The 144,179-nt window shown below is 43.6% G+C and overlaps 1 protein-coding gene across 1 annotated transcript; it reads left to right on the top strand.

Moving 5' to 3' along the window:
- The first annotated feature begins 80,156 nt into the window (after positions 1 to 80,156).
- Positions 80,157 to 140,537, top strand: PKP2 (plakophilin 2). The gene is made up of 13 exons (XM_063134963.1): positions 80,157 to 80,349; positions 97,631 to 97,743; positions 101,178 to 101,857; positions 108,377 to 108,512; positions 112,420 to 112,627; positions 119,389 to 119,566; positions 130,627 to 130,744; positions 132,507 to 132,668; positions 134,184 to 134,357; positions 134,646 to 134,799; positions 136,912 to 137,101; positions 138,181 to 138,256; positions 139,606 to 140,537. The coding sequence occupies exons 1-13, from the start codon at positions 80,157 to 80,159 to the stop codon at positions 139,672 to 139,674; spliced, it is 2,451 nt and encodes an 816-aa protein (XP_062991033.1). The 3' UTR covers positions 139,675 to 140,537.
- Positions 140,538 to 144,179: the final 3,642 nt, after the last annotated feature.

Here is a 144,179-nt window from a genome sequence, read left to right as displayed (position 1 = left end):
TTCGGCCAAACCTCCTCCTCCATTTGCGCCCCGTCTGCAGCTGTGGCAGCGGCGCGGCGGCTTTTTTTTAAATCCAACAGGTCTGCTTTGCGCACGAACGGAGGACCAGAAAAGTGGCTGGTGAGCTGTTGGGGGTGGGTGGGATATGTGCAGCTCGGTACCTCTGTGTGGGTCACTTTTTGGGAAGGTGAGCATCCAACTGTAATGGGAAGTTGGTGACCTGTTGTGGGGGGCAGCCACAGGTACCGTCCTCATGCCGGTGATTTAAGCTGCACGGATGATGTAAAGGCGAGCGGGGAATGACGGGCATAGTAGAGGCACGCAGGGCTGTGTGCCTATTGGTGTGGGTACGCAGCAGCTGGCTGTAAGGGGGCAACAAGCGAGGGTGGGCAGCCATTTTCCAGCAGCCACGTGGCGGCAGGCAGAAGGTCAGGGAAGCATCAGCCCAGGGTGTGGGCAGGTGCCCTGGGGCCCCTTTGTACTGTGTCAATACACTCCCCTATCCTTCCAACTACATTTGCTGGGGGGAAGTGACGGCGGCAGGCTGCTGATGCCAGTTTCACACCTCCACTGGTGTGGAAACTGACGAGCCCCCTTCTCTCTGCTTGGCACCTGTGTAGGTATCAGGAATGGGTCCGAAAGGGAGTGGGTGACTTGGCACCACCAGGAGATTCTAGATCTGCTGGACATTTGGGGAGAACAGAGAATACAAGAGCAGCTGAGGGCTAGCCACCACAACTTTAATGTGTTCCAAGAAGTGGCACGGGAGATGGGCAAGAGAGGCCATAAGCGAACCGCAGAAGAGTGCTGCACTAAATCCAATGACATGCAGACAGAGTACTGGCGTGAGAGGGGGGAGTGGTCAGCGGTACCCCCCCCATTGATCCATGCAGTTTGCGAGGAAAAGGCAGGATGCCCACTGGCATGGTATGCTAAGCTTCTCCTCCCACCTCCTGCCCCCTGCCAGCATACCTGTGGGGTGCCATTGCAGTCCCATTGCCATAGTTGGATGGGACGTGTAGGGGTGGGGTGGGGAAGGCAGACGGCCACACTCACCAGCTGATGTGTCTTCTTCCACATCCCTGGTGAGCGAGCTGGTTTCACTTGTCTCCTCAAACATGTCCTGGGAGCCCACAAGAAGAGAGGGTGGTGGCTGAGTGGCTTGGGTAGATAGGCATTTGGACTGTGTCCGAGTAATTTTCAGACTGCCTGCCATGCATTTGGGGCGAACTGTGGTATCTCCACGAAGAATATTATGTAACTGATCATAGTACGGGCACGTGGTGGCATTGCTGCCTCCCTGATTGTATTTCTGGTTGTTCTTTCTTTACTTACTAGCAACGTAGTTCTGGGAATGATTTCAGCCCTTTCCTCAGCCTTCTTAATTACAGGTAAAGGATATCCTCTCTCCAGTAACGATAGTCTAAATCTATTTTTTTGTTGTAAAAAATATATATGTTTTGTAGAATTCCTCTTGAACTGAAAAAGTTGGCCAAGGGGTAAGTGCCTTCTTAAATGTGGTGGATGAAAAGAGGAATAATGTAAAAGTGAATTCCTATTAGTAGGCTTAGTGAACGTTTTTAAACTTCTGCAAGTGGATGGCTGGATGTGCAGGATTGCGCTGGCCCAATGTGGTGGTGTGTCTTTAGGGCACTGGCCACTCCACCTGCTCCTCACCTCCCCTGTTCACTGGTGCAGCATGTGGCTGAATTCCCCAACCTCTCCACACAGATCCAGGGGTGGCAAACCCCAAGGCCACCCTGTCACCTGCATCTCGCCTGGCAGAGATTCGCAACCGCCGCTCACAGAAGACAGGAGGAGATGCTGCACTTGAAATCATGCGCCAGGCAGCAGAAGACAACTCCTGCATCCTGCAAATCCTCCAGCAGGACTCCCAGACCTTCTCCCAGCACATGGCCAGCGTTCAGCAGCAAGCCAAAGTAGATTCCGAGCAGGGGGCAGCAATGGTGCACTCTGTGGATAAGCTAGCTAGCTCTCTGAAGGGGCTGGTCACTGCCATCCTCCCAGTGTTCACTGGTCAGAGGGCTGGCCCGCCTATGCACAGGGATGTGTCTGTGAGAGCACTGCCTCTTACTGGGCCAGAAGCTGGCGGAGTAGGAGGCAGCCACCCAGTGGAGGAGCCGCTCCCTGGGCCACTCTGGGAGGAGGCTCCCCAACCCCCACCCCAGAGGGAGGACACACCACCCTCACCCCAGGAGAAACCTCTCTGTGCCCCACCCCAGGGGGGAAGGGCAGGGCAAAGGGCAATGGAGCTACAGCTGCTGTGGGGCCAAGGGGCAGGGGCAGGGCAGCCACAGCTGCTGTGGGGGAGAAGGTAAAGGCCAGGGGCAGGTGCCTGGAGCCTCCAGCAGCCCCCCCCCCCCCCGCAGTGCCTGGGGAACCCCACAGCCCTTCGCTATCACTCCCCGCACAGACGCGCACACACAGCCGCCTCTCCTGCTTGCAGACAATGCGCTTCCGCTGGCGCAGCTGTTTCTGGGCTGCTGCCATGGCTACGCCCAGATGTGGGTTGGCTCCATGGGATGGGGGGAAGGGCACAGGGCCGGTCATCGCCAGCAAAACTCAGAGGCGTGATGGGATGTGTAGGCGCAGAGTGCCCATGCAGACGGCTGTCCTTGGATCACAGTACACCTGTCATCACCCCTGAAAGGAAATGATAGCATCCCTGCCTTGTCAATGTTGCCACTCAACAATGCCACTCGTTCCCATCCTCCGGCCACCGCTGGCCACGCCCCCTGTGGGTCATCTCCCAATCCCAACTGGCTCCTCTGTGCCCAGCCTAAGGGGGGAGGGCATGGAACAACAGCAGCAGTGCCACTTCAGCCGCCGCGGCCACCACTGCCACTGCCGATTTACAAAGATTGCGCTGTTTTGTACTTGCGCAAATCGTACGGCGGGTGGAAAAAAACACCCGGAAATCAGGCGTGCACGACCCGACAGCACCACAACCAGAGCAAACTTCTGCAACCACCCCCTTCCAACACCTGGATAATCCTCACAACGTGTGGACCATGAGGCGTCACACCTAAACAGGAAAATCTGGATTCACCCCTCCTCAACCACGGAACACCTGGTAGGTCTAGCAAGGAACATAGTGTAAAATAAGAGCAAGAAGTCCTTTGGATCTGCACCCAGAAATGTGGATCTTAAGGACATTTCCCTGCTGAATCGTGCGTCAGACATCTTCATCTGCAGGTTTATGTCCCATCTCAGTCTGCATTCTCCTTGCTGAGCATATGATGGGTCTATTATCTGTCCCTTCTTTGTCTCTTGAATCCAAGGAGTTCCAGGAACACAGGCTGATGGTCACTTGTTGGTTGAGCACCGATCGAGAAGTTCTTCATGTAAGAAGCAGTTAAGGAGTTTATCAAGAAATAATCAATAACGCTCTTCTTTCTCATCCTCTACTTATTTGACAGGCAGAGAGCCAGTGAGCAAGTACCTAGGCTGTGGCATCTTCTGCTCCTTTTCTCTACCACCACTACTGCCTCCTGAAACAATGTGGTGCATGTGTGTGTGTATGTGTTTGCATTTAAAACTTTATTCTTACGTGAACAGATGCAGATTTGATCACAACACATGCAACTGATCAGCTAAGACTTAATAGAGTGACAACCTTAATTAATTATTTCATTAGAGAAATTAATATTGTAATGCATTCAATTGGTGGGAGGAAAAACCACTCATATAACCACTGGGAACCAGATTTTGAGCCATGGTTCTAGTTTGGGTTTGTTTCTTCTCCAATTCTGGGCAAGGAAATTGAGTTTTGGAAGTAGACTCTTGAGCACAATAACTTGTTGCTTACCTAGCAAGCATCAGCTAGATGCGATCTGCTTATCTAAACACTTCCCCACTTGGCTAATGGATTTTCTGCACTAATAACTATGAAAACAGTATGTGCTGCTTAACAACAAGGCTTCTAGACAGCTCCACAGCTAGTGATCTAGGAGTTGAACTTCTTCTTAAAACTGAATTAATTGTTACAAAACAATTAATTAAGGGGACACACACACACACCACTGTACTAATTACACAGGAGCTCTTCACTTCACTGTGGAATGTGTCGTTCTATCATTTATTTAAAGCACTAAATACCTTAACTGTTCTGTACTATACTAAAAACATGTCACTAGAACCTGGGTGCAGAACCTCTTTCAGCCCGAGGACTGAATTCCATTTTGGAGAATTTCTCAGGGGCCACATTCCAGTGATGGGCAAGGCTGAAGGCAAAAAGGTGGTGTGGCCAAAAATACCCAAAACCTGCCAGAAATGCCAACGTATTAAAGCTTAAAAGTCTTACTGCCAGTAAAGAGATATTTCGACCTTTTAGAAGAGAGGGGAAATTGCACTAAAGGTGGGAAACCACCCAGCGAATGGAAGGGTGAGGCCTTCTGGGGATTCAGATTCGGCCCCTAAGCCTGAGATTCTTCACCCCTGCAATAAAACACTGCCACCCATTCACGGTTGGAGGCACATTTATAGGGTTTGTATTAAAACATTGCTCAGCAATGGGTGTTTTGCAGGGAGCAACGTCTCCCCTGAAAACCTTCCATTTTCCTTCACGTTTGTTTCTTCTTCATAGCTGTAATGTTTCTTCTTCATGCTGTTCTTCATTTTTGGAAAAACTCCAGTGACCCTGGCCCTGGGCTGCCCCCGCAGCAGAGTGGGGTGCCTCCACAAATCCCTGCCCCATGGCACCATGGGTAGCTTTCTCTATGGGGTCATATTCTGCAACATGGCACACACAATGAAGACCTTGGCAGCCTTCTCTGGTGTCTACCTCAGATGTATGTATTTGTTTATTACATTCCTATATTATCCCATAGCTAAAGCTCTTTAGTGGGGGAGTTACAAAGTTTAAAAACTATTTACATAAAAATGCACAAACAGACAGTATACACAGTGACAAGATATATCTAAAAACAACTTTGAGCAATTAACTATATCCATAAGACAACTCCAAGACCTGATTAAAATGCATCATATGCTGCCAAATGCCTGAGAAAAGAGAAAGGTCTTAACCTGCTGCTGAAAAGGTAATAATGTGGGTGCCAGGTGGGCCTTGTCAAGAAGATCATTCCAAAATTGGGGGACTGCCACTGAGAAGTCCCTCTCCCTTGTTGCCATTGTAAAGGAGACTGGACCCAGCGAAGCTGGCCTTCCACTGGATTTTGCACAGATCCCCGGAATAACGCACACAGCTCACAATTTGGAGGTTTAAGCCCAATTAATTTTATTAGGAAAGAGGCAAGGAAACAGGATTAGCATCTAAAACTACGAATACATGTAGATATAATTGAACCCCAAAACCAGCAAAACTAAAACTACATTGCATATCATACGTCACCCAGCCATGGAGTCAGCCAGCTCAGGACAAAGAACCTGTTTCTAAAGTATCCCTTTATAGAAAACTATTTTCACTCTTCCCCCCACCCTTCGGTTCTCTCTGCGATGAGGTCTTTTCACACTTCTCCTGAGATGTTAATTTCGCTCAAGGTCGCCTGGCCTGGCCCCAAGCGGTTCCAGGATGTACCCGTACGCCCACATGCAGCTGGCCGGTTATCTCCCGCCTCCTAAAAATCATAACAATGGGATACTTTAACAGTTTTACATTTGTTAAGAACAGCCATTCCATGTATGAATTTACCCCTTCCTTACAGCCATCTTCTGAGCCTCCCTCAGAGGAAGCACAGAGGAGGACCTTAGATGCTGAGCAGAGTATATATGTAGTTTCATGCCAGGAGAGGCATTCCATCAGATATTGCAGTCCAGAGCAATGTAAGGCTTTATAGGTTAAAACCAGCACTTTGAATCAGGCTTGGAAACATACAGGCAGCCAATGCAAGTGAGCCAGAGTCGGTCTTATATGATCGAACCTTCGAGTTCCTGTTATCAATCTGACTGCTGCATTTTGCAGGGGCTGCAATTTCTGAACTGCCTTCAAAGACATCCCCATGTAGAGTGCATTGCAGTAATCTAACTTGGAGGTGTGCCATCAACCAAAGCGGGAAGAAGTCATTCCATGCCACTGAGACCACATGAGCCTCAAGTGAAAAAGGTGGCTCCAGGCGACTCTTCAGCTATGAACCTGTTCTTTCAAGTTCCATCAGCATAGTGGGGCTTCCTTCATATCCTATACCTCCTCAGCCAGTATGCAATTACACCCCCAAAATGCACTAAAGGACTATTCACACAAGTTTAACTACTAATAGAATTGCTATGTATAGCTTAATTCATTTCTGATTGCAAGAAGTGTGTACATTAAACAGCAAAATGTATTCTAAAGAAACCTTGAGGTGGTTTGTAGTATAAGTAAACAGAGTTTAAAAAAAACTTTTGAAAATGGTAATAAGTTTGGGAAGTTAATTTTCTTCCCACATAGCTTGTGATTTTTCAAAATGTTAATTGAACTTGGTTATTATACTCCATGCTGAAGCAGGAAAGGTGCCAACCATTTTTAATATCTAATATGATTTGAAGTACATTTAAAGGGATCAGCAATGACAAGTAATCAAAATGAAGGTGTACATGTCATTTGGAGAACACTTATTCAAACACGGAGGCTAAGAATTTAGAATTGACAAACGTTTAAAATATCTGTCCCTTTTAATCTTTCATCCTCTTGCATCTTCCATGGTATCCTCTACTTTTCTCATCTTTTACCTGGATAAAATAAATCTGGGGTGCTCATTTTGATTCGTTAAATATGGGCACAGAGCCCTGTGCTCATAAATTAAAAGCAGATACAGAGGGGCCAAATGGCCTAAATCTATATACTATTAACAGAAGAAATTGTTGGCTAGCAGAAATCTACTGCCTTTTTGCAATTTGTAATCAGATGCACATGTACTAGCGGGTGGCATAGGGTGTCTGCTCTTAGCACAACCTTCATATTCTATACTTTGTGTGTGTGTGCACGCGTGCATGTGTGTGTAAGAAAGACAAAGATACTATGTCAAACATATTTTAAATAAAAAGTATAATTCATGTACAGCAATCTATTTACAACATAATTACAAAAATAATGAAATGAAAATATTGACCCTGTTCAGACAACACGCTAAGCCACAGTGGTTAAGCACTTTGATTATGGTTTAGCGTGTCATGTGAAACATGACTTAGTGTGTTGTGTGAACCATTCCTAACCATGGTGGCTACATAACATTGGTTTAAATATGCTCACCAACCATTTGCTACAAAAGGGTTTGCATCCTAACCATGGCTTCGTGTATTGTCTGAACAGGCCCAATATTTACAAAAACAAAACAAAGTTTTGTTTCTTAGTTGTGGGGTGGGGGAATCAAACAGGTTGTCCCACAGGATAAAATGTTTTGCCAAAGATATTCTATGTAGTAATTTCTCCAGACTGAAATTACTAAATAGTGTGCGGTGCTTATCCTTCCTGGCTGAATGCACCACTAGGATAAAAGAGTTGAGCTCCATTAGCATCTTCGATCTGGTCCAGCAATTCTTCATGGTTCATGCATGCAGAAACAGGAATGTTTCTGCTGCCATCTGCTCTATTGGTTGAATTCTTGAATTAACTGTGAGAAAGAACAGGGGTCACAGAGTTTTATTGGCACATGCACCCACTTGAAGGAGGTGGAAAGAGTTGGACATGTGGAGAACTTTCTAATTTTGAAAACCTCGTTCTGATTACTATGGTGTCTAAAGATATATAAACAATAGTATCTGTCCATATTTTGGTTGTGTGCATGAGGGGAGGAAAGATAGATCATCAGACATCTGATCTGGTCCACCTGGTATCCCTTGGTGGGGGTTCTGAGTACCAATCAAAGCTTGCCCTATGAGCATCTACATCTGTCATAGAAGGCTGCAAGTGGCTACACTAGGCTAAGCAACGATAGCACCAAAATAGAGTTTCCAATGTTTCTCAGAGGATTAACCCAAGAGCAAGCCAAGGCCCAAATGTCTTTCCTTGCTCTGCAGTTTCATGTAGCTGTCACTCCATGTGTTGGGGTGATGTGACTCACAGTGAAAAGAGAGGACCAAAGCCTCCAAAGGGAGGAAATCTACAGCAAAGTTTCAGAGCAATGGCAAAGCTAAAGAAACTGTTATAGTACAATTGCCATCACCCTTGCTGTCCAAACCTTGTTCTATGGGAGTCAGCTCTGAGACTGAGGAGGAGGAGGCTGTAATCCATGTTCCTGGTGCAGGAGTCCCAGAAGACACATGAGCTACTCCTGTTATAGTGGTCAAGACTCCAAAAACAGCTAAGTCATCTAAGGCTGAAATGAAAGAGAAGCCACCATAGATATCAATTAGTCTCTGGGGGCAAAACATTCTCCCAGAATCTTTCTTCTCAACCAGGTAAAAACCTTACTATTTATAACGTTCTGAGTAACATTACCTCAGGTACTTCATCTTAAACAAACACCTATGCATCTTGACTCAAACAGGAGTGTCAGGCCTTGTCATAGCTCCTGCACACAACTGCTGTACAAAGAGGGGTCATATCATGAAATGTATCAATATACACTATTCATTAATATCTCCCTTCCTATAGAGAAAGAAAAAGGAAACACAAGGATGGCAAGGAGGAAAGATTAACATTTCCATGTCTTATATATTAATATATGCAGTCCATATATCTAAATAAGCATCCATATGACTTTGACAGCTGTAGGAGATATGCTGAAATATGCTCAGTTTGTTGAGTGATAGGTGTTGGGTGTTTTTCCATCCCAGCTTGGAGTATACATCTCTTTGCAACTGTAAAGGCTTACAGTTTCCACTTTTGCTCCCCATCCCACATCACAGGGATGTAATCTAAAAGTACATGTACATCCGCTATTATCACAGATTTCTCAACCACAAAATGTATACGAACAATGACTTCCAACCAAAAAGAAGCGACCACAGGACCTGCCCACATCGTATGCCTCAGTACATTGCCAGCTTCAAGCAGAGCTAATCAGCTTCTTCTTAGCAAGCCTCTGTGGTGTCCAGGGTTGGATCTACACTAATGGTTTAAAACATTAAGGAAGGGTTGTGCTAACTTATTGGGTCATATGACACTATGGTTCTTAAGTTTTATCATCATTGTATTTTCCTTCCTTCTTTCATTGTATTTCTTCCATTGTGACGTTTAAATAGCATTGCAAGTGTTCATATGTGCCCCCTTACATTGTAATAGCTGTATCTCACTGACTTTTGAATCGTTGGTTGTCAGCCAATCACTTCCCTGGGGGCGTGGATACTTCCTTTCAGTGCCTAAAACTAGTGCACTATAACCTCCAAAGGGCTTGAGGTAGGAAATTTAAAACATCATAACAACTCAACGGATGACCCAATCTGATTAAAATTTGGTATGCTGAAAGCCCTCATTTAGACCTGCCACTGTGCCAATTTTGAACTCTTTATCTTTAAAACTGACACAGATGTAAGCATTTGTTTAATTTCCATTTAAAAAATCATAAAAAATCAACTGGGGGGTGGGTGGAAGGCGAAGCCAAGAGATCAGGAAGTGGGCTGAGCAAAGAGACGAGCCATGAAGAGGAAGTACAACCTACAATGATAAAACAGTGTGTCCTGCTCAAATCAGTGAAGGCAAAAGGTTAGTAACACAACATTACTGGAGTGTGCCCCATGACATTTAAAAACGACACCAATTAAAATGTTTCCAGTGGTAGGGGAAAATGTAATAAGCACTAGTGTAGATCTGCCCCACAAAACATTGTTTTTTATTGAATCAATTTTAAATCTACAGAAATGGTCCATATTGAAGCTAAGGCAACTTTCCATTGAATAAACTGTATAGAGCATTCCACTTCCTTCCATTCATCTTTGACCTTCTGGATACCTACTTTACTACATTCCAAAATACTTTTACAGACAGCTATTGCAGTAAGAAAGACGGCTAAGGAACCAATTAATTTCTCTAACAGTGGAGGAGATGCTGAAGCACTCTTTGTGATGGGCCATACGTATATAGACTCCCAAAAATGCTGGAGCTGAATATAATGCCAACTAGTACTGGATGATAAATGATATCTGTTGCTGAGTGGGTCTGCCAATATACCCACTGTTTTCTCTCTTGGCTAGGTGAGTCACAGACATACTTATTCAGGTAAGGAAAACAAGCTAGCCAGATGGAACATAATGTTTTGCTCCTCTCATATGCATATATGAGTCTAAACTCTGTAGTTGCCCAAATTTTGGGGTTCAGTGATCCAGTAAAGATTATAGGGGGAAACAATCAAAACCAAAACAATGGAGCAAAGTGAATATGAGTTTGTACTACCTGTGCTTTTATACGCTTATTCTGGCCAGAGGTGGGGGCCCAGTGTGTGGTGAGAGAACAATCTTCCAATAAAAAATGGGAAGTGTCAGTGGTGAGACCACCTGTTCACCAAGTTTGTGTCTAGCTATTCTCCAACAATCTCATGTTTTATGCCCATGTGTTTTGGGAACATCTCTGGCGCTATAATTAATGGGTTCATCTGAGACTTCTTTAAAACTTTTCTGAAGGTCTACCATCTGGGCATGTTACCTTGATTGGCATATTCTTCCCTGATACATCTTCCTTGAACCTAGTCATCTTTGGGCATCTATGTCTCTTTTTAGCTGTTGTTGGTGATATTGTTATGAATTCCCAAGCCAACAGGCATCAAGAAAATACATTCTCAGAATCTGTTATCAGTGCAGGTGTGCAACCTGAGCTAATCAGAAAAGGTTTTTTTTTTCTTCTAACTGACATCTGATCAAGTATTCTTTTTCCTCTCCTCTGCTTGTTATCAGCAGCTTTGCAAAGCTCATTATGACCTTCCTTTCTCTTATGTTCCCTGCTCCCTAAAGTAGTGGACATCAGACATGATATTTATAGTCCTGATTATAGTCCTGATATTTATAGTCCTGATTAAAGATGGGAACATCCTAGAATTCATACTGGTCCGTTGTACCATCACTTCTTATAAAGAAAGCTTTTTTTCCTGCTGGTCCGCCTCCCTGATGCCACATTTATTTTTTGAAGAAGAAGGAGGAGGAATAGAAGAAGAAGAGGAGAAGAAGAAGAGGAGAAAAAGAGAAGAAGAAGAGGAGAAGAGGAAAAGAAGAAGAATTTATTTATTACCCACCTCTTCCTACTGGGCAGGATTGGATGGAACATCACCAAACAATTCACTGTGCCATTTCAATAATTCTAGGTTTTATTCATTCACCAAAAGCCAAAAATTAGGGGTCTTGCATTCTTTCCCATTAAAAAGGCAGAAACAGAATGAGCCAATGTTTGGGGTGTGGAATTCATCTCAATAACCTTGTGTAGGGATAGTCTTTCCTGCTGGCACAACTGTTACAGAATGACACAGCTTCATCAGGGACAGATCCTTGGAAGCTTGTATTATGAAAAACATCAACAAGCTGTTCATCCCATTGGGTTTTGTTTTCTAGGTTCATTGGTTTTCTGCTGCCTCCTTCACTTGAGACATGTCTCTCTAGGGATGTATGAATTGCGCAAAACCAATTCCGTCCGTGTTTTGTGGATTGTCAGGCACCTTTCATTCCATCATCCACTCATTAACAGAATCATTATTTTTAAGATTCCGAATTCATGCAAATTTGCATAAACTCCCCAAAATACACATTTCATGCTTTGTCTTATGGGAGAAATGAGCATTTGGGGCTGAGGTTTTTCTTATTTTTGCATATTTTTCTATGGCAAAATTTGTGCAAAATTCCCAAAGTTTAGAAAAGTGATCCACATGTCCACAGAATCTGCCTGACAGGGGGAAATCCAGTTCCTGGGTCAGATTCATAAAAATCAGAGCTCATTTGTCTTTGTTAAAAATTTCTCCCACATCCCTAATGACTATTGGGAATTTTTTTTCTACAGTTCTGCTTAGGATGTTGAGGCTGATGTTCATAACATTGGCCCATTGCTCAGAAGCTATCAAGGGCATGAACACAATGCAGTGTACCAGATACATCTCTGCCCCTCACGTCTTGTCCTGAACTAGACTAGGCTGCTGAAGTATGAACTCTCTGCAGGGAACTGTAGGCCATAGCTAGATGGGGCAAAATCCTGGGGCGATCCCCAGGATTGTCCCTGTGCATCCACATGACACACAGGGAATCTCAGGATCAGGGAGGAATGATCCCTCCCTAGCCCAGGGATCTCACCCTACACTTTAGGCCTGTTTTTTTCATGCTCTCGGGCTGAGCCCAAGACTGCAGAATATGTGGCCAGGTGTTGTGGTTTGTCCCAGCTCCTCACAGTTACTCACGAGGAGCCAGGACCTGCGCATGGGGTGCAGAGCTCCTCAGCAGCACTGCGCCCATTGGGGGTAGGGTGGGGTGAGCGGGGAAAATAAGTTTTTTTTTTTTTTTTAAAGGCATACCTTTTACGCACAAGAGCTCATGTGAATCTCCTCCTTTAATTAAAACAAAAAACAAAATGGCGGGCACGATGCCTCTCCCTCTGAGATCATTGCGTGCTGCATGTAAACAAGGGGGGATCTCACAATAAAAACATCGCGAGATCTTCACCCCACAATTGTTCAATAACAGGTAGGCCTAGCTACCACAGGTGCACTAATAACACCCACAACCCACAGCGTCTGGCTGAGCATAGATATTTGACCACATCTGTGTGGGTGGTCCCTTTCCCCCTCACTCTCATACAGTGAGCTTGAATTTCTTATATATGTCTTCAGAGGCTGCAAACTATCTGTTTTTTCCCTTGGAAGGAGTATTTGTCACCTTATTTCATGCTCTGGTTCTTTATGAGAAGTGAAGCTACTTAGCCAAGACTCACTGCACATGATAATTCATGGGAAATTCTGAACTGGCCTAATTTAAGTTACAGAATTGGCATATGTATGTATATATATATATATATATATATATATGGGTGGATTTTACTGATGACAGATATTCACACTGGAGGGATTTCATTTTTACACTCACTTATTTTTGTTTAATTTTTTATGAAATCATGCAAAATAAAGATACAATAATAAAATAACATAAAGGAGCACTTTATTTTTAAAATGTGTCATGCTTCTGGATATCCTAAAGGCTCCCTAGAGCTGAGATGCTAAAGGGAAAGGCAATGTTTTGCAACTGAACACTTAGGTCATGATGGTACTTTACCTTTTAATTCATTTAGCTTATAAACTGCACAAGAGGAAATGATTTTTCCTAAGGGAGAAAGGAAAAGCCTGAATGGAGCCATTTTATACTCTGTGATCTCAACTCTTTGGAAAGTATTTAGGGTTTATTTATTTTGTTATATTTCTATACTGCCCATTAGCTAAAGCTCTCTGGGCCATTTATAAGACAAAATTTAAAACCATAAACTGCAACAACACAGTAAAACATAATATAAAACCATAAGTTTAAAACAGAATAAATAGTAGTAACCAAGATAAAAGCCAGCAACAGTGCAAAGAACTAAAAATGCCCTGACATTTATTACATTTTTATACCGCCCAATAGCCGAAGCTCTCTGGGCGGCTCACAAAAATTAAAACCATAATACAACAACCAACAGGTTAAAAGCACAAATACAAAATACAGTATAAAAAGCACAACCAGGATAAAAAACCACACAGCAAAATTGATATAAAATTAAAATACAGAGTTAAAACAGTAAAATTTAAATTTAAGTTAAAATTAAGTGTTAAAATACTGAGAGAATAAAAAGGTCTTCAGCTGGTGACAAAAGTACAGTGTAGGCGCCAGGCGGACCTCTCTGGGGAGCTCATTCCACAACCGGGGTTCCACAGCGGAGAAATCTCTCCTCCTAGTAGCCACCTGCCTCACTTCCTTTGGCAGGGGCTCACGGAGAAGGGCCCCTGTAGATGATCTTAAGATCTGGGCAGGTACATATGGGTGGAGACGTTCCTTCAAATAACCTGGCCCCAAACAGTTTAGGGCTTTAAATGTCAATACCAGCACTTTGAATCGGGCCCGGACCTGGACTGGCAGCCAATGAAGTCGTAAAAGGACTGGCGTAATGTGATCTCGCCAGCCAGTCCCTGTTAGTAAATGGGTTGCCCTGTTTTGTACCAGCTGAAGCTTCCAGACCATTTTCAAAGGCAGACCCACGTATAACGCATTGCAGTAATCCAAACAAGAGGTTATCAGAGCATGGATAACTGTACCTAGGCTATCTCTGTCCAGATAAGGGCGTAGTTGGTATATCAACTGAAGTTGATAAAAAGTGCTCTTTGCCACTGAGTTCACCTGTGCCTCAATTGACAGTTCTGGATCCAAGAGCACCTCCAAACTATGGACCCGATCCTTTAGGGAGAGTGCAACCCCGTCCAGGACAGGGCAAACATCACCTCGCTGGACAGATGAACCACCCGCTAACAGTACCTCCGTCTTGTCTGGATTGAGTCTCAGTTTGTTAGCCCTCATCCAGTCCATTACCGTGCTCAGGCACTGGTTCAGAACAGTCACTGCCTCACCTGGATTTGATGAAAGGGAAAGGTAGAGCTGGGTATCATCCACATATTGATAACACCTCAGTCCACATCTACGGATAACCTCCCCCAGCGGCTTCATGTATATGTTAAACAGCATAGGGGATAAGATAGAGCCCTGTGGAACCCCATGGCTTAGGAGCCACGGCACAGAGCAATAATCCCCCAGCACCACCTTCTGGAATCGGCCATCCAAGTAGGAGCGGAACCACTGCAATGCAGTACCTCCAGCTCCCAGCTCAGACAACCTATCCAGAAGGATACCATGGTGGATGGTATCGAAGGCCGCTGAGAGGTCCAGGAGAACCAACAGGGTCACACTCCCCCTGTCTCTCTCCCGACAGAGGTCATCCCACAGGGCGACCAAGGCAGTTTCTGTTCCAAAACCAGGCCTGAAACCCGATTGAAATGGATCTAGATAATCCGTTTCATTCAAGAGTGCCTGGAGTTGTCCTGCAACCACCCGCTCAAGCACCTTGCCCAGGAAAGGGATATTAGCCACCGGCCTGTAGTTGTTAACATCCTCCAGGTCCAGGTTAGGCTTCTTCAGGAGTGGTCTAATTGCTGCCTCTTTTAAAGAGGCCGGCACCACTCCCTCTCTCAAGGAGGCATTTACAACCTCCTGGACCCAGCCGGCGATGCCCTCCTTATTTGATGTAATGAGCCAAGAGGGGCAAGGGTCAAGCACACAGGTGGTCGACCGGACTTGGCCAAGCACCTTGTCCACATCCTCAGGCCTCAATAACTGAAACTCATCCAATAAAACTGAACCGGACAGCGCTTTGGCCGCCTCTACTAGTGGAGCTGCAGTAAGTGTGGTGTCCAATTCATGACGAATCTGAGCGACTTTATCTTCAAAGTGCCGTGCAAACTCGTCACAGCATGCTACTGAGGGTTCAACTATTTCACGCCCTGCCCCAGAGTGTAACAAGCCGTGAACCACCCGGAAAAGCTCCGCCGGACGACACTGAGAAGTCGTCTGGTGGAAAAGAACTGCCTCTTTGCCACCCTCACCGCCACAGAGTAGGCTCGATAGTGAGCTCTAGCCCGTGTTCGATCAGACCCAGCATGAGTTTTCCTCCACCTGCGTTCTAGCCGTCTCCCCTCTTGCTTCATTGCCCTCAGCTCAGGTGTATACCAAGGAGCTGCCCGGGCTCTGCTCAGAGGGAGAGGACGCTTGGGCGCGATCGTGTCAACCTCCCGAGTCATCTCTGCATTCCACAGAGCAACCTGGGCTTCGACAGGAGCACCGGCCATATCAGTAGGAAAATCCCCCAGAGCCCTCTGGAATCCATTAGCCTCCGGGGGCGGACCATTTAATAGGCCCACCACCCTTGCAGAGGGGAAAAGCCACTGAGAGTCTAAACCTCAATAGGAAGTGATCTGACCATGACAAGAAGGTAGATGTTAATTCCCCAACTTCCAGATCACCATCATCCTGTCCAGTCGAGAAAACCAGATCAAGCATGTGTCCTTTTACATGCGTTGGGCCAGTAACATGTTGAGACAGCCCCATGGTTGTCATGGCGGCCATGAAGTCCTGAGCCGCCCCAGATACAGGAGCCTCAGCATGGAAGTTGAGATCCCCCAGAACCACCATCCTGGGGGTCCTCAACACCAGGTCCGAGACAACCTCCGTCAGCTCAGGCAGGGAGACTGTTGGGCAGCGGGGTGGACGGTACACCAGCAGAATCCCTAATCTGTCTCGAGTACCCAACACACAGTACAAACACTCAAGATCAGCACTCGAATGAACAGGGAGCCTAGAGAGGGAGATTGTATTCCTATAGACCACGGCAACCCCCCCTCCCCAGCCCTTGAGTCTGCACTGAGTACCCAGAAGGGCAGAGCTGGGTGAGAGCAACCCCTCCCAGCTCACCCACCCAGGTCTCAGTGATACATACCAGGTCAGCCCCCTCTTCCACAATCAGATCATGGATGAGGAAGATTTTGTTTTGGACTGACCTGGCATTCAGCAGCAGTAGCACCAGACCCGGGAGCAAGCTGATAAGGCTGCCAGGGACTATCCGGTTGGGGTAGGAACCAGAAGAGGGGATAGCTGTAAGGAATCTACCCCTCTTCTCCTCATCTGGCCTATTCCTCCCCTAGCACCATACCTCCCCCTACCCGTGACCACAGTTATGCGGGCATCCCCATATCCCCCAGAGCTCCCCAGGCACATATTAAAAAGTAATTAAAATGTTTTTTACAAATTGCTCCTGGTTGGTGATCTTCAAGCAGGTACACAGCAGTAAGATAGTTCCTCTGTGCGACGCCGAGGCGCTGCCTCTGGCAGGCTGGAGATGTACCTGTGGAGTAAGGCGGAGCACCTAGTCAGCTGACATTCAACAGGTAAGGGGAGCCTTTTATTGGCTACAGCTTACACAGCTTTGGCCTGGCATAGGTCCTGGATCCAGCCATTGGGCAGCTCCAACCCATTCACTCCTCCCACCACCTGAAGCAGCCATTGTCCTGCTTCAAGGCCAGCAAGTGCCCCAGTCAAGGCTCAGGTAGTCCCAGGAATAACAAAGAATCACAGGGTTATATATGAGATTCCATATATGGTTAGCAGGAGAAGGCAGAGGTGAGGCCAAAGCAGTCCAGAGTTATAGCTGGTCGTTCAGCATAGCTGGCTAATTAGGTCAACATGTTGCTTTTAAAGGAGGCCCCACACTGTGGCTTCCTTTTGTTCTTTTGCTGCTTGCATCTGAGCCTACACCATTCAGAGGGATGAACGATCTAAGGCTCTGATTCCTGCATTTCAGGAATGGCACTGGAGGGGCCAGGTTGTTCGGCTAATGGTTCCAGAGGAGGGCTCTCAGCCAAAGCCTCCAGTTCCTCACCCGGCTCTGGCTGGAGCCCATTTTGCTGGCTCTCCTCTTCTTCATCAGATGAATCCTTCTCCAGGTAGGGCATGACAGCCACGCAAGTCCACAAACTTGGCTGAAGCCTTCCAGTCCCCACTCAGGATCCCTTTTGATTGCCAGATGCCCCTGCTCCTCCCCCAAAATGGATCCAGCCCAATACTTCCAGCAACACAAGAAGTATCAGCAAACTGAACCCGTTTCACCACAAACTTAACTCAGCTGCAACCAATCCAGGATGCCACATAGAGTGTCCCTGTGCCATACATCAATATATATTTTTTCAAGCAATCTACTACTTTTCCCTAGGGGGCAAAGGCAAAAAATATACATCTTAACTTTGCCTTGGAATGGACTGTTTACTCAGTTAAATGTTGGCATTTAAAAAAAAAAGCACACTATGAACAATTAAATTAAAATTACACAAAATCATTAATCCTAGAACCAAACACCAAAACATTAAATTAACATAACCAAATAAAATCTAAAATAATTAACTTTTGCGCAAATCAAAACCACTACATATAGGGTGTCATCAGATGGGGAGGGGGGAGGAATCATTTTTCCCTACCATCACTACGGCCTCCTGCTGATGTCCAATAGCGTTGATTTCTTTACATGGGGAGAGAAACAGGAAGCAGCAACGACCACATAGCCCATTCAGTGGGCGTTTTTATTATGCTGCTTTTCCTGCACACAGCAGGAAATGACGGGAAGTTTTGCTTTAAAAAAAGTAAGTCGATTTACTGGGATCTATTTTGTTGCGGAAAAAAGTCCAGAAGGGGTGGGAGATGTGCGAGAAGAGGATGGCATCATCAAAAGGATGCGTAGAAAACCATGAGTGGGCAGTAACAAGCATGCAATAAAATGCTCATCTGATGAAGTCCATATTCTCCCTCTACAGGCACTGAATGGGAACCTAATGGCCCATAGCCTTGAGCTTCGGTGGATTAAATAGCTTGCTGGCCATGCTCGTTAGAGCCCATATGGACACAATTACAGCTCACAAGTAGACAAGTACTCTAGCAGGTAAAGATGGCTTGCCCAGTCCATAAAAATAAAAATAAAAAAGTTTTTGAACAAGCACACAAGTCTAATGCTAGTTTACCCATGTAAAATCCCCTCCATTTTTCTCTACTTTTCTGGCTTGACATAAAGGCTGTTCATCCTTCTAAATTATTATATTTGTTCCCCCTTCATAATTCAGTGGAATTTGTTGAATTGTTTCTTGTTGTCAGCGCTTGCATTTCTGCATTGATTTTTTTTCTAGGAATGTGTATTAATAGGGGCTACAAAAGCTTTATGCCTTAGCAACAGCAAACTCTTGTATAGTGATGCCAACCAGGTTCAGTGGTAAGAAGAGGACTGAGATATTAAATGGAGGGGTTGGGTGTTAACACTTACTTTGGATTTTGATTTTTTTTTAAGCTCACGTCATTCTTTTTAGAACACTTTCTAAAAGATCTTGCTCTTCATGGAAAATTCTTCCAATGTCGAGGCTTGACAAAAACTGTGAATTATTATAGATGGTGAAAATGCTACTTGACATACTGAATTGACGTTTCCAGAAAGAGGGGCGAGGATTTATGAGTTTCAACATCAGCTAAAATGGCATCAGAACAATGAGAGAGCTGATAACCGCTCTTGTTCCAGAGTGCAAATTAAGTCATAAGATGCCAATCTCCTTGCATTCTGATCCATTAGTTCACTGGTCTTTCACATGGAGGTCTGTCAAAATCTGTCTAAACACACAAAATCCGCAGAATAGAACAGCAGGGGATTATTAGAAAAACCTTCTTCCACGGAGCAGTTACAGTGGGAAGTGCCTTTTCTGACTCTGGCAACTTGAGATAGGAAGACAGAGAAGGAGAAGGGTTCTAGCCTTAGGCATCCTGGTATGCCATGTAAAAACATTTTCCCATTTCTCCTTCACTGAATTCTGCAGTTTCTGGATTCCCAAACCAGTTCCTTGGCCATGCAGTTGTCTCAATACCAGTTGTGGGGTATTGGGAAGATGAGGAAGAGGGTGCTATTGCACTCATGTCTTGCTTTGGGGCTCCCCATAGGCAGTTAGCTGGCCACTGTGGGAACAGAATAGTACAGATTCTAATCCAGTATGAATCAGACATTGGGGAGCTTATGTAGTGCAATCAAGATTGATTACTCACTGAAGTTTGCATGTCTTTCTCATGATGTTGTCATCCTCCAGTGCTGCTCCCTCCATTTTTTAGCTTTAGTCCAACATGATTTAACTTGCCAAAAATGCAGTAACAAATATACACCACCATCAAAGCGATGGTGTATCCTGGGATAGCGCAATATTGTTGCAATGTTACAGCGCTATCTGCTGGCATATGGAACTTCCCCGCAAAGGAAGCAGCCAAAAAAGGGGTGTGGCGGGAAGCTGGAGGCACGTGTATTGTGCCCATCATAATCTCAGAAAGTTTCTGCAAGAAGAAAGCCCAGTAAGGGTGCAGGATTTTTGCTTTGATGAAGAGAAACGCTGGGTGTTTTCAGATGGACAGTTCCTCATGCTACCAGTCAAAAGACAGTTCTGTCTTTCCCTCCTGAACAATTTTTTTTTTTTTTTTTGGTAAGAAAATGGACAGAAGAAGTGCTAGGGGGTTAAATAAACTCAGGTTTTTAAAAAAAAACCAAGAGGGTTAAAACTGAGCGTGATCCATGGAGGGGAGCTTCCCCACCTCTGATACGACACATCTGAGTGTAAGAGAAGGTTCTGCTTTCTATTTTAATTCAGAGAAAACTGTGCTCCAGGTATCAAAAGCAATGTAAACTTTTTTAAAAAAAAACCTCAAACAATATTCTCCATTTAAAAAAGTCAATATGGTTGACAATTTTTTAAAAATTTATTTATTTATTTATTTATTTATTTATTTATTACATTTCTATACCAAAAGGGCTGAGCTCCAACACCTTTGTAAGAAGTTGGGTCTCCGTGCCACAGGGAAGAATGCTGAACTTGTAGAAAGACTGAAAGTTTATCATGGAGAGCCTCGACAGAAAACAGCAGGTGATTGTGGTGCAAAGGAAGAAGCAAACGAGAATGAAGACTGTCAACCCAATCCCGAGGCCCTTCCAGAAATCCCCTATTTGGATGTGACCAGAGATGTAAAAAACTGGGCCCTCTGAAGAGAAAACAGGTATGATCCGGGGTTGGTGTGTGGTCCATGAGATGGTGCTGCACCACCACCCATTCAGCTGAGTTCCTCTGCTGCTCCAAAGAGGCTTGGTTTGCATCCAGGACGGAAAAGACCTCGTCCCTTTCACCTGCCCCCACTCAACATCCCTGTCCCGGAGGGCCTGTCAGACAACTACATCTGCAGAGACTGTGTGATCAGGAACCGAGAGAAACCCAAGTGATGTCTCCTGTGTCAGCAAGTACCAGGGAAACCCGCTGGTACCCACTTGTCCCAGAATGCCTCAAGGAGCCTGAGCCCTGTTCAGAACGGTGTGTCTCAGCCGTCACTTCTTGCAACTGGTGCCTCTAATGACAAAAGACAGTCGACAGAGATTAGGAAGTTGTACCAGCCTCAAGAAGACTGGGCTTATGCCCAGCGGGTAGATGTGATCCTTTCCCAGATGGCCCATAGACACCCAGATGACATGCAGATGACACCCAGTTCTGCCTCTCCTTTTCATCAATTTCAGGTGAGGCAGTAGCTATTCTGAATCAGTGCCTGGGCACGGTAATAGACTGGATGAGGGACAATAAAATGATGCAATCCAGACAAGACAGTGGTGGGTGGTTCATAGAATCATAGAATCATAGAATAGCCTTTAGTGTGGGAGGGCCCACAACCTGATGAAAAGGAGAGGCAGAACTGGGTGTCATCTGCATGTCATCTGAGTGTCATATTGATGACAACTCAGCCATAACTCCAGATAACCTCCCCCAGCAGTGATGCTGGGGGATTATTGTTCTCTGCTTTTGCAGTTATGCTATGGGGTTCCACAGGGCTCTGCTCTATTCCTTATGCTGTTCAATATCTTCATGAAATTGAAAAAAGAGTTTTTCCTCTTCCCTCCCAATCCTTTTTTGTTTTGTGCTGTTTCTTTTAGATGGTTAGCCTATAAACAGGGACTGTCTTATTATTAATCTTTGTAAGCCACTCTAAGGCCATAGCTAGATGGGGCAATATCCCAGGGTGACCCCGGGATCGGCCCTGTGCATCCAAATGACGCACAGGAGATCCTGGGAGCAGGGAGGGATGATCCCTCCCTTTCCCCGGGATCTTACCCTACCCTTTGAGCCCACTTTTTCCATGGTCTCAGGCTGATCCCAAGACCATGGAACGTGTGGGTGGGCATCATGGTTTGTCCCAGCTCCTCGCGGTTACTCGCAAGGAGCTGGGACCCACGCATGGGTCCTCAGGAGCTCTGTGCCCATCAGGGGTGGGGTGGGGGGAGTGGGAAAAATAATTTTAAATAAAAAAGCTGTACCTTTTGCGCATGAGTGTTTGTGCGCTCTGCTCCTTTAACAAAAACAAAATGGCGGGTGCGACATCCTCTCCCTCCGAGGTTGTCACACGCCACGTGCAAACAGAGGTGGAGATCTCATGATAAAAACATCACCCCTCCATCATGCTAGACCCAGTAGGTCTAGCTGAGGCCTAGGAGCCTCTTTTTGGCTGCAGAGTGAGGTAGAAATGTTATAAATAAATAGAAGGCAGGGTTGTGGGGGACCAAAAATCATTTCAGCTATGCCATACAAGCTTCAACATACATTGGCAACCCAATGCTATTCTAAATGTGTTGGGGGGGGCTTTTGGATGTGTAAAATAACCCCCACTCACCGTAATTCAATCCTCATTCATTTGTATGTGGGTTTGTTTGTTTGTTTTTGTTTCGTTTCTTTAAAAAAAAGTTGTCTGCTCTTAGTTTCATTAATGACTTGGGGATAAGACTCAAAGAAATGGTCCATCAAGTGGATGGTTTGTGTAGCACTTAACCCTCAGGAAATTATCTGTGCCGTGTTTATGTTTAGTTGGCATGGGTAGCAAAGTGCTAACGCTAAGTGAGCAGGTAGAGCTCAGCTCAAAAAGCACTTAGTCCCCCACAAGTTGTTCTCTCTCCCATCATCCCTTTTTATTAAAAATTGGGCATGTTGTTCAGTGAGATTATTATTTTAAAAGAGTTTTCACTTGTTTTCTCTGCATTACAACTTGACCCTCCGTGGGAACAGCTTCCAACTAGCAGAGCCAGCCTGAAACAAGGGACAAGGTGTCGCACACACACACACACACACACACACACACACTCCATGCACAGAAGCCAACCAGACTGGCAGTTGAACCATACTTCAACTCTGGGTGCCACTACTACACCTGAAGGCAACAGGGTAGCTTAGGGGGTGTAGCACAGGCTGCAGGGTACACTTCCAGGTCTGTCCTGTAAAACTTGCCACCCCTCCCCACATCTGCCACCTGAGGCAGCCGCGCACTCTGCCTAATGGTAGGGCCGGCCCTCGAGCCAGCCCTACCATGAGACAGAGTGAAGCAATCACTTCAGGCAGCAGATTCTGGGGAGGGGCAGCAGTGGCTCCCCAGCCACTCCTTCTGAGGCCCGGTTATCCCCCTTCTTTTGGAGGCCCACCTGTGCCACACCCCCTATGCTGGCCTGCTGCCATCAGGTGTGATGGTGGATGTGTCTTGTTGCCAATGTTGAGGTATGATTCAACTATTAGTTGTGACCTTCTGCATGTAGAATGGAGGTCGGCATCATTTTTTCCCTTTGCCTCTGGCAGCATATTCTCTTGGGCTGGCCCTGCCAACTAGCTTGCTGTACCTATGGTAAACTACCTTTGCCACACTAGCCAAAGCAAAGCAAGCTTCAACATACACTGGCAACCTTTGTGGCAGAGAGGAAATCCCATATTGAGTTCTCCCTGCCCATATCCCATGCCAACATGTAGTCAGACTTACCCTACTGAGATTCTAAGCCCTCCCACCGAGATGTGAGACAATAAAGAGGTTTGCTGCATGATCTACAAAGCTTTATCCATCATTCCAAGCCAGGATGCCCAATGTCCCTGTCCCGAAGACCCGACATTAAATCGGCCCCTGGGACAGGCCAGCTGCAGGAAGTCTCTTAACGGGCCGGGCCTCTCTGTACATTTACTATTTTCTTCTATTTATTACGTTTCTGTTGGCCGTCGGCAATGCCGGCTGATGGGACTGTGGTCCAACACAAGCGGAAAGTTCAGCAAGGCTCCCGGCAGCAAGGCACATCAGCCGCTGCTTTTCCATCTTCCGGCATGGAAAGGGCGAGGAGCTACGGAATCAGCCCCCGGGGAGGCGGCTTCCTTCTTTCCCGACAGGAGAGGGGTCGGGGGGGCCCAAACCTCTCTCGCTCCCTTCAGCAACTGAACCCTGAGAGGGTGAGGCAACCAGGATCCCTGATTGGGTGGGTGGGTGGGCAGCGTGGACTGAATCGCAGCTCGTGGTTAACTCGTCAGTCATCGGCCTTCTACCCCGCCAAGGCAACACCTCCCCCGAAGGGGCCGGGGGGCGGCAGCCGGAGGAATGGAAAGAGCCCGTCCTCCAGCTCCCCCCCCTTCCCCGGCAACCCCTAACTGGCCTTTTACCCACCTGCTCCTCTTTGGCCTCCGTTCTCTTGGGACGAGGAGGAAGCCAAAAGAAGAGATGGGACGAAGGGGAAACGCTACAGCAGCCACCGCTGGAACGAACCCAGAGCAAGTCCAAGAGGCCGGTCTAGGCCTGCTCCTTGGTCCGCAGAAAAGTGCAGGGCTCACAACCCCTCAGGCAAGGCCCGTCGGGATATCGGACTGACAGGGAGGGGGCTCGCCTGGGGCGAGCAGCCTCCCGAAGCACCCGAGAGGAGACCTGTCACCGTCTTAGCTGGAAACGCTGCTCATTAGAGCCTCGTTCCTCCCCCCCCCTCCCGCTGGCATCTCTTCCGCATTCCAAGCTGAGCCACCCATGCCTTCGCCCTCTTGCCCACCGGACAAAAATAACCCGTAAGATGCTTCTTGCCTTGCCAGCCATCGGGGGAATGGCTCAGGATCTCCTCTCCCGGGGGGAACGCGCAAGGGGCCACATGGCCTCCATGCCTTTGCCAGAAATGTGGCTTGCTCCTGCCAAGCATGACAGGTCTTAACCGTGGTTCTGTGCTTCCCACACCTACACGTTTTCGCACCTTGGGGATTGTAGTTTTGGGGGGGCGGGTTTGAGAGTCTCCTGAGAGATCGCCCTCGCTGTGGCAGGGCTGGGCAGTTTATGGCCTGCATCACCAGTGGCGAGGGATTATGGGAGCTGTAGGCTGAAACACTTGGAGGGCCACAAATTGCTCTTTCTGCCACCATCAGAACTACAATCCCCAAGTTCCCATGGGGGGGGGAGCGGTGATAGTTAAACCAAGACAGCCTATGCTCCCCCCACCCCGCCCTCAGCAGAAAAGACCACTTAACTGCGTCCCCAGTGGGCCGTGGCTGCATTCAGGTGGCAGCAGTGGAATGGCTGGGGAGACGGTCTTGCCGCCACGCGTCCTGCATGAATACTCGGGGTTTCCCAACGTCGGTCTCGTTTCAATTGTGATTTGTCTCATGTATCCAGCAGAGAAATAAAAACAGGGCCTGAAACTCAACCGCGTCGCCTCCGCTGTGCTTCTTTAGGGTCGGCAGCATTTTATCAGAACACTGGAGAACCTGGGCAGCGCAATCCTAGGCTGGGAGGGTTGTTTATTTGTGTGCCTCCCACTACATTTCAAGGATTCGCAAGGATCCTTTTGCAGGGACCGAGGGGTCGTGAAACGCCCCGTCACCCCTGGTGCGATCCGCAGGCGTAGCTGGGCAGGGTGGGGAGTCCCTCCAGCCATGCAAGTCCCATCCCAGCAGCCGGCCACCCTTTCCAGCAACGGGTTTGCTTGCGACCAAGTTCCCCCCTCCTCCTCCTCCCTCCCAATCCCCTTTCCTTTTGTGTCATGTCTTTTAGATTGTAAACCTGTGGGCAGGGACTGTCAAGAAATACTTTTGTAAGCCGCTGTGAGAGCCTTTTTTAGCTGAATGGTGGCATAAAAATCCTCAAATAAATAAATAAATAAATAAATAGTAGAACTGGGTATGTTTAGCCTGGAGAAGAGAAGATTGAGGGGGGACATGATAGCACTCTTCAAATACTTAAAAGGTTGTCACACAGAGGAGGGCCAGGATCTCTTCTCGATCCTCCCAGAGTGCAGGACACGGAATAATGGACTCAAGTTAAAGGAAGCCAGATTCCAGCTGGACATCAGGAAAAACTTCCTGACTGTTAGAGCAGTGCGACAATGGAATCAGTTACCTAGGGAGGTTGTGGACTTTCCCGCACTAGAGGCCTTCAAGAGGCAGCTGGACAAGCATCTGTCGGGGATGCTTTAGGGTGGATTCCTGCATTGAGCAGGGGGTTGGACTCGATGGCCTTGTAGGCCCCTTCCAACTCTGCTATTCTATGATTCTATGAAATAGACATCTCTTCAGACCTGAAGGGAATGTGAACGCTAGGAGCTATCCTCTACACTTAATTAGCTTAATACAGCAAGGCAGCTGCTTAGCTTAATACAGCAAGGCAGCTGCTTATCAACTAAATAGACAGTCTTTACTGTGCTCAACGGGCTTTTATCGAACCCCTCACTTTTATAAGCCAGGAGGGGCAGGGATCGAGAGGGGAAATGGTTGGTCGCATTGTGCAAGCACCTTGTCCAGATCATCAGGCCGCAACACCTGGAACTGATCCCACAAAATTGAGCAGGTGGTGGCATCAGACACCTCAACTTGAGCTGCACTAAGAACAGAGTCAAGCTCGCTGTGGAGACAAGGGACTTTGTCCTCAAAGCGTGATGCAAAAAGGTCACAGTGGGTCCTCAACAGGGACAGGGCCCCATTTACTGGGAGGGTGTTAACAGCCCCCAGACCACCTGGAAGAGCTCCACAAAGATGCCATGGAGGCAGCAAAATAAGCCTTCTTTGCTGCCCACACTGCCATGCATTAGGCACGATTATGTGCTCTAGAGTGTAGAGCTGAAAATAAAAAATATAATACTAGCCTGTCTTACAAGGCTGCTGTAAGGATCACTGAAAATGAGTGCATGAAGTGTTTCAAATATTCAAAATGAATTCTACAAATGCCTCTTACTTCTAACAAGTGGGACCTGCAATGAAATGATGAAATAAGGAGGGCTCTTTTTGGCCATGGGATGACAGGAGTTGTAATCCAACATATATGGAGGGCACAATGTTGGGGTGGGTTGACTGCTCTATTCCTCCTTCTCCCCAGTTTTCCATCTTTTTTCCCTCTCCAACATCCACTCGCCATTTAGTCGCAGTAGAACATGCTCAGTCATCACTCGTAAGGGTAGGCAAATCCCCCTATGTCCGACTTGTTGGACGCTCACCACTGTCTTCCTCCGATCGAGCCATTTTTGAGGCTCAGTTTGACCTGATGATCACTCAGCAGCTGAAATTGTGCATTTCCCCCTGCTGCATCAATGGCAGCCACCCTTGACACAGCGGGAGGCAGTGTGCAATTTTGGCAGCAAGGGCGATGGCTGCCAAGATATCATAGAGGACTCACGAGTGCTCAAGAATGGGTCTGCAGTTGTGCCACATGCACCAGACTGGGTCCAGGGGCACGGCCAAGGGAAATCTGTCGGACTCACGGACTCAATACACTCGTAACATGCTTAATTCACTGGGCTATTTTTAAGGTTTCCACCTTTACAGCTTCTTTTCTTTCTTTTTTTAACTTCTGTAAAACCTGGGCCTTGGCCAAGCCAGCTGACACTTCCTCTCTGGTGTATCAGTGGGCTGTTTTGGCTACATAAGGACCGGCACTTGGGAGATTGAATTCTCTATTAGCATACCTGATAATTTCCAGCATTGTTTCAAAAGGGACTCACGGTCTGAGAAACAATGGTACATGTGAAGTCCAAAGCCTTTTGATACCAGAGTGAACAGCTCAAAGAAATGGTTTTAAGAATGCATGCAATTAAGTACTCTTCATTAACAGTTTTGTTTTGTTCACCTATTGTGATGTCATGAATGTCTTTTCTCCAGGAGCCGTACCTTAGCATAAATAAATGCTAAGATGCTGCTGGCAGAAAAAAGAGATAGAATTATAAGACTCTTTACCCCAAATAAACCCTAGGTTTTGTTTCTAAGCCATGTGCTCCATTTAAAAGGAACACATTTGTATTCAGCAGTGCCCTCTGTTGGTCAGGAAAAGATATATAAAACAAATGCAATAACTGGTTTGTGTTTGCCTGCTAAAAGAAGGCTAATAAATTTGTGGGAAGGCATTTGGCTTTGTGAGACGTGCTTTGGAACTCAGGGAGGGGATGAAAGTGTAAGGGAAGGCAGGTAGACTGTGCTGGGCATGGGGCACATGGGTGATGTAGTAAGGGAAGGGGATTATTTAACTGATTTTTATGACACACTAAAAGTTAAAAGATGAAGGGCCTTGGGCAGCATCTGGGGAGGGGAGAAAAGTAGATAGTGGAGCCTGGTGCCAAAACACCGGACCTTATCTGTCAAACGGCCTTGAGTGATCATCCAGGCAGAGAGAGGTGTGAAACCAGGCAAGAGAACAAAGCCTGTGAGGGGAGAGCTTCAGCTATTGGGCAGTATAAAAATGTAATAAATAAATAAATAAATAAATAAATAAATAAATAAATAAATGGGTGGAAGAGCCAAGGAGGGGTATAAGGTGAGGCCTTCCCTAATTTCAGGGTGTCTGTTGCTGGCAAGGAGGAGCGTAAGATCATGAGGTGTGGACCCGGCCCGGCATGAGTATAGGCACGGTTAAGTTTTATTGTTTTAAACAATTACTGGGTTTTTATGCTATGCATGCATTTATGATATTTTATTAGTTGTTCTCCCCATGTATCAACCCTACGCTTAGTCTGAATAAAATCTTATACCTCACTTGGTGAGCTTTTGGCATCTTTGTCCTTGGCCCGTGCTAGATCCAGTGAGAGCAGGCCAGAGAACGCTGCCCTTACCTTTACAGAAAGAAGATCTCCAGATGTTCTGGACTTCCAGCTTCCAATGTTCTTGACCATTGGTCAAGCTGGCAGGGACTTCTGGGAGCTGAAGTCCAAAACATCTGGAGATCTACCTCCTGCCCACCCTTGCATTAGATGTTGCTTGGAATTCTTGTTCGACAATTCAGATTTAACTTTTTAAAAGTATATTTGAATACATGTTTCAGTGTTCCTTCAATGACCGTTGCCTCCTTAAGAGAACCACCTTCCTTCTTTTCCCCTCCCAGTAGTCTGGGCTTTAGGCTGTAGATGTTGGGTGAGTGACACTCCAGACAGTTTAGGTTTAACACAACAGTTTACTAGCAAAGTTAAACAAGACAAGTACAACTAAAAGTATTTATTCAATAGAGCTGATTAGAAGAAAATAAAAGTTGCAAAAATGCAAGTTCTTTTACCCTAAGCTGCACCTAGACTTCTTCAAGCTGTATCTGTCTGCTCCTTCGTCGTTGTCTGTCTTTCTCTAGCTCTGGTTTTCCTATGGCCTCTCTCTCCTTTTATCCTGTCTTCCCATGCAAAATTAAAAGTACTGTTTCAACCTTGAAGAAATTAAACTTAACTGGAGAAATGAAACTTCACCAGGGAATGAATCTTAACTGGAGGAATGAAACTACTCCTCTGAGGGATACCACCCTCCCAACAGAAAACCCTCAGGCCTCTAAGGCCTGACCTTTTTACTTGTGCCTCAAATCAGGCATTCAAACTGAGTGGTACACCAAGCATCACACCACTGTCTGGCCAAAATGGCATGTGTCTAATTAACTATCCTATGGGCATCTAATATAGCTTGACTGTATAGTGAGCACCGCCATGCTACTGTAACCTCCACTCATGCTATTTGGCCAGGCCCAATCAAAGGCTTCAGCCAGCGGGGGATCTACACAACTGTTTTTAAAGCGCTTTAAAGCACTTTGAAAATGTTTTGAAACCTGTATATGCAGTGTGTCCTGGGCTCCAACAGTTGTCAAAACTGTTATAAAGCGCTTTAAAGCAGTAGTGTAGATCCCCTCTATGTGTGCCTATTTAATAGATGTGATAGCAATCTTCTTGTTTTGTAGAGAGAATGCTGCATATTCTGACTCTCTTATTTTGGCAGGGGGAATCTCATTAGGGAGCTTAAGCAGCTATTTGCTGCCAATATGCAAGCTGAAACTGGAATATCCCAACTTGCCAGTGTGTGTAGTGTTTTGAGATTCTGAATACTTTACAAACTCAGAAAAGAGTCCTGTGACACCTTGAAGGCTATCAAAATTATGGTGGCATTAGCTTTTGTGAACTAGAGCACACTTTATCAGATGCATGACGTGTTATTGTCAACTAGTGTAAATGTAATATAATTATTAGAACAGCCTTCCCTAACCTGGCACTCTCCAGATGTTTTGGACTACAACTCCCATCAGCCCCAGCCAAAATGGCCAATAGTCAGGAATGCTGGGTGTTATAATCCAAAACATCTGGAGGCAACAGGTTGGGGGAGCCTGGATTAGAGTGTGGATTAGGAAAGCCCTGATTCAATTCATGAAGCTTACTGAGTGACTGTGGGTCAGTCACTATCTGTCAGCCTAGCCTACCTCACAGAGTTGTTGTGAGGATAAAATGACCCAAAAAGGAGAAAAACATCTCAGGATGCAAAAAAAATATTTATGGAAAGCCCAATCCATTTCAGCCTCTTACTTAATTTTTAAGGCCTTCTTCAAGGGGCTGTAATAATAATAAAAATAAAATACTACACAGTACAATAGTGTAAAAAAAATCATAGTACATTGCAACAAAGACTGTGTGTACAGTTAAACATTAAACACATTCAAATCAATATACTGCAAAGGTCTGTGCAAACATACTTATGAAAATGTCTGCAGAGATTCTCAAAACAAAAAACCTCCTGCTCTAATTCTTTAAAGAGGTTTTTTTTCCTAAAAGGTTCTTCAGGTGTTTCCAAGATTTAAGAAATTGGCTCAAGATCTCCCATATCTGGACAAAACTGTGCTAAAAACTGCACGGTCCACTGAAGTTACAAAAGTGGTAAAAATTCCAAATCCTCATTTAATCCCCGTGGAGATAGGGTATTCAATCTGAGGATTCATTCTATTTCTTTTCTTGGAAGATTTTATCTCCCTGGTTGTAAAGCTTCTCCAGTGCCCAAAATTTTAAATCCGTTGTAAGGTGTTTATTTTCAACAAAATGATTAACTAACGTTGTTGCAAAAATATACTGGTTTTTCTTTCAAGTTCAACCTAATATCCAATTTTGGTACACTTGCGAAAAATCACAGACGAAGTGTTGGGCTAACAACTTTTATTCTCGAGAATAAGGTGACCTCCTAGTGCTCACGCTGCTGAATCAGGGTCACACCACACCGGAGCAAGACAATAGCTTATATTCATCCAGATGTTACACGTCATTAGCCCACATCCCATTGGCCCGCATCACCCGTCACGTCACCCAAGCCTGCACAGAACACATCCATGCAGTGGTCAGAAGGAGAATTGCAGCTGAAAATACCTGGCCGTCGCCATTGCCATGTGCACGAGCTACCTATTCCCAGGTGTGCTTTGCGCTTGTATTACCAGCATTCCTGCACATAGCCCCTTCCTAATAAGGTGATGTACCTAGGGGGCAGTCATAGGGACTTGGCTGGGTTTAACTGGTCAGTGTCATTTGAAACTGACCTATGATGTGTAGCCAAGCCAGACTTGTTAGGCAAGCTTGGGTAATTGACAGTGATTTGATCAAGTACAGGCACATGGCTGTGGGCTCCAGGGGATACAATGTAACAGCTCGTGTTTACATTGGAGCACTGCCAAACCAGAACTAGTATCAAGTTACTGCTGGCTGGAACTGAGCATTCCAGCCATTACAAACGGAAAACGGAAAGGGGAGGGGACGCAGGGAAGAAATGGACATAGCTTAAGTTCAATTCAAGTGAATTTACACAACAACAGGGCACCCAGTTTTTTGTTCTTAGTATTACTGAGATGGTCCCCTGTTGGTTATTTGTTTGTTTGTTTGTTTTTTGTGTGTGTCCTCTTGTTTTTTAGAGGTCTAATTGTTTTGTCCACATAGTGATTTTGGCACATAACACTGAGTGGCAGAGATAACAAAAATACTGCCCCAGGTGGTAAAATGCTGTAAGGCATATATTCGTTGATTGGAAAGATCTACAAATTCACTAAGTTTGGATAGGTATCTGCAGTAGCAGCGCTGTCCACATGGGATGACCACTGAGGATAAAACAGACAGGAAGCTTCAGGGGGGATGGGGGAATTAAAATGTAAATAATAAAAGTAGAGAGACATCAAGACATAGAGCTTCTCTATACAATGCTTTTATTCTGCAGCTTTACCAGAGCTTTTGCTTCTGTATTCTTTGCGGGATCAAGATCAGCTATTTTTCACATGCTTCCCCAAGCTTTTTTTTCAGGAATTTCCTTTACCTGCAAGTTCTATGTTTTATTAAACAGCCAATAGATGGCATTGTGGCATGGCACAATTGCACACTTACATGAAGCAATATTGCGGATCCTACATATAATTAGGGATGTGCTCCGCTTCTAATCGGACCGGCGAATTAGAAGCAGAGCGGGGGGCTTCACCTGCCCTTAAGGCGGAGGCGAAGAGGATTGGGGGGCCGGTGGAGCGTGGCAAAGAGGATCGAGGTGAAGGCGGATCCTTTGCCTCGATCCGGAGCTCCGCCGGAAAGGTAAGTGGGGTTTACCGGGCCCTGCCGCTGTCGCTGTTGCCCATGCGGCGACAGCGGCAGGGCCCAGTAACCACCACCACCCCCGCCCTCCTCTCCCTTACCTGCCTCCGTCCGCGGTCCGTCGGCGTCTTCAATTGAGCCCACGGTTCAACCAGGAAGTCTGGGCCGCTTGCTGGTTAAACCGCAGGCTCAATTGAAGACGCCGACGGACCGCGGATGGAAGCAGGTAAGGCCCCCCTCTCCCTTGGTCCCTTACCGGGCTCTGCTGCCATCGCCGCATGGGCGGCGACGGCGGCAGGGCCCGGTAAACCCCCCCCCCCGTCCTCCTCTCCCTTACCTGCCTCCGTCGGCGGTCCATCGGCGTCTTCAATTGAGCCCGCGGTTCAACCAGGAAATCTGGGTGACTTGCGGCCCAGACTTCCTGGTTGAACCTCGGGCTCAATTGAAGACGCCGACGGACCGCTGACGGAGGCAGGTAAGGCCCCCCTCCCCCTTGGTCCCTTACCGGGCTCTGCTGCCGTCGCCGCACGGGCGGTGATGGCGGCAGGGCCCGGTAAACCTCCCGCCCTCCTCTCCCGGCCTTACCTGGTGCCACTCCCCTCCACTGCAGAGCTCCGATTTGGAGCCGGAGCTCCACGGCGAAGAGGAGCGGAGTATGGGCGGAGCTGCGCGGAGCGGGCCGATCCAAAATTTTCGGATCGGCCCGCAGGGCGGAGCGGGGGGTCCGTGCACACCCCTTCATATAATCCCACATTTTCTCCATTAAGGGAAATGCCGCAATATTGTTCACAAAGGTCGGTAGAGGTCCTGGACGCTGATGATGTCATGTAAAAATCCCACAAACTTCTGTGAGTGACCAATCATAAGAGCATGATAAAAGCCTCATGTAGAGAAGCCCATAGTTTCAGGGGGGAAATGTAAGTGGTTGGGCCAAAAGACTAAATGCAAGAGGTACAGGCTGAATTGGAGCATTTTGGGGAGTGTAATTTTATGTTAGAAAATGTGTACATCTATGACAACTAAATTGTTTATTCATATTGTTTTGTTCGATACACTTCCTGTTGGTTCTGAGATTATTGCAATTAAAAAAACAAGCTAGTTTACAGGCTGTTTCAGGCCTTCAGAGATTCCTGCTGTGAAGCTGTGTCATGAGCAGCCGCTGACAGCTTTTTGGCTTAACAATCGCCTATTTTTAACACAAACTATCTTAAGCTGGGGATATTTCACCCTATAGTGTGCTGTTTCTGTTACCACAAGGTGGCAATGAGCCATGAGGTGGATCCGTTTACATACCCCAGGGATATTGCCCCTTTCCAGGTCCACTCCCAAAGGCCCACCTCTGGAACCCAACCAGCACTGCTGATTGGCTCCCGAGTCATCTCCCAGCAGCCTGTGCACTCTTCTGCTTCCTCTCGACCTTGCATTGTGAGGATCATTCTTCAAATCTGCTCCCTTCTTCTCTCCCAGCTCTGGCACAAAGGGGGACCCTAAGCTTTTTCACCCCATGGTGTGTTGTTTCTGTGTGGTAAAGTTGCAATGAGGAACGGGGTATAAATATGGCTTCCTTTGGATCTCTGCCTCCTCTTGTACAGAGGATAGTCTTCTTCTTGAAGGGCTCTCCTGTCCAATTCTCTATTGCTGAGCCAAGTATCCCCCATCTTGTAACTGTGCATTGGGTTTCTATTTCCTAGATGTAGAACTTGGCATTTATCCCTATTAAATTTCATCCTGTTGTTTTCAGCCCAGCACTCCAGCCTATCAAGATCACTTTGAAGTTTGTTTCTGTCTTCCAGGGTATTAGCTATCCCACCCAATTTGGTGTCATCTGCAAATTTGATCAGCGTTCCCTGCACCTCCTCATCCAAATCATTAATAAAAATGTTGAAGAGCACTGGGCCCAGGACTGGGCCCTGTGGTACCCCACTCATTACCTCCCCCTGGTTTGAGAAGGTACCGTTGATAAGTACTCTTTGAGTCTGATTCTGTAGCCAACTGTGAATCCACCTAATAGTTGTTCCATCTAGCCCACTTTTAGCTAGTTTGCTAATCAAAATAGCATGGGGCACTTTGTCAAAAGCTTTGCTGAAGTCAAGATATATTATGTCCATAGCATTCCCATCTGCACCACACCAGGTTAATGGAGGCTGTTTTACAGGCATAAGATCTAGAGGCTTGAGTTTTCTTTTATTAAAAAGAAAATAACAGAATAATTCTCAAGATGTTGAACAATTATTGCTGGCTTTTCTTTCTTTTTTCCCTTGCATTTGGGCAAAATCTACCCAGCCCTCAATTTGTTAGTGAACTGCTTCTTAGGGCGGTCAGGGCAAATGCAGGGAACACTTTGCACATTAGAATGGGAACAGAAATTTTTAATAACAATGTACATCTCAAAAGGCCAATGAGGCTGTCCGTCACGAACTCAAGGCATGCTATTAAATGTTCAAGATTTCATATTGAAAAGTAAACACCTTTTCTTTCTGATAACATAAGCTACACATTTGCCATCACAAACGCCTTTCTTCCTCTTGACTCTACCATGCTACCTTTCTCTGCTCAGTCATGGGGTGAGAGAGGTGAAGTGTGCCATTTTTTTACCATACACCCCATATAAACATGTAGGTTGCCATGGGAGCAAGAACACACCTATGATTACTGCCTGTAGCTGTCACATTTGCAGGAGCCCAATTACTCAAGGGAGAGCAAGCGCAATCCACATTATTAAATGAACCATTTTTCTTTCCTGTTGGCAAGCAGTGGGCCGGTCAGGAAATTCTGTGACAGCATGTAGCCATTCATCTCTTATTGGGTTTGGTAACTAGCTGCCTTCCATCCATGGGGCTGCAAAAGGGAAAGGAGTTGAGAGGATGAAGAGTGAACCAGTGTGCAAGTATTCAGTGGCAGTACTTGAACATCGTATTTGGGATTGCAAAGCAATTCTTCCCCACAGTTGGAGTGGCTAAAGGAGGAAAGAATTCTACCTTATTTGCAACTGTAAGCAGGTCACCAGGGAGGAGGAGGACATAATAGACACCATAGTCCATAGATTCTATGAGGTTCTCTACATTAAAAAAAAAAACCCACCTGCTGCTTTCTGCTTCTGTTTTCATTTTGGCATTGCAATCGGCTCATTTCACAGGTGGCCACATGATTTGAATGGAATACTTCCTATCTCTGCCTTGAGTTTGAATTTCCATTCAAATCAATAAAATAGCACCATCTAGTGGAAGAATTATAGCACTACACCGATACATGGGGCCGATTTGACGGATTTCTTTTTTTAAAGCTGATTATCTCCATGTTTTCTAAAAGCAGGATAAGAGGAAGCACAGGAGACATCCTGCCTGATGATGACATCATGAAATCGACCCACAAACCTCCATGAGTGGCCAGTCACGGGCATGCTATCAAATCGCTCATTTAGATAAGCCCTATAAGAGGCGGGATTCTGGAAGTTGCTTCAAACTTAAATGTGATTTACTGGGATTTAATCTAGTTACAGCACTGGCAATGCACTCAAAAGAGAGAAATCAACTCTTCAATAGCAAGGTGAATCTGGCACCACATTCTTAAAGACACAAACCATCTCCACCTAGATAACGAATCAACTCAGTGATCATTAGAGGTGTTGGGTAGAAAAGAATTAAATCTCAATACAGCTAACTCCTTCTCCTGCACTTCCTCCCCCTGGCATTTCCCCTCTCAGCAATGCTCTATTACGTTCAATGAAACAGTGCCATCTAATGGCTGTATTATAGTGCAACGCTGGCTTTATACATGGTGGATATCTTGCAATAATTTAATTACTGAATTATCGCTGATCTTTTTAAAAGTGAGATTACGGGCGGGGGAGTGCAGAATACATCCTGGAGGTTGACGATGTCAGATAAAGGACCCACAAAATTCTGTGAGCAGCTAATCATTCACATGATACCATTATACACTGTCAGCAGCTGCCAACCGCTAGTAAAGCTGTTACTACAATTACAAAGGGAAACTGTGATAGGATTTAGTGGCTCATAGTTGTAGTTGTTGTTATTAATATTATTATTTTCATAGGAAAAGGGGACAAGGTGATATCAGGGGATGGGGCTTGGGTTAAGAGAAGGGCTTTAGGGCCCAGGTCAACCACCTTATATCATCCATCTCTTTGGAGGGAGTGGTAAGGAAACCAACTGCAGACCATCTAGCCTGATGGGAAGATGCTATCCATCCACCCATGATTCCAAACTGTTATTTAAACTGGGCTAATGTGGCCAGTTGGAATACAGCAAAAACAACATTAGCACCATAGGTCAGATTAACTTTTTTTACTGTTAATATTATTATTATTATTATTATTATTATTATTATTTAATAGATTTATATATCGCTTACCATATTTTCTTTAAAAAAAGCCTTGATATTTGCTTACAGTATTAAATTTGACCTGTTGATTTCGTTCTCTTTGAATTTATTTGATATGTTTGCAATTAATTTCTATTTTTTAAAAAACAGAAGAACAAAATACAGATTCTATGTTTCGATATTTGATGTTTACTGTGAGCCACTTTGGGCATAGTCAACCATGGAAAAGGAGCATAAACTACCTCTTGTGGGTGAGGGAGGACGCATGAAAGAAGACACAGACACCAGAGCATTGGGTATAACTAGGGCCTCTTTATTGAATAATTCTGTTAATCCAACCCTCCCCGGATCTGAGTGTGACAGTGCGGGAATCTCACATCTCCTCAGGCCTACTGCCTGCCAAAGGGCGAGCCACTCTCCAGGCAAGAAGCCGTTTCACCGGCTCCCTGCCTGTACGACACTCTGAGAGTGTGGAGAGACCATCCCACTGCACCCCCCGCCCACTGCCATAAGGGACAGTGGGTAGATGCAGTCAGTATGGTCTCCAACTGCACGCCATAGCCTGACTCGCAAGCCGCACAACCCCGAGGAGCAGGACCTCTGGCTATGCAGCTCACCGCCCAGGGTGCCAGTGGGCTCACCGTCCCTGTCCTAGGTTTAGATTCCCGCACCTTCCTGCCACAAAAGGGGACCAAGCCTCGGCTTAGGTCCTCTTTCCCCCACCGACCAGGGAAAAAATCCCGCAGTCCCACACTCAGATCCTGCAGGAAAATATCATTTCCTACATCGGAAAGGTGGACCCCATCTGCCCTATAAAGCTCTGTTCTGTCCGGTGCAATATCGGGGAGCGGGATGACGCATCCCCGCTTTCCCCATAAAAACGCTCTAATTTCTCTGTTCACCTTGTGAACCGCCCTATTTAAAGCTTTGATATTAAGTCCCTCACGCCCATGGCGCCGAGGCAACATGCAAGACCAGACGATCCACAACAGTGGCCAACGTCTCCAAATATAATCAAAATCCTCTTTAGCCTGTATAATCAGAGCCTTTCCTTTTAGAAGGCCTAAATCATTGCCTCCCAGGTGAATCACCAACACCTGTGGAGGGCCAAACTTAACGTCAACTGTGATAGAGTATGCCATTGACCTCCCCATCTCAAACCTCGCCGTCCAAACTCAGTGAACGACAGCTGCCAGTCCAAGCTTCAGCAAAGACCCATGTCTGCCTGAGACGCTCTGCGACTGGCCCAGAACACCACACTGTGTTCACATTAGAATCAGGGGAGGTTCCAATCTTGTATGAAATAGACCTCCCCATCTCAACCTCGCCGTCCAAACCCAGTGAACGACGGCTGCCAGTCCAAGCCTCAGCAAAGACCCATGTCTGTCTGAGATGCGTGTGACTGGCCCAGAACACCACACTGTGTTCACATTAGAATCAGGGGAGGTTCCAATCTTGACTCGAATTTTAGTGGAAATGAAAAACCATTAATTCCACATCCAATTAGTAACGCACATAGATCTTGAAGGCTCTGGAACGCCATCTACCTATGGCCGAAATCTTTAATTCAGGCATCCCAGCCACTGCCGCAGTAGTTGCTGCTCCAATTTGGAAGGAGTGTGTTCCAAATTGGCAATTTATCCAGTCCCATAGCCTGTAATGCCTTTTTGGCTACAGACCAAAATTGGAACTTGGTCACTGGGTACTAGTCCACATGTCGGAATGGTAGCCCTGCCAGGTCCTCTAGTAAACGAGGCTCTCATTGCTGCTACTGGGCAAATTTCAGAACATCTAGCAGATGCTATTATACTAGCCTCTAGCTCTATGATCAGTCTTAGATTGCCTAAATGCAATCCTAATCTCGTCCCCAAGAATTGAATGTCCTTAATTTGAAAAGCTTTGTTCGACATGTCTTTCATAGAGAATGCCAGTACCTCACTAACTCGGAACACACCAAAAAACATTATCAAGGCACTGACATGAATTAAATCCTGCTCATAAGGTGATGAACATATTGCTATCTACTGTTGGCATAGTCCCAACAGTATATCCGGGGTAATTGGCTTGCATTTGTCGGAAGGGGCTGGGGCAATACTAGCCCCAGCCCTCAAGCATACGCTTGAGTCTAGTGTCCGAGGTGTGTGCCCTCGAACCCCATAGTCTTAGCCTCATATGACAAACCTGCTAATTTCCCTTTCAAAGTCCTGATGGCTACGCCTCTACCGTGCGAAGCCACGCGGAACTGCATTATGTGTTCCATGGGAATAGGCCATTGAGCTGCTAAATTTGAGGAGATCAGAAAAGCGTGGAATTCTCTACCTGCGCGCTCATATAGCGCTCAGGTACCTGGGGCCACAGACCTGTTCATGGCTTCTAACGCTTCGTCCCTCCAAGATCCCACAAGTGTCTGGGCATGGGATCCGGAAACTATCTATTTGCTGGGGCCAATTCCCGGAACCTGGAAATCTGGTTGCGCGACAAGGCATCAGCGATTCCATTATCCAGCCCGGGAACATGCCTTGCATAAAATGTGATATTGAACTGGAGGCAAAGGAGCATCAAAGCTCTGACTAGTCTCCTTACCCGCTTGTTTTGGAAGATAGAATTGACATCATGCACTGTGGCTTGGTTATCACACCGAAGTGTATGGATGAATTGGAAAGGAGGTCAGCCCATTGCTAGACTGCTATGACAATAGGAAAATATTCCAGCGAAGTTAAGTCACGGCGGATGCCTTCCTCTCTCCAACCTATGGCTATTGTTGAGCGCACCAGCGTTCCTTAAGGATCACCCTGAAGCCATATGACCCAGACGTATCTGAGTGCACCTGTAACTGAACTTCTAAAAGAAAGTCAGCACTCGAAAAGGAATGCCATTGAATTGGTTCGAAAAAGACGCCTATACCTCCAGGTCAGCTCTCATTTTAAACAATACCCGTATGCGATGAAGAGGTCGCTTGACCCCTTTCATCGTATCGTATAATCACCTGGACGATGCCTTTCAAGGTGCTATCACTCTGTAGGAAAAATTCAGGTAGCCTACCAGCTCCTGAAGTTGCCTCATAGTGATCTTATGGGCCTTGGATATGGTTTCTACGAGGTCTTTGAGATATTTTAGCTTATCTCTGGGCAGACTGCAAGACTGCTTACTGAAATCCAGCAAACCAATCAATATTCTCTCAGGGATTTCTTGGGCACAATGCCCAGGTGAGAAAGCCTCGAACGAGGCAGGGGAGGTTGTGCAAACGGGTCTAAAACCCTACCAGCCATCACTTCCTTTAGAATTTCTCTAAGGCCTAATTGCCCAGGAAAACTCTAAGGCCTCTAAGGGATCGAAGGACCCTGAAAAGGAATTCTAAAGCCAAACCTAAACCTCTTGAAAAGAAAAGACGTGACATCCTGACGTATATAATCGTAAAGCTAAGGATAGTTCCTGGATCTAACTTGGGCTGGGGCCCTTTTGTAACAGGGCTGGATACATTGGGCTTGCTACTAGGGCGGAATTCTCTTCCACCCTTGGAGTCTTTGATCTTGGGACATCCAGAGTATGGGTGATCCCCACCACAAATAGAGCATTCGCACTTGAACTTGCACTGTGTCCGCGCACACGTGCCCTTGGAGTTAAACTCCCAGCACAATAATCGGGGTTGAGCCAATTGCTCGTCAAGCCCTTTATGCTGAAAGGGCCCATCCGGGCGTGATAGAATATGCCCGCTATCTGCTCTTTCGCCAGAGATTGGTTTAGCTGGGGTCATAATTGTAGCCAAAATCTGGCTCTTACACATCCCATTTAACTTCTGGGTTAAAATGGGCTTTCAATCTGAAAAGCGTCCTCATACCCCAGCCATGCTGGGCATACATATTCAGTATAACATCTAAATTATATCCAAACGTTTAATTAACGCTGTTGCCTTTTCAGGGTGCTTCAATAAAGCCCCTCTTATGAATATTATATATCCTGCCGACTAATTGGCCCAGGTTCTCTCAACCTTTCTCTTCTTACTGCGCTCCTGATTTCTTTCATTGTTATTATCTTTGTCTTTCTGTTCTTCCTCTCAAAATAAGAGAGAGACAGATCAACAAACTCGCCCTTCCAAATCTTTCTTTGGTGGCATGTAATAAATGATAACTGATAGGCGTAGAAATTGCTCTATAAGGGATATTACACCCTTTAGCAGAGGAATAAGGATCACACCTTGGCTCCTCTTTATTGGTTTCTAATTCAGTTTGTATAGTTTGCGAAGCTCTAATTGGCACAGGAACAGTGCATTCAATAATAGTGGTTGCAGATGTCTGGGTCTCAGAAACTGCTTGCCTGGTAGAAGTGAGTGTGAGTTGCCAAACAGACATACATGCTTCTGGGGTTGCCTGCGGAGGGGTTTCCATTTCTTGTGTATCTCCTAGCTCACTAGGTCTAGAAAAGGCCAGAATGGGCTCATGGCCCACGGGGGCGTTCCCCCAAGTGCAACTGGTAAAGGTGTATGATCTGCTGTGGTGCACTGATACTCACTACGCGAGGAACTTGCAGATGATGCCAAGGTGGACATGGCCACCGCTGCAGGTTCTGTAACTTGGGAAGCCTCGGAAGCCTGGGCTGAAGTTGATTCAACTTGCGTGATGTTTGTTGCTTGCATCGCTGTAGATTGCTCTGCAAAAGTAACCTCAGATAAGTCACTGGTTCTGTTACTCTTACGCTTATTACCTTCGGACCGTGGATCCTTCGCCTTTAGTTGTTGTTTGAGTGCAGCATTGTCTTTCTCTAGAGCAGCAATGCGCTGTAAAACTGGAGACATAAAAGGTTCCTCATCGTCAGAAGACGAAGATAAAAGTGTTGGGATAGGGCGCTTTGTAGGCAAACTGGGTGCTTTGCCTTTACCCTTGCTCCCTCCATACCTTTCTTGGGAGGCATGATAACAATATGAGGTGAAGCCACACACGCAGAAAGAGAAGAGAGGAAGAGGGGGAGAAGAAAGGAAGAGAGAGAAAGGAAAAAATAAATAAATAAATAAATTATTAATTAATTAAATTTTAACCATAAATTCAATTAATTCAGATATTCAATTAGGATCTCTAATTAATCAAAATCAATTTAATCCACCTTAAAGAATCGATTTTAATTAAACCTAACTTGAAAAATTAAATTCAATTAATTAGATTCCATTAAACACAACTAACTGCTAGTCTAATTCAAACTGGTGATTTGAACTTGAATAGATAACCAAATAAAATTAAAACAAACTTAATTGCTAAATGGGAAATAAATCAAGACCGCAAAATGAACTCAAATATATTAATTTAACCCTTAAACCTAAAGAAATTCAAACAGAAACAAACACTGGCAAACTGCCTAAGGAAGGGATATAAAGCAAAAGTGAAACTAGACTGAAATCGTTCAAAGCAATTGAAGCTCAACCCTGCTCCTCCTAGCTACAACCAAATAGCTGACGTAAAACATTTAGACCCAATGTCCACAGCCACGTGGCGAACAAGCCAAAGGAATAAGAGGTCTGCACCAAGCCAAAACCAAGAGCAGGGCACTTCACCGAAAATAAAGGGAGAACAGCGGGAACGGAATACAAACAAAGGAAACTGAGATCAGGTACGGGATACCAGCGCGCGGGAACGGGTGATCGTTGGTGGTATAGATGCACCGGGCCGCCCCAACGCACCTCCCCGGGAGACTTAGCCCCCAAAGCTGCAGGTCTCCAGGTCGCTTACCGCGTTCAAGGCTGGGCGAGAAGCCCGCCCGAAAGGCGCCCTGTCTCACCCAGCTCCCTTTAACCACCCCCCTTTGCTCCAAAAACTGCTTTTAAATGAGAATTAAACACCGCTCGCAAAGCCGCCGCGCTTCTCCGGTGCTTGCTGCGGGAACGAAGCCACCTAGCCTCAGAGTTGCTGCCGATGCTGCTGTCGCCGCCGCCGCAGAGAGCACCTCCTCGCCCGAGCTGCCCGATAGCCAGTCGAAAAAGCGAAAGAGGCCGAGCCTCGGGTGGTGCAGCTCTTATAGCTGCGGCGCCACCCCAAGCACACGAGGCTCGCACACTGAGCCACGTGAGCACTTTGCTCCTTTCCAGCCCCTCCCAACCCACAACTGTTGCTTTCCCGCCCAAACTTTCAGTTGGGTGTTAAGCATATTTTTATGGCTGTTAAGACCAGCTTTATCAACCAACTTCAGAGAGCAAACAAAACAAGTCTAGAAACTTTATATAATTCAATTATTTTCTGTTAACGGGAGATGTGATGGATTAATCTAGTGCGCAACATGAGACACAGCTGAAGCCTTGTTTAATTAAATGACCAGAGAGGATGTTGAATGACAAAAGGCTCAGCTGACAATGTGATGGGAAAGTCTGATGTTGATACTCTTAGAGATGATTTGGGTATAAAAGAGCCCTGTTTACTTCACCAGAAATCAGATTTGATAGGGGGCAGGCAGGTTTGTTTATCCGTCTGCTTCATTTGTGTATAAAGCAAGGGCTGCATAGAGATCCTCAACATCAACAACTGGTCCTAAGGCACCCAGTGAGCTTCATGGCCAAGTGGGGATTTGGTAATGCAAAAAACAGGTGCTAACCCTTAACCAAAGCCAAAATATAGATAACAAAGAAGTTAAGGAAATAATTAATAAATAAATGTATAAAATTTAATACAAAGTGTAATTAGCAAAATTAACACTTGATATAATTTTCCAAGAGCACTTATTATACACATTCAAAACCAATAATACAATAAAACCCATGCTCAATCATCACAATAAGCATAGGCCAAATGCGTTCCAACAGCTTGTCTTCTTCAGTGGCCAAATAGCCAGGCTTTTATGTACTTCAGAGCAGTCTTTTAAAAAAGGGGTGTTGGCCTGGTTATTCCCAGATTTAAGGGATGTATAAATGTCACTCCCCTCAATGAAGAATGAAGTGCATCAGCATTTGCGATCTGCCTCAGCTTTGAAACACAAGTAGCTAATCCAACACTCTAAACACTGCACCATACCAGCTCTTGGTAGCAAGATGTCCTGCTTTACAGTCCTCTATTTTGGAGAGTTTTTGGAGGACAGTCCTCTCTTTGAAGGACTGTCCAGTCCAAGTCTCATTTGACATCAAAGAACCATGAGGAGGGAAAGAACCCTGGAGCCTTGGAGTTTATTTTATTTATTAAGTCATTTGTATTCCATCCTATATTACAATGATCTCAGGGTGGCACACAGATAAAATCATACAACCAATATAAAATAATAAATATACACAGCTAAAAACAAATTAAACCATTAATAAGCTAAAACCAGTACAGAATTTAAAAACAGTAAAAACAGTGAGCATCTAGACAGCAATCTGAGCAGACACATATGTTGCCTGGCAGTCTTCATCACTATGGTGAACTGTGCTATATTTCTGTTTAGAAAAGGAAAGGAACCTCTCGTGCAAGCACTGAGTCATTACTGACTCTTGGAGGGACGCCAGATTTCGCTGATGTTTTCTTGGCAGGCCTTATAGTGGGGTGGTTTGCCGTTGCCTTCCCCGGCCGTGATTACCTTTCCCCCAGCTTGATTTTTTAGAATTTTTTTAAAAATTGAGGTTTTAAAATTATTATTTTTAAAATCGTCATTTTTAAAGTTAAAAAGATGAAACTTTGTACCATGATAGGATTTAGGTAGCGCTTTAGCCACTCCAAATTTGAAACAGATCCGTTCATCCATTGATTTTTTTTTGGAATTTTTTAAAAATTGAGTTTTTAAAATTATTATTTTTAAAATCATCATTTTTAAAGATAAAGAGATGAAACTTTGTACCATGATAGGATTTAGGTAGAGCTTTAGCCACACCAAATTTTAAACAGATCCGTTCATCCATTGATTTTTTTAGGATTTTTTTTAAAAATGAGGTTTTAAAATCATTATTTTTAAAACTGTCATTTTTAAAGATAAAGAACTGAAAGTTGGCACCATGATAGCTTTTAGGTAGAGCTTTAGCCATACCAAATTTGAAACAGATCTGGGGCCAGTAGCAAACCCTGTTAACAACAACAGCAGCTTGCAATGAGTGAAGATACAGTCAGAAAAGATATTTGAGGGGAAGGGGAGAATGTAACACACAGAGTATAGCAAAAGCTTCAAAGTACAGCAAAACCTACAAAAGTAGGAGTGAGTGAAGTTAATTTCAGATACATTGAATCTCTCACTTGTTCTTTATTTCAGTGATTTTAACATTAAGATGTTATGTAGAACAGATTTGTCTTAAATGTGTGCTGTAAAATCAGACATGTGACCAAGGCTATGTTCGGGTGGGCATGCCCCCTTGGTACTGGACACGCCCCCTTGGGGGCGACCATGTTGTCCTCCTTTTTGGTTTCCAAAATATGATCACCCTACCCTATGCCCATGTCCCTGGACTCACCAATCCCACATTCTTGACTCCGCAAAGTGCAAACTGCTTTGCAGTAAGTCTAATCCATTTGAGGGACTCCAGGTTGGGCCCTCTGGCAACTCCTAACTCTGCTTCTGACTTAGAAAGTTCTTGTATTCCCTTCCACTTCCTGGCTGTATAATCAACTGAGAATGCAGCCAATCTTCGAATGTTCTCTATTGTCTCCTTTCCCTTCGTACTAATAGCCTTGTCTTGTTGTGCCAGTAAAAGGTCCCAGTACAATTTTGAAAAGAAAAAGAAATCCTGTATCGTTATTGGTTCGCAGGGTACTTTAATAACGCATGTGTCTGTAAAGCAACCAAGAAAACCTAGGTTCTTTGTTTTTGAGCCTCTGTTTTAACCCCCTGTATTATTTCTGTCCTTTGGATTTTACAATTCTATGATCCCGAGTTACTGTTTCTTGTAAAGGCAGGCTTTTAAACATTCCCAATAAAAAAGAATAGAGAAACAGTCTATCGAGCCTCCAATATGTGCACACCTGCAAGCATAATAAAGCATTTACCATGTTTTAGGCTTTCCAGTAGAATTATATAATGACGGAGATCATAGGCAGCTGATATCAGCTCAAACTGGCTGCCAGAGGCAGTCAAGTAGAAAGTTTTTCTCTTACACCAGAGACAAAAGCCTTCCTGTGCCAGCCAAGACATGCCATAAACATAACCCATGCCATAGGCTTTTTATTTTTATTTTTTTATGGTTTTAAATTCTGTATAGCTGATATTTCGAGGGGGCAACTAAGAACAGACTCCTTGTTCTTCACACCAACCATCTTGAAACCTTTCAGAAAGAGAACAGCCCTTCCCTAAAGAGGCATTATCTTAGGTCTGGTTTCAAAAGTTTCACGAAAGGGTAGAATTAGCACCATCTCACCCACCTACCCAAAAATCCAAAATCCAGCAAACACAAGTTGAGTTACACAGTTTGTAACTCAGAAGGAATCTCTCCTAAAAGTGTGAAAATCACATGGAAGGAAGGAACTAGTGGCTGCAAAAGGATTTGAGAAATGGCAGGAAGAAGAAAACAGGGATAAAAATTATTAGCATCAGATCAAGATGGAAAGGAATAGAAGAGGTCAGATAAACCTGAACATACCTGGGCACTACGATCAACATCCGGGGGGGCGGGGGGCTCGACTCCACGTGCCACCTCCAAGGGAGCACATGGCAACAACGAAGAGGGCCATTTCAATGGTGACCCTCCTGACTATGGAATGAGCTTCCCTCTGAGGCCTGCCTGGCTCCAACACAGTCATGTTCTCGATGCTAGCTAAAAGTCACCCAAGCTTTTAATGTTATATGATGAGGCATCTATGTCTCCTGTACTAGAACAGGTCTATTAGGAAAAATATTGTTTATTTAAATTGTTTTAGCCTTTTCATTGTTTAAATTTTTCTATGTTAAAAATGTTAAGACGGTGTTATTATGTTGCATTTTATATTTTTATGAACTGGGGCAGTGGAGGAGGAAGAGGAAGAGGAAAAGAGCATTAAGTTATAGCAACCAAGAACTACCAAAAATACATCATAAAAGATAACAGTGTAACAACAGGTTTATGTAGGAAATATCATCCGTTCCAAGACACAATAGACCATGTAACAGGAGGATGTAAAATCTGGCAGGAATGGACTATATATAGACAGACATAATACAGTTTCAAAAATAATTCAGCAACTGGCCATCAAATTCAACCTCATCAAACAACCTACATCATACTATATATATTCACCCGAAACAATCTTAGAAAATACAGCTCATAAAATATCCTCGGACAGAACAATTCAAATGGACAAAACAATACCCTGCAACTGATCAGACATAACAGTCATAGACAAAGAAGAAAAACACACTTACCTCATTGACATAGCAATACCTAATGACAAAAACATTATAGAAAAGGAAGAAGAAGAAAAGAGAGAGAAATATACACAACTGGTCATGGAAATTAAAGAATTATGGCAATAAGAAAAGGTCACAATTATTCCATTAGTCATATCAGGCACCAGCATCACATCAAAAAACTACACAGAAAACCTTCATAAACTGGGCCTACCAAAATACATTCACAAAACAGTCATACTTAAAACATGCTTAATAGTCAGGAAATTCCTGAGTCTGTAAAAGACAGCATGACTTGCAAAGCCTGTCATGTCCATCTAGAAAAACCGTAAAAAAGAATGCCAAGGGGCATGCAACTGCGTGTAATGATTTGCTTGTCAAGAATGTAAGAAAACTAAATATAGTTTATCAACAATTTTCAACAAGTCTAAAGCTCCAAATTATGTTAAGGTAATGTCATCATCCTTCATTAACATTTACATTCAGGGAATTAAAAAATTACATTCAGGGAATTGTGTCTTACAGACAAAGTTATTTCCACAGGCAACGTTGTGTCCAACAAAATAGATTATTGCAACAAGCCATGTAGTTTAATTTGTAAGTTTGCCAGGCAAAGTTATTACAACAAGCTGCATTGTTATGTTAATTACAACAGACTGCGTGGTTTTGTTGTTACAGAAATCTGGTATATGTCCCATTTCATTCTAGTTATAGACTTCATCAGATGTATAGTCTCAAATGTTGCTGTATGTGAGTGATAGCCGTAGGGGTGTAGATATGCATTAATTATTCCAAGTGTTATCTCTAATTGTCAGTCTAGGCCCTCCGAGGGGAATTCCTTCTTGACCCTGGCTAGAGATTCAGCAGCTTCAGACAGCGAAGAACCAATCCATCAGGTGATCTCACTCTCCTGGAGCAAATCATTAGGGCTGTGCACCAGCCCCCCGAACCGCTTTGTGGCTCGATCTGAAACTTTCGGATCGGGCCAGAGCCACTTTGGGTCGATCCGACCCTCCCCCAACTCGCTCTGGAACCAGATCTGGAGCAAGATCCGAAGGGTCAGATTGAGATTCGCCCCCCATTTTGCCCCCCCTTCCCCACTTACTTGCCTCTGCAGTGGGCGGCGGAGGCAGGTAAGTGGGGAAGGGGGGACAAAATGGGGCCGAATAAGCCCCCCTGCACCCTTACTTGGCTCCGCTGACATTGCCACTTAGACTGCGGCGGGGGCAGCAGCGGCACCTGGTAAGCCCCCCTCCCCCCCCACTTACCTGCGTTTGGAGCTCCGGATCAAGGCGAAGCGATCCGTAGCAGAGCGATCCACTTCACCTTGATCTGCAGCTTCCCCGACCCAATAAATCAGAGTGGAGCACAGCCCTACAAATCATTACACACAGTTGTATGCCCGTTGGCATTCTTTTTTACTGTCATTATCAGCTGCAGCCTTCTGTTTGTTGGTTTCATTTAGAAAAACCACCATGAGCAAGAAAAGAGAAATAATAATAATGTTTGTTGTTTTTTTAAATGGATCTCTCTGGTGGTATCTTTTATTCAGAACAGAGCTGCCAAAGTGGCAATCACTGTTCAAGCTGTCCATATTGATAGTTTTAGCAGAAGGAGGGATACAAGGTTTAGAAATAATGAGCAGGTACACTCAGCCCACTGCTGCATATTTTACAATTTATATGGATGATATGTATTTTGGAAACTCTGCCCCCAAAAATGTGAAAATAGACAAACTCTATAAAAATAGCATACTTTGCTGCCTTAACTTTTCTAATTATTTTGTGTATAACTTTATATATTTCACTCTCTGCCATACGGCTTCTAAAGCAATATACATGTTTTTGAAATACACAATCCAGTGAAGATGTGATGAAATCTTGAAGAAATAGAGCCTATGATTTGCTTATGTTACAAGTGCAGGAAATAATCCATGAAGGAACAGTGACAATACCCAAGTAGAGATGCTTGGACTGCTTGTTGAAACCTTCCTTCATGTTACTTTAAAAACATTTTATAGTCAGGGGAACACCAGGTGGGCATGAACATGATTACAAATCCTCATTTTATAGTGCTTTTTATTTTTAATATATGTTATCGTTTTCTACAACATGGTGGTTATTCCCAAGTAAATATGTTTACCTTTGGAGCAGCAAAAGCAAACTCCATTTTATTCCTGTAATCATGGCATTACCATGATTTATGGCTGCCGTCATACCAGGTTTTTTATCCCACAATTTAACAGGGCTTTTTGCTTCCGAGTTCTTTGCACGATTAAGATCGTCTTCTTTATATGGCTGGACACATGCTTTGATTCCAAGAATTCATTTGTCTGCAAGTTCTATATGTTTTACTATACAGCCACTAGATGGCGCTGCAATATAGCATAGCTCTGTCATTACACATAGCCAATAGGTCGGAATAACGCCGTGTTATCTCCAATCTTTTTTAAAGCAGGATAAAGGTCAAAATGTGCGGCAGACACCTTGAAGTTTGAGGACATTGTGTAAAGGACCCACAAATATCCATGAGTGACCAGTCATGAGTGTGCAGTAAAAGCTTCATTTTAAAATGCTCTCAGTGAGTTTAAAATGGAAAACTGTACATGCTCAGAACATTTCTTTTTTGTACAAGGATGGCAAAATGGTTTCTTTTTGGGGAGAGCTCTAAAATATCAGGAACATAAAGCATGGAATGGCAGTGTGGGCAGGGAAAAAGAAAATTGTTGTTTAAGGAGCCCTGTCTCCATAAGATCATTAAGTCCAAGATCTAAAATTACCTATCTGGACCACTGAAGATGGTTACCAGGACAAAGAGCTCCTTGACAGTTAAGGAATAATTTCACTGGGTACCAGAGTATTTATATCTGATCTTTTATTAGGCCAATGTGAAAAGGCATATTTACAAATTAGCATTACAGACAAAACCAAACTTGTTGATAATGCAGATAAAGGTTATTTGGCAGAGCCCATATAAGAATGTTCAGTCACATAAATCACTCCTCAAAGCCTCTAATTTTCCAGCATTATGTTGTCAGTAAAGGTAATTTAAGATTTTTCAACACAGCAGCGGTTTATGGTTAATAACAATGAATGAGGCATATTTAAAGTATGAATTGGCACCTGTTAAATCAGGAAAACAAATTAAAGATTAAAAAAAAAATTAATCTAGTCCTTTTGAATAAGTCAGAAGAAGAATTTTTATAGATCTTTTTGAGAAGTCTTTCCGGAAATGATTTTTTTATTCTTAAAGCATTTTATCCATATATGTAGTTTAAAAAGCAAACTATTGCTTTTTAGTTTGATCTGGTTCTATATATCTGGTTCTATATATCTGTTGATCTAGTTCTCTCTCTCTCTCTCTCTCTCTCTCTCTCTCTCTCTCTCTCTATATATATATATATATATATTGTTGTTGTTTATTCGTTCAATCGTTTCCGACTCTTCGTGACTTCATGGACCAGCCCATGCCAGAGCTTTCTGTCGGCTGTCGCCACCCCCAACTTCCCCAAGGTCAAGTCTGTCACCTCCAGAATATCATCCATCCATCTTGCCCTTGGTCGGCCCCTCTTCCTTTTGCCTTCCACTTTCCCTAGCATCAGCCTCTTCTCCAGGGTATCCTGTCTTCTCATTATGTGGCCAAAGTACTTCAGTTTTGCCTTTAATACCATTCCCTCAAGTGAGCAGTCTGGCTTTATTTCCTGGAGTATGGACTGGTTTGATCTTCTTGCAGTCCAAGGCACTCTCAGAATTTTCCTCCAACACCACAGTTCAAAAGCATCTATCTTCCTTCGCTCAGCCTTCCTTATGGTCCAGCTCTCGCAGCCATAGGTTACTATGGGGAATACCATTGCTTTAACTATGCAGACCTTTGTTGTCAGTGTGGTGTCTCTGCTCTTAACTATTTTATCAAGATTTGTCATTGCTCTCCTCCCAAGAAGTAAACGTCTTCTGATTTCCTGGCTGCAGTCAGCATCTGCAGTAATCTTTGCGCCCAGAAATACAAAGTCTGTCACTGCCTCCACGTTTTCTCCCTCTATTTGCCAGTTATCAATCAAGCTAGTTGCCATAATCTTGTGTTTTTTTTTAGGTTTAACTGCAACCCGGCTTTTGCACTTTCTTCTTTCACCTTTGTCATAAGGCTCCTCAGCTCCTCCTCGCTTTCAGCCATCAAAGTGGTGTCATCTGCATATCTGAGGTTGTTAATGTTTCTTCCTGCAATTTTAACTCCAGCCATGGATTCGTCAAGCCCAGCACGTCGCATGATGTGTTCTGCATACAAGTTGAATAGATAAGGTGAGAGTATACAGCCCTGCCGTACTCCTTTCCCAATCTTAAACCAGTCCGTTGTTCCGTGGTCTGTTCTTACCGTTGCTACTTGTTCGTTATACAGATTCCTCAGGAGGCAGACAAGATGACTTGGTATCCCCATACCACCAAGAACTTGCCACAGCTTGTTATGATCCACACAGTCAAAGGCTTTAGAATAGTCGATAAAACAGAAATATATGTTTTTTCTGGAACTCCCTGGCTTTCTCCATTATCCAGCGGATATTGGCAATTTGGTCTTTAGTTCCTCTGCCTTTTCTAAACCCAGCTTGTACATCTGGCAATTCTCGCTCCATGAATTGCTGGAGTCTACCTTGCAGGATCTTGAGCATTACCTTGCTGGCATGTGAAATAAGTGCCACTGTACGATAGTTGGAACATTCTTTAGTGTTTCCCTTTTTTGGTATGGGGATATAAGTTGATTTTTTCCAGTCTGATGGCCATTCTTGAGTTTTCCAGATTTGCTGGCATATGGCATGCATCACCTTGACAGCATCATCTTGCAATATTTTAAACAGTTCAGCTGGGATACCGCCGTCTCCTGCTGCCTTGTTATTAGCAATGCTTCTTAAGGCCCATTCGACCTCACTCTTCAGGATGTCTGGCTCTAACTCACTGACCACACCGTCTGAGCTATCCCTGATATTATTATCCTTCCTATACAGATCTTCTGTATATTCTTGCCACCTTTTCTTGATCTCTTCTGTTTCTGTTAGGTCCTTGCCATCTTTGTTTTTGATCATACCCATTTTTGCCTGGAATTTACCTCCGATGTTTCTAATTTTCTGGAAGAGGTCTCTTGTCCTTCCTATTCTATTGTCTTCTTCCACTTCTGCACATTGGTTTTCTTTTTCTTTGGGACATTTTTTGTTGCCACCTCTTGGACAATGTTGCGAACTTCTGTCCATAGTTCTTCCGGGACCCTATCTACTAAATCTAGTCCCTTAAATCTGTTCTTCACTTCCACTGCATATTCATTAGGAATATTAGTGAGCTCATATCTAACTGATCTGTGGGTCTTCCCTATTCTCTTTAGTTTGATTCTAAATTGTGCAATAAGAAGTTCGTGATCTGAACTACAGTCAGCTCCAGGTCTTGTTTTTATTGTCTGTATAGATGTCCGCCACCTTTGGCTGCAAAGGATGTAGTCAATCTGATTTCGGTGTCGGCCATCTGGTGAAGTCCATGTATATATTAAAAAAGAGTTTCCATTGTTTCTGCTTCAGCTCTATCATAGCCATTTCACACACATTCATGGGCAAACCTATAATTTGCCACCAAATATACAACCAAAAGGGACCTGAAACTAGCCACAGGTCACCGATAAGTGCACCTGTGTGAAATCTTATGTTTTCAAATGTATTTTCTGCATTAACACTTTGAATGATTACTCAGAAGTCTCTGGGTCACTTCGCACGTTACTTTTTTCTTTTTCTTTTTTTGCTGGACACCTATGGTATATGCCTAAAAATGTAATGTAACTGGTGTTTATTTAAGATTTTTTAATATATTTTTCTAAATTCAAAAACTATTTTCTTCCATGGGATAGCTGAGCTCCAAGGGATATTCAGAGAAAACTTGTTCTAAGTACTAAACATTCTCCAGGTGAAGAATGTCAGGAAATATAAATGCATTTGTGTTAAAATAAAATAAAAATATCAGGAGATCTGGTTATGGATCTCAGGCATATTATGTTGTTTGGCTATTAGTGTCAATCCTAGAGCAGATTTGGAAGGAAGGTAGATCAGGAACTACTGGTAGATATCTGGGTGACTTTCAGTGTATAGACGCAAAAGAGACAAGCTCAGGAGATTTTATAAAAAAATCACAAATTAAATTTTTTAAAAAAAAAATTATCCAGAAGTGCTCAACATTTCGGACTAGATGTCCTTTATCAGATGCTGGAAAGGGATAACGGGATGCCAATCGGCTGCTGTAGTTCAAAGTTTCTTGAATTGCAGTTTCTAGTTTTGTTCTTGCAATCTTTTTTTTAAATTGCTTTTCCACATTAATTAAACATACAATAAAACATTACAATAAAAGATTACATCCAAACAACCACTACATACATGCTAAATAAATGTTGAATACATATATGTTGAATAGATATTAACTATAAAATATCATACCATACATAATCATTTTTAACATAAAAGTGCACCCCCCACCTCAGGATCTATTCCTGATTCCAAAATCTTATAGTTTCTTCTGCTGGCAGTTTCCCACAAATATTAGGAACTGTTTCCAGATTCCTTCAAACTCATTTATTTTGGTCTCCATGTTCTTGCAATCTTCAGGGTTCTGTGCTAGAGCTGCATTCATCATTATGAATACCATGTTGGCAAGCCAAGGTCTTGATTTACAGTAGAAACAAAATAAACCCAATGAATTAAATTGTCATTCAAAAATTATACACATTTGTTTTTTAGTAAAATAACTATTTACAATCCAATGCTAATATAAGTCAACAACAATTAACTCCCACATCAGTGTAGCATCTCATTACATAACAATAGCATTCAATTGTACTTATCAATCATTTCAAACCAAATTTTAAACAATCATTGCAGAAAATCCGACCCATAGACAACAAACACTTTAATCTAATCACAACAGTATATTAAGGCCAAATTTAGTCAACAAGATTCATGTTATTCCTTGTTTCGAAGTATCTTCTTCAAAAACGTTGGTCTTCGTACTCGCCAACAGGCAGTGGAAAGCTCACGCAATCTCTCTTTATTAAATTTTTCAAGGTGAGACCATCTTCCGGAATTATATCAAAATCAGTAAACCGTATTTCGCTTCGTCACATTATTTTCCGTTTTTCAGCTGGTTTCTGACTCCCAATTCTTTAATAATAGCAATGACAAAAATGACATTTTTCAACCTAAATTAGGCTGCTGAAATAAAGAAAATTTGGGATGGCCTGAAGCAGACTTTTGTGTGAAAGGACTGTGGACTCAGTTTATTCTGGTACTGAAAACAAATTCTTAGACTCAGAATATGCACAGACTTGCACTGTTCTTTAATTCTATGCATCCGTCTTTTGCACCGGGCTCTGGTTGGTGGATCTTTCAGTTTCAAATAAAAAAAAGTCCATCTGACAGGAGTGAGGTCTGACCACACCTACCTAAAAGCAGCGGAGTATGGGGCAGTGAATCCATTCCAGATTATAGTCAAACCCAGTCAGAACTCTAGAGGTGTTACTCCTCTAGAGTTCTGACTGATTCCGACGAAAACCCAGAGAGGATTCACCACCCCGCTGACATCGGAGCAACCAGCTTTCATTGCCTAGAATATAGCCCAATGTGTGTCTGGGGAAGATGGTCAAAAGGTTTTCCCTGATGGTTGTTACTTTTTTAAAAAAAGAAAAGTTTGTTGCACATTTTGCTTTGTTTAGGGAGGGTGGAGAAGTTTCAAGCAAAACAAATAATTTATTTATTTATTTATTTATTTATTTATTACATTTTTATACCGCCCAATAGCCGAAGCTCTCTGGGCGGTTCACAAAAATTAAAACCACAGTAAAACACCCAACAGTTTAAAACACAATTACGAAATACAGTATAAAAAGCGCAACCAGGATAAAACCACACAGCAAAGTTGATATAGGATTAGAATACAGAGTTAAAACAGTAAAATTTAAATTTAAGTTAAAATTAAGTGTTAAAATACTGAGTGAATAAAAAGGTCTTCAGCTGGCGACGAAAGCAGTATAGTGTAGGCGCCAGGCGGACCTCTCTGGGGAGCTCGTTCCACAACCAGGGTGCCACAGCGGAGAAAGCCCTCCTCCTAGTAGCCACCTGCCTCACTTCCTTTGGCAGGGGCTCACGGAGAAGGCCCCCTGTAGATGATCTTAAGGTCCGGGTAGGTACATATGGGAGGAGGCGTTCCTTCAGATAACCTGGCCCCAAACCGTTTAGGGCTTTAAATGTCAATACCAGCACTTTGAATTGGGCCCGGACCTGGACTGGCAGCCAATGAAGTTGTAAAAGGACTGGCGTAATGTGATCTCGCCGGCCAGTCCCTGTTAATAACCTTGCTGCCCTGTTTTGCACCAGTTGAAGTTTCCGGACCGTTTTCAAAGGCAGCCCCTTATATTTGTCTGGTATATTCCAGACAACCGTGGAAGATAAAAGTGTATTGTTTCATCCAGGTATCTGCAGAAGCAAAGAGATGTTAGATTATTTATCCATTTATCCATCCCAGCCAGGTTAATCCACCTTGATGAAACATCCTGGGCTAAATGTTATGAATAAAAATGCAATGAAATTTAAAACAAATTCTTTATCACACATATCCTAGATATAACACATATCCTGGAGTCCTCAATCAATGTGAAAAGGATTTCCGGAATACAGAATGTTTGTCAACTATAGAATGAAGGAAATCAAATATCTGGAAACACTTTAACCATGCCCTTTGCTGATGATACTTCATCTATGTTTTTTATTTTATTTTATATTAAACAATTCATACCAGAAAAAGTGCAATCCATAACTTTCATACTTAACATAAGCAACTTATTAAGCTAGATATCATGATAATATTTACCATTAAATATTCTGCATAACGAGAAAAAAAAAATGAATACCTGAAGACATAAGAAGAGCTAAGTTGGATCAGACCCAGGGTCCAGCATTTTGTTCACACAGTGGCCAACCAGCTGCCTGTGGGAAACCCACATGTAGGACATGAGTGCAACAGCACTCTCCCACCCATGTTCCACAACAACTAGTGTACATAGGCATACTGGCTCTAATATTGGAGATAGCATTATTTCATTATTATATATATTACTATAATGTTAGTAACAAGAATATGTTATTATTAGAATAACATTACTATAATATGCTATTATACATAACAGCATTTCCAATAAATATCATATCTTCTGATAGATGTGCTCTGTTATGCAAGTAATCAATAAATGTTCTCCAGTTCTGTACAGATCTATGATTTTTTGGACTACCTTCGGACTCAAAGAGTACTTATCAATGGAACCTTCTCAAACTGGGGAGAGGCAACGAGTGGGGTACCGCAGGGCTCAGTCCTGGGCCCAGTGCTCTTCAACATTTTTATTAATGATTTGGACGAGGAGGTGCAGGGAACGCTGATCAAATTTGCAGATGACACAAAATTGGGTGGGATAGCTAATACCCTGGAAGACAGAAACAAACTTCAAAGTGATCTTGATAGGCTGGAGTGGTGGGCTGAAAACAACAGGATGAAATTTAATAGGGATAAATGCCAAGTTCTACATTTAGGGAATAGAAACCAAATGCACAGTTACAAGATGGGGGACACTTGGCTCAGCAATACTACAAACGAGAAAGATCTTGGAATTGTTGTAGATCACAAGCTGAATATGAGCCAACAGTGCGATATGGCTGCAAGAAAGGCCAATGCTATTTTGGGCTGCATTAACAGAAATATAGCTTCCAAATCACGTGAGGTACTGGTTCCTCTCTATTTGGCCCTGGTTAGGCCTCATCTAGAGTATTGTGTCCAATTCTGGACTTCACAATTCAAGAAGGATGCAGACAAGCTGGAGCGTGTTCAGAGGAGGGCAACTGGGATGATCAGGGGTCTAGAAACAAAGCCCTATGAAGAGAGACTGAAAGGGCATGTTTAGCCTGGAGAAGAGAAGATGTAAGGGAGACATGATAGCACTCTTCAAATACTTAAAAGGTTGTCACACAGAGGAGGGCCAGGAACTCTTCTCGATCCTCCCAGAGTGCAGGACACGGAATAACGGGCTCAAGTTAAAGGAAGCCAGATTCCGGCTGGACATCAGGAAAAACTTCCTGACTGTTAGAGCAGTGCGACGGTGGAATCAGTTACCTAGGGAGGTTGTGGGCTCTCCCACACTAGAGGCCTTCAAGACGCAGCTGGACAAGCATCTGTCGGGGATGCTTTAGGGTGGATTCCTGCATTGAGCAGGGGGTTGGACTAGATGGCCTTGTAGGCCCCTTCCAACTCTGCTATTCTATGATTCTATAATCTTTATGTAACTAATAAGCTTTGCATTATGCCACTTCCCATTCTATAATTGTGGGGGTGGTGGGTTCTGTTTCCAATCTCTTGCTGATGTTCCTAACATCCTACATTTCTCCACCTAGGAAGAACTGAGGCTTCTCTAAATGTGTGATTTATAGCATGCTTTTGGCTGGCCATTTACAGACATTTGCAAGTTAGTTACATGACGCTGTCCACCTCCAGCAACTCTCATACTTTCCAAAGATTTCTGTGGCTTAATTTGAAATGTAAATAAACTAGTAACAAAAAGACCCATTTTCCGTTTCAACATGAAAAGAGGAGGCTGTATAAATGAAACATATAGAACTTGTAGTTTAAAAGGGGGACAGGGGAGGGAAGTGTATGTAATGGGAGCATGTTGTGATTGTGGGACAAAAAGAGAAGCAGAAAGCCACAGTAAAGTTGTGGGATTTTCCATGAGGTAGAAATATTTTTTGATCTTCCTTCTTTTCTGCAATTTGTGCCTGCAGGACCATCTTGTCTTCTGCTGAGGAGCATTTTTTACGTACCTAGCAAGTAATGATATATATTCCTTTAAATCCAGTCTTCAATCCTAAAGAAAAATTGGGAAGAAGCTTGTCTGACTTGGTCTGGTGCTTGTTTGCTTGTCATATTAGCCTCTTTTTATGGGCTTGAGTTTTCTGAAGGTTACTGGCATTTTAAAGAAAATAATGAAAAATGGCCAGAGTAAATGACACGACATTTCAATAATCAGCTTTCAGATTTTCACCTCTATGACTTTACGCTTCAATGAGACATTTTAAGTGTTTCTTTTAAGGATTATTGTTGGCTAGTAGATTTCAATTGGAGTTGAAGTATGACCTTATGAAATATTACAGATTTCTGTAAGGATGGAAAATGTTTCCTAACTATCTTATTTTATACACAGAGAGACATATATACACTCAAATACAGAGAGTCATAAGAACAGATGCTTAAAGACTCCTTTAAAGGTTATAGATAGCATCAGGATGAAGAAAGATCATGCCAGACTTTTTAATTTATCCCCACATTTAGAACTGCCAAATTCAGATACTGAGAACTAAGCAACATGTGCCACGGTTGGTGAGATTTGAGTTTTCCCTTTCAAAGTGCAAAAACTTTTCTTCCAAAATCTAAAGCACAAGCTGAAAGTCAAAATCCGAGATTGCTTTAACGAGCATTATTAGCCAAGTAAGCTCAATGCAGCCTTACAGAATCTGGTGCCATCCAGATGTTTTGTACTACAATTCCAATCATCCCTGAACACTAGCATGCTGGCTGGCACTGATGGGAATCCAAAACATCTGTTTCATATATAATTGAGCCTTTCCCCCCACCACTGCAGAATAACTCAGTCTATAATCCTGTACCAAATTACCTAGGAGTAAGTCTCTTTGAACTCCATGGGCCTTGTTTCTGAGTATGCATATATAGGGGAAATTCCTCTGCCAAAATTGGGTTTGATACATTTGGATCAATGCATGATCCAAACTCAGCTCACATCTTGCCTCTTCATGCAATGGTAGAGTAGATCCCCAGAATGCAGGCTGAATAAGAAGCTAGGATTTTACCAAATCTGCATGTCCATACAGCCTTTGGACCACCACACACACACAGTAGATGACCGTGAGGGTGTCCTCTATGAGATGCTATACACCAGGGTTGCAGAAGCCATCTTGCATTCTTATCTGTCCCCTGTATTTCCTCAGAGGGCCATGGCCTTTTGGCCTTTAGCCCCACCCACTTTGAATGCAGCCCCCAAAAGCTTCTCTGAGACAGAACTGGGCCCTCAGGCTGAAAGAGGTTCAACACCCCCTGCTATACGTCAGTGCTCAGATGAAAAGTCCATTTGTGTGCAATACATTCCCGAGCACTAATCTCATGGGTAGACTACACTAACTTGTTCTCCACTCCAGGGGTAACAAAACAGCGTAGTTTGTGCTTTCACTGTTCTACTAGTTTGTCAGAAATGAAACACACACCTCCTCTCGATGTCCAGGCATAGCAAAATATGATAGCTGGTTGTCAAAAAAAATTCTTCATCAGGATCTGTATCACATGCACCAGATATGATGCATGGCACTTTGCCCAATGGCTAAGATTGTCATTGGAGGCTCAGTTTCTGTTACTCTTACCTGCAGAAGTTAGGCAGGTGGCTCCCAGAGAAAGGGCCTTCTCTGTGGTTGCACCCTAGCAGTGCCTTTTCATTCAGGCATTTGGAAGCTAACTTTAGTGTTTTAATTTAATTTAATTGCATTGTTTGGTTTGCTTCACTCCGTTCATCTGCCCAATTTGGTCTGTAGATTGTTTACAAGTTACTGAATTAGTTAATTATTACTTTTATGTCTCTCTTTTTTTATATAATGTCATGTTTATATTGTGTTTTCTATCCTTCAGTTGTTGTTATATTTTATTTTATTTATTTATTTAAGCATTTTTATGCAGCCATTCAGCCAAAAAAGGCTCTCACGGCGGCTTACAAAAGTATTTCTTGATAGTCCCTGCCAAAAGGCTTACAACTGAAAAGACACGACACAAAAGGAAAGGGGACTGGGAGGGGGGAAAGGAAAGCAAATTCAGGCACTACAATCTTAGTTGCAAACTTATATGTCCCAATGAATTTTGTAAACCTGCCTGAACGCCATTTGGCAGGAAGGTGGAAGACAATTCTTTCTATTAAATAAAATCAATTGTTCTCCACTTCACAGTTAGGAAAACAATATGAGGTGTTCTTGTAAATAACCAGTCTTGTAAATAACCAGGGATCTAAAGGCAAACAGTGGAATCAGAGGCTCCATTCCTTTGGGCCTCTTACAAAACAATTCTGTTTAAGAGTATACACATAGAAAATCGATTTTATTTTGTTCTTATTAAATTGTTTTAATGCTATTTTAAAGTTGCAATCCCCCCTTTATTTCTGTGTTTATTTCATGTCAGAAGCATTATTTATTTACAGTACCTCGCTATCATACATTAAAAAGATGCCCTCACAGGATTTTGCTCTTGCTAAAGGCCAAAACAGAATTATTCTCTCATTTCATTGCTAGGATTCAGCCTGCATTACAGGTCTGTTTAGTTATTAGCATAACAATAGCCTAAGATTGCCATGATTAATTTCTGCCTTTCAAGAAAGCAATATTGGACAGATACTAGAGGTTACTGTGACCTAATTCCACCTCATGTAATCCACTCTGGGTTCAGAGAGACTGAGAGGGCACTCTGGTAAATACATTTTCTCTGAACGCCTCTTTGGCTTCCAGGAATACAGCTACCACATAATTATACAACATGTAAGTGAACATCTGGGTTAATGTTTCCCCAGTTAATTCTGAATAGAGGTTTGGTTGGTCTATTGCAAATCCGTGTGTGTGAATCTAAATCCTCCTGATCGTGTAGAGCTTTCTTCTTATCTGATTTGCCCCCCTCTCCTCTCCTCTCCTCTTTGTCTTGCTGCATTCCTTGATATAACACTCCTTTCCTAAACTGCCCTCCTTCCCTTGGCATGCAACCTTCTCTTTATGAGCTATACAAAAAATAAAACTAGGATCAGATAATGTAAATGTTTGATTCCATGCAGATGTTGATGCCAGGGAAAGTGGAAGGCAAAAGGAAGAGGGGCCGACCAAGGGCAAGATGGATGGATGATATTCTGGAGGTGACGGACTTGACCTTGGGGGAGCTAGGGGTGGCGATGGCCGACAGAAAGCTCTGGCGTGGGCTGGTCCATGAAGTCACGAAGAGTCAGAAGCGACTGAACGAATAAACAACAACAAAGAGTTCCCTTCAATCTCAGAAGTGACATTGGCTGGGACATGACATAGTAATAATACTTTTTCTCCTTTAATATATTGTTGTTGTTGTTGTTGTTGTTGTTATTTGTTACTGTTGTTGTTACATTTATATCCCACCTTTTTTTTTTCAACCCAAGGCAGCTTACATAGCCCTCATCCTTTGTTGTTTATCACAGCAACCCTGTGAAGTAGGTTAGGCTGAGAGTGAGTGATTGGCCCAAAGTTACCCAATGAGTTTCATGGCCAAGTGGGGACTAGAACCCAGATCTCCTGAGTCCAAATCCAACAATCTTAATCACTACACCAAAATGCCTCTCAACACCTTCATATTAGGAAAGAGTTTCAACCAATTCAACTGGAGTTATCCAATGTATTTTTCTCATCTGCCATAAGCACAACAAGGCTTCTGTCTTGACTTTGAGCTGAGTTCCTGATTGAACTGATCTTGCCTGGCCTGACTTGACTTTGCCTACTTTGACCAGACTTTATCTGCCTTGATCAATGCTACCAGCTTCACCTTAGTGCCTCAAGTACCACAGAACTGAATGTCCACCAAGGCTTATGCCACAATAAAGTGATTCATCTTTAAGGGGCCACAAAACTTTTTGTTGATCATGATGCAATTTAATATTCTTGCTTTCCTCTGTTTTTTAACTGGTGCACCAATGATTGCTTTTAGTGGTGTGCTTTGTATGCTGTTTTTAATGGTATTGATGTTTTTAATGGCTGTTGCAAGTTACTTGGAGAAACTTTTTAGTTGAAAAAGTGACTTGTTCTTGCAAAATTAGATTTTGAGTGGAAAACATACTCAGAACAGCAGTTTTCTCTGAAAATTAAATTAGTTGTATCTTAATCCAATTACACTGGATGAAAAGAAAACATGTTACTTAAATAAACAAGTATTTATCAACATAATTAAGTTAGACACATCTGCAGTTTACTTACTTGGGCTGCACTTTTGTCCACAGTTGCCTTTGGGCAAAAGGCATAGTGGAATTTAACGGGTGCAATGTGTTGGGTGAGGTTATAGCCATGGCAGCCACTTGAGTATGTGTGCGGTGCAGATACTTGACCTCCGTTTTTCAGGAAAGAGTGCATAACATGTATGGCTCTTCCTCGCTTGTTAGTAGCATCTCATCTGCTAAAGCTTTAACAAGTGGATTCCTAATTTAATTGTCACAAAATTAGATTCGGGAATTAGGAAGTTGTTAATGTGATTATTTTTATTACATTTTGTGTATCCTGGATGCCTACAGGCTGCTTCTAAAGTTTGTTTTTAAAAGCCATGTGGTTCTTAAATCCCAATGTTCAAGAGTAATGTCAGTATCATTTTAGAACAGTCAATTTCATGTCCACTTCAGCCCTGAAACTGAATTACATGATGCTTGTCAGTTTCAATCCCACATTCCATCAGTGGGGTTTCAGAGTTGTTTTGTTCTTGTTTTGTGATTTTATGGGGGGCGGGGGGAGTTGAAACTGTGTCTGGGGAGTGAAACCTTACATTGGAGGTCCCCAACACAGTGCCTGCAGTTACCATGATACTTGCGAACCCTCCAACTGTGCCCACAAAACTCTCTTCTCCCTTCCCTCTTCACACATATATACATAATTAAATAAAACCCTTGCAAAAGGTTAGGGTAGTCTTATTTCTGTGCCTTTCTAGCATCTAGTCTATTCCTCCTCCCTCCCACTCCCTAGCCTTGGTATTCTCTCCCCTCCCACAAAGACACACATCTCTTTAGCTCAGTTTTGACTAGCCAGGCCCCCATGGTAGACATTATGTGACTAGCCACATCCTCCATGGGAGCCATTTTGTGGTGGTGTCCACAGCAGTTTCTCAAATTCCCAAATATGCCTACAGATCCAAAAAGGTTGGAGACCCCTGCCTTCCATGAAACAGGAAAATAAAGAGGTCTAGCCTTCCCATTCAGCAAGCACCTACCTTGATGTCACTTCATCACCAGGTAAATATCTGCTTATTTCCCTGACCCTTTTTATTTGTTTCAGCTCCCACTTGTTTTCATGTGCTTTTTTATGCAATATTTGATTGTTTTGTCATATTGTATGTATTTTAATTTGTTTTTAATTTTATTGTAAGCTGCCCTGAAAACATGGTTCTAGGGAATCCTATAAATACTGTAGATAAATAGGGACATTTATGCAATTGTTTAAATGCAGTGCTTGAAGCTGTTCTGTGCCACTTTGGGGTGGCAACCCACCAGTTGAAGACCACCGCTCTAGACCTTTGTTGCAGCAACATCCTGAGACTGCTGCTCTTGGGTGCCTGTATATACAGCCCAAACTATTCTCAGCTGCACTTGGGAGCTGTCCATGGTCCTGCCTCCTCACCTGAGCTCTTGCCCCATTTTCTTGACTCTCTCTCTCTCTCTCTGACGGCTCCTCCTGTAACAGATAGGGAGAGGCAAGTAGCTGCCCCAGACATTTCAGATTCGGGTTGAGTTTGTGTAATTGGACTTGTGAGGATATGCCACCGCATTCCGCTCCCCCTCTCTACTATTTGTTCTGGCAGTTTTCAAAAGAAATGTGTATTGGTACAGTCCTTGATTATGGAGGTCAAGCTGTAGGAGAAAAGAATTATTTAGTGCTTTGAGGAGAAGGAGCCCCTGATTCAATTTCATACAGCCTTTTAGTACAAGCCCAAGAACTCATTCTGTCATGAATGCAAATTCCCCGGTTTTCATTTGGGCCTTAATTATATCCAGCCCCATTTCTGAAGAATAAATGTGGTCTACCGCTCGACTAACATAAAGAGGACAGTCTCTGGTACCAGACTAATGAGGCTATCCTGTGTAATGGTCTCCCCAGCTACAATTTATCACTTCTACAGTACCATCAGAGACCATGTGTTGCTTTTATAGAGGAAAAATTAAGCCCTTCTGTCAAGTGCCTTGATAATGGCTGTCTGAGTAGCTGAGGCCACGCAAGGGTCCATCTAAGCCCCATATAAAGAGTTTGCTGTGGAATAGAGCTGACTGGAAAAGTCAAGAAACTTAGGCTTCATCTACACCAAGCAGGATATAGCAATATGAAATTGGTAAGGAAGGGGTACATGGTATGCGTCAATGGGCCCCAACAGTTGCCAGTGCACTTCAATACCTCTATCAAGCAGTAGTGTGGCTCCTGCCTTTTATATGCCACTTTCATACCACTTTCATAGTGCAATATCTTGCTTGGTGTAAACTAGGCCTTAGTTCAGAAATCATCAGAGTTATTTGCTTACAAGAAACCTGCATAAGGAGAATTGGTAGTGGAGTCTGGTGCTAGGGGATCTGCAGAATTATGTTCTCCTCTATTGGGGGTGTTGAAGCAGTTTCAGGGGCTCTTCTTCCATAGTGGGTGGAGCCAAAGGCAAAGGGGGAGGGGCCAAAATACAAAAAAATGCCGGCATATTGCAGCTTAAAGCTCTAACTGCCAGCAATTAAAGCCTTAGGAGAGGAATTTATACTGCACGAAAGGCAGGAAACCATCAAATGATTGGTGGTCAGGGAAAAGAGGATGAGAGCTGGGGTGTGTGGTCATCTAGAGAACTCTGGATGGCTGGTTTGGGACCATAGGAAGGCCAGATTTGGTCCCCAATCCTCAGGTTGTGCCTTCCCACCATCTTATAAGGACTTGTCCATCTACGACTACTACCGGAGGTCTTGCTCCAAGTAGCCCTGCCTTCATATTTAACCAGTTGACTACAAGAGACAGGACCATGCTCCCCGCCAAGTACTTGGCCCTTCAGGCCTTCCATGTAAATGTGGAATGCTCTATCTGGGGTGGCTTAATATTCCTAAATACAGAAGGGCATTCTCTTTAGCAAAGTCCAGTGCCCTCCCCTTTAAATTGTCATAAGGTACCTCAAAATTCCACTGAATAACAAGATGTTGTCGAGGTGGAATGGATTTCACATGTCCTTTTCCAATGTAGCTACTACTCAGGGGCAAGAAAGGATCTTCTATATCCTGTATTTCAGTCCTTTCCAGTCCACTCTACAGAGTTTCCCATAATCACTCTTCTTCAAGGTACCAACAAGCTAATCACAGTGCAGGGGGTGGGCAAATATCACGTATGATGGTCTGTTCACCTTAAAACGGTATTTTACAGACCCTATCCTATCCTTCAGCTGTATTTATGTTTTTTTCTTATACTTGAATTTAAATGCTGTTTTAATGGTCTGTTATTTATTTATTTATTTATTCATTCATGTGTTTATTTGCAATATTTACATACCGCTCACTATTAGTCCATCTAGCCCAATATTGCTGACACTGACTGACAGCAGCACTCCAAGGTTTGGGGCAAGTTTTTCCTGCACTACCTGGAGATGCCAGAGATTGAACCTGAGACCTTCTGTATGCAAAGCAGGTGTTCTACCCACCCCTTTTCCTCCAACCACTGGTCATTTGGTAGTTTCCTGGCTTCTACATAGTTTTTCCCCCGTTCTAAAAGATTAAAATGCTTAGTTACTGGCAGTAAGAGTTTTAAGCTACAATGTGCTGGCATGACTTGTATTTTTGGCCCCACCCCATTTTGCCTTCAGCCCTGCCCACCACTGCAATATGGCCCCTGAGTGATTCTCTGAAACTAAATGCGGCCCTCGGGCTGAAAACATTCTCCACCCCTGTTGTAGTGGCGGCTACCAGAGCCAGCGCCAGGATTCTTTGAATCTGTGCTCTGCATGTGGTGTCTTGGACAGGAAGGCGGCAGCTTCCCAGTGTTGTGGAAAGTGTCCCAGGATGAGTCCACCCACCCACCCACCCCAGGGAGCCCATTGGAATCCCAGGCAGGCCAACAAAGCAGTTTTCCCCAACCTGGTGCTCCCCAGATGTTTAGGTCTACAACTAAACTGTTTTATTTGTATATTTTGTACAGCACCAAGTACATTGTTGGTGCTAAATCAATCAATCAATAAATAAATAATAACTACCAGCATTCCTATTTAAAGGGCTTTGTCAATGGGCTTTCAATACCATCCTTCTGCTATTCTTCAACCATTTCTATTGTTTTGTTGGTTGCTTTCTTGTGACCTTTTCTTAGCATAATGTTTGGATAATGATAACCTTAGTATTTAGAAAACATTATCCAGGGTCGGAGATAGTGCTCCAACCTCAGAACCATGGATCTGCACCTTCCCCCTCGCAGCTGGCGTAGAAAGAACCACACTGGCTACCTCTCTGAGGTCACAAAGGTGATCTTGCAAAGGGGGCAAAGGACCGTGCCAGTGGGTGGGGAGGGGAGGGTACTCGGGAAACTGGGATATGAGATATCCTTAGGCTGGCTGGCCCAGGCCCCTTCCCTTCCACTCCAATGCACCCCAGCTAGTTTGGAAAAAAGCCCATCTAGCCAGAATGTAGAGCAGGAGGAATACAGAGGCGAAGACTGCCTCTGCTGATGCTTCCGTTCTACATTGGATGCCCAAAAGAGGCTTACAAGCACTGGCATAGGACTGCATCCTTAAATATAGGTTTTGGCAATGTCCTATAGTTGCTTCTTTTTGAGAGGAGGTTACTATATGGCTAAATTTTGTATTGGAACAGTCTTTAATATTTGCAAGTTCTTTTACATTTACACCTGCTTCATGAAAATTAACAATGTTCAATTTGCCACACCCTCTTGACAGCTAAAACCCTGATGTTACAACAGTGGGAGGATAAATGCTTACTTCCTACAGTACAATGGATTGAGGATCTTATAACACTTTCAACATTTGAATGGGGGACATAGAGACACCACTTTCAAATGAATACTTATTTGGATATCTGGTCTGCTTTTGTTGAAGCTCAAGAATAATTGTCAGCAAGTTGCATTTCATATGTATTCATTGCTATGGATATACACAAATTTATGTGTATATCCACAAGAAAGAAAAACACTGAATCTGTCTTCTTCATAAATCTCTATAATGAATATTAAAGAACTCTCTCATTGCTCCATTGCTCATTTCTGCTGCTGTCTAGATTTTCTCTTTAAAACCCATGAAATCAGATTATACACTGATATGGGAGCAGGGCTTGACATTTCATCCCACTGTTTGTCTCATTAGGAGTAAAAGAAGCGAAGCTCTCGAAATACCTAGGCTTCTTTAATTTCTAATGAGACATTTTATGGCATTTGGAAAGCAAAGCTCATTTACATGGTACTTTCAATAACTTATTTTCTCTCCCTTTCTTTTGCTTACACTTTTATTACAACCACTTGATATTTACATTCAGATGTAAATGTGTTATACACAATAAACCCAGGAAGTTTCACCAATGCCTTTTACTATGGCTGCACAAAGAAGGCATCAGATGCAATGAACCATACTGTTATCTCCCCTGCTTAATCTATGCAAATTCCTGAAACCACTTCCATTCTCATTACAAGTTTCTTCTCCAAATCAGAAGCTGCTCTTTTAGGTAGCTTTCACTTCTCTTCTCAGGGTAAAGCCACACATTACAATTTGAACACATATTGGCCCTGTTCAGACGACACCATTAACCATGCTGGTTAAGGGTTTTTGGTTAAGCAGCAGGGTTAACGGTGTCGTCTGACATGTTTTTTCCTTAACCAGGTGCCTCCGCTAACCACATTGTGGTCGGCTTCACCATCCCTGTTCTGCAGCAGGCTTAGTGGCACTAACTTTGGCTTAAGGTGTCTGACACACACTTCTGGTAAAGGAGCCGTAATCATAGAGCTAGCAGTATAGAGCGGCCTAAATAGCCTAAATCGCACAACTACCAGCTCTCTTAGCGCAAGGGCTGATGGGATATGGGGCAGAGCATTCGGAAGACTCAGGCACTCATCTAATTGCTTTGTGGTTAATGTCTGGTTAAGGAAAACGGTAATTGGACAGGATTAATGGTGTCATGTATGACAGTTCCACATGCAGATTAGTGCTAACCACAGAGAAACATGGTTAAGCTAACCACAGAGCCCTCTGTGTCATTTGAACGGGCCCATTGTGGCATGGTGTGATTGTTTTTTACTTTTAATATAAGAGCCATGGGGGTGAAACCCAATCAGGACCATGTGTCACAGAGAAGGGGTTAGTCCATCCCTCCAATGGTGCAGTCCCTGCAAATTCTTACACACACACACACACACACACACCAGCTGGCACACACCCCACACCCCAGCCTACACACACACACACACACACACACACAAACCAGCTTAGCATAGAAGGACAGCTACCTTAAGTGCCAATGGTAATGTAGCCAGACCTTTTTATTTGGCCTACATAAAATTGTTCAAAAACAAATTGTATAAGGACAATATGATATTGGCAGTTCTATTCTTGATACCTTTCCTAATTATACCTAACAAAGAATTTACCTTTTTTTCACACTAGGTTGATATTTTCATGAAGCTCTCCACCACAACCTCAATATACGTTTCTTGGCCAATTGCTGCTAGCTCAGATCCCATCAGCTTATATGTGACGTTGCTATTTTACGAACATAGGAAGCTATACTAAGTCAGACCTCTGATCCATCTAGTCCAGTATGGTCAACACTGAGTGGTTGTAGGCAGGAGTTTTCCAAACCCTACCTGGAGATACTAGGGACTGAACCTGGGACCTTCGGCATGCAAAGCAGGTGCTCTACCACTGAGCCGTGCCCCCTTCTCAATGCTATATGCACTTGTTATCAAAAATTATTCCCTCACACTGATGGTGAAGAGTAATACACCTGAGTGAGTGGGAGGTGGGAGACTAACTTTAGAGTGTTGATGTTGTTTATTCGTTCAGTCGTTTCCGACTCTTCGTGACTTCATGGACCAGCCTGCGCCAGAGCTTTCTGTCGGCCGTCGCCACCCCTAGTTCCCCCAAGGTCAAGTCTGTCACCTCCAGAATATCATCCATCCATCTTGCCCTTGGTTGGCCCCTCTTCCTTTTGCCTTCCACTTTCCCTAGCATCAGCCTCTTCTCCAGGGTGTCCCGTCTTCTCATTATGTGGCCAAAGTACTTCAGTTTTGCCTTTAATACCATTCCCTCAAGTTAGCAGTCTGGCTTTATTTCCTAGAGTATGGACTGGTTTGATCTTCTTGCAGTCCAAGGCACTCTCAGAATTTTCCTCCAACACCACAGTTCAAAAGCATCTATCTTCCTTCGCTCAGCCTTCCTTATGGTCCAGCTCTCGCAGCCATAGGTTACTACGGGGAATGCCATTGCTTTAACTATGCGGACCTTTGTTGTCAGTGTGGTGTCTCTGCTCTTAACTATTTTATCAAGATTTGTCATTGCTCTCCTCCCAAGAAGTAAACGTCTTCTGATTTCCTGGCTGCAGTCAGCATCTGCAGTAATCTTTGCACCCAGAAATACAAAGTCTGTCACTGCCTCCACGTTTTCTCCCTCTATTTGCCAGTTATCAATCAAGCTGGTTGCCATAATCTTGGTTATGATTGCCCTGCACAGCTGTAGTCCTAGCCTGACCAAGATAAGGATGGACCTATCCTTATATTGGTCATGCTGGGACTACAAACTTATATTCCAAGCTCTTGGACGTGCATCTAGAAGTTTTCTAGATCTGGCCTATGTTTGTAAATCCCATACTGTGCCCAAAGATATGGAAACTTTTCATTTTTATCATTGCATTTATGGTTTTAAAGTCCTGCCTAATGAACTCCAATATCTAGGGACAAAATGGCAGCACAGTCTTTAGATAGATAGATAGATTTAATAACCTTTCTGTTATTTTTATAATTCACTATCTGTATTCTGTTTCATCTCTTCAATGAACCCAGTTTGGTCTGGATGCACATAGTTTTAAAAAGCATTTTACAATAATTGTGGGGATATTACCCCTTCCACATTTAACAAACGGCATTGTCTGCTATGATTCGGTACATGGCAAGCCTTGCTAAATCATTATTAAAAACATTCTGAACAGATGTACTCTAGCCTCTGCCAAAGCAAATGAGAAAAATTCAATTTGGGCATCTTGGTCCACATTTGGGGCTAGTGAATCATCACCATTATTTGGTGTTACACAAGGGGGAAGATATGTCCACCGTTCCAAGAACTGCTTTACAAAATTTCATCAGCTCAGGACTGAGAGGAGCTCATGGAACAGAATAAATTTTAATGCCGTCAAGTCCAGATGGTCTAAATACGAAATGACTTACAGAATTAAGAAAGGTGCTATAACCAAAACAGAAATCCTGAAATAACTACACTGATTAGCAATGGAAAGAAGATGTCCCAAGCCTGTAGATGAGAGTAAACTGTCTTTAAATTGGTCAGCAGGAAAAATACAGCACTGGAATACTTCTGGTAGCTTGGCAGAACAGCTGGGCTAGCAGATGGCCAATGCTACATACCTGTTGAATAAGCCATGCAATAGAGAAACAGAAGGGATGGGATAGTGTAGTTTGATGAAGAGCAGCTAGAGAATCCATGAACTGTGCAAGTTACACAGTATCAATTAAAAATAAAAACATCATACAGATGGCCAACTCCCCCCACAGCCTCTTGAAATGAATTAACTTGACCATTATTAATGTTTACCAAATTCTCCTCAACCAATCTAGGGCCAGATCTACACCAAGCAGGATATGACACTTTGAAAATGGTTTGAAAACAGTATCTGGAGTGTGTCCTGGGCCCCAACAGTTGTCACTATTGTTATAAAGTCTCCACAGTTAATTTATACCTCTGGGGGGGGGGATTAAAATCCACCCTCACAACAGAGAGTGTAGAAAATGGAGGGTCTGTTGAATAAAAGAAGCAGATACAAGGTATACTAATATATGGTCCAACCATGCAACTCTAGCGAACAACTTCTCAGTACTGCTTTCATAGTTGAAGGGTTGCATTGAGAATGGGCTTGTCTATAAACTCTATCAAACATTTCTGAGTGCCACAAGGTGACTTCCCCATCTACACAACTGTAATATTGTCTGCAGAAGATGAAACAGTGTTTGTTTGAAACAAACACTGTTATCTGAAGGTCATGGGCTGGCCAGTAGTGTCCTAAATTAAAGCCATTGATCCAGACCTGTCCCTTTGTCTACTCAAGAAACATGATATAGGTGTCCTGAGGTAAGTCAAGGATTCCAATAAGAGGGGGAAATGGCCATAGCTTGATATATTCCTACTAGGTACTTAATTTTTGAGGTATTGGTGCACTACTCTGTCAATGTCCAGTGGCTATATCTCCTAGTCAGTGAGTAACTTCTCAGCAAGAGTTACGTTTGAAATCAAGCCCTTGAAGTTATATTCTCCATAATTTACTCAGTTCATATTTTCTACCAGTCTGCTCAAATGAGCTCCAGCATTCCCAGGTATGCTGAGCGTTAACAGCTTGCTTCTTCCAAGGACTCCCTGAAGAATCCAATACACAGAAATATAAGAAGAATCCAATACACAGAATTCCATCAAATGTTGAAAAGAGTGGTGTTTTCTCAGTATAGTTTCTTGATAGTTTAGATCTGTGTAATACATACCCAAAGGATTGATTCGATTGAACCGATGTAAAAAGATAGATGCTTTTAATTGATCCAAATAGGGACATGTCATGCGGACATTCCCTCACTGTGCCCAGCTTCTCCAATGGGACTTCTCCCTAGGCATTCTTGGAGGCATTGGACTCTTTGGTATTTCTTTGTACATGCCAATTACTTCTCTGGTAGCAAAATACTTCTCTGGGAGATCTGCAGCTTCACTCAGAGGGGCACTGAAATCAGAGCTAGTGGACTATGCTATGTAATGAATATTGGGTCCATTCCAATATTCACAATCACAACCCCTGGTTTTCTTTTTCTTGTTCTTGAATTTTTCCTATATCTCTTTTTGGCCCTTCATGTTGTTTTGTTTGTTTTTAAAGTCAAATTTCTTTGTTTAGAAACACACACCTAATAATACATTTTTAAAAGAAACAACAGCCAGGGCAGGCTATTAAAAACCTCTATCGTGGTCACAGAAATGGCCGATATTTATACCATATGCTACCCAATTCTAGGGACGTTGCTTGGAAATTCCATGGATTTACTTCCATGTAAGTCCTATGCACAAGTTACTCATAAATTAGTCCTATTGAACTTGGGACTTACTTCCAGTTATACATACACAGGGTTAGGTAACAAGTATAAAAAAAATCTGTGTCTGTTATCTCAGTAATCAGAGAATCGGGAAAATTTAGAGCTGGACAGGCCTTGAAGCTCATCATTCAGTTATATACTATTAGATCATCCCTGTCCAATGTCTGTCCAACATCTGCTTCTTAGGATACAATTCTATGCATGGTTAGACAGAGAAAAGTCCTACACCTCCCAGCCTTCCACAGCGAGACATACTGAGGAGGGAATTTGAGGAGTTGTATGATTTTTTTCCTTGTTTAAACGTGCATAGGAATGTGCCCTTATTAATCCTTACAACGATCCTGTCAGGTAGTGGGACAAAGGGTAAGCGATAAATACGTATACTATGGAACTGTAGAGTCTCCCTAAGTTTCACTTAAGAACTTGCCATTATGGTAACACATATTTAAAATTGCAGAATTCCTCTAATACATGCTTTTCCTCAAAATAACCACAAGGTGTCAATGTAGCTTCTTTCCTGTTACTAAGTTCGAAGTACTGATTTTTAAAAAGGTAGTTGCTACTTGATCAGTAGTTCAGAACTTGGGCATGTTGGCAAAGTTTGTGAGAGCTTGGTTGTACTTACTCTAAGCACTTAACCCTCACATTTATTTATTTATTTATTTATTTATTACATTTTTATACCGCCCAATAGCCGAAGCTCTCTGGGCGGTTCACAAAAATTAAAATCATCATAAAACAACCAACAAGTTAAAAATACAAATACAAAATACAATATAAAAAGCACAACCAGGATAAAACCATGCAGCAAAATTGATATAAGGTTGAAATACAGAGTTAAAACAGTATAATTTAAATTTAAGTTAAAATTAAGTGTTAAAATACTGAGTGAATAAAAAGGTCTTCAGCTGGCGACGAAAGGAGTACAGTGTAGGCGCCAGGCGGACCTCTCTGGGGAGCTCATTCCACAACCGGGGTGCCACAGCGGAGAAAGCCCTCCTCCTAGTAGCCACCTGCCTCACTTCCTTTGGCAGGGGCTCACGGAGAAGGGCCCCTGTAGATGATCTTAAGGTCCGGGTAGGTACATATGGGAGGAGGCGTTCCTTCAAATAACCTGGCCCCAAACCGTTTAGGGCTTTAAATGTCAATACCAGCACTTTGAATCGGGCCCGGACCTGGACTGGCAGCCAATGAAGTTGTAAAAGGACTGGCGTAATGTGATCTCGCCAGCCAGTCCCTGTTAGTAAACGGGCTGCCCTGTTTTGTACCAGCTGAAGCTTCCGGACCGTTTTCAAAGGCAGCCCCACGTATAACGCATTGCAGTAATCCAAACGAGAGGTTATCAGAGCATGGATAACTGTAGCTAGGCTATCACTGTCCAGATAAGGGCGCAGTTGGTATATCAGCCTAAGCTGATAAAAGGTGCTCTTTGCCACTGAGTTCACCTGTGCCTCAAGTGACAGTTCTGGATCGAAGAGCACCCCCAAACTACGGACCCGATCCTTTAGGGAGAGTGCAACCCCGTCCAGGACAGGGCAAACATCACCTCGCCGGACAAATGAACCACCCGCTAACAGTACCTCCGTCTTGTCTGGATTGAGTCTCAGTTTGTTAGCCCTCATCCAGTCCATTACCGTGCCCAGGCACTGGTTCAGAACAGTCACTGCCTCACCTGGGTTTGATGAAAAGGAAAGGTAGAGCTGGGTGTCATCCGCATATTGATGACACCTCAGTCCACATCTCCGGATAACCTCCCCCAGCGGCTTCATGTATATGTTAAACAGCATAGGGGATAAAATAGAGCCCTGCGGAACCCCATGGCTTAGGAGCCACGGCACAGAGCAATAATCCCCCAGCACCACCTTCTGGAATCGGCCATCCAAGTAGGAGCGGAACCACTGCAACGCAGTACCTCCAACTCCCAGTTCAGACAACCTATCCAGAAGGATACCATGGTCGATGGTATCGAAGGCCGCTGAGAGGTCCAGGAGAACCAACAGGGTCGCACTCCCCCTGTCTCTCTCCCGACAGAGGTCATCCCACAGGGCGACCAAGGCAGTTTCTGTTCCAAAACCAGGCCTGAAACCCGATTGAAATGGATCTAGATAATCCGTTTCATTCAAGAGTGCCTGGAGTTGTCCTGCAACCACCCGCTCAAGCACCTTGCCCAGGAAAGGGATATTAGCCACCGGCCTGTAGTTGTTTACATCTTCCGGGTCCAGATTAGGCTTCTTCAGGAGTGGTCTAATTACCGCCTCTTTTAAAGAGGCCGGCACCACTCCCTCTCTCAAGGAGGCATTTACAACCTCCTGGACCCAGCCGGCGATCCCCTCCTTATTTGATGTAATGAGCCACGAGGGGCAAGGGTCAAGCACACAGGTGGTCGACCGGACTTGGCCAAGCACCTTGTCCACATCCTCGGGCCTCAATAACTGAAACTCATCCAATAAAACTGAGCCGGACGGCGCTCTGAACGCCTCTACTAGTGGTGCTGCATTAAGTGTGGTGTCCAATTCATGACGAATCTGAGCGACTTTATCTTCAAAGTGCCGTGCAAACTCGTCACAGTGAATCCATGTGTACCTATGAATACCTATCTGCATTTAACCAAAGGGCTACCATATGCAAACTTTCCATATGCTTCAAATTGATATAGAATAAGTCCAGTCCATACATTAGCATGAACTCCAAGATAAAAATGTGTTACAAATGAAGGACTTGATATCAACAGGTGAATATATATAAAACCGAACTAGTATCAAAAGGCCACTAATTTTCATATTGTATATTAATTCCATAATAGAGTACACTATAAATGGTGTTTTTTTTTCAGTTTCAACATGCATAGGATTTGTCCTTCTGACTCTTAGCCACTATGCTGCATGAAATTAAATGTGACCATTAAAAAAAATATAGCCAAAGCCAGCAGCATGAGCTCATGAAATAGAACAAGGAGAAAAGAGCATGAAAGATCGAAACCATGGCAATGTCAGACCAATGCTTTCTGACATGGGAAGATATTTCTGGAGTGCTGCAAAGCCAAGAGTGAGTGGGTCAAAAAAGCTTCCCAGGTAAGAGAGTTTGAGCAATAACCAACTTCGTCTTGTCCCTCATACTCATCCTCCTCACCTCAGACAATGGAAGAAATGAAAAATCTGCCTTTTCCAGCTGAATGCAGAGAAGGGCCTTCTCTGTGGTGACCCCCCCCCCAAAACGAATCTGTAGAATATCCTGCCCAGGGAGATACCCATGGCTCCTCTTCACTGGCTTTTAGCAGAACCCTAAGAAAGTTATTTTATTCCAGTGTTTTAATGACACTTTTATCAGTGGTGGAGCACATACTTTGCATGCAGGAGCTCTGGCATTTCAAGTGAGTGAGCATCTTAGATAACCATGAACAACCCAGAGTTCACGGCCCAACAATAAACCATGGGTTCTCTTCCGGGCTTGTTTGTGGTTAACAACCCAGTTAAACCATAGTGCAGGGTTCGCGCATAACAACCCATGATTCAACACGAACCCACAATTCAATGACAACCCATGCTCAATCCATGCTCTGGGTTGCCCTATGATCTATGTGCAGGAAGTGAAATGAGAAAAGGACAGAGGGAGTGACATCGAAAGAGAAAAAGAAAACACATGTCATTGACTTTTTTAAAAAATGCTGCTTGTACAGCTAATATGTCAGCTACAAAAAAATGCTAGGAGGAAATAGAGTGCACCACCTCCCTGAGGGTTATAAAGTCTCCTGACTGGCATTAACCTGAGAATTTATGAAGCTGCCAGAGCAACCAGTTGAGTTCAGGTTATATAAATGTGTCCATTCTGAATAATTGCTCATGAACATTTAGATATACTCATCTTTTGAAGTTTGGCCACTGCCCTGAGATGGTTTCAAATTATGCAATGATTTGTATACAGACAATGAGAGACACTTTAGCAATCAAAGACCCATTATGACAACGCAGAGTGGAGAAGCAGCAAATTGTCACATGACTTTGTATTTGCTTCTGCAAATGTGGATTATTATTTTTCTTTCGCTTTCCTTGCATTTATTCTAATAATGTTTTGGCCGTGAATCATGCACACAATCTGGGGTGCAATTTTATTTATTTATTTATTACATTTTTATACCGCCCAATAGCCGAAGCTCTCTGGGCGGTTCACAAAAATTAAAACCATAATAAAACAACCAACAGGTTAAAAGCACAAATACAAAATACAGTATAAAAAGCACAACCAGGATAAAACCATGCAGCAAAATTGATATAAGATTAAAATACAGAGTTAAAACAGTAAAATTTAAATTTAAGTTAAAATGAAGTGCTAAAATACTGAATGAATAAAAAGGTCTTCAGCTGGCGACGAAAGGAGTACAGTGTAGGTGCCAGGCAGACCTCTCTGGGGAGCTCATTCCACAACCGGGGTGCCACAGCGGAGAAAGCCCTCCTCCTAGTAGCCACCTGCCTCACTTCCTTTGGCAGGGGCTCACGGAGAAGGGCCCCTGTAGATGATCTTAAGATCCGGGCAGGTACATATGGGAGGAGGCGTTCCTTCAAATAACCTGGCCCCAAACCATTCAGGGCTTTAAATGGCAATACCAGCACTTTGAAACGGGCCCAGACCTGGACTGACAGCCAATGAAGTTGTAAAAGGACTGGCGTAATGTAATGTTTTAGACCAAAAAAGAAGTCCTACAACTCCCAGCGTGCCCCTGCCAGCCCCGGGCTTGGGTCATGCTGGGAGTTGCAGGACTTTTTTCGGTCTAAACATGCATAGGATTGCACCCCCAGAGACTTTTCAAGAAGTTCTAATTTATTGTCACTCACTCCCCACTTTCCCAGCAGTAAGACATAATAGAAAAGGATATAGGGGTTTTCGCTTTGTTTGATCCATGGAAACATGGTCTATCTTCATAATATTTCTATATAAAACAATACATGCAGACCATATTGGAAGCAAATCAACACTCCTGGAGCAGGCAGCAATCCTTCATCTCAGAAAAGAATTCCTGAACCTCCAAGATGCCTAATTGTCAGCCAACTCTGAGTTCCTGCATTCTCGCTCTCAGAATTCAAACTGCAAATCTGACTCCACACAATTTCTCTTCAAATACTTAAAAGGTTGTCACACAGAGGAGGGCCAGGAACTCTTCTCGATCCTCCCAGAGTGCAGGACATGGAATAACGGACTCAAGTTAAAGGAAGCCAGATTCCAGCTGGACATCAGGAAAAACTTCCTGACTGTTAGAGCAGTACGAAATGGAATCAGTTACCTAGGGAGGTTGTGGGCTCTCCCACACTGGAGGCCTTCAAAAGGCAGCTGGACAACCATCTGTCAGGGATGCTTTAGGGTAGATTCCTGCATTGAGCAGGGGGTTGGACTCGATGGCCTTGTAGGCCCCTTCCAACTCTGCTATTCTATGATTCTATGATTCTCTGCTCCTTCACCTAGCCATGGAGGCATATCACCTTCTACAGGCTGAATTCCTGGCCTCAGGAAATATATTATGTATTTATTTATTATCTTTCTGATCTGTCTAATAACAAAATTTCTCTGAGCAGATTACATAAAGCAATAATTAAATACCGCCTGATAAACAAAGTTCTCTTGGAGGTTTACAGTAAAAAATTAAAACCATAAAGGAGTAGTATAATATAAACATGAAATCTAAATGGGGAACAGGAAGACCAGCCAATGCCCAAACAAATAACAGGAGATGACATTAATGCAAAAAAATGTGTAAAGCACTAGAAGATTTTATGACTGAAAAGCTTGGGGAAATTAAAAGAAAACATCCCCTGGTCATGAGGGAGTGGACCATGATAAGTTTCTTTTCTTCAAGTCTTTGCTCATTAATACTCAACCCCACAATAAGCAAACATCAAGAAAGGGTAGAATTCCAGGCATGACAAATAGAGCATAGTAGAAGGTGTTCTTAGAATGCACATTGGAAAAGGAAAGGATCCTAAAGGATCGGGTCCATAGTCTGGGGGTGCTCTTGGATCCAGAACTGTCACTTGAGGCACAGGTGAACTCAGTGGCAAAGAGCACCTTTTATCAGCTTAGGCTGATATATCAACTACACCCTTATCTGGACAGAGATAGCCTAGCTACAGTTATCCATGCTCTGATAACCTCTCGTTTGGATTACTGCAATGTATTATACGTGGGGCTGCCTTTGAAAACGGTCCGGAAGCTTCAGCTGGTACAAAATAGGGCAGCCCGCCTATTAACAGGGAGTGGCCGGCGAGACCACATCACACCAGTCCTTTTACAACTTCATTGGCTGCCAGTCCAGGTCCGGGCCTGATTCAAAGTGCTGGTATTGACATTCAAAGCCCTAAACAGTTTGGGGCCAGGTTATTTGAAGGAACTCCTCCTCCCATATGTACCTGCCCGGACCTTCTACAGGGGCCCTTCTCCGTGAGCCCCTGCCAAAGAAATTGAGGCAGGTGGCTACTAGGAGGAGAGTTTCCTCTGCTGTGGCACCCTGGTTGTGGAATGAGCTCCCCAGAGAGGTCCGCCTGGCGCCTACACTGTACTCCTTTCATCGCCAGCTGAAGACCTTTTTATTCTCTCAGTATTTTAACACTTAATTTTAACTTAAATTTAAATTTTACTGTTCTAACTCTGTATTTTAATCTTATATCAATTTTACTGCATGGTTTTATCCTGGTTGTGCTTTTTATACTGTATTTTGTTTTTGTGTTTTTAACCTGTTGGTTGTTTTATTATGGTTTTAATTTTTGTGAACCGCCCAGAGAGCTTCAGCTATTGGGCGGTATAAAAATGTAATAAATAAATAAATAAAAATAAACATGGCATAGGCTTGTCTGATTCAACACATGTTCCTTCTGGGGAAGAAGCAAGAACTGATGACTACCTGAAATGTCCTGAGTCACAGACCAAACCCCGGATGCCAGAGTGTGTAAAAAGCATTGCATCACAAGGTGGCTGAAAAGTGTAATTCTCTGGAGAAAAAGTTCATTTGTTTTCCACAAAGATCTTAAAGCTAAGTGTTACAAGCTACATCAATGTTACTTTGGGAAGATTAAATTCATGTTTTAAAAGTTTTTCTTCAATCTTAGGCATCATCAGAACTTTTTTATTGCACGCTCAATACTGGGCACTCGTGGATTTCCGCAGCTTCTATTCATGTTGTCTGCGTCCCGAGCATCTCCCGGCCCGTCTAGCCTTCTTTGCGCAACAAAAAAAGATCCTGTTCCCGAGCAGATGAAAAAGAAAACGTTCCTAAACAGTATCAGAGCAGAGGTACTGGACTGATACTGAACAGTATCAGTCCAGTATCAGCAGCAAGTCTATATGCACCAGATGCTGAGGAACATGGGTAGGAGGGTGCTGTTGCACTCATGTCCTGCTTGTGGGTCCCTGGTCGACAGTTGACTGCCCATTGTGTGAACAGCGTGCTGGACTAGATGGTCTGATCCAACATGGCTCTTAGGTAGAGAGCACATTTCTCTGCCTCAAAGGAAACCTTCCCCAGTCTGGTCCCCTCCAGATGTTATGGACCACAACTCCCAGCGTTCCTGACCATGGCCGGGGCTGATGGGAGTTGAAGTCCAAAGCACAGGATCTACACTACTGCTTTAAAGTGCTTTAAAACAGTTTTGACAACTGTTGGGGCCGAGGACACACTCCACATAAAGTTGTCAAAACTGTTATAAAGCACTTTAAAGCAGTAGTGTGTATCCAGGACACCAAGTTGAGGAAAGACTTCAAGATCAGCGAATGCGTGTTGCGTTTCCTGAGCTTCGGGGTCTTTTTTATTAAAGCAGGAACCAGGCTCCGTCGGGACGCTTCCCCCAAAGAGCTGATCGGCATTCAAGCCCGGTTCACGCCCGCACTCCTCTTGAGCCGGGAGCAAGTCGCGCGTAGTTCCCTTGGGGCTCCCGCCCAGGGGAAGCACGCGCGAGCTCTGGCTTGAGTCCTCGGTTTTCTCTCCTGCCGCCTTCCAGGCTTTTCAGTTCAAAGCCAACCCTGAAGTTACTGGGCCTCACCAAGGCGCGGCGCGGCGTCCCGTCCCCTGGAGGAGGTTTGGTGAAAGGTGCAGCGCCGCGCCCAGCGAGGGCGGAGCCGCCGGGTTGGCCCGCCGGGCGCGGCTGGCAGCAGATCCCCGCGGGGAAGGCGTGGCCGGCCCTGCCCGCCGCGCTCCGCCAGGGGGCGGAGGCTTGGCGCTGCCGGCTGAGCCCGCCTCAAGCTCCGCAGCAGGTCCTGCAGCCCGCGCCCAGCCGACGGCTGCTTGCTCGCCTGCCCGGCCACCGCCTCCCCGCCGTCTGTGCGACCATGGCAGCTCCTGTGCTGGGCCCCGATGCCGGCTACATCCGCACCGTCTCGGGCCAGCAGATTCTGGACGAGCTGGACAGCTCCACCCTGGCGCTGCCTTCCGAGCTGTCGGGCGGCCGAGCCCAGGCGCAGAAATCGCTCCGCATCCAGCGGCAGGTCCAGCAGACCCTGGCCAGGAAAAGCAAAGGCAACGGTGAGTCCGGGAGGGCGGCGGTGGCCCTTGGCCGCATCCCTCCCACTTTCTTATCAACTTTTCCTTTTGAAAAAAAATAATAATATCCAAAATCCATACAGTGGGGTATCTTGATTAGGCCGACTAGTAAAGATCGCTCTCCAAAATGTGCAAACTTTTTGTGATCTTTTGAGTGGGGCTAATAAAGGTATTACACTAAATAGATTTTTGGAGGGGGTTATATTATTCCTTTTGGCCAGCACTGCTGCCTCCTTTGCATGTGTGCGTGTTTCTTTTGAAAGTTTCATTCCCCACCTCCTAAGCAAATAATTAAACGGGGTTGAAATAGATCTTTTTTGATCCTCGGCCCACCTGCAATAGAAGGAGCTCTTAAATTCCCACCTCCCCACCCTCCCGCACCCATTTTGAAAGGGCACAATCTATCCAAATTTGAAAGCTTGAAAATCTGATGGACAAAAGCATGAGACAGATTAGAATCTCTCCCACTGATCTCTATCAAGCTTTTAAAATGCTTAACTGTGGGCTGAGTTGTGTGTTTACATTTAAAGCATGTAAACACAGCCGTAGTACAATTGTTGCGCATAATAGCAAGTGTGTTTGTGTTTAAGACTGCAGCTTTGCAGATATTTTCCAGGAAACAGGGTCCTACCACTGTTCGTTCAGTGACTCCCGTTCCTTTTCTACACGTCCTTTTTCGTTCTCTTTTCATTTCCAACTACTTCCCTGCTTTCAGCTTTATGTCTCCTCTATAGCTTCTACCAATCTTTCCTCTTTCAAAATACTGTGAATTATGAGTTTATCTGAATTATGAATGATCAGAAACAGTAAAATCGAGGTCCCTTTTGATTTTGTCTGTGCAAAATATCAGAGGTCAACACATAAGACTTCAACTTTGGGTCAGTGGAAACCTTTCAGATCTAGTGGGCACATTTTTTTTTCAAAATTATAATACATGTAGAGTTTACTGTGCATGAGAGTCAGTGGTAATAATCCACTATGGAGCACGTGCAACCATCCGGACCCACGCCAAGGCAAATTTTACCATTTTCCTGCTATCACACATTTCTGATCTATTGTGAGAACTAATGAAATTCACTTTACCAAGGGCAAATAACACTTGTGGTAATTTTCTTAATCGAATATGTACACAATCAATACAAATACACATTGTACAATATATATACATGCACAATATATAAAAGAAGGGGAACGAAGGCCATAAATACCCTCAACAGCTGCACAGTAGAGTAAAATGTTTAATTAAAAAGTCCACTACAATTTTTCAAAAGGTAGAAAATAAAAAGAATAAGATGGAGGAGGTAAGGAGATAAGAGCAAACATATTTAAAAGTAGACCCCCTATTTATCATGCACTAAATAATATAGCTATCTGAACAAAACACCTTGTGTTATAACAAATTCAGTATCTGAGCTCTCACATTATGCATTTGTCTTTCATTTACATTTCTCATAGTACTGTCTACTATTGCAGTTAATTTCTGCCTAAGTATAACACCCCAAGTATAACGCAAGGGAAGTGATTTATAGGTAGTTCTTTTGATTTTAAAAATGCCACCTTTACGAAAACAAAATGTCCAATGCGGTGAATAGAATAGAGCAATGATAAAATCACAATAAAATAGGATTTAAACAGTCGAATCACCAGTTAAAAATATTATGGGAGTGGTGTGGTTGCTCTTTTCCGTGGCTTAGTTCCAAGCCGCTCCAGTAACATTAGAACATGGGAGGTTTTGTGAGAAGATACAACAACTTGTTTTACTTCCTGATCCATAACCCATCCTCCTACCTCTAAGGTGGGTGTGAGAAGGAACTGCAGCGTTAGTTCCTTCCCTTGTGATTTTGAAGTTCTTACATTATCAGAGTATCACTGGCAAGTGACTACATGGTAATGGAACTATATTCCTCTAATATAAGGATCAGCCCTAGATACTACAAACAACTTGCTCCCTACATAGTTACATCTGCCCTCTTGCAAGTGAAGAACCTCTTGGTAAATGATTACCTCTATCCAGTGTTTATTGTTCACTGAAAAATCTGGCTGCTGCTCTTTGTTCATAACTCGTATAGCACATTATTATTATTATTATTATTATTATTATTATTATTATTATTTACATTTGTATACCACCTCTCTGGATGGTTTAATAGCATGAGCTTTGGTTTGGGATATCCAATGGACGTAGCTTGGGTAAGTGTGGGAACGCAGGGCAGGGGGCGGGCTTGACAACAGAATGGCCACCGGCGCTGCGTTTTTTCCAGCTGGATAGATCCCGCTCCTTCCTGCTCCATCTAGCCTTTTTGTTTTAGCCTTGCAGCAGCGATGCTGCGGGGTTTTGAGCTGATCCCCTTCCAACACAAAGTCGTATAGACAACCTACCCACCCCAGCCTTTGTGATCTCAAAGAGTTCCACAACCGCCAATGCACATAGACAAACAATCCATTTTAGTCAACAGACTTGATTTGTTGCATGGTGAGACATGCACAGACTGGGAGAATTTCTTTCAAAAATGGAATTGGCCATGCTGACCGGGTCTTCTTTCAGTTGCAGTCCACAACATTTGGAAAGCACCAGTTTGCCTACCCCGATAACAACTACAGTGCACATAAATAGCCAGCAGGAAGGAGGGAGGCAAAACGATTTAGGAAAGGAGCCTTGAGGGCATGGAGTAAAGATGACACAGTCTATTTGGATGAGTCAAGCACTGGGTTGGGTCATTCGAATAACTATCCCGTGAAAGGATTCAATCCCAAGTCACCAGCCCAGCGATGAGGTGGGTGGGTGAATCCTACACTATAGTATCTAGGAAGGAATGTGCGCAAAACAATCCACAAAATAGTGCCCAAAATAGACAAGGCTGTCTTCTAAAATGAAAGGGCCCAGCTTTAAGGTGGTGGGCTCTCCCACACTAGAGGCATTCAAAGAGGAAGCTGGACAACCATCTGTCAGGTGTGCTTTAGGGTGGATTCCTGCACTGAGCGGGGGGGTGGGGGTTGGACTCAATGGCCTTATAGGCCTCTTCCAACTCTACTATTCTATGATTCTTTGATTCTAAGTTAACTTCAAACTTTTTCTGGTGAGTGAAAGAATGTAGATAGCATTGACCTCAATGTTTTGTTGATGAGTTGAGGTATGGGTGGATAATGGGCTTTTCGCATTAAAACTTCATTGATCCTGGATCTGTTTTTATAGTTGTTTATCAAGTTGCTTATAATTGTTTTTACATATATGTTTCTATGTACGTTGTATGTTTTTGAGGGTTTACATTTTGTATATTGTTTTTAATTGTTTTAATCTCAGCAGTAGGCAACCAGTTGTTGCAAGTTGTAAGGATCAGGTGGGGAGACTTTGGGTGTTCTGTGCTTCCAACACATTGTAGAATACACCTCGATTGCCTAGGTAGTTAAGAACAGTTCTTCCCTGTGCTGAGCAGGTGAATATTTATAGCTACTAGTGCTGTTGACCTCCTAGCCTTTCTTCCTTTGATGGCTATAATAAACAGAGAGAGCCAGGATTTACATAATAACTGCTTCAATTATATATATATATATATGCAATCCTATGCATGTTTAGACAGAAAAAAAGTCCTGCAATTCCCATGCTTGCTGGGGAATGCTGGGAATTGTAGGTCGTTTTTTAGTCTAAACATGCATAGGATTGCGCCCTTAATGATTCATTAGAAGTTAGTTGCACAGCACTGTAACTGCCTTTGTTGGATGTGTGGTTTAGAGCCCATTAGAGTCAATACCAGGGACTGAACAGAATATGTGCAGTAAGATCTGTTGAAGAGGTTCTCCTTTGTATCCAGCCAACAGCTGGATGGTGTTTGGGAAACCATCTGTCATAGATGGGATTATTAAGGCACATTCAGCTGCCCTCTTACTCTAGGGGTGTGGGGATGGAAAATCATACTAGATATGATTTGGTATAAAGGGAGGGTGTTGTACATAAATACTGTGCTCCCATCAGAAAGCTTTAACAGGATTTTCAATCTTTCAATAATATATATTTTTTTCCATACAGAGTAGTAAAGGCATATATGTTTTGTGTTATCCTGGCCATGAAATTTTCAATTATAAAAAGAGAAAAAGGGAGAAACATCCCTGGATATTGTTAGACAGTGTCTTGGGTGTTTACTATAAATGTCGCCCTGTTATTTGCCAACAGCATAGCAAAAACCACTGCAAAAGTCTCTTTATCTGAAGCCGCCCAATCAGAAGAAATTGCAAGTTGGAACAATGCCTATGTATACACACCTACCAAAACACACCTACAAAGGAGAAAGCTCCAGAGGTGTTCTAGCTTTCCTACAAAGCATTTGTAACTGACTGGCACGGACATTGTTCTGTTATGTATAGCTTTTGTCTCGTCGCTGTTGACTAACTTTGTTTTTCCAGTATGCTGGTATTTAGGACATTTTTCATTTTTGAGATGCCAGGAATGTTGAGAATAGAATGTGCATAAACAAAAATGCAAGCTTCAATGTTAGGGAGCTGGATACCAATTGGGGCTCCTTAAAACAAGACAGATTTCCTACATAGAAGACACTTCCGTGTAGAAAATTATGTGTCTCTCATGTGATGACTGTACATGTGTGTGTGTGTTTCATTGTATATACATTGGTTGGGAAGCCGTACACCTGTGGCCTCAGGGCTGCACACTGCATGCACGTCCGGTGTACAGACATGCGTGCAATCACCCAATAAGACAATCAACCCGGGGGGCTCTTTCAAATATTTTATTTTTATTATTTTTTTACATTTCTATACTGCCCAATAGCCAAAGCTCTGTGGGCGGTTCACAACCATTAGAAATTAGCTACCTAGCATTGTATCTGGCAGTGTTTGATCTGTGGTTTAGAACCCTGCATGGAAATGAATTGTGACTCATTCAAAGCAAATAAGGACTTTGTATCTGCCAAGTTCCTCTTCTGCATAGCTTCCTGTCTCTATAAAGGGCCGACTGTACACCTGCGTCTCTGAGGTTTCTTATTATTTACCACAAAGAACAAGAAGCCCAAATTGGTCTTGCTTCTGCTTCGTACCAAACTTTAAATTTAGACTTATTAAGCACCGGCAAATAATCCCAGTGTCCTTCAGTCCCGTAAATATTACAATCATCCATCTGTCCATGAGAAATAGGAAACTGAGGAGTTAGCTACATCTATAGTGCTTTTAGGAGACCAACTTTACATTCTCTCGCATGTATATTTCATCCCCTTTGAAAATAGTTTGCCACTGGGTTTTTAAAGGCGAGTGGGTGGCCTTGTATTTTTATTAGAATCATAAAATCATAGAATAGTAGAGTTGGAAGGAGCCTACAAGGCCATCAAGTGCAACAAAGCATACCTGACAGATGGCTGTCCAGCTGCCTCTTGAATGCCTCTAGTGTGGGAGAGCCCACCACCTCCCTTGGTAACTTGTTCCATTGTCGTACTGCTCTAACAGTCAGGAAGTTTTTCCTGATGTCCAGCCAGAATCTGGTTTCCTGTAACTTGAGCCTGCCTTGTGTCCTGCACTCTGGGAGGATCGAGAAGAGATCCTGGCCCTCCTCTGTGTGACAACCTTTGAAGTATTTGAAGAGTGCTATCATGTATCTCCTCAATCTTCTCTTAACCAGGCTAAACATGCCCAGTTCTTTCAGTCTCTCTTCATATAATGTCTTTGTGTAAAACATTGTGGAAGAAATGCTATATAAATAAATTCCTGCCTTGATTTTCCTGGCACACTTGGGTTATTTGTTGGGCCAGCTATTTTCCATCCCTGAACTAGGATGTGTGTTCACTGGGGACATAAACCCATCTGTTAATGTACAGCTGCTGTAACTTTTGCTGCTCAATAAATCTAACTAAACAAATAGGTGTATGCACAATGGGCTTCCATATAGAATCAGCATAAAGGGAATTATTGCTATGGTCATAAATATGCAGTCGAAGGTTGAAGAATGAGATGGGAGGGCATATTAAAAATATCTTGCTGGACATTTATATCAGTAAGAAAACTGTGGACTTAGTGAGGACATTAGAGTGAAGTAGAGGAATGACAAATCTCAGTGTTAAGATACTTCAGAACTTTTTAAAAATTGGTAGATTCTCACACACATTGCTTCTCATTTGTGCAATGTTATAAAGCCACAGTTTGCTGTCTGCACCTTAATGACAGATTTAACAAGCTCTCCATCTCTGAAGTGGAGACATCCAATTTTAAGGCTGATAAGTCTCTCTTCCTTCTCGCTTTGAAATCTAATCTTCCTGCTTAGCCTTTGTTCTGAGGAATCCCACCCACCCACCCACCCCGCATTTAAGCAAACACAGAAAAGATACTTGTGGCACCTTATAAAGACTAACCAATTTATTGCGGCATAACCTTTGAAGGACTGCAGCACACGTCATCAGACGTAGTGGAGAAGTAGTCCACAAAAGCTTATGCCACAGTTAATTCCATTAGCTGCGAAGACGCCACAAGCCTGTCCATGTGTTTGCTGTAACAAGACTAGCGTAGGTCAGCCTTCTAGGAAACCTTAAAGGAGATCCTACTAGCAGTTAATGGATGTTGCCGAAGAGCTCTGTTTGCCAGAGGAAATGCAGAGCAGTGTAAGCTAACCAAACTGAACTTCAGGTAACCCAACTGTTCAATCAGATCAGAGCACTGGGAAGCACACAACTAATTTGCAAATAAATTGAGATAAGGTTTGCTAAACCAGAGCTGCTGCTGCTGCTGCTAGATCCATATCTATACAGGCAAAGCGTCCCATGTATCTGCCCCCAAACTAATCAGGAGATCTTTAAGCCGAGGAGATAAAAGATTTGGTGTACCTCTTTAGAAGTCTGCCGCAGGGGTCCTGCCACCAGGTTTTCACTTGCTGTGAAATCTAAAATATTTGTGTTTGTTTTGTTTTATTGCTTTTAGCATATACTGAGAAGTCTTATTTCAATGAATGAATAGCTAACACCCTGCTTCCTAGTGGGTCCTCCCATATCTCTCTCCGCCCATCCACATCTTTAAGATCTCCCTGAAAGCCCCTGCTTTTAGCAATACAAGGCTGACATCTTCTAAGAGCAGGGCCTTCTCAGGAGTTGCTTCTACAATATGGAGATGTACTCAGCCCCATTAATGGCTGCTTTTTGGAATCGGTTTGGGACTTCAGGACTTCACGTGTTGAACAGTGGGCACAGGGTATTTTTGCATGTAACTAATATGCATTTTGTGTATTACAAACAAAATGCCCAATGTCCTGCTGGGGGGGGGACGACGGGGGATGTATATCTCAGGGAACCCAGAGCAGGATGTAGAGTAGCCTTTCCCAACTTGGTGCCCTCTGGATGTTTTGGACTCTCCCAGGATTCCTGAACATTAGCCATGCTAGCCAGGGCTGATGAGAGTTGGAGTCCAAAACATCTGGAGGGCACCAGGTTATGGAAGCTGGCATACAGCATTTATGTATCTGTGCATGTGTGGTGTGTCACAGATGCACACTGCAACCCCAGCAGGATTCCTATCAATAAGTACTGGGTCATCCAGGATAAGGACCGGAAGAGGGCAGCTTCTATTTTCATTACTGGAGTTTCAGATGCATTGCCAGTGTGGTGTAGTGGTTAGAGTGTTGGGCTGGGACTGAGGAGATCCCTACTCGGCCATGAAGCCCACTAAGTGACTCTCAGCCTAGCCTACCTCACAGGGTTGTTGTGAAGATAAAATGGAGAGGAGGAGGACCATGTAAGCCGCCTTGGGTTCCTTGCAAGAAGGGGAAAAGGTATTATTATTATCATCATCGTTGTTGTTGTTATCACTTTCTCGCTCATGGTGGTTTTTCTAGACAAACATCACGGGCTTTGCCAAGTCATGCTGTCTTTTACAGATTCAGGAATTTCCTGACAATTGAGCATGTTTCAGTTATGACTGCTTTCTGGATGTTGGTGTGGATGTATTTTGGTATGCTGTTTCTAAAGGTTTTCTGTATAGTTTTTTTTTTTTATGTGATGCCAGTGACAGATGTGACTAACAGAATAATTGTGTCCTTTTCCTGTTGCCATAGTTCTTTGACTTCCATGGCCAGTGGTGTATATTTTTCTCTCTTTTCCTCTTCCTTTTCAACAACATTTTTGTCATTTGGTATTGCTATGTCAATGAGGTATGTGTTTTTTTCTTTTTTGTCTATGACCATTATGTCTGGTCGGTTACAAGGTACTGTTTTGTCAGTATGAATTGCTCTGTCCCAGTATATTTTATGAGATGATGATGATGATGATGATGATGATGATGATTGAATTGGTTTGCTATTCTCCATAGAAGGAAATGGCAAACTGTAATTCACTTAGTTGGGAGAAAGTAAAGTGGTTGCCTCAAGGGATGTCTGGATTTTTTGAACTCTGACCTGTGTGTGTTTCATGGATTGTGCGGTGTTGTTCATTCCAGCATGCATTCATGAATGGATTTTTTTTTGCGGGGGGGAATACCCATTATGTGGAAAAATGCACAATTTATATAACTTATGTTCGTACGTATAATTTAGCATATTGTTCCCTATTCCATTCAACTTTTCCCGATGTATATTTTCTAGCATGACATATGTCTCAGGAGAAACGTGTATTTTCCTGTGAATGAATTCACATAAATTTCAGGAATTATTATTTTTTTAAAAAAAATCTGAAAGCTTTCAGACTCCACGCAGCTTGGGAGGCCAGCCTACAGCAGGTACCGCAGGTTGGATTCCTAGAAATCCGAACTATTTTAGTCCATCTCAAATTTCTCCAACATCCCTAGTTGTCTCTGGGACACCGTTGAAGCACAGGTCATGCTATCTTGCTGCCTCTCGCAATTGATTGCAGTAACCCCAGACGTTGAGAACCGTGCCTGCTCTTATCTGCATTGCCTGCTCTGGGCTATATCTTGGCCACACTAGAGTGGGATGGAATGTAGACAACAGGGTTCTATATAGAAAGATTATTTATTACAAAGTGGAAAACTACCACGAAATGTCCTCTTATTTAACAGGAGTGCTCCAAACAGGGCATTCCACTCTTCCAGGCCCCTTCCATTTTTCTGTTTTTCTCTTCCAACTGACTCACCATTCCATGACTGTTGTGTATACTCAGTAGTTATTATGCTGTTAGGGGTGGGGTGCCCCCTTATGTCTGCTTTTTAAAATATTCTGACCCTGTTCAGATGACACACTAAGCCACGGTGGCTAAGCATTTTGAGCTAAACATTATGGCTTTGCGTGACATGTGAGCCCTCCCTTGTGTGGTTCAGGAGGCAGAAAGTCTTGTAGCTTATAAACACCTCCTAAAAACATACCTCTTCACACGGGCTTTCCCTGGACTATAATTTATCCGTTTTTATATTGCACTTTTACCCTTTAACGTTTTAATTTATTGTATACTTACTGTATGTTATGGTTTAATTATGCACTGCCCGGAGAGCCTCGGCTATCAGGCAGTATAAAAATGTAATAAATATATAAAATAAATAAACCATGACTTATCATGTCATGTGAACCATTCCTAACCATGGTGGCGATATAACCATGGTTTAAACACAGTCACTAACCATTTGCTGCAAAAGGCTTAGTGGCCTAAGCATGCCTTAGCGGGTTGTGTGAACAGGCCCTCTTTGTACCTCAGAAAACCTCAGAGTTTCCCTCAGCATGCTGATACATTTCTCAGTGGCCCTGTTTTGACTCCAATCGTGTCGGCACTCACCACCTACGTCTGCTATTAAAGGGAGTGATACGTGGGTCCCACCTTCCTTGATGGAACAGCACATTGTCCTTGTGGCATTCCTTTGAGTGAGCTGAGGCTGAGAGACACTATCATACCCAAGGCCACCCAATGAGCTTTCTAGGTCCGTGTCCTACCGCTTATCAGGTTGACCGCATTTCAAGGTTTGTCAGGTTTTATGGCTTTCCTAAGCGTTCCCATTTTACGTATACCTTGCCCAAGCAGCGGAAGGTTCAGAGCAGCCTTTAAAGAACCAGTTTCCTTGGGAGGAGAGTGCCGTGGAGATCTTTGGTGTATAAAAACATATAGATTAAGCATGCATCAGTGGAGGCTGGTGGCTCCGAAGTCAGTGGGTACTGGTGGCTCCGCTCCAGGTTTCAGTCAGAACTCCAAAGGAGCTATCAGAGGTGTGGCAGCTTTCTATGTGCCTTTGTGGTCATAATCCCCTATTGAAACCAATCCTAAGTACATGTAATTAAATTGAACATACTGGCTGCATTCAGACATAATGCTAAACTAAGCTTTAGTGTTTGTTTGTTTGTTTATGTATTACATTTATATGCCGCCTCATAGCTGAAGCGCTCTGGGCGGTTTACAAAAGTTAAAAACAGTGAACATGAAAAAAGTATACAAAATTTTAAACCATCAGAAATATAAAAGCCACAGTATAAAAACAGTATCCATTTAAACAACAGCAGTTCTGGGGCCCATTAAAAAAAACACAACTTCGCATATGTTGTTAAATGCTGCTAAATGCCTGGGAGAAGAGAGAAGTTTTGACCTGGCGCTGAAAATATAACAATGTTAGCGCCAGGCGAGCCTCATCGGGGAGATCATTCCATAATTGGGGGGCCACCACTGAAAAGGCCCTCTCCCTTGTTATGGGTCCTGGCCTAGTTTCTCCCTGGATTGACATGCTCCATCCTTCCCTCCCCTAGCACTGCCACAGGGAGATCAGAAGCTTCAGTACTAGATCAACTGCAACTTAGCATGTCATCCAAACCCTAAACTGTGCTTAATGTTAACTATGGTTAGTGAAAACGAGCCCACTTCAAAAATGGTGGTTTGAAGTTGGCTTGCTTCCACTTGGATTAGCCCATTTGGGGGGAATCCGCACGTCGTTCCGAGATCGCTTCTAAGCGACCCCAGTGCGGCGTGAAAGATATTGTGTACCTGGCCTTTGGAAGAGCCGACGAAGAGACGTCTTTCCCACCGCCGCCGCCACCCAACTCCCTCTTCGCCGGCTGGGACGGAGAGCTCGGGGGAAGAAGGCGGAGTGGAGAGCTTCTTCCGCTCTCAACCCTGCCTTCTTCAGCCGAGCTCTCCTCTCCGGTCGTCGAGGAGGTCTGTGGGTGGCGGCGACGGCGGGAAGGACGTCTCTTCGTCGGCTCTTCCAAAGGCCAGGTACACGATCGCTTTCACGCCGCACTGGGGTCGCTTAGAAGCAATCTCGGAACGATGTGCGGATTCCCCCTTAGAGTTCTGACTGAAACCTGTAGAGGATTTACCGCCCCGCTGGCATCAGAGCCACCAGCCTCCACCAGCAGGTCTTACAAGGACATAGGAAGAAGCAGAGGAGCAAGCCAAGCAAGATCACAGCAACCACAGTCTCATCTCCTGAAGTCATCATTCTCCCTCCCTCCCTCCCACCTTCTTGAGAATCGTCTTTTACGACTCTGCCACCTAACTGCTCCTGACCAGCTCTTCCCTTGCACGTACGCTCTTCCAATTGCCCTTGTGGCCTACCCATTCCTCTGGATGGATTCCAAAGCACGGCAGGTGTTGGTCTGAACCTCACCTGTTCATGTCCGTTCTGCCCTATCAGCCAAGCCATAGCACTGCTTAACAGAAGCTCATTTGGTTCACAACGCTGCCGCCATGTGAAAATGTCCCCGATCTTATGCAGAATGCAGCAGCCGAAGGAGTTTCTGGTGTCTGCTTTTCGGCATGTATTGCACCAGTTTAATCTTATATCAATTTCTGCTGCGTGGTTTTATCCTGGTTGTGTTTTTTATACTGTATTTTGTATTTGTGTTTTTAACCTGTTGGTTGTTTTATTATGGTTTTAATTTTTGTGAACCGTCTAGAGAGCTTCAGCTATTAGGCAGTATAAAAATGTAATAAATAAATAAAATAAAAAGAAATAAATTTCTCCTTTGCTTGTTTCTGGGTGCAATTTAAAGTGCTAGTTGTTATCTATAAAGCCCTAAATAGCTTGGGCCAAGTTTTCTGAACCTGGCCCAAGCCAGGCATGAAGCTTTTTGTGCACTGCATTCAACATCTGAGGCCCTGCCTTGTTTTCTGCCCCCTTCAGAGGTGTCCTTGGTGAGGACCCAAAAGCAGGACTTCTCAGTAGCAGCACCCAGTGGGACTCCCTCCAGAAGAGGTTCAATTGGCCCCTCTCTGTTGAGTTTTAGGAGGACATTAAAGATGTTTTTATTCTGCCGTGCGCTCAGTCTGTTATAGCTTTGTGCTGAGGTGATTGTATTTTTAAACTGATGCAGTTGTTGCTTTTTAAACGATTGGATTGGATGAATGATTACATTTATATCCCACTTTTTCCTCTTGCAAGGAACCCTTCCTCTCCATTTTATCCTCACAACAACCCCGTGAGATAGTTTAAGCTGAGAGTCAATGACTGGTCCAAAAGTCACCACTTGAGCTTCACAGCCAAGTGCGGTCTAGAACCTGGATCTCCCGAGTCTGAGTCTAACACTCTAACCATTACACTACACTGCCTTTTAAGTTGAGTGTGCTTATCTCACTCTGTGTGTGTGTGTGTGTGTGTGTGTGTGTGTGTGTGTGTGTGTTTTAATTGGGAAGCTGCCTTCGGGGCTCAAAAAGTGGGGTAGAAATTTCCTTAGGCAATAAAATATTGAAGGCCACAGCAGGCCAACAAGCAATGGATCTGGCAAGTTGATTCCACAAGGTAGCCAGTTCCAGAAGGAGCTGCAACGTGCTTCATTTCCATGGCTAACTGTGAAGTTGATTTATAGTACTGACATAGTCGAGCACTGCTTCCCAGGGGATCGCCTTGAATTTATTTCAATAAGGGATAAGGCGCCGATTAAGATGCTGAATGTTTTAAGTCCTAATCTGTATAAACTTAAATTGAAATCTGAGTTAACAACTGATCATCTGCAAAACCATTCCTAAGGATTATCACTTTCTAATCTGATGCTGGAATTTGCAGAAATGCCATCGCAGCAGATGTGCAATATCTGTTTCTGTTGTGGGCAGACATCTTCCGCTTGCTAATCAATGGCTATGTGTGAGTAAAACAGGAAATATGTACAATGATTCATTTGCCATGTGAAATTGTTCACCCCTTCACTCCAATCCCACATTTTCCTTCCAGCCTTCTTCCGTTGAGTGTCTAGGCTATTATCCAGGTAGTAAACCTGAGGGCTGGGCCTGTGAATTTGGCTCTGCTTTCCCTACAGCACGTAGTTTATGAAGGCACTCTAGATTTCCCTGACCTACGGTGCAACATAGAACGCATGAGGTCAGAGGCAAAGTCACTGCTGCAGAAAGAAGGAGAAAAATAAATGTCCTGACAATGCCTTGTAACAAACTGAGGTGGGCAGAGAAAGGTAGGACTGAGGAATAACCAACACTAAGCAGAAACCTGTACATCTCAACAGGACTTACTTATTACCCTCCACCAATTCATTGTTGCAATCGTAAAACATGAGAATTTTAGAGCTGACGTCAAGGGCAGATGTGGTTGGGGACCTGCTGAGGACACACAAGCTAGCATGGGCACACTGACAAGAAGAGAGTTGCTCATTCTCTTCACCACTGCAACCTGCTTTCTCACCTGTCTCTCGCTCTGGCCCAGACAATGGTGGTGGTGAGAAGGAGGAGCAGCAGATGCCACGGCCTACTTTCTCGTTGGCTGTCTCTGCATGTCAAACTAAGCCGGTGGCAGCAATAATAAGAAAAAGGAGAGGGAGGGGGAGGAGGAGAAGCAATAGCAGCCAGTAAGAAAGGTGGTGAGAAGGTAGACCCACTGAGGAAGGGGGTATTGAGGGTGTCTTGCCCAAGGGCCCTCAAAAATTATGGGACCAGCACTGATTAACTCTAAAACAGACTCACCAAGTCCAAATGCTACAATATGCCACAAAATGCCAACTAGGAGTGGCATGCCAAGGATGAGTGGCAGCCCAATTTGTATGGTAGCAGTTTTGCATTCTTTGCCTCCACTGCTATTGGACCAATGACATCAGCTGTCTGCACAAGTCATTACAAGCCTGTGAGAAGATAGATGTATGGGGTTGGCAGGAGCTGTAGCACAGGAAACAGGCCCTCCTCATCAGTTGCAGAGAGACTGTGGCCAGCAACCAGTCCAGGCATGGGGCCTCCTCCTGTTGGTGGGAATAATAACTGTATATTCAACATGCGTTGCCTCATAGGCCACTGGACTAGATAGCCAGTTGCCTCAAAATGGACATTTCCAGCTTTTCCAGTGTGGGAAATACCACAACATTCTTGGCTAGGTCTTAGGACAGCCTTCCCAACCTAGCGTCCTTGAGATGTTTTAGAGTACAACTCCATCCTCCTCATCCATTGGCCATGGTGGCTGGGGTTGATGGGAACTGTAGTCCAAAACATCATCTGGAAGGCAGCGTATTGGAGAAGACTCTCTCAAGGTTTTGACCAAATAACCTCTTTCACCACTTCTTTATATTTAGCACCATCTGCAGTGGTGGGCCATTTGTGATCCTCTGAGTGTTTTGGACTATAACTCCCATCATCCCTAGCCAATATAGCCAATAGTGAAGGATTCTGGGAGTTGTAGGGCAAAACATTTGGAGGGCCATAAGTTTCCACTCCTGATCTAGGGCAAGTGCAGCGATCTCAAAGAGTTTGGCAACCATTATTGCGCATAGGCAAATAATCCATTTTAATCAACAGGCTTGATTGCTGTGGACCTTATGGTAAGATATACACAGACTGGGAGAATTATTTTCAAAAAAATTAGGACAGAAATCAGATTGTAACCAAGGAGACAGGACAACAACAGCTCAAACAACTTGACCTTCTAAGAACCTTGGAGATAACATGTGCTCTTTCCCCTCTTCCATTCTCCGTAGGATTACTTAACCTTCCAGGTATGGACAGGGAGTTTCATTAACCCCTAGTCCTGCCATATGTCTTCTCTAATCTACAGAATTTGCTGGTGGCCTTTAAAGCAGTCTGGGTGCCTCTTTGGGGAGGGAAGATTACTGTTTGCTCTGGTTTGTAACTGAAAGATTCCAAACCATGGGAAACAGGGAGGGGAGAATCAACGGAATGGTAAAGGAAACATAAGCTGTCGTTTATCGATGCAATTATGCCAGCGATACAAGAGTGAGCAATTGTACTCCTGCGTGAACAATTTCTTCAACTTAAAAAAAATCACCTGTGGCAAGTAGGATCTTGCTTACGCTTAACACCTGTCTAGGTGGAACTCCTCCAGGCTATCTCTAGGATTTGCAGTCGTGCAGCTAGCTAACTATTCTCAGTGTTACTGCTGTAATTATTACTGACCTAGTGAACAAAAGATAAAGCATTAATATTTCTTGTTCAGGCCTAATTCTGAACACCTTCTGGTTCTCAAGATTCTATTTCTAACAATTTTTTAAAATATTCAAGAATTCATACCACGAACTTCTACGCCTTGCTTTTCATTATGCAAAAGTGCCTTGCATGTGGTTGGAGTTTGTTCCCTTTTTAAAAAATAAAAATAAAAAACGCGCTAGCCCTCCCATTTTAAATCATGGAGAGGGAGGGAGGAAGTCAATTTCCTCAGCTATCACAAGTGTGGGAAACACTTCTGAACTCAGTGCATTGTACTGTATTTTGAGAGATATTACACCTTTGCTGGAAACTGAGTATCCAGCAAAAGCATAATATCGGCACAAGGCTTGAAGTGCAATTGGGGGTTGTATCCAGGGTCAGTCTAACTTAAGTCCCATTCACTTCAATAGATCTGCTCTAGTTTAGACCCACTGAAGTGAATGGGACTTAAGCTAGACTAACAATTGGATACAAACCCATAGGGAAAATTGAGAGGAAGACACGAGCAGAGAGACTTGATTTCAAAGTAATGCGCAAGAAGTTCTCCTCACCTAACTCACATAATTGGGTGAGGCTGAGCAAGGACACAATGGCCCTGTTCAGACAACACACTAAGCCATGATGGTTCAGCATTTTGAGCTAACCATGTTGTGTGAATGGCATTTTTCCTAACCGTGGTGGCTACATAACTACAGTTTAACCATGCTCACTAACCACTTGCTGCAAAAGGATTAGAGGCCTTAACCATGGTTTAGCATGTTGTCTGAACAGGCCCAGTGTTGTTCTGAGTTCTTTATGGGAAGTTTAGGAGCCACATATATCAGCGATAGAGCACTTTTTTCCATCCTTGACACCACCAGTTAAAAAAATCAGGTAGGCTCCTTTGGGGCCTAGGTTAACTCTTAAATCCCCCCAAAGATGTTTTCTACATCCCTGGGTTCCCTTGAGCATGCTAGTACCTTTACCTTGGTGTGTGTTTTGGCTACATGGCTATTATAATTTGGCACCTATGCTATATTAAAGGAGAGCTGCTGCTGCCAGTCAGTGTCAACAATGCTAGGCTAGATGGACCCAGGGTTTGGGGGGGGCAAACTCAGAGTTTTAAAAAAACACAACTGCTGCTTTCTGCTTCCGTTTTCTTTCTGGGATCACAATCGGCTCAATTCCACGTGGTTTGGATTGAATACTTCCAATCTCTGCGGTCTCCATTCAACTCAATAAAACAGTGACATCTGGTGACATCTTCAACGTTCTATTTCTTATGAAATTGACACCTGTTCAGCTAATAACTTGAAACCCAGCATCCATGATCTACCAAAACTTGTCTACAATTTTGTAAAATTTCAAACAGATCCAGTAACTAGAAGCCAAGGGTGATACCTTCACTTTGCCCCATGATCTTTAATGATGTGTGATGACAAAAACTGTGCTGGCTTAGAACTTATGCTCCATGCCCCCACACATTTCCTTGGTCTTCCCTTCCCAAATCCGGATGGGGAAGATGGAATGTATGGGACCAGCAAAGATGACCCACTGATTGTGTCTTGCCTTATGAAGCATCTCAGTCGTACTGTGTTGCAATCTAACTCATCTGGAGGGCAGCAAGTTTGTGAAGTCTGGTTTAATCCATCCTTCCAGCTACTGATGTAAGCAACAAACAGGTGTGGGTCAACTGACAGGAGGATTCCTCTTGCAATACAGTAAGGCTAAGATGCTTTGTAAGGCAAGACAAGACCAGAACAACCAAGGAAAAGTGTAGGTGCGTGGAGGGTAAGCTCTAAGAAAGCACAAATCGTGCAATGTAATTACTGATCATGGGGCACGTCTATTAAGGTATCAACCTTAGCTTCCAGTTTCCTGGCTTTGTGGAGCTTGAGCCAACATGAGATAGTCGTAATGCTGGTCCTAAACTGGCTAGTTTTATGTTAGTTGAACTAGGGTATATGGTGTGCTATAAATCTATTTCTCATGCCTTTGTACAGGTAGTCTGCATCGGACCACCAGTGTTCCAGAATATGTGTATAATCTAGATGCAGTTGAAACAGACTTTGCTTCAAGACCTTTTTTTAGAACTTCATATTACAATTCTCATCAGGTAAGGAATACTAATGGAGATGTACATGTTATATGAATACTGTATGAATATGGATCTATATATGAATTCAGATGTATTATTTTTATTTATTATTCAAATTTATATGCAACCTTCTGTAGGGGTATCAAAGCAGTGAATATAAAATACAATGGTATCAAAACAACAGTAAATATAACAATAAAAACACCGTAAAAATTAATCAGCAATAAAACTGCCCACTCTAATGTGTGCTACAACCCATAGCTGGCTGGATCACACGTCAGGAAAAGCCTGTGTAAAGAGATGAGTTTTAAGAAGACATCTAAATATCAGAACTGTGGGGGCCTGTCTAATATCAATTGCTATAGCATTTCAGGGAGCGGGGGATGCAGCACTAAATGCTCTACTGCAAGTGTTCTTCATACTAACCTCAATAGCATGTGGCACCCTCAGAAGTGCTTTGCTGCAACAAATAATGGCTTGATTATATTTAGCTGGCTTCCATTTTAAGTTTTGAGAATACCTGCTGAATTTTTCTCAGGTTTTAGGCATAAAGGCTGCACTTAATGTGGTTATGATCCCATAAAACAAAGTAATCATTTACAGATAAGATTCATTGGATTGGATCCAGACTGAAATTGGCTTAGGGTACAATCCTATGTGAGTATACAATGGAGGGTGGGAGGACAGTGGAGGTGATCTTTGCCTCCATGCTCCAGCTGCCCTGCATTTCTGCTAGACAGGAGATTTCGCCCATCTTGCAGCAGTACTTTGGAGGGGGAGGGAAGGAGGCTGGGGAGAACATAAGAAGAGCCATGCTGGATCAGACCAAGGGTCTGTCAAGTCCAGCACTCTGATCACACAGTGACCAACCAGCCATCGGCTAGGGATGAACAAGCAGGACATGGTGCAACAGCACCCTCCCACCCATGTTCCCCAGCAACTGGTGTACACAAGCTTACTTCCTCGAATACTGGAGATAGCACACAACCATCAGGGCTAGTAGCCGTTGATAGCCTTTGCCTCCAGGAATTTATCCAACTCCCTTTTAAAGCCATCCAAATTGGTGGCCATCACTACATCCTGTGGACGGGATGACATAGGATAGGCCATAGCACAGTCACCTGGGTCTCCTCCCCTCACCAGGTATGATCCTCTTTCCCATCTCTGCACTTCATTTTCTGAGCACGGAGAGGTAGCTAACGCAGTTCTCTCCGTACCGACTGGGAGAGGGAGGAGGCAGGGAGTGCGGTTTCCTGTCTCCAAGGTTGGAGCCCTGTCTCCTACCTTCAAGACAGGAAACCAAACTATGCTGTGCCCCTTCCCCCAGATACTGTCAGCGGGATGAGGGCAAAGGATTGCTCCCTTAAGCTGCAGTTCTATACACACATATCTGGAAGCAGGCCCCATTGAACTTAGGGAGAACTTCTTTGAAGTAAACAGGTATTGGATTGCACTGTTAGTTGCCTGATTCGTTTATAGGGTGCAGGGGGTGTGCATTTCCTTTATATTGGAATAGATATTGTGATTATATAGGACAGAAAGGAATATTTGTTGTAATGACAAGAAAAATAATTTTAAAAAGGGAATCACTGTTTTACTCTCCCAGTTTGGAGCAGAAACAGAAATGTTTAAAAGAGCTAACTGCTCTTACATACAACATCTGTACCAAGAGGAAGGAATCTAATCCTTCTTTCAGACACTAGAGCTTTTGATTGTACATGAGCCAAGAGGAATTCTGCCTTTGTTTATATTTGTCAGACACATTATGGAGCCTGTAGTCTGAAGCCATCTTGTTTGGATTAAGTTAAGTACGCCCCAGCTTTTAATTACAATGTCTGAATTTATCTAATTACTTGCTTTGCCTTCTTCCTTTCTCCACTGTCCATTGCACCTGCCTAACAGAGCTCACAGTGTTCTCTTACTACAGAATTAAAGACTACTTCATGTAGTTTTCATGCTAGATTACAACAATAAGTAGCTACTCTGGAAAGAAGGTAGAATGGGAACGTAATACAAGCCTATGAGGAAATACCAAGGCAACGTTTTCAAATTTGTTTAAGGCAATTGAAATACCTTGGCAAGTGGAAGCAACTTGAAAAGTGGGTAACCTGACCACATGAGAATGGCTTTCACAACTAATCACATCATGGCCAACCATTGGCCAGATGAGATACTTGTGCCAGGAGCTGCCAATGCAGAGAATGATGAATAGCTCAGGAAAGAGGGAACTGCATTAGAGTGTTGGACTTCAGATCCCTATTCACCCATGGAATGCACTGGATAATCTTGGGCAGCCAACATCTTCTTCCTCATCCTTCCCTACCTCACAGGGTTGTTGTGATGATAAAATGAAAATATGACACAAATCCCAGGAAATAGTTGGAAATAGTGATAGCTGTGGAGCCGGACTTGGTATGCAGGGGCTACACAGACCTGTCTCTCCTGTTCAGGGTATTCAGATACCTAGGAGATGCCTGCAGCTAATATAAGCAGACACACAAACCAGCTCAACTGGTGCTCTTTGTGGAGCTACCCTTGGAAATGGTCCAAGGTGCTACCTGCCTTGAGGAGATGGGAACATGTTCAACCAGTATTGGGTCAACTGTGCTCCTTTTGAGCTCCCAGACACAATTCAAGCCCCTTATTTCTCGTCTCTCGCTCTCATTCTGTCTGTCTCCATAAGATCTCCTCTGCCTATTAAAAAACTTCTGAAGAAGTACTGCATATTGCTCACTCATTAGAGGAGATAAACTTTCTGGGGGAAAGGAGCAGAGCCTTTTCCACACAGGCCCCCAAAATAATGAAACTTGCTTCCCAACAAGATCCTTTCTTAATTTTAGGGGAATGGGGAATCCACTTTCAGCCATCGTTTCAGAAGGCTGCTTTGTTTATTTGTATACTATTCTAGTTTGTATACTCTTGTCTGGGGATAGATTATTTAAACATCCACTTCATCACAGTGATATGAATTTCTGGAAGAGATTGAATCAGAACACTTTCCACCGCCCTAAATAGAGAGAGATGTGACCTAGAATGTTTATTTGACATATTAAGTAAACACAACTATTTAAAATGTGGCATGTTATGTAAATATGTGAAAGTAGTTGCAATAAAATATTTGACTGAAAATTGTTAACGTACTGATTTTAACACATCTGAAGAACCATGCACATAGATAGATGGTGCTTTCTTGGATTAGTCATTAGACAAAAGTTAATAACAACTGGTTTTAGATTTGGCTAGCATGACATCCATTCCAGTAGCTCAAATTTGTTTTTTATTGTATCCATTCAGTACAATGATTTGTTTAAGAAATGCATTTCAAAAATGGTGTTTGGCCGGGGGGGGGGGGGGAATTCCACTGAAACCTATAGGTCCAGCTGGCATCATCCAACATCACTGCCTTCTCACAATGTTCTTCCTGTTTCTTTTGTTTGTGTGTTTTTTAACAGACAGGCTCCCAGGCTTGTTATGAAAATGGCTGGGGGCCTAGAATCCTGCCGTATGACTCGTACAGGACAATGGAAGAAACATTTAAAAGGCAGCCCTTGAAGAGATTAGAGGTTTCTCCTGATGGCAGCCCTGACAAGCTAGCTTTCTTCCAAAATGACGTCCATTACAACAGGGGGCTGGCTATGCGGTCCAGCGGAAGCCAGAGAACCTGCATCATGCCCCCAAGATATGCACGCTCCGAGATTGTTGGCTCGTCAGGCCGCCATGCTGCAAGTAGAGGGTACAGTATGCAAAGGCAGTTCTACATGGGGCCTACTAATGAAACTGTGGTTGACAGTGTCCCTACCAGCCCAGGAGCGCCCATCTATGCGCGCATTAGGAACAGTAGAAGCATGACGAACCTCATTGAGAAAGGGGGTTACCTGAATTCTGGTTCTGCCACGGGACAGGTCAGAACTCCCATTGCTTCTCAAATTGGACCTCAGTCTCTGAGGTCCAGCTGGCATCAAACTACCTTCACGTCACAGGGCACAAGGGAGGCCTCTCAGCCGGCTTCGATCAGCAGCACTACAGCGGAAGCGGGGAGGAAGAAGATGGCAGTGACAGCCGCTATGGCAGCCGCAGCGGGAAACGGTTCCATAGCACAAGAAAAGGTCGTCACCACCGCATCTCAGCTCGGGTATGTTTTTAACTAGGGATGTCAGAGAAATCCATTTGGGAGGTGGAGTTTGATGAGTTTTCCTAGGTTTCCCCTCTCCCCCCCCCCCGACTTTGTTCCAGTTCCCACTGTGGTGCCTGACTTGGTCTGCAGCAAGTTGGGCCTGTTGGTAGATTTTCCTGGGCATTTTGCGCTCCCCCCACAAGCAATGTAATTTGTAGAAATTTCTGAGCATTTTGTGCAAAGCTCTGAGCAATTGCCGCAAATTTCTAAGCAATTAGCACACATTTCTGAGCAATTGATGCAAATCACAGTCAAATTTGGTGGATTTTGTGGAAATTCAGCCGTAATTTGCACCAGTTGCTCCAAAATTTGCACAAATTTCAGAAACTGTGATGAAAAGTGCACAAAAAATTCCCAGAGTTTGGGGAAGAGCCCGCAGCTCAGCTTGCAAATGGAAAGTGAGTAGTACATGCAGCAGAACTCTGTCGAGTCATAAAAGAACTAGTTTTCCATGTGATGGACATCCTTATTTTTAACTGCATTTCATTACTGTCAATGTGTAAGAATGTGCTTCTCATTATATGCTCATTGCTGTGATGAAGCATGAACTTAAAACATGGCTGTATATGATAACAGCTTTTATTTTGTTTAATACATTTTATATCCCGCTGCACACCATGAATTTGTCCAAATCTTTTTCAAAGCCATTTTTGGGTGATCCATTTATTAGGCCAAAGAACAATTAATAACTTTTCTTACTATGCACTTACATATGAGTGGGATTGTGACCGCTGGCCTCACGCCAGCCTCCATGTAGCATAACTTTAGAAAGAAATGTATGCAGCACTGTTTGGTGCATTTGTTTTTCGATTTGCCTCTGCAAACCTGCCAAATTGCGACTGGGAGGACCAGGTGGAGGAGAGAGACAGAGAAGACAGGATGACCAAGGAATTGCAAGAGATATTAGGGCAAAAGAGTGGTACCTGGGTTTGGGGCAGACCCCACCTCCAAGTTGTATTCAGTTTGTAGCCTTGCTCAAATCGCTGGTTTCCATACAGTATTGTGATTCCGACAGTGGACACCAGAAATGCCTCTAGCAAGTTTCTAAGCAGTCCATGAGAGTGGCTGTGTTCCCTTGTTGTTTGTATCTATTATTCAGAGATATACTGCCTCTTTCCTTTAGCAATCATAGGTGATAGGAAGGAGTTTCACAAAAAGATGTAGAATGGAGCAGGTAGGAGGAACTTTTGGGTGGGTGTAGAAAAAGGAACGTGCGACTGGAAACACCAGACTTTTGGGAAACACCAACCATCACTACTTAGCATGTTGCTTCTATAAACAACCAAGTGTGGCTGTATAACTTCCCAGAAGGTCTCATCCTCACAATACTTAACAATTTAGGTAAGCATTTGGATCAGCTAGTCTCTTATTACATTCTGCAAGTATGGAACTTACTCGATTTTAACCCTTATATGGTGATGTGGAACTTACTGTACATGTAGGTAAATTGCAGTCCTATACACATTTTCTGAGTAAGCCCCATTGAATTAAATGGGGTTCACATCTGAATAGATATGCCTAGGGTTGTGCTGTTGCAGTGTACTATCTTCCAAAAGGCAGAATTTTGCTTTTAATTTCCTTGCTATTTAGCCGTATTGTTTTTCACAATGATCTCTTGTTTGTTCATTTCTGGAATTCCTGCTCCATTCCGTTGAGTTTAACGGCATGATTTTGCATAGCCAGGAATTAAGTCTGCAGCTGTGAAGGTATACAATGTCAGGAGGACAGAAAGTGGAGGGGGGGGATCTTCAAGATAATCAGGTCAGAGCAAGTCCTGTAAAATGAACGACTTCTGACTATGGTAACCACTGGATTGAATATAACAGCTGAATTATCCTGATATTGTCTGAAGCTGGGTAGATTCCAGGTAGCTCAGTATAGATATGAACAGCTGACATTTTGGGTTTTTTTGTTTAACCCCACTCAAGAAGTATTGGAGAAAATGGGTATTGCTCAAAAGAGTTTGCTTGTTTGAAACAGAGTTCTTTTTATTTTTATTTATTTTTATTTTTTTTACACGTCTTTTCTAGGAAATCTTAGGAAAAACTGTAGAGATGAAAAGAGAGAATGGGGGCATAAATAGTAAGGCTGCAATATTTTGATCACTAGTCAGATGAAAAGAAATATTAAAACATTTTTATGAGTTGAATTTTATATGTTTTCCCCTTAAATGTTATTTTAATACAAGTTACTAATACTATTTTTAGTATAAGAAGAAGTATTCTCCCCTCTTTAGAACACAAGAGGGAATTCCTCTTTTAGCATGTCATCTAAAAACAAGGATCTAAAGCTATTTCCTTCAGAACAATTGTTTACGTATACTTAATTGGACAGACTAATTGAGAGAGAATTCTTTAACTGTGTGACAGTCCTGATCATTTGGGACCCATTTCTCTTTCCTACTACAGACCAGACAATAAATAATGGACCAGAGGGACATCCAAAAATGGAAAAAAAAGTTACCTAGCGTTGTAGTGTAATCTCCTTCATTGCACTGAAGACAGTTAAGAGGTTAAACAAGAGAGCCTGGGGGTTGTTAGTGGAGAACGTTACGTGCCATTTGAACCTATGGAAACCATGGGCCAGTTGCTGTTTCTCAGCCTAACCCAGGGCGGGGGAATCTCATTTACCCCAAGGGCGAAATTCAATTTTGGAGAATCTCTTGAGGCTGCATTCTAGTGGTGGGTGGGGACAAAGGCAGAATGGACAAATCCAAAAATACCAGCATATTTTAGCCTAAAGCTGCCATTGCCAGTAATGAAGCCTTAGGAGAGGCATATGAACCTTCTGGATTGGGGGCGGGGGGGACAACTGCACAAAAGCCAGGAAGTCACCAAACGATAAGTGGTCCGGTGGGGGGGGGGACCAGAGCCGTGGCCATCTAAGAAACACTGCAGAGCTGGATTGGGACTCGAAGAGATTTGACCCCTGGGCCTGAGATTCCTCACCTCTGGCCTAACCAGTGATACAGCTATGCAATTTTAGACCCCGGAATTACTGGTATCTCCGGGGGTTGGGGTGCTTTAGATGTCCAAGTGTATTACTCTAGCTGTGCAGCAAACAACCATTGGGGGCTGGTGGCTCCAGTGCCGGTGGGGTGAAGCACCTTGGGTAGGGTGACCATATGAAAAGGAGGACAGGGCTCCTGTATCTTTAACAGTTGCATAGAAAAGGGAATTTCAGCAGGTGTCATATGCATGCACCTGGTGCAATCCCCTCTTCATCAACTGTTAAAGATACAGGAGCCCTGTCCTCTTTTTCATATGGTCACCCTAATCTTGGGTAGCTCTTTAGCTTTCTGACTGAAACACAGAGTGGATACAGTTCCCCACTGACATTAGAGCCACCTGCCTCCACTACATACAACTAACATATTTCCCTTTGCTCCCAAACCGCCATTCCATTTTTTACAACTGCTTCTACGTTCTATATATTTTAGAATAATAATGACAAAACTGTTTGCCAACAGTTGGCAAAGCCCATCATGTCCATCTAGAAAAACCTCCATGAGTGAGAAAAGAGAGATATTAATAACTCTGAGCATTTGGAGTTTTGCTTCTTAAACTCACCTAGTCTTAACACCATCATGGCTACAGGAATAAAATGGAGTTTGCGTCAGCTGCCCTCATCATCTATTGGTCTCTGGGTGGCCCTTTGGCCACCCACCCCCCTCCCTCGGGCTGCAGGGCCCTGCACTTTGGCCCCAGGGTCCAGCTGTAGCTGCACTACTGAGCCTAACCAACGCACAGGGTTGCCGTGAGGATAAAAACAGAAACCGCAAGCATGCCGCCATGAAAGCCTGGGAGCAGAGTTAAATGTACTGTAGTAGTGATGAATAAACAAGCATTTGTGGAAAACAAGCATGAGTCGCTTTAATATCAGATTCTTTCAAAGCGTACTCCTATGCAAGTTTAGACAGAAAAAAAAGTCCTGCAACTCCCAGCTGTGCTGGCTGGGGAATGCTGGGAGCTGTAGAACATTTTTCTGTCTAAACATGCATAGGATTACGCCGTTAAAGATTTTAATTCAGAGCTAAGAATCAAATGGAGGAAATGGACTTGACTTAGGCCAGAACTACACCAAGCAGGATATGACACTTTGAAAACGGTTTGAAAACTGTGTATGGCGTGTGTCCTGGGCCCCAACAATTGTCACTACTGTTATAAACCGGTTTAAAGCACTAGTGTAGATCTTGCCTTAGAATAAATGCAAGGCATTCAGCAGAAATGTGAATGTTGTTTCATTGATTCATATTTAAACGTTAGAAAGATGATAGCTTGCTGTATCTTTGCATGACCATGGCCATTACAGGCCTCAGGATGTTAATTAAGAATTTCTGGCAGAAGGAGAGAGAGAGAGCAGTTTGTCTGTCCTGTCAGTCAACATTCAGTTCAGTGCACAGATTATCTTCTTCATCTTATTAAACCATGAACAGGGCAGGCCTAAGACATTTTACTACCTGAGCCATTCTACTACCTGGAGAACCTGGTGAAATTTCCTCTTCATCACAATAGTTAAAGTTGCAGGTGCCCTGCCCTCTTTTAAATCTGGTCACAGTATAGCTGCAGTATAGCTCCTGCAGCTTTAACTGTTGTCATGAAGAGGAAATTTCACCAGGTGCGACATGCATACAAATGACACCTGCTGACATTCCCTTTTCTATGCAACTGTTTAACATGATTCAGGAGCCTTGTCCTCCTTTTCATATGGTCACCCTATGGGAGGTTTACATCTTCCACCCACCCATTTTGCCCCTGAAAGGGATTTGGGGGGGGGGGGGGGCATTAAAAGAAGAAAAATCTCAATTGGAATCTATGGGGGCATTTTTCATATTCTTAACCCCCCTCCGGGGTGATTTAAGGGGGAAAAACAGTTGAGGGGAAGGTTTAACAGCCCCCTTCTAGAGCACTGTGTTTCCAATCCAAGTTGAGGTCACACGTGCTTACACAGAAGTAAAGAAAACCATAACTCAGAGCTCCACTAGGTGTGATTGCCTGAATATCGGGTTTGTCACTAACAACAGGCTCAGGAGGAACAGCTGGAGAGAGGCAGCCGCCTCACTCTGTCTCCTAGTAGGGCTGGCTCTTTAAGAGATGTTCTACTGGGATAATAAGGGTGTGAGAACTATTCCTTCCTAGCCTCCCTCCTCATCAAAGCTTCCAAGTAATGCTTGCTCAAACAAATAGTACCTGCAAAAAGGAGTCATCCTCATGTGTGTGTCCTGCTGTGACTGTAGTAAACTCTAACTGCAGTGGAATCAGCAAACATTCAAGCCTACAGGTGGTTATCCAACGGGCTTAGGCTACAACAGAGGTGCTCTAAATCTAGGAAGAAGTCAGAACGCAGGCAGGCAGTCAAAGAGGATCAGGAAACAGGAGTGGTCCAGAAAACAAGCAGGAGGTCAAACATTGTAAATCAGTCAGGTACAATGCACAGTCCAGAAGATGAGGAAACAGAGCATCAATCATAGGACACAAATCAGGAAGCAAGGTACACAGCATTGAGACTGGATGGATGGCTTGCTGGGCTACTCTCAGAGCTCAGCTGCAAGCTTCCCTTTCCAGATCTTTACTCATGAGGAGTCACTTTCTCCTGCGGAGACCTTTTCTGGAGGCAAGCACTTCTTCACAAAGGAACCCTACCGGCCTGTTGCTTGAGGCGAAGACATCCTGGGCTGCAGAGACAAGAGTTCCTTTCTCCTGACAGGGATGGCCCTGCAGCCCTCTGCCCTGAGGGCTCTGGCTCCTGTGGATCTGATGCCAGCCCCTGATCTGGGGTGCTCTAGCTCTTCCTCTGAGGAGGACTCCTCCAGTGGGGGCATGACAGTGTGGTTGTTACATATAATGGGTCTAATCATAGAATAATAGAAATGGAAGGGGCCTATAAGGACATCGAGTCCAACCCCTTGCTCAATACCTTTTCCCCCCCTTTGGCATCTATGCTACAAATTAAGTCTGGAGTATGAGATGCCATTCTGTTACTCCCAGCCTATGCTTTCAGTTGTTTTGTTTATTTTTACAGCATTTTGCTTCTAACTTACTGAGCCAGGCGACAGGCAGTAGCATAACACTGAAAGAGACAGGCTGCAAGGCAGGCCTGAGTTGGCCATACTGTGTCCAGGCAAAACCATGCTGTGCACTGCATAGCCACACATGGTGTGCATACCAAAGCTAGAAAGATGGTTCTCACCAGTTGCTGCTGTATGCCTGGTCACTGTATACAATTGTATACATTTGAGCTTTCATGTCACAGACCTTCCGTACCTCTTGCTTTTCGTGGCCTTCACACTTAATGCATCTGGCAATGCAAGCTCTGGTCCACACAAGAGCTTATGCCATAGTAATCTGGTTCATCTTTGAAGCTGCCACAGATCCTTTCTTGTTTTTAACCAGGATATTATTCGCAGTCTGTTGAAGCAGAGCCATCAATTCCAGCGGTGCTCCTGGGCTAACTAAGTTTTCATGTTTAATCACACAGGAATCCAACAGGGGAGATGACTCTGGAGCGTGCGGTAAATATATTACAGACAGAAAACGCCTTGTCCCCTCTCGTCCTCGCAGCAATTGTTTTTATACAGCACGAGAGCTTCCAGAGAGCTGAAGCCAGAAGGAGAGTAAGTAGCCATTTTCTTATTTCTTGAGGGACTTTCGGAACATACTGTTGCATGTGAAGTATTTGCATTTGGAGTACTGGTTAGGCAGAATAATGGGGCTGAGACACACTAGGGCTGGGTGTTGGACTGGGACTCAGAAGATCCAGGTTCTAATCCCCACTCCGCCATGAAGCCCACATGGTGACTTTAGGCCCATCACTGACTCTCAGCCAAACCTTCCTCACAAGATTGTTGTGAAGATAAAATTAGATGTAAACCATCTTGGGTTCTTTGTAAGAAAAAAAAAGTTGGGATATAAATGTAAGAATGAATGAATTAGGTTCTCCTCTCAGTACCAGTTTAATTTCCGGCTGATCTGAGCATAAGGTTTGACCTGAAGTCAACATATTTGCATGGTCTTACTTCTTAAATGTCTAGTGCAGCCTATCCAGGGCTTGAAGACAGAGGGTAACATTTCAAATTAGGCCAGACTCGATAGCCCATGTGCTACTAAACCTTTAAAGGGGCTCTCTAGAATGTGTTGATTAGCCTAATCCTCTAGACATCAACACACACATAGGCTGAACACCCTGGGTGATGTGAGACCAACGTCAGTCTGAAGAGGGCGTACATGCATATGAGTGTACATGTGTAAGTCTCCCTCCATGGGGATGGGGAAACTGGTTGATCAGGGTTCCCATGCCTGTGGAGGGAACTCTACATGCATAAATCCATACACTTGTAGGTTCCCTTCACGCTGACACTGATCACAGGGGGCGTGGCTGGCATGTACAATGAGGATGGAGCTAGCCAGGGTTGGGGCTAGCCAGCATGTTCTATAGAGGCCCTTCACCTATTTGAAAACAAATGCCCGCAGAGGACTAATTTAGGCTACAGTCCATTCACTATCTTTATAACCATGTAAACTCTTGGCTAACAATGTAGACTTAGGACATTCATGTTTGGAAATAATTACAGTCAGTTATCAGTCACTGCTATGAAAAGAAGACAGTTATTCTACATCAGTGGTCTTCAACCAGTGGGTCACAACCCCAAAGTGGTTCATGGGAAAAATCCAGATGGGTCATGGCGAAGCTGTGGCCGCCATGTTGGGCAATTGTGAAAGTGGGTCCATGTTGCAGGTTGTGAGTCCAAGGTGGGTCTTTAGACTGGACCAGTTGAAGACCACTGTTTTATATGAAGTCAACATCATAGAACTCAAAGCAGGATAGGATGCCATCTCGCTTATGTTCAGGTGAACCTAAAACGACATCAGTCTGACCAAACGTGGGCCCATCACAGTGCAAAACTTCAGCATTTTGCTCTGTCAAGAGGGGCTGAGTCCCTACGAACAAGACCAGTAGTATCTTAAAGGCCTCTATTGAGCCAGGAGCTTTTATAGGGAACTACTTATATTGACCTGATGCACAAAATGTGTATCCGATGAAGTAAGCTCTTGGGAACGAATGTTGCTAAAACTGCTCATCTAACCAGCTTCCTACCATACTAGGAGAGGAGGCCTAGCCAGGTCTGGTGTTCCTTTACCAATAAACCTGTCCTCACCTCACCTCACCGATCTTTGAGACATTTCCAGCCCACACAACTCTGTATCAGTTGTTCCATTTCTATATTTAGTATACCAGTAGGTGTTAAAGTGAGTTTTGAAGCTGTTTACATAAGGGCTTACAATAATTTAGGCAGAAGTGTCAGATATCTATGGTATGAACCACCTCTTACCAGCATCAGCCACCTCCATATCTGTACTGATTACGTTGTTGATCAAGAGGAGTGAAATGCTGATCATAGTAAAACGTTGAGCATTCCCAAAACAAGCTCTCAAAAACAAATCCTTGTCTCTCCTTTCTTTATTATTATCAGCACCTTTGCTCAGGACACGATTTGTCCTAATCTGAAAACAGTCTTCTGTGTGCAGACTATTATTCTTACTTGTGTCCAAGAAAAGGTCATGTTAACCCAACATAGCTTGAACCCAACATACACACTGGAGTTCACTTAATCAGGGGTACGCAACCCTTTTGCCCCCAAGGGTTACATGTAATATCAGCACACATCGTAGAGATATCTCCAGGCAAGAAACCTGAAAAACTTCAAAAGGATAGGTGCAGAGGCTAAAGAGTTATGCTTCTTGAAAACCAGTTTGAGGCTTTTTTCATAGTGCAGCCTGGTGGCATTGAAAGAATGGCCATCTCAGGGTCTCACTCTGCCTTCCCCCAAAGCACAGTGATTGGGTAGTCACTAGTAAAACATGCCCCAGGGTTAAATTTGGAACTCTAAGGCCGTAGCTAGACCTAAGGTTTATCCCAGGATTGTTCTGGGGGGGTCACACCTGTTCATTTAAGTGCCACACAGGGCATCCAGCACTCAGGCAGGAACAAACCCAGGATGATCCTGGGATAAACCTTAGGTCTAGCTATGGCCTCAGTCTCTCAATCCTGCTCCTCCCTACTACTTTTTAATACATTATTTTTGGAGACACGTAGTTTGGATTTCTGGATCCCAAATTGCAAACAAAGCCTCATGCAGGGTCCAGAGATGGTTCTGGTGACTTCAGGGAGAAGCCCACTTTGCCTTGGGAAAGACCATTTCCAGTTCCAGAGGGGCTTGATTCAGCTCAGGCTCCAGGTTTTGGCCAAATCCAATTCTCATCCCTACTTTTTACCAATAGTATTTTATTTTATTTATTTATTACATTTTTATACCGCCCAATAGCCGAAGCTCTCTGGGCGGTTCGCAAAAATTAAAAACATGAAAAGCATAAAAACAACCAACAATCTAAAAACACAAATACAATACACAATATAAAAAGCACAACCAGGATAAAACCACACAGCAAAAATCGATATAGGTTAAAGGTGCAGATTTATGGTACAATATTCACATCACTGTTACAGAGTAATCATACCACCACAAATACTAAGGAGGAAAGCATTAACAATAACTCGGAAAGTCTACCTCTCATTATTTATCCCTATAGCTGGAATAGTTCAGATGGTGTCTTTATCCAATGGCATTTGTAGATCGGGTAGTAACTCTTTGCCATGAAAACGTAAAAGCTAGAAGGTAGGGATGGATGAATCTGTCACCTCTATAAAAATAAAAAAAATTAAGCAAATGTTCATTCTGTCATGGTTCAGTAATAGATAGCAAATGTTTCCTTATGACAATTCATATCCATTAATGCAGTTTTCATTAAAATATGCTTTTTTTTTTTTTTACAAACGTTTCACTTATTTATGCTCTTTTATACATTCTTTTCCTGAAGACGTGCATTTCGTACAGTTTCCCTTAAAGTATGCATGGCTTAATCCTAGAACTGCATTACAAAATTCAGAGAAGTGTGAGAACTGAAAGATAATTGTGTTCCATATCATGTTTTAGTTCAGGAAGTGAGAATTAGGCCGGCTTGCATTAACATTCAAAATAAATTAATGCTTCCCCATCCTTACTGGAAGGTCAACAGTTCTCCCTTCTTTCCAGTCCCAATGTTTCTAAACTGGCCCTGATAGTGTAAGAGAAATAGCTGCCATCTTTAGAATCTAGCTTAGCCTGTTTCTAGAATTTGGGTTTGAAAGATTGCCCCTGATGAAGGAATCTTCATTCTGAAATGCATTGGCTTTAATAATAAAACTCTTTTCATTGGTACCTTTGAGAACACATTCTCTTTTCACATTCCTTTCTAAACTGAACGACATACTCTGCCTATCTGGAATGACTGATGTTGCCCTAACACTGATAACCCCTTGAGAGCAAGCGTATCAAAATTGCTTATCTGATGCCCCAGCTACTGACTATCAAACATTATGAGTCTTCAGCATACTTTTCTGGTTCTGCCCTCCATATTTGCAATCTTTGCAGTTAAATTTTCTTAAGTTTAAACATCTGCCTGTTGTTGTTTTTTCCTTGACAGGTTTATTCTCTAGGTGGTATTAACAAGCTTCTGGAACTTCTGAATGTACAGAATGTGGAAGTTCAAAGGGCAACATGCGGTGCTTTGAGGAACCTGGTATATGAAGACAATGACAACAAACTAGAAGTGTCAGAGCAGAGAGGTATCTCTGTCTTACTGAGGTTATTACAGCAAACCAGAGATGTGGAGACTAAAAAACAAATTACAGGTAATTCAGATGCTAGTGTATTGAAGTGCTGCCTTCATGGTGCACAGAACTTCTGCAACTGATGTCCTTGTTTATTACAGACACTCCAGGTCTAAATGTGGTGCTGTGCTTAATTAGTGGGTGTCAGAGTTCCTTCCTGTGACCTAGACCCCCTGAGCAACTCCTTAAGGATCTCTGCCTCCGTAGGAGTCCCACCTTTCTTCTTTTACCTTTCTCTTCCCAGTAACGGGGTGGGGGGCTGTTAGGCTGTAGACATGGGGTGAATGAACTCCGGGTACTTTAGGTTTAACACAACAGTTTACTAGTGAATTAAAACAAGCAATTTACAACTAAAGTAATTTAGTCAATAGAACTGAGTGATACAAAAGGCATTGAAAGAAAATAAAAGTTGCAAAAATGCAAGTTCTTTTACTCTAAGCTGCACCTAGTCTTCTCCAAAGTGCTTCTTTCTGCTCCTTCCTTATGGCTTGCTCTTCCCTGGCTCTCTCCTTTTATCGGCTCTTCCCCCTAAAACTGAAAGTACTGTTTCCACTTTGAAGAAAAGAAACTTAGCTTGAGAAATGAAACTTCAACAGGGAATGAATCTTAACTGGAGAAATAAAACTGTTCCTCTCAGGGATACTCCCTCCCAACAGAAAACCCCCAGGCATCTAAGGCCTGACTTTAATACCTTGCCTTAGCAAGCCTCAAACCTTCACAGCAGGGTTCCCCAATATTGTATACGTCTGAAGGAGCATCATCCCACACCATAAGCACAGCATTTTGTCTGTCTGTGTCTAATGGATTTCCATCAAGTTCAAAACTCCACCATGGATTTCCACTTGAGAAGCATTATTTGAAGCTCAAATATCTTACTCAGAAACCCACCGCATGTCCTTGAAAGCAAGTCCCTTTGAAATCAGTGGAACATGGATTCAAAGAAATAAGCTTAAAATCAAGCTATAAAGTAATCAAAACTTGCTAATAGAACTTAAAATTCCAATCCCAAGGTCACCTTTAGTATTCAGCTTTCTAACCCAAGGCTAGAAAGGAAGCTTTGCCCTTCATGATGTCAGAGAAGCTCAGCCAATGGCATCCAGAATAGCCATACCATTTCTTCGTGTCAAGGGCCCTACTATGATATCAAGAGAAGATTAGCCAAATAATAATAATAATAATAATAATAATAATAATATAACAACAACAACAACATTCGTAGCTTGTGAATGCCCTGGCACTTCAAGCTGTTGACTTATATTACAGTGTGGTTCAAGTCTCTTTTAATTTCCTCTGTGGCAATCACCAGCATACAGGTGACAACAGCCCCTACCTGTTCTAATCAAGTGGAATAACAGATTCCCTCTTGGACTGCTTTGCTTGGGTTGACTCACCTGGTGAAGGAGTTAAGAAGGTTTGGTTTTGATAAAGAACATAGGTATCACATGGGATAATTTAGGGGATGCAGTTATCAGAAGAGGTGCCCATAACAATTTATATAGGCTCAAACTAACGCGGTCAAAAACATTTCTCTATTCCATTCTTCTCCCCTTCAACTTTGCAGAATTTATGGTCTCAGTTAATTTCTATGAGAAATATGAGAACCTGTTTCCTTCTGCTGAGTTTCAGGGAAAGGGCACTGACTGCAGAGAACGTTACAGTTCCATAGTTGGCAAGATTAGTCCTTCGTTAATATAATTAAGTTCAAAAATAGCCTATTTTTCATTAAACTCTGACAAGGTAGATCACTGGGCTAGTTAAAAAGTGGAGGCTGATGGACAAGCAAATCTATAGGCAAATTAAATCAGACCTGTTGCAAGATAATGAACCCGTTTATATAATTAGTAGAATCCAGTGATTCAGCTTTGCCTGAACTGCAGCACTTCCTTCTGCAGGTGGGAATGGAGGATTTACATTCCTTGGAGAAAATATCTCCCTGCACTTGGAAAGCCTACCTGTCAGGGAGAAAGGGAGTCAGGAAGTCAGATGATTAAATAGGAGAAGTATTGTATTTAAAAGGAAAAGCTTAGATTAAAATTAGTATGGTGGTGCAAATATATTCGACACCTTTTATATGTGATATATATTTTTATTTTTTACTATTGGATGGGATATAATTTTGCCTTAGTCTATACCAGGGGTGTGCAACCAGCATCCCTAGGGGTGCATGCAGCCCTTTACCTGATGTCAAAAACCCTGTGTGAGCAATCAGTTCAGATCTTTGGCAAAAGCAATCTGATCCTCCCCCAGCAGCCTGCCAGACAGGGCGGAGAAGGAGGAGGGAGAGAATGGGGTGTCAGGAAAAGAGAGAGGAAAAAGGAGCCCACCCACTTTTGGCTCTGGCCCTACCCACCACCACCACCTCCATGCGGCACTCAACAGATTATCCCAAGAGAATGCAGCCCTCAACAGCAAGTCCATGCCCCTGGTCTATACAAACTTCCAAAACAACTTACATTGTTCTGAGGAGCTGTGAATTTCTTCTTCTGCAGCTAAATCCAGTGCATTGGATTGCTGCATAAGCAATATCTTCTTAAATCACCCGTAACAGACAACGAAACAGCATCCCATGACTATGTAACGTAATGGCATTGCAATGCAATGATAACCAACAGAGGAAAGTGCTGGGCTCCAAAGCTCACGCCAGAATCTCCCACTCCTTCCTGTTTAATCACTGCAAATTAGGCAGTTGCGGGGAGCAGGGAAGTTCCATAGAGAGGCTGGTAATGTTACCCTCTGTGATCACCTCTGCAGATTATGTAGTTAATGTATCACAATTCAGGAATGTTTGGAGGCTGGCAGCACTTGATATGACTCCTGTAGGAAGCTCCTATCTAGCATTCAAGGTTTTGCATCACTTTCAGAGGAGCATCAGTAAACTTTGGTATGGTAAGCAAGGCTTCCCCCACAGAACGTAAAGTATGGGAGAAGTCAAGCCTCTTGGATAACCTGGTCCCAAGCCTTCTAAACCAACAATAACACCTTCAACATGGTTTCCTAGCTAATATAATGGTCTGGGCTCCAGGCGGTTGACTCTAGCAACGGCTAGGCCCTCAGAAAAGAAGCATCCAAGATGATAAGGGGTTACAGAGGTCAGACTCCAGTTGCCATGTTACAGCTGAGAGATGATTTTATATGTCAGGGGGGCTGTGGGAGATGAGGCAGCTGTGGTCTCTCTTGCCACCTGCCGTACCACTCCGGTTCTACTCCACACCAGATGCGGAGGAATGCAACCAAGGAGAGGAGAACCTGCAGCTGCATCAACTGCCACAGTCTGACCATTTTTAAACAGAAATGCAACATATCTAGGCTGTAACCTGGCCGCACTGGGTCAGAATGGGATTGCCATTGGGGGCTCCAATGTCAGTGAATTTGCTCCAGGTTTCAGTCAGAACTCTAAAAGAGCTATCAGAGGTGCTTTGGCTAATTTCTTTAGACTTCTGACCAAAATTCCGAGCAGATTTACTACCCCACTGACATCAGATCCACCAGCTTCCACTGCATATGCATTTCAGAGTTTCATTGCAGCAAAATCGCTATGCAAATATGGGTTTTCAAGCTCCTCCCAGAAAACAATTTATTGGGCACTGATGGTGATGAGGGCTTCTAATCTGCAAACAAAAACTAGACGTTGTCACCCGGCTCCCTGGCCGCTGAGCTGAGCAGGAAGTCCAGTGGTGAAGAGGTGGGGTGCAGGGTAATTCTGCCTTACCCCTTCCCATAACAAGCAGAAGAATAAATGATGCAAAACAAGGAAACATATCCAGACTTGCTTGGTGTCGTGTATTGATGTCACAGATTCTGGTGTAGATGGGCTACCATAGAATTTTGGTTGTTCTTTTTTTAACTGCATAGTATGCGCAGCCTAGACTAGTCCAAGGTATATGGAGAGTAAGCAGAAGTTGCTTTCCTTTGGGTCTCTGATTGATGGGACTACTTAAGGCAGCTTTGCCCAATTTGGTGCCCTCCAGATGTTGTATAATACATAATTCCAAGACAGCATGATCAATGGTCAATTTTGGCTTGGAATTATGGGAGCTACAGTTCAACACATTTGGAAGGCACCAGGTTGGGAAAAGAGGCTGATTTGCAGAACAATTCTGTACAGGTCTACTCAGAAGTAAGCCTTATTGAATCGAATGGATCTTACTCCCTGGTAACTGTGCAGAGGATTGCAGCGTTAAGCACCTTTCTTAAAGTCATACATATCATAAAGCGATATAGCTTACAACACAATCCTATGCAGGTCTACTCAGAAGTAAGCCCCATTGAATTGAATGGATCTTACTCCCAGGTGAGTGTGCAGAGGATTGTAGCCTTAAGCACCTTTCTTAAGGTCATGCATATAATCATAAAGCTATAGCAAGCTTTGTAGACCTGGCTTAGTTTTCAACCCCTAATGCTTTATAGGGGTTGAAAGGCACTTGGAAAGGAGCTAAGAGAAAATGAGTTCCAGGGCTGATAGGAACTGACGATTCCTTTATTATGGAGTAAGCACAGTAGTGACAGTGAGCGGCAAAGCCGAGGCAGCCAAAACAAGCTTTTGAAGGTGAGCCAGCCAAGCCTTTGGGGAGTGTCTCACCTCTTGATCTTGTCTCATACAACATACATCTAAGAAATGGAAGAACATTCCTCCTGCAGAAAGGATTATAGAAAATGCAGGGAGGCCTGTCGCAAAAGAACATAAATACAACGAAAGGAGCACACCTATCTTGTACTGAGCTTCTGCCATGGAAAGTCACAGCAGTCTGTTACTTTGGAAGGCAGATGCCTGCAAGTCAACTGTATTCAGGAGACCAGTGCTATAGCGTCCCTTAGCGTGAGACTTGTTTTCACCCATGTGCCCACAGGAGTATGGCAAAGTGCTGTAAAGAAGGCAAACTCCATGTTAGGCATAATTAGAAAAGGAATTGAGAATAAATCAGCCGGTATCATACTGCCTTTATACAAATCTGTGGTGCGACCACATTTAGAATACTGTGGTAGAGTTCTGGTCACCACCCCTAAAAAAAGATATTGCAGAGCTGGAAAAAGTGCAGAAGAGGGCAACTAAAATGATCAAGGGGCTGGAGCATCTCCCCTATCAGGGAAGGTTACATCAACTAGGATTGTTTAGCTTGGAAAAAAGGCTAAGGGGAGACATGATAGAAGTGCACAAAATTATGCATGGTGTGGAGAATGTGGATAGGGAGACATTTTTCTCCCTCTGTCAAAATGCTAGAACCCAGGGTCATCCCATGAAGCTGATTGGTAGGAGATTCAGGACAAATAAAAGGGAGGACTTCTTCACACAGCACATAGTTAAATTATGGAATTCACTACCGCAAGATGTAGTGATGAACACCAATTTGGATGGCTTTAAAAGGGGGGTTGGATACATTCCTGGAAGAGAAGGCTGTCAATGGCTACTAGTCCTGATGGCTAAGTAGAACCTCCAGTATCAGTAGTAAGCCTATATACACCAGTTGCTGGGGAACATGGGTGGGAGGATGCCGTTGCACCGTGTCCTCTGTATTGGTCCCTGGTTGACAGCTGGTTGGCCACTGTGTGAACAGAGTGCTGGACTAGATGGAGCCTTGGCCTGATCCAGCATGGCTCTTCTTAATTTCTAATGTTATTAACAGAATACTCTTTCCTCTGCAGCTTCATTTCAGAGTTTTTTCTTAGTTTCGTTCCTCATAACACACAGGTGTTGCAATAATGCTGAAGTCATAAATACCACTCTTCACCTCCTCTGCTAACATGACAATGCAACTACTGTATCTAACTACTGCGTATTACAAAAGAATGATTATCTGTGAGCCAAGGGTGAGAAGATGTTTTGTGCTGGGATTTAAATCCCATCTGCATTGAACTAAGATCTAAAAGATGTGCTTTGGAATTCAAAGCAGTTAGTTAAAGAAACAATAGTTCTCTTTGTAGAGCAGAGCCACAGTGTGTATGATATATTGCCAGCTGATACTTACAAAACTTCTTAAAAAAAGAAAAAAAGAACAGCATTGCTGTTAAGCCCTTGCGGTCAGACTTTTAAAATGCACAGATCTCCAAATTAGATTCGGGTTTCCTTCCCCCAGACATCCTTTTCATCAACTTAAATAAAGCAGTAGATTATTATTTTTCCTTTTGTTGAAAAGTTCTTCATAAAATGAGAGCTAAGCTTGGTTTTATTACAGACTTACTGTAACATAGCCTTCTCCAACCTGATGCCCACCAGATGTGTTTCACTATTACTCCCATTGGCCATGCTGTCTGGGGATTATGGAAGTTATAGGGCTCCTCTAAATGAGCGATTTATTGAACACTCATGATTGGCCACTCACTGAAGTTTTTGGGATCTAGTACATGACGTCAATGACCAGGATGTCTCCTGCAGTATCCTCTGGAAATCCCTCTATGAAAAGAACCACTTTTAATTGGTAATAGACAGGAAAAAGCTGGATTTTTCACCATCTGATGGCACTGTCTCAAAAGTGAAGGGAGGGGAAGTATTCAGTTCAAAACACATGGTCGACCCTCTCCACCTGGGTAATGCTGGCCACAAAAATCGTGCAAAAGAACCAGGAAGCGCAAAGCCTGGGTAAGCAATGCGATTTCCCCTTAATGTAAAGACGCTCATAATCAATGCCTCTGGAGAGCACTAGGTTGGGGAAGACTGGAGGGAACGCTAGACTAGAAACTTTGTTCTGATCCAAGCAGGACTTCTCTTTCTGTTCTTAATCCTTTCATTGACTAGCCGTGTGGATGAAGAGGCAATTTTGTCATCCTGTTTTCTACACCTTTTGTAGGTTTGTTATGGAACCTGTCCTCCAATGATCAACTGAAGAACTTGTTGGTCCGAGAGGCCCTGCAACCATTGACAGAAACTGTTCTCATCCCTTATTCGGGCTGGCCAGACAGAGATTATCCAAAATCAAGCGTTGTACCTGATCCTGATATTTTCTACAATGCAACAGGTTGCCTGAGGTAAGCTGTGCTCTTATGATTTTGAACTTGGTTTTGAACTTCTTGCAGCCCAAACAAACATTGTTCTTCCAGGTTGGATGCCAGTCTGCAGATTAGGCCTTGCAGAATGTGTTGCCCAGCAACATCCTGGAAATAAAAGGTCAAAGTAACAGAGTTCATCTGTTTTTCTGGGCTGAGAACCTGTTACGAAACAGCCTTGCGCACTATAATTCAATGCGGTGTTAAATACAGTTGCCAGTTTCTTTACCGTCCTGCTCCTCTGCCCTCAACAGCAGTCTGGCACATAAAAATGCTGAGGGTGAAACTTTCCCCACCACTTAGTCCTATGCCAGGAAAAGTTCTCCTGCAGTATCAGGTTATTTATATAGCTGCATCAATGTGTGGCACTTCACAGAGTAACAAGAAGAGGAGTTCCTGCCCTAAAGAGTTTGTAACCTAAAATTCGCCAGAGGGAAAGATAAGAGTGAGGGTAAACCTTGAGCTGGTTTGAATGTAACTCTAAATCATAATTTTAATTCTTGTGATGCCTCTTCGTTCTTCCTCCAGCAGGTCTGTAAGGAGGAATTTGGAAGCTTTTGCTTTCTGTTTTTTATAGCTTGCCATATCATCTGAACCAGAATAATCTTAACTATGGTTAGTGGAAACAAGCCAACTTCAAACCATCATTTTTAAAACGGGCTTGTTTTCACTAACAATAGTTAACATTAACCACAGTTTAGGGTCTGGATGGCATGCTAAGTTGCAGTTGGTCTAGTACAGATGTTTCTGATCTATGTCTAGAGGGATGGAGAACAGCATGAGAGGGGGCCCAAGAGAGAGGGAAAATTGGTGAAAAGTGTCTCCCCAACCATCCTGGATCCATTTACTGCAGCCTCTACTGAATCAAATGTCCCTGTGATCACAGAAGGGACTCCTCCCATTCACAGAAGTGCATGTTGCATTCAACCTATGAGCAATAAATGGGGACTCTGAAGTGGAATGGAGTGCGAGGGTTACCAACTTACACACCCCAAAGTTTTGCTGGTTGATTTGATTTTTACCCTAAAGGCTGGATTTCATTTCAGAGAAGGTTTTGGGTGCTGCATTCCAGTGGCAGCTGGGGATGAAGGCAAAAGGGGTGCGGCAAAAACTAGAGTGACCATATGGAAAGGAGAACTGGGCTCCTGCATCTTTAACAGTTGTATAGAAAAGGGAATTTCAGCAGGTGTCATTTGTATGCATGCAGCACCTGCTGAAATATCCCTCTTCATCACAACAGTTAAAGCTGCAGGAGCCCTGCCCTCTTGGCCAGAGACAAAAGAGGGCAGAGCTCCTGCAGCTTCAACTGTTGTGATGAAGAGGGGATTTCAGCAGGTGCTGTATGCATACAAATGACACCTTTTCTATAGAATGGTTAAAGAAACAGGAGCCTTGTCCTCCTTTCCAGATGGTCACCCTAGCCAAAACTACTAGCATCTTTAGCTCATTTATTTATTTTATTAATGTACTTACTGCCAGTAACTAAGCCGTAGGAGGGACGTTTCAACCTTTTAGAATGGGGGGAAAACTGCCTAAAGACAAAGAAACAATCAAACGACTGATGGGTGACCATATGAAAAGGAGGACAGTTGTGTAAAAAAGGGAATTTCAGCAGGTGTCCTTGGCATGCATGCAGCACCTGGTGAAATTCCCTCTGCATCACAACAGTTAAAGCTGCAACAGGCCTGACTTGTAGACTGACCAGATACAAAAAAGAGCAGGACTCCTGTAGCTTTAACTGTTGCGATGAAGAGGGAATTTCATCAGGTGCTGCATGCATACCAATGACACATGCTGAAATTCCCTTTCCTAGACAACTGTTAAAGATTCAGGAGCCCTGTCCTCCTTTGCATATGGTCACCCTAGGTTTCCATATGGCCATCTGGGAACCCCTGGAGGGAATGTTTGGCCCGCGAGGCCTGAAGGTTCTGCAGCCCTGCTGTATAGAGTTATATCTGTGTTATTCACATACAAGTAAAAGAGAACAACATCTAGAGAGACAGCTGACAAAGCACATAGGGAAATGTGATGACAAATAATTTGCCTAACTGCTTGTACATCTGCCAGATTACAAATCCCTAATTAGTTCTTCCTTTTGTAACAGCCGACACCCTCATTGCTCAGGTTTCTTGAAGTCTATAGCCTCCAGCCTTTATTGCAGAAGGGAAGCTATATTTTTATGCATGGTACATTACGCATAACACACCTAGGTTGTTTGTAAGAAAGTTATCGTACTTGCAGGAATAAGAGATAGAGCTGGACTGAATTATTTGTCCTGTCATGTGTTGGCGCCTTGGGGAGACCTAAAAAGGGGCAAGCAAAGGTTGCCTTCGTTTCAGGCAAGGATGAAAACCTGTTAATTTTCAGTGCAGGTGGGCAACTTACCCTTAAGACGGTGGCAGGAGAGGGTGTAAAAGTTCTCATTTTCTGTTCTTTTTTTAATTTATAAAGCTTTGATGCTACTTCAAGAAGTGACAGAACTGAAATGAGTAGCCCATCAACATTCTTCAGTCCTTTTAAATGTCCCAATGAGTACAATACTAGCATCATTCCCAGGAGTATTGTAAGGAGGAAAGACAGCTGCCCCTACTAGCCAAGGAACAAAAGTTGCCTGCCCAATTGGGCAGAATACAGAGCAGTCCTAAAGGGACAAGATGGTCCATGGACTGTAAAAAGTGAAATGCTTTCCCGACTTTTGTGCAGGTATTTCATTCATGAAGAAAAAGCCCAAATTGTCCTTGCCAGGGCTGGTTCCAGGCTTTGGAGGGCCCTTGGGCAAGCCACCCTAAATGGCCCCTCCCTCAGTGAAGCTACCTTCTCACCACCATTGTTTCCAGCTGCTATTGCTCTTCATCGTGTTTCTCATCATTGCTACCACTTGCTTGCTTGAGAGACAGAGAACGGCTGGGTTCAGTTGACATGATAACCAATGGTGGGTTAAAGAGTCAACCATCACTTGACTGCCCAACCATTGGTTATTGTGTCGTCTTTGGGGCAAAATCCACCCCACTGTAGACTATTCCTCCAAAATAGCCAACGGAGAAACATAACAGGCTGAACGGTTGACTATCCACACACCCATTGGTTAGCGTGTTGTCTGTGTGGCCCAGTTGATTATTTTCCCTGTCGACAGAGTCCCAAGGCAAGATCGGCAAAACCCCCATCTAGCCCAGCATGGCTCCGTCAGCAGGGAAAATAATCCCCTAGGTGGAACGGCACTGATCGCGCCGCCCTACATGTTTCCAGGGACGTGCATGTCCCTTGCTGCCGCCACCCGCCCTCCAATCCATCTGGAGATTGGCTCAAGGGGATAGAAGGAGCCCCTTCCATCCCGTCAAGGCGATCCCCAAAGGATCACGGGGCGGCGGGCCAAGGATGCCTTCCGTGGCTGGGTAAAAAAAGTCCAACTGCAGGAGGCACCCGTCAGCCAATCTCGGGGCGGCGGAGGAGCATGCAAGGCTCATAGCTGCTGCTGTGAGAATCAGCTCGGATTCCTCCGTGTCACCTCCCATCCCCATTTGCAAGAGCCGAAGGGGCATCCTGTGCCAGACCTCCCTCCAGACTCAGCACTATAGTAGCAGGGGGAGCCTGGAGAGGGCTGGGTAACTAGCCTTTCTCATTAATGGCATGAGCTCTACTCTGCCCTCCCCCACCCCCAGAAGTATGTTTTTTGGCACTGAAAAGCCGGGTTTTATGGACAGCTGGCTCCGCCGTAAAACATTGGACAGAGCAGAGCTGGTTTCAGCAAACTGTGGAGAATAAGATGGGGTCCTGGTTCAGTGGTAAAGTGCATGTTTTGCATGGAGAAGGTCTGGTGCCTTCAACTAAAAGATTCTCTAGGGTGGAAAAGGCCTTTGTTTGAGACGTCGTCATATTTGAGGTTTTGGGAGCTATTGCCAATCAAAGCACAATGCTCTATAAAGAACTTTGGCTTGCAGTAAAGCAGCTTCTTACAATATAGATGTAAAGACACACCGTTTATTGTAGCTTCAGAAGAGCTCATGAAATAGTAATACCTATTTCATCAGGTTGTTAGGCAACAGTATGTCCCTCTTGATTTACCTCACTGTGCTGTTCAAGGCACATTGCCAGGTTTTCCTCTCCCTTAGCTATAAACAAAGTTTATGTTTCAGGGGCCCAAGACCTGGCAGATGCTGGAACAGACAATTATCATTTCCTAACACTAACAGGATTAACTTTGTACATGGCATAAAGAAAGCGAGTTTCTTAATTATTTACTTCTTCATGATATATAAGTAAGTGCATACTCTTCAGAGCAGACCATAGACATTTTGCTGCCTGAGGCAAAGGGCAAGATGGTGCTTCCTTCCATGTTACATACAGAAGTGAACTGGACTGGCCGTTGAATTTTACTTCAACACTGGCAACAGGATGGGGCCCTCTAACACACCTGAGGCCAGTAGGCTAGGTTAGGAGGTGTAAAACAGGCTATCCTCCAAGAGAGTGGAGCTGTGGGGGCTCAGCAAGAAGGGCTGGGGACTGCTACTGCTGCCCCCAACATCTGCCGCCTGAGGTAGCTGCCTCACTTTACCTAATGATAGTGCCGCCCTGGAACTCTTTGACTCTGGATTCAGGCCAGGGAGGAATCTCCCTTTCAAATTCTCTTACAATTATTTTGATTGTGTTTTAAGGATTTGTTTCCCACTGGTATATTTTCTTGCCGGGGGTGGGGGGCATTTTCAGAGCCTTCCAAGCAGGAGGGTGCTGAATCTTAAACATTTTCAGCGCAGGAGGGGCACTTGCCATTAAGAAAAATTGGCAGGGTGTTTTAAAGGTGTTTTTTTCTTTTCTTTTTTACAAACCTTTGCTACCGCTTCAATCGGCAGCAGAGTTGCAGCAAACGGCCCATTGGCGTTCTGCCCCAATGGGAGTAACGCTTATGTCATGCCATTGCCTCATACCCAGAGTCATCGTAGCAAAAAGTTAACTTGGAGATTTTTCGGTATTAAATCTCTGCTTTCTTGTAAGTGTTGGATTAACCATTTTGAAAGCTACTTTTGAATTCCTCACTTGCAGTGAGGAATATAAAAATCTACACTATTCATTTACAAATATTATTAAGTTATAATTGTGTTTCGATAGATTTTTGTAAACTCCCCTGGGCAAAAGATAAATTAGAAAAATTTAAAATACATGGAAAACTAAACAAATGGAGAGAGAGAGAGAGTAGGGAGAGAGAGAAGAGAGAGAAAGGATTCTGGTTTACTGTTAATGACTATCAATATAGAATTAGGTGGTAGTGATTAATTCTATGGTTTCTTCTTCAAAGTAAAAAACCTAAAGTGTTTCACTTATTACTATCCAGCCATAGCTAGACCTAAGGTTTATCCCTGGATCGTCCAGGGGTAAAACCTGTTCATCTGGGTGACACACAGGGGATCCAGTGCTCAGGCAGGGGCAAACCCTGGATGATCCCAGGATAAACCTTAGGTCTAGCTGTGGCCTCCATGGACCAAGTTGCCCCTTGAGCACTGCTCTTCAGTTTCCCCTTTGACAATGAAGGACGTATTATAATCCTTTCCATTGCACAAGGGAGGACAAACGCCGCTTTTTCAAAGGACATTATACCCAACCATTTTTGTCCAGGGGAAAACTATTTAGAGCAGTCTTCCCCAACCTGGTGCCCTCCAGATGTTATGGGCTTCAATCCCCATCAGCCCCAGCCAGCATGGTCAATGGTCAGGAATGCTAGAAGTTGTGGTCTAAAACATCTGGGGGGCACCAGGTTGAGGAAGGCTGATTTAGGGCACAATCCTATGCATGTTAGGACAGAAAAGAAATCCTGGAACTCCCAGCATTCCCCAGCCAGCTGGCTGGGAAATGCTGGAAGTTATAGGACTTCTTTTCTGTCCTAACATGCATAGGATTGCACCATTAGAGACCCTGTCCCAGGATGGTGGATATTCAGTGATAAATTAACTCCTACCTGTTACTGATTACGTGTGAGCACTACAGCCGTGAAGTATAGGATGATGCATTATATTTGTCCATCTAGCCCAACATTGACCCTGTTCAGATGACATGCTAAGCCAGGGTTAGGATGCTAACCCTTTTGCAGCAAATGGGTAGTGAGCATATTTAAACCATGGTTATGTAGCCACCATTGTTAGGAATGGTTCATGCGACACACTATGGTTCACACGATATACCAAGCCATAATGTGTAGCTCAAAATGCTTTACCACCATGGCTTAGTGTGTCATCTGAACAGGGTCATTGTGGACTTTGACTAGCATCAGGTATCCAGCAGAGGTCTTTCACATCACCAGCTACCTAATCCTTTTAAGAAGAAGTGCCAGAGATTGAACCTGGGATTTTCTATGTGTAGGGGCCGTGTCTCAGAGGTAGAGCACATGTTTTGCATGCAAAGCTCCCAAGTTTAATCCCTGTTACCTCCTAGTAGGGCTGGAAAAATTCAGCCTGTGTCGACAATACTGGGTTAGATGAACCAATGGTCTGACTCAGTATAAGGCAGTTTCCAATGTTTTTATGTAAGGCATGTGCTCTACATTCCCTTCTCTTATGTAGATTAAGCCAAGAGATAATAGCTGGCCCAAGAATGAGCATTTGAGCTGGAGTCTCTTTGGTCCTAATCCAGTACAGTACACTGGCTCTCCATAGGGTTTCTTCAAGCAGTAGTACCAGTAGTAAACCAATACGAGAAGTGCTAATATCAGCCGTCTGAAAGTGCAGTCTCTTGCTCCTAAGCTTGCTTCACTACCTGAGAGTCATTTGGGAAGCAAAATCATCTCCCTCCCTGAGACATTCTATCGTACCAAGTACTCAGTTGACATTTTGCTTTTCTATGGTTTGTGTCTATTACAGCATAGGTGACCTGGTTTCCCAACACAAGATTCTCTGTTCCACTATGAACACTAAAGGATCTTTATCTTCCCTTTAGCATGAAATATCCATTCACAGGCACTGGAGGTGGGGGGTGCTTTCCTCCTAGAAATGTTCTTGCTGCAGCTGTCTAACAAGCAGATTTGCACAAAGGACGTCCTGCTCGCTTTCTCATGTGCAGATGTCAGATCCCAATGTCTCTGTTCTGTTGCCAGAGAAGTGCCTCCGTGCCAGGAGAGCCTGGGAGCTACATGCCACCTTCCAGCTGCTGAATTGAATAACAGATGTAAAACTTTAGGAGCACTCAAAGCAGGTTCTTCACCATAACACGAGTCCAGTTTTGCAGCTTGCATGATATATGTGCATACTAGTAAATTCAACCCACATTTCAGCTGTCAGTCTTATTCATCCCTACATCATGAGGTGGCCTGTCTGCCTTTAAAATGTGTGTGGGTTCATTTAAACATTCATCCTTTCAAAAGAGGGCAGGTCTCCTGCAGCTTTAACGGGTGTGTTGAAGAGGGAAATTCACCTGGTGCTGCACGCATGCAAATGACACCTGCTGAAATTCCCTTTTCTAGACAACTGTTAAAGTTACAGGAGTCCGGTTCTCCTTTCCATAGGGTCACCCTAGGGTTTTTTCCCCATTCCCTAACTGGCTGAAACCCCTCTCCTATGGCTAGTTGATATTTTTGCCTTTATCCCCTTTGGCCCCATCCTTTTTGGCCTCTTTTCCATATGGTCACCCTAGTTAAGCACCCCTCCCAGAACACCCCATATCTGTATCCTCTTGCAACTCCTCCTCCTCCTTTCCTTCATATTATTTTTGCTCTCTCTTTCTTCCAATTCCATCTTCTGCAAATGCCCCCCTGCCAAGTATAACTGCCTTGGTGTTGGCAAACATGGATTGGAGAACATGTGTTTGCCACAGTAACATGTTGTTCTGCTCTAAGTAGCAGCTTGCTCTAAGTAGCAGCGTGAAATCAAAGAGGAATCTAATGCAGTGAATAGGAGAGAAGCAATGTATATCGTCAGCACACTCGTGCAGGTATACACATCCAAAGTGTGTTTCCGAAAAGAAGCGGGTAGATTTATTTTCTCCTGAAAGCCTTGAAAGCAGAATTGCATCTGAAATACACAATGCGTTTCCATCGCTTGTCCCTGGGCGGGGAAGACACAACAGTCTTTGGGCCGAGCGACAATCCAGCATTGTTTGTACAACATCTAGCGACGGCCGTTTGCCGTTAGCTGCAGCTACAAACTCCGTTTCGAAAACTGCCCAGTTCAAGCAGTGGTGTTGAAAATTCCACCCTTATCGCTTTTGTTTTATTTAGCTCTCACGTACCCACGAAACTATTTCTGTATGCACAAGCAAGGCTGTTGCAAACAGGCTACTGTCAACAGAGCTTGCAGACTAATGAAAGGGGGGGAATGTATTCTTTCAAGCATAGTCATATCTCAGTAAAACAGAGCAGAGTCACTTTTTTATAAAAAAACACACGTCAGCAATGATCTGGGAGCTTATAGGGGCAAGAGAGCAAAATGTCTCAGGCTGTGGCAGGAATGAACTAGACAGTTAAGAAACATAAGAAATGGGTGGCTTGCAGCGATGCCAGGATTTTAAAAGACAATTAATACTCGGCAGGGGGCAGTTTTTATTCGGGCTACAGCCATAATAAATAATAATCTTGACTGCTGGCACCACCTCAGCTCTTCAAATAGTGATAGAAAAAAAGCTCCCATTGGAAGCCCTTTTTCCCCCTATCGCTATTTGCAGTGCAGGGAGTTTTTTGATGTTGTTGAGATCTAAGGTGGCCAGTTGTGAATCGTCCCAAAAGAGGACATGCATCACCGAAAAAAAGAGGACACCCCTTTGCATAATATTTACATACGCTAACGTATGGGTATAGGGGCAAATTTAGAAATAATTATTATAATTTAAATATTTATTATTTATTTATTTATTGCATTTTTATACAGCCCAATAGCCTAAGTTCTCTGGGCAGTTTACAAAAATTAAAACCAGTCCATCCCATCATAGTGTAGAAGACTGTGGCCAGGTGCTCCATGTGCCTTGCTCAGCCTGCTGTCCCAGTGCAACGTCCAGGTCCAGTTCTTCCTTTTTATGCTTCTTTATCTTTAAACCAGACTTGGGCTGGTCAGCCCTTCAAAGAGAGGTCAGTCTTCTGGCAGGTTCTTCAATTGTCAAAATATATGGCCACCCTATAAATGGGATCATGATGAGATAGGGAAGGCTTAAAACCCCCTCTCCCTGTGTGCTGCAGACCCAATTAAAAATGTGTTTGGCTTAGCATTCACTAAAACAATAACCCTGACGTTGCTACGTGACCCATTTAACGTAGCATAACATATAGTTAGGCCCTGAATTGGTCCAAAATATTTATTATATATATCGCTCCCCATTCAAGAATTTCAGAGCGGTGGACAAATCTAATAAAAGCAGAATAAAAATACATTAAAAGTACATTTTTAAAAGCAACAGTGCAAATAAAACTGCGGCTGGTCATTAAGGGACAGCTTCCTGGAACGATGACGTTTTCAGGAGGTGCCAGAAGGAATACAAAGTTGGTGCCTGCCTCACCTCCCAAAGCAGGAAATTCCATAGGACAGGAGCCATCACATTGTAGGCTCTTCCCCTGGTGCATTCCAGTCAGACAGCAGGTCCATGTGATGACCTCAGTGACTGGGCAAGTTGATAGGAGAGAAGGCACCAAGTATCCTGGTCCCAAGCTGTTTAGGGCTTTGTACACTAGTACAAGAATCTTAAATCTGGCCCGGTAGCGAATACAGTCACCAGCATTTTAGCTATAGCCCAGGAGATCAGACCATATTACTCTGATCCTTCATATTTTCACTGATTGCTACTTTATTTCCTGGGTCAATTCCAGATGACCTTAAAGCCTTGGACAACCCGGAACCACTTCCTCTGGAACCATCTCTTCCCGTACTAACCTGCCCAAGAACTCTGTTCCAATTCAGGGCCTTCCCTCGGTATCCCCTTGTTGTCTGAGCTGTGGTGAGAGAACACAAGAGAGAGGGCCTTCTTCATTGCAGTGCCCAGATTGTAGAATAGCTTCCCCAGGGAGGAACAACTGTATCGCCACTGCCTGCTTTGCAACCTGCAAAGAAGTCTGTTTCATTCCAGAGGGGCTTTTGGGTTCTTTTACAGTGTTTTAAGTGGCTGCTTTTTTAATCATTTCCTCCTTGTTTTATTTGTATTGTTGGTCTTAGATTGTGAGCCGTGTTGAGTACAATTTCTCGTAGCAGGGCTGGCTCTACCATTAGGCAGAGCGAGGCATCTGCCTCAGGCAGCTGGTGCTAGATGGTATCGTCAGTCTTCTGGTCATTTTCCTCTGTAGGACAGTGGAACTGTGTGAATTATGTAAAGGGGCTTGGCTCAGGATAAGCATACTCTTCACACAGGACACAACAGCATTTGCTTGAATTACAACCTGTTCTATAATTTATTTAGCAACTCAATCTTAGGCAGGGTGTGTGTGAGCCCATTGATTTCAATGAACTTAAGTATACTTAATTCTTCATCGGATCAGGCTTCCTGTTGAATGCACACATCTGTCACCCATGTAAATTGTGCCATCAATGCACGCAAAGCAGTCTGCCCACCCAATTTTGGGGGATTCCCCCCTCCTTCCCACCCAACAGCGCATCCCATTCAGCAGCATCTCCTGTGTCACCTTTTCGGGGAGCTAGAGGGGCTGCTGTGGAAAGGAGGGGGAGGAGGGGAAGCCCACTTCAACCAGATCCAGCATAAATTGGGATCCAACCCAGCATCTTAGAAGAGGCATTCCGTGTGAGAGAGGGGGAATGACTCTTTTTGAATGATGCCTACTCCGTCCGCTTTGTGGTTGGGGGGACAGAGCAAATAATCTCAAGAACCCAGAGCGGGGCTAAAGAGGGGTGTAGCTGGGTGTGTGTGTGAAGGACTGGATTGAGAGGCCCAGATGTCTTCATTTGGCCAGTGGACTGGAGGTTCCCAATCTCTATCCAATGGCATTACATTTTTATGCATCTTCAGACATAGGTATATCTACTCAGCATGTGCTCCCTCCGATCTTTAAACTATTCTCTGATACATAAGCAAAAGCCCGTCTCTGATGTATAATATTCTTGTAACCCAGTGTAATTCCTTTTTAACAGAAACATGAGCTCTTCTGGCCCTGAGGGGAGGAAAAAGATGAGAGAATGTAATGGGCTGATTGAATCACTCGTGTACTATATCCAAGGAACCACTGCGGACCACCAACCAGATGATAAGGTAACTCTTCCAAATGAACAGGTTTTCTGGATCTAGAATAGGGAACACTGTGGAAATGTCTTCCTGGCGCTGCCCTTAAGGTGGGTTAATATCCTTCCTATCATATTATCCATGTCATAACCCTGTGAGTTTGCCATAGCTCATAGTAAAGCCCAGACTTGGTGCAAGCATAAAAAGATCTCAGGTAGAGGGGTTGGGAGAAGCTTCTTCATATGAGATGCTGAAGATCCACCAGCAGTTGGATGGACCAAAGATCTGGGCTGGTATAAAGCAACTTCCTGTGTTCATATATTTAGCAGATAGTAACTTGCCCAACGCCACCCAATAGGTTCAGACTGAATTTGAATTTGGGTTTCCTCCAACTAGCTCCAGACACTAAACTATGGTTTAGCAAAACATCAATTGAGCCTAGCCTCCTCCTGAGATTTCACATTCCGCTCTCCCCTCCCTTCTATGCAGCTGGAAGGAGGAGTTCGGAAGCATTCACTTCCACTTTTGTTTAACCACAGCTTCCCATATCATCTAGACCCAGTATTTTTCTAGAACTGTAGTTAATCTTAAGTGTGGTTAGTTCAAACAAGCCAGCTTTCAAAAACAGTGGTTTGGAATTAGTATGTTTGAAATTAACCATAGTTAATCTCAACCACAGTTTATTAGTCCAGATCATATGACAAACCACAGTTGACTAAAAGCAGAAGCAAACACTTCCAAACTCCACCATGCAGCCATGCAGGAGGAAGAGATCAATTGTGGGGAGCATGTGAGCCTATGATATAATTTGGATCATTCACATTTCACTAAACCACAGTTTAGCATGACATCCAAACACATCTGCTCTAGCCAGGATCAAAAAGGTCCCAAAGCACACATGACCATGTCTTCTGTTTGCTTTGATTGCAGAAGTTGTGCTTCATGCCAATGGTCCACAGGTTTTGAGAAACAGCAAGCAAGACAGCATTTTCATGTTCTTTCTTATGCGCAACTGCTTTCTAGTAGAAAAAACATACCATATGACCGCCAACACCCATCACATTCACTTTGTTGTCATTATTACAAAAATGAATTCCTTAATCAAATATTTCTATTGCTTCAAGGAAACAAGCAGCCTAATATGGCTTTGCACACTTTCTTTAGGAAGTTTGTGATTTATTCTCGTTGGATCCATCATCAGTTCATTATTTGTGCAAATCTGTATTCCAAAATAAATTTGTCTGTAACTTCATTTGCTAAACTGACCTTTTGATCACTTAATGAACTTATAGCTTAAAAAAATAAATTAGTTCACCCTCTCATGACAAATTGTTAACATAGAGCAAGCCAACATTACAAAGCTATTTTAAAAAAGAAATACAAGGACTGGATTGTCCTCTTTGTGAACTTTCAAAAGATTCATACTTTCAATTCAAGAAATTTCATTTTTTAAGATAGCTTTAAGGTCTAATCCTAAATGGCAAATCTGGTGGATTTTACAGGTTTAAAATGGTTTCAAAATGCTCATCATTTTCATTGGTTGCAGGGAGTGATTTTTTTAAAAAAACAAAAAAAAAACAGTACCCCCTACTTGGGCAGGAATCCAAAGCTAACCTGAATGTTTTTGAGGGCACCTTCCCCCCCCCACCCCTCAACTGGTATTGGAGAAAAACAAGACAATAGTGCAATGATCCACAATTTACAAAGAGCCCTAAAGTGCATTACAGGTCTTTACTTGTCTCTTCCAGTTATTTACACAGCCAGAATAATGTACGTTGCTTCCTTCTTTCAGGCCACAGAGAACTGTGTGTGCACTCTTCATAATCTCTCCTACCAATTAGAGTCTGAGCTCCCTAGCAGTTACACCCAGACTATCTACATGCAAAGGAGAAATGTCCCTTCCAACGACAACCCCATTGGATGCTTCGGAACAAGGAGCAGGAAAGCCAAAGAGGTAATGATGGGTTGACGAAAGGCTCAGCAGTAGAGCACATGTTTTGCATGCAGAGGGTTGTGGGTTCAATCCTCAGCATCTCCCAAGTAATACTGGGAAAGACATCTGCCAGAATTCCTAGAGAACCCCTAGCGGTGCTTTCTGGAAGCATCTGCTCCAGCTTGAGGTCTTCTCCTGCCACACAGTTCTTCCTACAGAGAGATGATGTGTTCCATTTCTTGAACTGTAGGGAGCAAAGGGTGCAGGTGAGCAGACTGTCCTGTATTTCAGCAGGGAAGTTGAACTACTATACGATCTGCCTTCTTACTCCTCCGCCGAGCCTCACTCAGGATTGCTCTGAAAGTTATTACGACATTAGTATTACATTTATCAGCAAATACAACAATAACAAAACAAAACAAAAAGGGGGGACTACAAAAGACAGGTGGAAAGGAGAAGAAAAGAAGAACATATCATAAAACATGTCCATGCACAATTATCATTCATAATCTGTTACTCAGTTTATTTTGATGTCTAGCCCGCTCTGCTCAGAGAGCTTAGCGCATGCAACAACTAGTTTATATTATATAGATGGATCCTCAACCCATACAGCAGGGGTGGGAAACCTTTTTTCTTTCAAGAGAAAATTCCCACACTGGGAATTAGTTGTGGGCCGCGGGTCAGCAGTGAGCCGGGTCAAGATCCCAAGTGGGCTGTTGCTTTTCACTCCTGCAATGTTTAGTTATCAGCAATAAGAGCTTTAAGCTTAAAATATGCTGGTATTTGGAGGTGTGGCCACACCCATTTGGCCACACCCCTTCCCTTTTGGCCCCTCCCACCACCGCATTGTGGCCCCTGAGACGTAAACCAGCAAAAACTAGATTAAGAACTGTTACCCAGAGGACCTTCTCTGCTGCCGCTCCCAGACTGTGGAAAAGCATGCCAGGAGAGATCTACCAAATCAATAGTCTTCCTGAATATAAAAAAGCAATAAAGACTGATCTCTTCGGCAGGCCTACCCAGTCGAATTCTAAGATGTCTGGCTGTTATTTTAATAATGTATTAGTTTTTATACATTTTAATCAGTTTTATGTATTTTATAATATTTTGTATTCTATGTTGTTCCCATCCTCGATCCAGAGGGAGAGGCGGAAATAAATTAATATAATATAATTGTTGTTGTTGTTGTTGTTGTCCGAAGTAGAATAATACCCTTGGACCGAAAGTGGTTCCGCACCCCTGGCGAAGGCAAATAAAACCAGCCAATTCATAGTCACAGTTCATCAGTCGCTGCAGTAATCTTCTATCTTCTCTAGTCCTCATCAGTGGGATGTTGGCTTTCACATGGCTGCTACAGCAGGGGCTTACAGGGAAGTCAGCCCCTGCTGAGCTTCACTCAGCAGTGATGATTTAGAGAAAGCTATTCCAACTCATTTGGGGTTGTTTCAGGCTGGACAAAGCCGGACTTCTTTCGGCTGGCCTTGAGGGGGTTTTAACAGCTCCGTTTCTGATCGTTTAATCTGTTTGCATGTTTAGAGGCAACAGGACCTGCCGCTGCCTGAGGAAAAGAGCGTCCCCAGAGGTGTGGAAACACTCTGGCATTCCACCCTGATCAGGATATATCTGTCCTTAATAGCAAAAAGCACAAGGAACTATACTCAGGAAGCATCCCTGGGAGCGCTACAGAACCTCACGGCTGGCAGTGGACCAGTAAGTATGCTGAGAGAGTGTCCTCTTTCTGTTTCTCCTTCCATTCAAACCTCCCCAAATCCTAGGAATTGTAGTTTGATAGGAAAGGGGAATCCCTTTCCCCTATCACAATCATCCCAAGGGAGAGGAGATGTCTTTTAAACCAGTTTAAGCTTGTGGTGTGTACATGCTTCAACAAGTCTTCAATCAATGGACTTCATCATTATCATCATCTGTCTGAAAGAAAAGAATGCATTGCAGATGCTGGTGATTTCACCAAGCCTGAAAGCTGTATGTGTTTTCTGACAGATGCCATTTGGGGTAGCCCAAATCATTATCAAGAAGGCAAATGGCCTCCCAATCATTCGGAACATGCTGTATGTGAGCAGCTCAAGCGTTACCAAGACGGCGGTCTCCCTGCTGAGGAACTTGTCTCGTAACACCTCCCTGCAAAATGAAATTGGTAAATATACACAACGGCTGACCAAAATTATTTCAGGGATGGATGGATGGATGGATGGATGGATGAGAAGTGCGAGGTAGTGTATCCCCAGTGTTGAGTTAGTTAAATGCTGTCCAACTGTAATTGTAATAATAAAGTTTTACCTCAATAAATGCTCACATTAACATTTCTCTTCTCTCCTCCCCCTACCCCCCTTATTTCTTGCTTCACAACTGCTTAGAGTAAACCAATGAGCAAACTGTTGACAACCCAATAAAGAAGATAATCTGAGCATGTGCACTTTTGCACCTTACACTCAATTAAACGACTACAGGAATAATATGGAATTCACTTCTGCCTCGCTAGTGCTAAATACATTCAAAAGGAATAAGAAACATTTGGTTGTAGACGGGAATAACATATTTTTAAAGCAATAATAATGAGCACCTGCAATGATGTACGTAGCCGGCTGGGCGCCCTCTGATGCGAAAGTGTCCTTTAAAATAAGAAAGGATACTGCGGTGAGCACAGCCATTCTCTCAGGGTGCTCCAGCCTGCCCATGCAGGCCTGGGGGCTAACTCTAGGCTTGCTTGCCACTGCTCTCATCACTTGCCACTCACTAGTGGTCCTTTGGGGTGGGGGTGCTGGGCTGTGGGCCCCTGCACTCTGGTTCCCACGTTCAGCCCTAGGCGCGCCAATGTTTGAGATGCTACAAAAGCTGTGTGTGGTGTTTAATCTGTGGTGGCTCTTTTCTGACAACATTCAAATCCTACACACTGTATAGTTTGCGCAGAATCACATTGGTACAGTATAGACTTTCACCCTATACCATGCTTGCCCTGACCCTACTTGGTGTTCATATGTTGGATTTAACCTTTGCACAGGGTCTTTAACCTTTGCACATAGAGCCATAGAACCTGTGTAAAATCAAGGTGTTCAGATCACACGAATCGAGTCACTTGATTCTACTATTATTATTATTATTATTATTATTATTAATAATAATAATAATAATAATAATAATAATAATAATTTGTTAGCCGCCTCTCCCTCTGCAGAAAGCATATCTGTACACCATGAGTTTGCAATATACTGATTGCACAGATCAGGACTGCACACCTTGATTTCTGCATGTTTATGTCTCTGTGCAAATACTAAACTCAACACACATGTCAGAGTAAGCTATGGGGGTTGGGGGGACATAGTGTTCTAGCATGATCCTGATCCCTTGTTGCACATAAGATTTGAACTACAGATACAAGTAGTCACTTTTCCTTGCAGCCATGGAGTAATAAACACAGTTGTGTAAACCCACCCTAAGGATCTGGTCCAATGCATGAGTTGAACTTGAATGCAAGAGATTCTTTGTTTAATACTGGGTAGTGTGACCTTGGGCATTTTATTGTTACTAGTGTAGAGCCCAGGCGGTCATGGGCGCTAGTAGTCCTGCTTCTTTTCTGCATTTTTGTCCCTCAGTCCCCTTACCGTAGAGGGGCTCATGAATAATGCAAATGTAGCTCATGCATAGTAAATCCCCTCCAAAATTCACATGTAATGCGACCCCACCCCCCTCCCTCGCACGCCCCGATTGCCTGCCTCTGTCTCCTTCCTCGCTGGCGGTGACAGCCTACCCGCGCAACTATACCTGGGGACTGCCCTCACACCACACTAATTGGCCAAGCACGGCTGTCTATCATCTTGCTGGTGGAGGGGCTGCCCTGTCTGTTTGGCCTGAAGGAAATTAATTGCTATTAAAGCTTGAGCTTTGAACTTTTTCCAGCTTTCAAAATTTTCTGCACGTCTATACTGCCCAAACTTTAGTTGAAAACAAAAATGAGCAAAATCAACCCAGTAGATCTCTACTAACAAGCATTACACTACCATATTCTATATAAGAATTCTTAAACAGTCGTCAAGTGCAAATAGGTTTAAGCTGAATGGTGAGATAGGAATGCCTAATTAATCAATCAAAATGACAACATTGAGTTGTCCAAGGATTCTTTTCCTCCAACAGAAGGACTCCTCCCACCAGAGAAAGAGAACCTCTGGGCCCATCCCAATGAAAACAGTAGTAACCTATCTCATAAGGTTTTTATGGAATAAACTTGCAAAATGTCATATTCATCTTCCAGCAAGAGAGGTCTTGCCTGATTTGGTTTCCATACTTCCGGATTCTGCCCCGACATCTGAGGTGGCCAATGAGACTACAGCATCTGCTTGCTATGCTTTATACAACCTGACTCAGAGCAGCTCCCAGAATGCTCGGCTTCTCTTGAACTCTGATGGCATCTCTAAGGTTATGAACATCAGCACAAGTGACAGGTGGGCTGTTTTCATGTATGCCCCTAGAAGGCACAAACTAAGCAGGTGTCTTAGCACAAGTCCAGGACTCCCAGTACAGTATCCCTGCAATACCAGAGAAATATCTTGTTTCAGGATGCCACTTGGTGTGTCTCATTCTGAGCAATTCTGCAGCCCATTTCGGGTATTTTTCCTGGTTTATGTTTCCTTACTGCTGGTGTCTCCAACAAGGTGCTTATGGGCGCAACGTGCGCACAGAAATTTATCTTGTCACCCACCAAGGTCCCTGCCATCCTGATAGTTATTTTATTTGAAGGCTGGAATGCTACAAAGCAAAATGCTGCCCTCCAGTATCATCTTCCTTTATGTCCAAATGGCTGTTGTCTTTCAGAACAGACCCTGCCTCTTTCTTTACTTAGGTTCTTGGGCAGGTTACTACTCTTTTAGTCTTAGTGGTTCGACTTTTGGGAAATGGGTGTTTGTGATAGACCATGGCTAACATGGCAGCCATTTTGTGAATGGGCAAGGGCTCTCCCTATGGCAGCCATTTTGTGAGAGCAAAACATAGTCCTCTGCTATGAGTGATAAGTCGCTGAAAATGGGGACGTTGGGCCTTTTCAGACAACATGCTAAGCCATGGCTAGGCTGCTAACCCTTTTTTGCAGCAAATGGTTATTGAGCGTGTTTAAACTGTGGTTATGTAACCACCAGATTAGGAATGGTTCACACAACACACTAAATCATGGTTCATATGACATGCTAAGCCATAATGTTTATCTCAAAATGCTTAACCGTTGTGGCTTAGCAAGTCAACGGAACAGGATCATAGTTTATTACTGTTCAGGTTACAATGTCCTAAAACGACTATGTTATAGATCTACTTATGTATAAATTCTGCAGTGGAAAGTGTATCTAGGGAAGGATTTTGTCCCAGAGGAGGTTTAAACAGAGTTTGAAAATGTTTATTTTCTTCCTCTTTTACGTTGTAAGCCTGCAGGCAGTTTGTTCTATTTAACTACATTGTCGCACAGCACGTAACCTTTTGAGGAGCTTTATAAATAATGCATATTATAATTGTTGTTTATTATTCCCCTCTTCAGCAAAGCTGGTAAAGCTGCTTCCATCCTCATGTATTCTTTATGGTCTCACGCTGACCTCCACAATGCCTACAAAAAGGTAAGCTAGCAGAATACCTTGGAACTATTTTTAAAATGCCTAAAAACTTGGGTTTATCTTTCCGTGAGCTTTTCTACACAAGTCTCTTACACTGTATCTCTATTTGGTCTCGTCACAAAATTGACATCAAAGCATTACATGAATAGCATTTCCACTATATAACCTCTAGATGACACTGTGGTATAGCAGAATAACACAAATATACACATGGGAAAGGCCTTTTCTTTTGCTTTCACAAATAATACCGCATTTTCCCTGCTGGCCTGTATTAGTTTAGCCTTTCCTTCAGATCCACATTCATTTAAAGCTCTGTGTGTGTGTGTTCTTTAATTTCTATTATTATTTTATTTATTGATTTGGTTCCTGCCTTCATCAGTGGCTGTTAGTGAAGGTGGAAGCGAAAATATTTCACAGAAATTAAAGAATATGTATTTATCCCTGTTTTGCCATTTGCTTTATTAAAAATATTGTTTCATATTGCATTTGGTTACGTCCCTCTGGGATCCAGAATTTGCAGTATTGCAACACTGTTTACTTATAGAATCATAGAATAGTAGAGTCAGTAGGGGCCTTTGAGGCCATTGAGTCCAACTTCCTGCTCAATGCAGGAATCCACCTTAAAGCATCCCTGACAGATGGCTGTCCAGCTGCATCTTGAAGGCCTCTATTATGGGAGAGCCCACAACCTCCCTAGGCCATTGGTTCTATTGTCATACTACTCTAACAGTCAGGAAGTTTTTCCTGATGTCCAGCCGGAATCTGGCTTCCTTTAACTTGAGCCCATTATTTCGTGTCCTGCACTCTGGGATGATCGAGAAGAGATCCTGGCCCTCCTCTGTGTGACAGCCTTTCAAGTACATGAAGAGTGCTATCATGTCTCCCCTCAGTCTTCTCTTCTCCAGGTTAAGCATGCCCAGTTCTTTCAGTCTCTCCTCATAGGGCTTTGCTTCCAGACCCCTAATCATCCTCATTGCCCTCCTCTGCCCGCCCCCAGCTTGTCTGCATCCTTCTTGAAATGTGGTGCCCAGTACTCAAGATGGGGCCTAAAGCAAATGCCAAAACTTGCTTTTCCTGTAAATAGATAGATATTCTAACACTGGCATATAAAGCAACTTTAAAAGAATAAGGATCTGAAAAACAACTAAATTGCTGCAGACAAGGAGTTTCTAGTTTCTTGCAAGAGTATAATCTATCATTTTTAGAATATTATACACATACACACCAGCTTCAATTGACTATGGATTTCAACTTTAATATGCCTGATAACTGGCTGTTGTGTCTTAAGACCTTCTCTGTTAAGAATTATTCTTAATTATCTCTTTTATTTTTTATTTGCTTTTAATTTAAAGGCTAACTTTAAGAAGACCGATTTCATCAATAACCGGACATTAAGAGCCTACAATTCACTGAAAGACTGAAAAGCGGGCTACAAGGACCTTCGGGACTGATGAGACTGTATGGAAATTGGTGCAGCCATACCTTCCACATCGATTCACCAGCAAGAACTGTGCAGCATCTTCCAAGGGAGACTGGTTTTATATTTACAATGGATGACTAGGAGAAAGTGTGCACACACACGCACCCATTATCTGCCTTATGCCACTGCTTCTCGCTCCTTTTGAACTCAAGGCTCATTTGCAAATCTTGAGGCAACCAAAGTTGCAACTAATAAATAATTTTAGTATGAAGTCTGATCCTAACAACAATTTTACACATTATATCGACCCAGTCTGGGACAACCAGCCTTTGGACATCAATATCGCTGTTTTGTATTATGAGAAACTAATAACCAAAGAAGATGGAAGTTGGGAATTCCTGTTGAACCTTTTTGTGTGTTTTGTTTTTGCTAAACTTTCTACTAATCAGTGCTTCATGCAAAACTGCCTCTAGTCTACAGGCATTTCTGCCAATCTTTTGAATATGAATATGCAAGCCGATTTTCTATAGACTCATCTTGAAACAAGAGATTTTTCCGGCTTGTAATTTTTTAGCATAATGCTCCAGTTGTCATTGTCTCATCCATGTGTGTTTGCCAAACCCTAATTTTCTAGCAAGGTGGAATTGAAAGAATGTACTGAATGAATTATTTTTAAAATGACCACAAACTTGAGATTAGCTTTCTGTATTTATTTTAGACATCCTCACCGTGAGTTCACTAGAGCACAAGACTTTTCAGCTTGAAGATTCAAGCAAGGCAAAATTGCTACTTTACATTACGTTTGCCTTATGATTATTTCTTCCCTTTTACTTAGGGTTAACAGCTGACCAGAAAAATAAAATATCCTGGCTCGCTCCTATAGTGTTTAACAGTAGTTTGATGTGCAGAAATGGCGATAACATGATCACCTGCTAATATGGAGGTTCAGATGACCACCACCACCCTCATGCACTCCAAGAACTTGTGAGCGGGGAGCACGGCTACTATCTACCAGCAACATGCACAATAATCACAGCCCTCCACCATCTACAAATTCAGCCCACATGAGAAGGGATGAACAACATGTATCAGCATACACACAAAGAACTCCTAGCGGCGGGGAAGGGGCTTGATCCTAATTTGGCTGGCATCCCCCCATCCCCCTTGCATGGAGGAGCTCTCTGCGATTACATCAGTATGGGGCCATGATGCAGTCATGGACACTGGGCAAGTGGGGATGCGGCTGGCCCACATGGGGGCTCTCACACAACCTTGGAACACATAAAGGACTTGAAATATAACAGGCTACCTGTGTTTAGCTGTTCTGGCTGTTCTGCATTGGTACTTTCCCCACACACCTTGTCCCTGGTGTACTTACCTTTACCAGGAAATAACTCTCTGACCCAGCCACAACCAACAAACCCAATCATTGCAGTGGGCCAATCTAAACGCAACACCATTCATACAATTAGCAATTTTGTGAATGATTTTTTTAAAAAGTAAATTGCTGGTATGGCAGGCCCAATTTGGATCAAAACCTTAATGTGTGAGGTAGAGGGCTTTAATTCTCCCCCCCCCCTTACTGAAGTCCCAATCCAGATTGCAGTGGGGTGGGGTAAATGCATAAAGAAGGGTCATCTGGACCCCAATAATGACTCTGAGCTACTGTTAAAGGCAACCGGGGTAACAACCAGTTTAAAAAAATACCAACCCTACTTTTCACCCATGCTTTGAACAACAGCCATTGGGTTTCCAGCTTTTCAACCAGGCTAAGAACAGCTTGACCTGCAGCAATTAACAGTGATAAAAAAAAATTGACTCAATTGCATGAAACCACTCACCTGCTCATTGTTGCATATCAAGTGGCAATTAAAGTCACAGGGGCAGAGGCCAATTACAAATAGCGCAACCGTACAGAAGTCTGACATTCTGGAATTAAGCAGGCAAAACCTTTCCTATCACTTTATCTTTATGCCAGGAAAGAAAAAAAGTTAGCTTGTACATTTCCGTGTATCATGCTTCTCTTAACGGCACAGGAGCAGGGGCTATAAAAACAGCTGACGCTTTATTCCAATGCTGCTGATCTTAGGAAGTGTTCAACCTGATAAGCAAATGTTCATCATCTTTTGTTCCCTGGAGAACTGCCGGTGCTCCCTGAATAAAAATAAGCATCAGGCCAGAAATTCTCACCTAAATTTCTCCTAGGTGAGCTCCATTGGAACAAATGGGACAGCACAGGATCACAAGTGCATCTTGTATTGTCCCAATTCCTTTTTGTAGACCTTGTACAAGAGCATTCCTGGGAAGTTCCCATTCTCTTGATTATGCAGTTTTGTAGGGCGCTCCAGTATTTTTTCTTAAAAGGTTCCTTTGCACAGAAATGTAGCAAGAGAAGCATTTTCTTGCACTGCATTTCCAGGACATGAGAAGATTCGCCTCCTAACTTTCTGTATGACAGGCAGCTGTTTAAAAGCACAGGATCCAGGTCAGTAAAAGAAGAAATTGGCAACACAATTCTCATAGGAAAGACAAGACAATTCTGATAGGAAAGTAGAACTGGTGAGCTTGTTCACCTAATCTGGTTTTGTGTTCCATAACCTGAATTTGTTATTCAGAAACTTTAGAGTCCTGGGATGATCTCTGCTTTTTCTCGGGTTTTCTTGGGTGCCTTTTGGGGGGATACTACATGTGTGGATGTACCCTAAATGACGTCCCTGTAATGATCACATGGAACAGCTGGGGCTGAAAAGTACGTAGCTCTGTTTCAGTAAATCTGGCACAGAGTGGAACCTCCTCATAAGAGTGGGCTGAGTAATTTTTTTTATTACTTTTGCACAACCATAACTCACCCGCATTTTCTCTGACTGGTGTGGAATGGGGTGGTCAGCCTCTCCCCTGCAACTTGGTTAATTGCTAGCTATTCAGCCTAACTACAATCACTGTTTTTAGAAGTACGTGCATGGGAGGTATTTATTTAGCCTTGCCCACACCCATCCCAACAATGCATTCTTTCCAGAAGAAGCTAAGAAAGACAGCAAAGGGTGTGACCTTTTCTATCCTACTGTGAATCTCTGTTTATTGTTGCGATGCAGAGCACTTTGCTTGCCTTGCCAGAGCCAAGGAGAATGTGTCAAATCTACTTAACAGCTGCCAATGCTTTTAGAAAAGTCTTTGAGTTCCCTCTCTGGTGCTTTTATGCACATCATAAGCTTTTCCACATTTCGCATTGCAGCAAATCCAAGTTTGCAACCATGTGGACAGTACCTGTGACAGGGAGAAGCAACCAAGTCATGGTGCTGGCTGATAAATATGCCTGCATGATGCAAATATTTCCCCCCCAAACATTCGTATATTACAGTTTTAGGTGCACACCTTTTAAAATGTGAATCAGCCAGCCCTTGAAATGAATCTCAGCTTCAGGATGGAACTCTGCATTTCTCTTACTCCACAACGGAGCAATAATTCTTGTGCCATTGCAATAGGGAAATTGCCAATTGGTATATCAGTGGATTTTATAAAGGTAGCTTTCATTGCATGAGCACTAGCTCTAGAACAGCCTTTCCAAATGGATGCCTTCCAAATGCTTTGGTGTGTGTTTTTTCAATTAATACTTTTATTTATTTTCTACAAAAACAAGACACACAGGGAAAGGTAAAAAACAATACAAACTATACAAACAACATCACAACGCATACAACTACTAAAATAACCACAAATTCCATTTACAGCAATCTTCCAAATGCTTTGGACTACAACTCATTTCAGTCATGGCCAGAAAGGCACTGCGGTTGCTCACACAACACAATGACCCTGAGTATGGGTTGTCATTGAATCATGGGTTGTGATGTGTGAACCATGATTTATGCTACATCCAGTATCAGGCAGTAAACCTATGAACACCAGTTGTTGGGAAACATGCATGAGAAGGTCCTACTGCACTCATGTTCTGCCTATGGGTTTCTGGTTAACAACTGGTTGGCCACTGTGTGAACAGAATGCTGAATTAGATGGACCATCTTGGCTCCTCTTGTGTTGCTATGTTGTGACTACTGGGTTGTTTGTGGTAAACAATTAATGGTTTGTTAGCACAGCTGGGTTCACACAACAACCCATGAATAACAACCCATACAACAATTGAATAACAACCCATACTCTCGATTGTTATGTTGTGTGAACCCAGAGAATCTGGAGGGCGCCACATTTGGGATGTGTGCTGTAGAACAACCCAATGTGGAAAGGAGAGACCATATTTTGGGTGCCTTTTCTGATATGTTTTTATTGGGGAACGTCTCAGACATGAAGTGGTCATGGCCCTTTTAAATCTCCCCTGGCACCTGGATAGTGGTTGTAACATAACGGATGATGCAATTCTGTTCCCCATTGTCTAGCATAGCCTTACCCAATATGGGAGCTGTAGCGCAACAAATCTGGAAGACACCAACTTGATCCAGCAGTAGTAGATACACAGGAGCAGTGCAGGGATTGCATCCCAAGCAAAAATCTAAA

This window comes from Elgaria multicarinata, chromosome 9 (genome assembly GCF_023053635.1).
Source record: "Elgaria multicarinata webbii isolate HBS135686 ecotype San Diego chromosome 9, rElgMul1.1.pri, whole genome shotgun sequence".
NCBI lineage: Eukaryota > Metazoa > Chordata > Lepidosauria > Squamata > Anguidae > Elgaria > Elgaria multicarinata.
The sequence above is the reverse complement of the archived record's forward strand: the minus strand, read 5'-3'. Positions and strand labels throughout refer to the sequence as shown.

Excerpts from the sequence above, each read along its gene's own strand:
- PKP2 (XM_063134963.1), top strand. The coding sequence starts at position 80,157 with ATGGCAGCTCCTGTGCTGGGCCCCGATGCCGGCTACATCCGCACCGTC. Across the intron at positions 134,358-134,645 it reads TCACGGCTGGCAGTGGACCA|ATGCCATTTGGGGTAGCCCA; the intron begins GTAAGTATGCTG and ends GTTTTCTGACAG. Across the intron at positions 134,800-136,911 it reads CTCCCTGCAAAATGAAATTG|CAAGAGAGGTCTTGCCTGAT; the intron begins GTAAATATACAC and ends TTCATCTTCCAG.